At 44.7% G+C, this 143,645-nt stretch overlaps 4 protein-coding genes and 1 pseudogene across 10 annotated transcripts; 1 reads left to right on the top strand and 4 right to left on the bottom strand.

Moving 5' to 3' along the window:
- Positions 1–28,547: 28,547 nt before the first annotated feature.
- CAVIN3 (caveolae associated protein 3) lies at positions 28,548–30,130 on the bottom strand. Its single transcript, XM_012456783.1, has 2 exons — positions 29,692–30,130; positions 28,548–29,166 (listed from the first exon to the last, which is right to left on the bottom strand). Exons 1-2 carry the CDS (start codon positions 30,073–30,075, stop codon positions 28,765–28,767), a joined length of 786 nt encoding a protein of 261 aa, XP_012312206.1. The 5' UTR covers positions 30,076–30,130; the 3' UTR covers positions 28,548–28,764.
- Positions 30,131–79,995: 49,865 nt separating this feature from the next.
- On the bottom strand, positions 79,996–81,032 carry LOC105720327 (triosephosphate isomerase-like). The gene is given in 2 exon segments (XM_012456782.3): positions 79,996–80,726; positions 80,728–81,032. Coding segments are annotated over 2 exon segments (750 nt in total). The 5' UTR covers positions 81,010–81,032; the 3' UTR covers positions 79,996–80,258.
- Positions 81,033–92,709: 11,677 nt separating this feature from the next.
- On the bottom strand, positions 92,710–98,329 carry LOC105720017 (lysine-rich nucleolar protein 1-like; annotated as a pseudogene).
- Positions 98,330–105,909: 7,580 nt separating this feature from the next.
- Positions 105,910–110,414, top strand: SMPD1 (sphingomyelin phosphodiesterase 1). Of its 2 annotated transcripts, XM_012456781.3 has the most exons (6): positions 105,910–106,368; positions 106,848–107,620; positions 108,195–108,366; positions 108,598–108,674; positions 108,873–109,018; positions 109,175–110,414. In XM_012456781.3, the coding sequence occupies exons 1-6, from the start codon at positions 106,063–106,065 to the stop codon at positions 109,582–109,584; spliced, it is 1,884 nt and encodes a 627-aa protein (XP_012312204.1). In that variant the 5' UTR covers positions 105,910–106,062; the 3' UTR covers positions 109,585–110,414. The 2 variants fall into 2 exon arrangements, with proteins under 2 accessions (XP_012312204.1, XP_064221301.1); XM_064365231.1 differs by lacking the exon at positions 105,910–106,368 and having other exon boundaries at positions 107,397–107,660.
- A 432-nt stretch (positions 110,415–110,846) lies between these two features.
- Positions 110,847–135,962, bottom strand: APBB1 (amyloid beta precursor protein binding family B member 1). 6 transcript variants are annotated; one of them, XM_012456770.3, is made up of 15 exons: positions 135,877–135,954; positions 130,604–130,653; positions 127,433–128,167; positions 119,938–120,128; positions 119,779–119,835; positions 119,610–119,695; positions 119,436–119,499; positions 118,880–119,029; positions 118,406–118,533; positions 117,902–118,016; positions 117,673–117,757; positions 117,293–117,376; positions 111,821–111,936; positions 111,506–111,682; positions 110,847–111,424 (listed from the first exon to the last, which is right to left on the bottom strand). In XM_012456770.3, exons 2-15 carry the CDS (start codon positions 130,647–130,649, stop codon positions 111,257–111,259), a joined length of 2,202 nt encoding a protein of 733 aa, XP_012312193.2. In that variant the 5' UTR covers positions 130,650–130,653; positions 135,877–135,954; the 3' UTR covers positions 110,847–111,256. The 6 variants fall into 6 exon arrangements, with proteins under 6 accessions (XP_012312193.2, XP_012312195.2, XP_064221299.1 ...); XM_012456772.3 differs by having other exon boundaries at positions 119,938–120,113; positions 135,877–135,953; XM_064365229.1 differs by lacking the exon at positions 130,604–130,653 and having other exon boundaries at positions 135,877–135,962.
- Between the last annotated feature and the right edge of the window lie 7,683 nt (positions 135,963–143,645).

Here is a 143,645-nt window from a genome sequence, read left to right as displayed (position 1 = left end):
GTATGTGTTCTAAATTATTTTAAAACTCCTGTAATTCTGATATGACTTGGTGTATGTTATTAATTGTTAATGATTGTTATATAAACTCATTATGTGCCACAAAGGTAACCAAAATCTCCTAGTCAATTTTGGCTTTAATAGTGGCTGTCCTAAAACTTTGTGTCATCCACAAAAAAAATTGTAGTCTTGTTTTGTTCCTCTTTAGAAGGTGGTTTATAATCAGCTATAGAGCTCTAGCAGGTATTCTTAAATGCAGGTTTTCTGATAACTTTGGAGACTGTGACATCAGAATAGAGGAAAAAAACTTTCAGAACTCTCACAGGGAGCTGAAATGTTCATGAATATCAAACAAAAGCTAACTGCATAGACTAAACTAAAGAAGTCTCAAGTAGTCTTTTAAACTTTTGGCTTAAAACGTTGCTAATCCTTTGTTTTGTTTTTCAGAGTCAAGAAAACTTTTCTTTTGAGCTATTTACAGCTTTTAGCAATTAAGTAAAGTACACTCCTCTGAACAAAATTTGTAGTATATTTGTTTCTCTCTACCTGACAGAATTTCCAGAATTTGGAAACTAGTTGTGAAGATTCCTAACTCATAGCAATACAGGTATTTGCATAAATAAAATAAGAATGTTTTCTTTTGCAACAGAACACAATTAGAGAAAATCGTTATTTTACCAATGTTTTGACTGGAATGATGTGTTTTCCTTTAAGGAATCAAACTTGACTTGTAAAGCCATTAAAAGTCCCTTGGAGAATTGGCCTCAGACCTTGTCTACAACAGTCCCTTTACAGGGTTTCTGAACTGTGGTAAGTAAAGAATGCCACTTTCTAACAGGTCCAGGAGCCCCAGGTTATCTTGGAACCCCAAGAGGAGAGGAATTTACTCAACTCATCGGTATTTGAGAGTACAAACCCATGGAAGGGCTCAGCTCTAAAAAATTCTTACATAAGATTCCTTCTATGGAACACAGTTCCATCAAAGCCAATATAAAAAAAAGCTTATGTAAAAAAATAGATATTTTTTGCTGCACTTTATACAAGTAATCAGGCAGGTATAACAAAACAAATTGGCTTTACCATAATTTATCTTTAGTAAAAATGGGAAACTGGAGAGGGAAATTATGTTTCAAGAACTATGGTACACTGATTATTAAATTCTAGTCTCATCAGTTGTTTTTAAGTATGTTTCTGCAATGTAGGCTAACCCTGCTTATTCCTGTGAACCAACCAGTAATCTCTGATTGCTGCTCAGAATAAACAAAAGGGATGGGTAATGTAAAAATCTGAATCAGTATTCTAACTCTGGGCATCGACTGGAATCATCTAGCAACCCTATATCAGCCTGGTTCCAATAGTTGCCCAATTCATGGAAAGCCTTCTAATTTAGTTACTTGGGATAGTTTTACTTATTTTGCTTCACTATTGTGGAATATGTTGCTGTTGTACTCTTTGTGTAGGAATGCAGGATAAGCCTGCTGAAAGTTTTCTTAAACTAAATACTTATTAATCTTCAAGATATCACCTTTTGTCGGAACTCAGTTATGATTGGCCCTCGCCATACCAACACTTTCTGACTGAGCTCTTCTCTATCCTAAACACAAGAGACTCTAATAGTTAGGCAGAAATATCATCATCCCTATTCAACCTGAAGAAGTTACAGAAGATGGATCATTGTCCCTCTGCAACCCTTAGGATTAAGGGTTATCTTATAAAAGGGAGGGGGGTCATGTCAGAGGCATTTGAATCAGAGTGACTCCATCTTGAATAGGAGCTGGGTAAAATAAGGCTGAGACCTACTGGACTGCTCTGTCTATGGAGTAGCCATTCATTTATTCTACTTTCTTAATAAACTTGCTTTCACTTTACTCTACGGACTCGCCCTGAATTCTTTCTTGTGCAAGACCCAAGAATCTTCTCTTGGGGTCTGGATCAGGACCCCTTTCCTGTCACACTATGAATTCCAGCAAATACAAAAGAAATACACACATAGAGCCATCATAGTGAAAATGAAGAAAATCAAAGAGAAAGAGAAAAGCTTAAAAGCTGCTAGGGGAAAACATAAATTATGTCTAAAGAGAAGTATACAATATGTGAGAGGCGCTTAATAAATATGTGTTAACTGAATAAATAATCACACTGCATTTGGGAGCTTTTCTGCTTACTCTCCCTGTAACTTGTATCATTTGACCTCTTTGAAACTCAATCTCCTAATCTGCAAAATGCAATAACAATACCTACTTTATGAATACAATTGTGAGGATTAAATTTGTATTGAGTTTTATACAAAGTACCTAACAGTTTCTACTATCATTTAGGTACTATTGATCTATGCAGATTCCTTCCATAACAGATTTTTGATTTGTGCAAATTTGCCCTCCAGTCGGTCTCTGGGCCAGGTTTCTTCTCAGTTCTAGTCATCTTGAAATACCTAAATATCTACCACATATTTCCCTCCAGTATAAAGGGCAAGAAGCTTCAGCAAAAGCAGTCCTATTGCAATAACACCTGCTCAGCCACAGCATGGAAAAAAAGTCAATGAGCAAATACCTAGCTTAGGGTACACCTGATAATTCCCTGACTTGAAATGTATTCAGCAGTACTTTCAAAATTTTTATTATGGTAAGAGTTAACTGAGGGACTTGTTAGGAATACACTTTTTGATTCTCTTCTCTGAAGAATCTGATTCTTTAGGTTCAGGGCAAAACCCAGGAATCTGACTTTTTGACAAACATCCAAGTATTTGGAATATTAGGAATATGGCTAGGAGGTGAGGATTACAAAGTTGGTCACACTGCTGATCAATCTGAGTGAACAAATATTTCCCACTGTAGGAAAGGAGAGGAGAAACTGCAGGCAAGGGGCTACATCTGTGAAGATGAATGTAACATGGTCCATGTCTAGATAGGTTCACTCACTTTTGGAAGACACAGATGTACAGGAAATAAAATTTCAATGCAAGCCAACTATCCTCTCCTTGATTGGTCAATAATGGGCAAAATAGAGATTTTCACTGTGGGGGGTCTGAGAAAGCTTTGTGGAGGAAGTACCTTCCCAGCTAGGCTGCTCTCTACAGCTCTAAAATTCTTTTCAGGTGACTATGAAAAGGAGTCAAATTCCAGGAATGAAAAGTAGTCTTGAGCAAAGGAAGAAAGGTAGAAAATGCCAGAGCTGGTTTGAGGAAAAACAAGAAAGTTGAATCATTTCTTCCATACCTGAAGAGAAAATGCTACGCTAAGCAGATGGGGAGGTAGAAAAGGGCCAGGTGGAAATGAGTAGACAGTTTGAAAATCCGTTGCAGAGGTCTGACCAAATTAGGGGAGAGAATGGGTGGGTGAGAAGAGAACGTGGACCCTGAAAAATCTACTGAGACCAAGAGCTACTGACACAGGCAAAGCCCAAGGCCAGTTCCTGCCTCAGGAGCCCCAATCCCCACATTTTCAAGGGTCGCTTTCTGACTCCATAACTGACCAGCAAATTCTGAGACTTCAGCTTCAAAATGTCAAAACCCTCTGCTAATTGATTCCAATAATAGGGACCCTGTAAATTCCCTCCTGAAACTTTGAACATTTCTCTGCCTGCTCTAACCCCTGCCTACTGGTACGGCATCTTTCATTTGTTCAAAAAGTCCTGTTTGTTCTGTGAAAGGAAAAAGTAGAACGGGAGGCAGGTTTGCCCAAAGCAGTTCCCAGCTTGACTTTTCCCTTTGGCTTAGTGATTTGGGGGCCCCGAGACTTATTTTCGTTTCACAATTACTACATCAGGAATGATTTCTCGCTTTTCATTAGCAATTTCTTCTTTTCTCCTCCTCTTCATTTGACTAACTTATTATGCTTCTTTGTCAGGTCTCTGTGTAAATATTTCTTACTCCAAGAAACCTTTCCTACTCCTTTAGTCTAAACTGTTTCGCCCTTTTAATTTCTATCATAGCATGTACAAATATTTAAGATTACATGCTTATTTTTGTTTATGGCTCTCTCCTTTCACACAGTAAGCTCTGGGGCCTATCTATGTCCTTCACCACCCTTTACTCGGTACCTAGCCCAGAGCTCACTCTGGCCGTTAATATTTGTTTTAAAGAGAGAGGGAGGAGGGGATTGTGACCTTAATAACTCTTAGCCCACGGCCTTGGCATACCCCTTATTCTGGAACCCCTGAATTCTCAAGAGTCTCTTGCCTGTCCTATCTTCTTCTCTAGAGTATGTGTCTGCGTTCAAATCCTGGTGTTAATGTTCACTAGCTGTGTTACACAGGATAAATGGTCTATATTGTTTAAATTTCAGTTTTCTGAGAATAGTAGCAGTTACCTCATGGGGTTATTAGGAGGATTATGAGAAAATCCATGTGAAACATCTAACAGAGTACCTGGAAAATTATTGATAAAGATTACCTGCCATTATTATTATTGTTGTTAATAACTGGCAATCTCTAATATTCAAGCTATTGGGCTTTTTTCCACAAGAAAGTTCTCATTATATATATAAATCTCTGTGTGTGTGTGTGTGTGTGTGTAATATATATAGGTATATATACCTGTGTATGTAATATATATAGGTATATATACTTATGTATACAAAGAGTTCTTGTAAATCAATAAGAAAATACAAGCACAATAGGAAAATGAGCAAACATTATAAACATGCAAATTCACAGAAAGAAATGTTTAAAAATTGTAATATTATTGTCAGAGTAAAAAGGAGAGAAGTATAGTCTGCCTCTCAAATACCCATAGCTTTCCTCCTGCAGTTCCTCCCACTAGTGTTGGGGAAGAAAGAAAAGCAGAAAGGCAGCGTCCCCTTCCTCCACAGGTGATGCTGTGCTCCCTTCTCTGTGGGCGATTACTGTTTCTCTGACTAACACAGACTGGCGTGATGGCTTCTGTGAGGCAGGTGTCCAGATGCTGGCACTTGTGGAGCACATATGTGGTTATTTGGAGGTGATGCATTTGTCTAAGTCTTCTCACGCCCCCTTATGGTACCCCCCACCAGAAATGCATTTGTAGGAATCCACAGTGATGTCTCCTGTATGCCTTCTATGAGATCCCTTGTCTGCACTCCCTTGTATGCAGTCTCAGTGAGATGTCCGTTCCATTCCTTGGAGTACTTCAACTGCCCCAGGACACTGCAGTTTCCACCACCACCAGGGTCTCACTACTCTAGAGCTGCGAAGCTTTTCTCCAAATGCAGAGGGAACATCCCTCCTCCCCAGAAAGCTATACCACAGAGATTCAAGATAAGTAAGGTAGTGCAGTTATTGTGAGGAGACTTTGCAATAGACTCCTCCAAGGAGATTTGGTTGCTGAAGAATCTAAAGGTCCTCCCCTGAAAGTGGCCCCAGAGCATGGCCCTGGGGAGAGCGCTGGGGCTTACCTTGCTCAGTTCCAACTTCATTCCCCTCTTTTTTTTTTTTTTATCTTTCCCCAATTTATTTCCTTCTTTAAAAAATGATTTAGCAGGTGATCCCCTGGGGAGTTGTTAGAAATGAAGACTCTCAAGCTCATCCCAGACCTTCTAAATCAGAACCTGTACTTTAACAACAGCCCCAGATCATTCCTGTACAGATTATGGTTTGAAAAGTACTGATATATAGGACAGAATTTTTGGATTCTCCCACCCCAGTTATTCATATTTAAGTTCATTTTTAGCCCCACAGCTCCATTTTCCTGCCTTTGGCCTATATGCTCTTCGCTGTCAGCAAGCACTTTTTGGCTAATGAGTTAGTCAGCCTATAGGGTCTACCACAGCAGTGCTGCAAGGATTCCACTTAGGCAGCTTTACATCTGTTCGTTTTGAAGCAATGCTGACGTCATCTCCACAAGTAACTCCATGATACCCTCTTCTTCAGATGTGTTTTAAGATATTTCAATACATTATAAAGAAGGAATTGATTATAATGTGCCTACTTGTTAGCAAATGCACACAAACATTCACCATGCTTAGAAATAAAGAGTACAGCTTACACTGAAATCGTACATGCACATGGTCCTTAAAGATAATTCTCTCTTCAGCTCATACCTTGTATCACAGATTGCTAAGGATAGTACCACTCTCAGCAGAGAGGTGGAAAAGGGCTCTAGCTGGTGTCTACCTGTCACTCCAAGTGCAAAGCTTCTAGAATTCATTCAGGGATTCTTTAGCATGCTTCCTAGGATGTAAGTCTCAGAAAATACAAAGACCTGCCTTGTAAGGTTTTAGAATTCATTCCATCTTCTGTCTAATTTGCTTTCTCTATTGTTTTAACCTGCTGAATGAGTCAATGATAGGGTTTTTTTTTTCTCCTCTAACAAGCCCTTATCTCCAGAACTTTCTGTCTGATAAATCCCATGATATATTAAAAATCTGAAGCAACACCTATAATCCCAGCACTTTGGGAGGCCAAGGTAGGCAGAGTACTTGAGGTCAGGAGTTCAAAACCAACCTGGCCAATATGGTGAAACCCATCTCTACTAAAAATACAAAAATTAGCCAGGTGTGGTGGCACACACTTGTAATCCCAGCTACTTGGGAGGTTGAGGTGAGAGAATTGCTTGAACCCAGGAGGCGGTTGTTGCAGTGAGCCAAGATTATGCCATTGCACTCCAGCCTGAGAGACAGAGCAAGACTCCACCTCAAAAAGAAAAAAAAAAAATTGAAGCCAATGTTAGAAAACTCTAGTCAGAAAGTTATTTTCCAGCTTGATTGTTTTGTCCTTCGTAGTTAAATTTCTCAGAGACTGCAGGGTATTTTTCTGACTCAAATATCCTCAGGATAAAAATTTCTCAAGTCCCGTTGAATTACACAAGAGAAATAGTAGTTTTCTCACTAGAGGTTAGGGAAGAGAGACTGTCTTCTTTGGAGCAAACTTGTATAGCCATCGTGTTAAAAGGGTAGTGCTAGGGTTTTAATGTGGCTCCCAAAAGCATGTGATGGAAACTTAATCACCATTGTAATGGATTAAGGGGTGGGATCTTCAAGAGGTGATTAGGCCATAAAAGTTCTTCTCTTCTAAGTGCATTAATGCTGTTGCTGCAGAGTGGGTTCCTTAGTTGGCCCTCATTTGCTCTCTCTCTGTCACATTGTCTTTGCCCTTCCAACATGAGTTAACACAGCAAGAAGACCCTCACCAGAAGCTGGCCCCTTGACGTTGGACTTTCCAGCCTCCCAAACTCCGAACTGATAAATTCCTCTTCATTATAATTTACCCATTTTGTGGTATTCTGTTACAGCAGTACCAAAAAAAGACTAAGACAGGTGGCATTTGATAGGATGCAATCAAAAGGCAACTTTATTTTTTAACCTGCTTCCTCCGCTCAGGGGCTGGTTTCTTCCTTGCCCCTTAATAAAACCTCACGCGGGTGGGTTCCTGTAGCTTCTCCAGAAAAAGTTCTCTAGTAATTTTTAGTCATAAAACAGTCTCATTTCAGTTGCTGAAAAAGTCCAGTCTCATAATAGTCAAAACTCTGAACTTTAAGGCAATTTTTTCTTCTTTCTCTCTTACCCCAGCCCAGGCTGATTGAGGCTGGAAGCTGAATTTACTCAGAGGTTCGCTCAGGAACCCTGAAATGAGGAGATGGAGTCAGAGCAGGGCATAAGCACTGGCACAGCTAGCTTCTTTGTTTTCCAACCCAGTACTTCTACTTCTCCCCCACTCTCTCTAGGGTATGGATCCCACAGGGTTTGGGACAGAGGTGGGAGAAGGAAGGAGCAAGAGAGAAGAAAAGGCCTTCGTTTAGGGGAACAGTAGTACTTGGTCGTAGTGTTCCACGATCTTTGTGGATGCTTAGTATGAACTCCTCACATAGGCACTTAGTGGGGCCCTTGCAGATGGCTCCACTGAACACGTTGGACTGTAACAGCTCCCCCTGCTGGCCACTTACTCCATAGGCTTCTGCATTTGATTCTAACCCCCTGCAGCCTAATAGCCTTTAGGAGGAAACCTACTTACTAAAGTGGGATCTCCTGGAAAACGATCTCCATGTTTATTCTCTCCCTTTCCCTATCTCATAAAGGTCAGGAATGATATTTCATTAATTTCCTACAGTTAGACTCCAAACTTGCCCAGGAACACTAGGGGGCAACGCTTGCACCATAATTCACCTTTTTTCTTGTTATTCCTTATTTTTCACTGGTCCAAATAACCACTGCAACTGGCAATATTTTCTTCCTGTTTAAATTATTTTTTCTTTCTTTCCTTATTTTTTTCTGTCCTTCTTTCTTTCTTTTTTCTTTCCTTCTCTTTCTCTCTTTCTTTTGGCTGCCTTAATTTCTCGATTTTGAGACTGAGTCACAGTCTCACATTCTTGTTGGTAACCTAAAGTTTCTTCTAAATATTTGACAAGAAGATTTCCTTAAAGTGGGCAAATATTTCTTAAACAGAACCTAAAAAGCAGTAATCAATCGTATGTTGGCTCATACCTAGAAATCAGAGTAGAGGTCAAGAGTGGCTCAGATTCAAAATTCTTATGTCTTGAAAACTGATGTGGTGGTTAACAGGTCCTTCTGTTTGTGCTTCATATTCTTGCTGAATGATTTTCTAAAGATAATCTCTGGGATAAACTTTACCAAATAATTTCTAACCAGGAACACAAGGAACAACTGATGTGAGCCTCTTTTGTCCTTTTGGAAAAGATTTGAGACAAGCAGGGGCAGGTGGTGGTGGGCTCAACTTCAAACAGTTGTGAGAGTTGTCATTAAGGTAGCAAAAGCCTTGCCCCCTAACCTCGCCCTACCACACCGTCCCCAGTCCTCTCTACCCAGGTGACAGGGAGTGTGCCCTCTGCTGACCAGCACACCAGTGGTTCCAAGTCCCCAGTCTTTGGCATCAGTAGCCACCAGGCTGCAGCTCTGTGAACAGCAGCTAGAGAGGAGCTTCCTACCAGCCTGGGGAAGCCATAGCCTGCACATGATCAGTCCCTTTTAGGGAACTAAGGTTGATTTGATAGAACCAGTGCTGGCAAAGCTGTCCGAGGAAAACTGACCTGGTACCTAGATTTATCCAGGATCCAGCCTTGGAGGTGGAAAGGGAGGTCACTTTTGTGGCAGGCCAAGATAACCTTGAGATGTTTTGAGAAATTCAAGAAGAGGCCAGGTACCGTGGCTCATGCCTATAATCCCAGCTACTCAGGAGGCTGAGGCAGGAGAATCGCTTGAACTTGGGAGGCAGAGGTTGCAGTGAGCCAAGATCACACCACTGCACTCCAGCCTGGGTGACAGAGACAGACTCTGTCTCAAAATAAATAAATAAATAATAAATAATTCAAGAAGAAAGGAATTAGACCAAAATGTATAGATACTACATATGAAATCTTATAGAGAAATTTCCTTGGACTTACCTTCTTAGCTTCAGGACAGCAAATGAATAAAGCTTGTAAAAGACCAAGCTGAGATTTCTTAGAGAACCTCCAGCTGAACAAACTTAAAGAAGGCCCATATGGTTAACATTCTTGCTGCACCTGTTTAAAGAACCAGGCCAAATCTAATAAGCCCATACTCATCTTGTCATCAAGAATCTTTGAGGCTTTTTGTAATAGCGAGGAGGCTATAAGAAAAAAAAATGTGCTTAAATTGAAAATTATGTGTTGTCATTCTAGAGCACACCTGGGCTGTCTGATTCCAAATCTGTGGGAGCTGTTTTGCAGATCTATAAAGTGTAGCTAACTGGCAGCAATACTAAATCATTCCTGTCCATAGACATGCAAATGAATTCTGTCTAGTGGAAAAACAACCAAAAAAAAAAAAAAAAACCATCTGGCTCTATTTGCACAGTCATTTTAACATCCCTGATCTATAAATATGTCTGTCCTTGGGATTCTCCTTTCACCTGGTTGTAACACTTCCCTGGTTTCCTCATGAATGAGTTAAATAAAATCTTTAACTCATGTTTATTCTTATATCTATATGAGATTCCTGATCTTACCTGTTTATGAAAATTATCTTTTAATGCCTACGTAGAACTAAATTATCATTTAATGGCTTGTCCTTGCCTTTGCCTTAGCCACAGAGGGCCTAGAGACTTTAAGACACAGTGTCAGAGAATTCTGAAGCAGCCCAGTTTGGCGACCTTCACAGCAACCTAGCGCAGAAACTTTCTAGAAGCTTTATGACAGCCCTGTTCAGAAGCCATTTGGTGTTTTCCTTCTGTTCTATTGACTGAAGTGTCCTGACACTTTTTTGGCAGACTTTGTAATGTGCTGAGAAGTGGTATCAAGTATCCCATCATCAAAATAGAAATTTCAAAAGGCTGCCTGAGTAGCCCCTGAGGTTGTACACCCCACTTTAGAGATGGCTAATATATCCTATTGTCAATGTGTAGATGACAGCATGATAATAGCTTGCTAGAAGAATGCTGAGGATACTTGCCCATTTCAAAAAAAAAAAAAACACATCTTTCACCACAGTATATGTCCTCCTGGGTCTTTATGGCTTGCTTGAATGTATGTAGGACCATTGGCATTATCAAAACATGTATTCCTAACAGCAGAGAGTGAGACCTTTGCTTAGGACAGTAATAAACAAACCCAAAAGTTAACGCTACCTTTGGAACATTTCAAGTTTTTCAGGCATAAAGTCCCAAGTTAGTAGCTGGAAAGTCCATCACCAAGGTTAAGGGCATCTCCCAAAAAGCTGGAATGATTTTGACAATTTAAAAAACTTTGTTTAATTATTGCTCAGAGAAGAAACATCCACAAACATCTTTGTTTAGCAGAGGACTTCCATGACAGGTGAGTCAAAGTAAGTAAAAAGAACAAAACAAAACAAATTAAAAAGTTTTACCACAAATGTGTTATTGTTAATAGTTTGATATGCAACCTATCATGACTCAGTCCTTTGTTCCTGGATCACCTAATTTAGGACAAAGCTATTTTGAGCAGGGGAAAATAAATTTCCAGAAAATTGAGAAAATATAGTGTTGGTAGAGGAAGGCTCCTTTGCAGAACCTATTGTTTTCATGAGACAGATTTTTCCCCTAAACCCTCTGACCCTAGGTCTTAGGCCTCCTAAGTGAGTTGCCTGACTTGAGAGGGGAGGTGGGTGTGTGTGGCCCAGCCCTGTCCTCCTGACCTCTTTCTCTCGCTCCGGGAATCTTCCTATCTACAGAGCGATAGTGCTGATGGCTGCTTGACTCTGGTTTTTCAGGTCAGACTATAACTTGGCAAATCTGTCTGATACCAGAGGAGTTCAGGATTGGGAAGTCTACTGTCGCCCCGTACTTCTACTCCAACTTTATTAGGGAAAAGAGATGCCATTTATTGGGCTAATACCCCAGTATTTATTATCAGTGTTTCTTTACAAAATTTTCTAAAGACTTAGCTTCTGGAAGTCATGGTACAGGGAGTTACGCATCGTCTGCAGAATATCGAGTTAGAAAAAAGCTGTGGAAAATTATGTGAAAATCCAATTCCCATGGACACTGTGGACATGGTGATTGTGGATGTGTAATGAATAGGGCCCATGATAAGAACATAATTGAACAATGCTTTTTTATATTCAACACATCCAGAATCTCAGAATCCTTTACATCATGCAGAATGTATCCTGTCAGAACAAGAGAAACCACATCATAAATGTGAATTCTAAATATGTAGCTCCTTTTAAAATCTACCATGACTGTTGGCTCAACAGAAGTACCCCTATCCCATCACGCTTCTTTCTGGAAAGAGAATATACCACTAAGAGCCCCTACAAGATATCCTCTTGATAGGTCTAAAAAGTCCCTCTGCTGACAAGCACCACCTGAGAATCAGTCTTACACACCGCTTGGCAGGCTGCGCACATCTCAAACGTTAAAGGAAGCACGGAGGAAGGGGTATGGGCCTCCAGGGTGCTGCTGTCAAGCACTGCAGCAGAGTAACCTACTGGAATTACTTGTAAAACCATCCCCACAAAAGCAAAAATCCATATGCTGCTTCTTGTTGTTCCAGAGGCAATAAACCGTACACACAGAAAAGACCCAAACTCGGGGATGCCGCTTCCCGATCATTTTTGTTCTTTTTTGTAATTGTGCCACCCAAATGAGCAATGAGCAATATACCAGAAACCTGAGGATGTCCACATGGTGAGATCTGATCTGAGTTCCATTGCAATGTGGCTCAAAGGTGATTTGTTTTGCAGGGTTGTAGTCTTTTACAGCCATAGGGGGTTGGAGGAGAACAACCACTGAACTCAAAGGCAGCCCTGGTTCCTTTGATCACTGCAAAGCCATCTAGGAAGTAACTCCTGACTGACCCTTCCCTCCTTGGCAGGCACAGCCTCCGAGATAATCCCACAACAGCGGGCAAAATCATGCAGTCTTTGGATGGAGAGGAGGCTCCATGAGAGGGGTGATAGAGGCAGCTGTCTTGATGGTAAAAATTAAGGCTTATATAGTGCATAAGGATGAATGGCAGCATAACATACTGAAAAAGATCAGTGTCTTGTGCTTTATTTTCCTTATCTGCTCAGGGCTGTTGTTTTGAGAACTGGCCCAGGACCCTGATGCTGGCTCAGAGCCATATTAAAAGATGTGAGGAGTATTCCCTTATTTTCCAGAAAAGCCTTAGCTTCTCTAAGTTTCAGGGAAGATTAAAGAGTCCATGAGGTAGCTGTTTAAGATTTTGCCCACATGCCCAACAACTTCCCATTGTAGATCATGTTAGCCACCACCTATTCCCAACCCCCGACCTCAGATAATTAAAGTCCACAGGACATGTTGGTACCCATTACCTGACCAGAAAAATGCTTGCTTTGTCCTTTGTTTACCTCTATTCTTTCTTTTTTTCTTTTTATTTTTTGAGACGAAGCCTCACTCTGTCACCCGGGCTAGAGTGCAGTGACACAGTCTTGGCCGACTGCAATCTCTGCCTCCCAGGTTCAAGTGACTTTCCTGCCTCTGCCTCCTGAGTAGCTGGGATTACAGGTGCCTGCCACCTCGATCAGCTGACTTTTGTATTTTTAGTAGAGATGGGGTTTCACCATGTTGGCCAGGCTAGTCTCAAACTCTTGACCTCAGGTGATCAGCCCACCTCAGCCTCTCAAAGTGCTGGGTTTATAGGCATGAGCCACTGCACCTGGCCTACCTCTATTCTTTCTAATAGTCCTTGTTAATTTTGATAACACATCTGCAATAAGCTTTGAATTACTGTAATGTTTGAAATGTACACTGGGAAAGTTCCCATATACAACTCAACTGCCATCCACCCAATGAGAATAGTGATTTGTTTGGCTTTTCTCTCACCCATTAGAGTTGAATAAAATATTCAAGACTCACTTCTGGATTTTTTTCAGGAGTCTCTGAACATCCCCTCTTGACCACCTTCTGGAGTATTAAATTAAACTGAAACAAAATTTATGGAAATATTCAACAGCCCTAATGATCCACAAGCCTTTGCCAGTGCTTAACCTGTTCCAGAGATATATCTACCTCCTCAAATCATTCTTAAGGGTCCCCAGGTACCACTCAGCTCCTCCTAAGCATTTGAGTACTTTTCCCTATCGCAGAAGGCTTCTCTCCTCCCCCCACTTTGTCCTGGCTAAGCTGAACAAATCACCAAATCAGGCACTATGGACAGCGACTTGGCTGTACAGGTGCCGTTTCTATAACGATGATGTTCTGTCCGTGAGAGGCATGACTCTCAAGCAGACATAAGTCTCTGACTTTAAATCCTTGTTACTTTCAGACAAACTGCTGACAAGCCTGGTCAGCATGCAGTGGCCCAAATGCCCTTTTCCACATCATTAAATCCCTTTTTAACTTCCCCTGCGGTGATGATGTGTGTCTGCACTGGATCCACACTACGTTTCTCCCCCCTTTCTGTTTAATCACACCTAAATCAAAATCAGAAAATCACAGTTAAAATTAATTTTCGAGATATCTCTGAAAAATACACACACATATACATACTCCTACTTTTTTGTATCTTATCCTAAAAATTACTTTTTGCAAATAATCTTATATGCTTTCACTCCCTTTTATTTTACTTCCCTGGTGGCTCTGCTGTTATATGTTCACTGGTGCCTTTCTGTGGGAACATTCCAGAACCCTGTTCTATTATACCACAGACACAGAAAGGGGTTCTGATAATGAGTACTAGTATTTTGGAAAATAAAACAAAAAACAAAATTTCACCACATCCCTATGAAAATACTTCTACACATTCCTGGAGTTTGTCTGAGGTAATATCATTAGCAAGGTAAAAGGTCATCCTAAATTAACTTTGCATTTTTTCCATTATACACCATATGCAGAAGCATGAATTGAGGAGTCTTCACAACAGAGATAGCTTGTTCTGTATTACAGTACTCCAGATTGAATGAGGGATTCATCCTAACTAACAATAAATATTGTTACATGAATGCTTCAACACAGTCTCTTATAATGAGTACTGTAGAGAAAGAGGCATAGAATAAGTTTTTTACTAACTAAGAAAAAATAATAAATCCAACTCTTTTTTTATCAAACAATTTATCTGGAATTACAACCTGTGTCATTGAAGTGTTTTTATGAATTCTAGGCAATATCTTCTCTCTAACTTAAAAAATAAGTAAAACTAAAAAAACAAAAAAAAACCCTTAAAGCCCCCCCCCCCCCACCATCTCACCCTCTTCATCACATGCTAGGAGGAGAATACTTTTCATCAATTCTTAACTATAGGTACCCAAGTAAGAAATAGTCTGTTTAACGGTCATATCAGGGATCAATCACATGTGAGGTTTACCAGCCTCTGCAATGTTGGCCTTTTGGATAGGCTAATTATGTGTCGTGAGGTACTATCACATGCATCATAAGATGTTTAACAGCATCCCTGGGGCCGGGCGCGGCGGCTCACGCCTGTAATCCCAGCACTTTGGGAGGCCGAGGCGGGTGGATCACGAGGTCAAGAGCTCGAGACCATCCTGGTCAACATGGTGAAACCCCGTCTCTACTAAAAATACAAAAAATCAGCTGGGCATGGTGGCGCGTGCCTGTAGTCCCAGCTACTCAGGAGGGTGAGGCAGGAGAATTGCCTGAACCCAGGAGGCGGAGGTTGAGGTGAGCCGAGATCGCGCCATTGCACTCCAGCTTGGGTAACAAGAGAGAAACTCCGTCTCAAAAAAAAAAAAAATAGTATCCCTGATGTCTGCCTACTAGGCTCCAGTTGTGACACTAAAAAATGCCTCCAGACATTGGTAAATATGCCCGCTGGGGTCGGTGGTAGAGAGGATGTGTGCAGTTGAGAGCAACTAGTCTAGAGAAAAGACTGTAATTGACCTAGCTTAGATGAAGTGCATAGGTCTGGGTCAGTTAGCTGTGAATCAAGGAGCAAGGATCAGTAAAGTGCAGCATAATTCTATCTGAATCTATATGGCTGCTCCTTTAAGAGATGCTGAAAAGTCAATCTGCTAAGTGAGTGTCTACCACACTGCGGAGATTCCCTCCAGGGTTTGGCTTTTGTAGTTTTGCTCTTTGTTGAAGTTGTGCTATGGTTTGAATATTTGTGTCCCCCTAAAACTCATATGTGAAATATTAACAGAAGAGGTGACGGTATTATGAGGTGGCACCTTTGGGAAGTGATTAGAGATTAGATCATGAGAATTAAAGGGACTAATGCCCTTATAAGAAAGGCCTAAGAGAGCCTCCACAGCCCTTCTACCATGTGAAGACATAGAGAAAAAGCACCATCTGTGAACCAGAGAGCAGATCCTTACAAGATGCTGAATCTACCAACATCTTGATTTTGGACTTCCCAGTCTCCAGAAATATGAGAAATAAATTTCTGTGGTTTACAAGCTATCCAGTTTATTTTATTTTCTTATAGTAGCCAGAACAGACTAAACCATGTTATTAAGCTCTTTATTGTATTTATTTTTAAATTTTGCCTGTAGTTATTTCTTATTTGTTTTAAAGTTTTTCCTTTGTTTTAGGTATTTCTATTATCCTTACAGTTTTAATATTCTGTCATCTTCAAGTAAGCTTTAAGTTGATTTTTGTTCAATCTAAGTTAAAAAAAAAATTTTTTTTCTATTTAGTTCCCTCTCATTAGTATAACCTGAAATCTACTAGGCAAAATGCGTGGGTCTTATTGTGTCTTTAGTTCAGGAAGAAATAAAGCATAGACAGTCATAACCATATATTTGAGGGTCACTTATTTATAAACCTTGGAAGTCTCGGGCCAAGTTAGAAGCTAGTGAAAAAGGCTTAGAAGAACAAACCCCTCACTACCATAAAGTTCAATGTTTTTAACATTCTGGCTGGGTAATCAATGCTTAAACATCAAAATGAGTTTGCTTGAAGTATTTTCTTAGATCCCCCCCAACCCACTGACCTAGAGAAAAGATCAAGATTTCAGCCCTTCCCTCTAAAGAAATGTTGCAAGCTGATTTTGAGAAACTCAGAAGAGAAATCCTAAAACATGAGAACTTTGTTTTGAAATAATAATGGTTAAAAGAGCTGATAGCTTCCAGAGACATTGTGAGATCGGCAAGATTTCCCTTTCGAAATCATTCATCCCCAAACCCAGTTAAAGCAAGAGCAAAGAGGCCCCATTCTGTAGCAGGAGATCAAAGCACAAGCAATGGCAGAGTGAGAGAAAGCTTGAGGAACACGGACTCATAGTGACAAAGCAATTTGCTTCCAGGAAACTAAGCAGAGCATTCTGGGTGATGGTGACAGTATAACAGCAGTCAGAGTTGGGTGCAGTCAGGAACTTGTGTCTATCAAAGTACAAGAGGGCATCTACTTGTGCCCAGTAGAAAACACTTCATCGGCATCAATCCCCAACAAAGATGGAGGTACTAACACCTACCAGCAAATAGGCAATTACGAAAGAAGGATGATAAGCTCAGCCTATTTTGGATGGACTGGGAATTAATGTAATTCCATCACTAATTGGTGATTTGGGAAGAAACAGAGGCTACAGAGGTAGATTTTTATGGTTCAGAGAAGACACATCAATTCCATTTCTTTTACCTAAGACATGCTTTAAAGGAGCTTCTTGTTACTCGGGGGAGAAGAGAGAAGATGCTAAGTTACAAAGCAAAGGTCCACTATAATATGGAGCAAGCATTTTATGACTTCTGAATATACATGTAGCATTGTAAAGTTCTGAAAGATAAACTCAATACATTCTTACCCCTCAGGGAGCTTACAACACGTGAGGAATGGAACAATTGAACAAACAGAATATATAATAGCAAATGTCATACAAGAATGCTACTTTGACTAAGAGGAAGAAACATTCATACATTTTTAAAAATCAAGAATAGCATTCTGACTAACTGAGCATATAAAATAGATTCAAGTACAAACATTTAAGAGATAATTTCAGGAACCCATATGAGAGTCAATGAGATTCTATGCTGGGATAGTGGCAATGAAACAGAAATGACAGAATGGATTTGCGAAATGTATAGCTAGCATCTTCAAGATTTGTTGACTAATTGCATATGGGAGAGGACTGAGATGGGGAGACAAGTGAGCACTGGGAATTGGGACAATGGAGATAGGGTTAGCTGAAGTAAGGAAGAAAAAGGGAAATTGGATGGAAGATGGCAAGCTTGCTTTTTGAGATGAGGCTGTGAATACAGGACACTGAGTATACAAGAGGCTGGTGATTATATAGGCTGGTACACTGCATACATAAGAAGTTGGTGACTGTATAAAGTGTTGCCATCTCGCTGGTGAGGACTCCTGTCTTCTGATTCTGTGTGTTCACAGTCACAACCCTGGTTTAAAGATACTCTGCAAAGCATAAGTATTTACGCCTTGAAAACCAGTGCTTAGGATTCATGCTATCACCACCGCCTCTACCCTGTCAACTCTTTATTTAGCCTTAGCTCCCTATGAGTAACTCAAATGCCTACGGTTTTATTTTCCTGCATGTGCTGACGCTGACATGATTGGGATGAGCCCGCTCAGCTGGAATGGAGGATTACACCATTATTAAAGCTCTGTCAGGGGAGGAATGACAGGCTGTGGCAACTCAGGGGCTGTCTGTTTCTCTCTCTCTCTCTCTCTCTCTCTGTCTGTCTGTCTTTCTTGCTTCTCAGCATAGTCTGACAGACCTTGATATGTATGCTGGAAGGATAAAATTTAGTCTCAAGACACGATTCTCTATAAATCAAATGAAGCATTTTTACTAAATTGAGTCTCTTCAACTCTTCCCTGAATTCTCCACATGTCAGCATACAATTGCCTAAATCTTCCTTTCTCTACTCCTTTATGCTCATAAATTTCATTTTCACTTCTAACAGCTTTTATTTGCTTGGGTCTATTTTTCAGTGTTACTGAACATGTTTTTATATTTACTCTTTCCTGTTTATAAAAGGAACATGTACTCATTGTAAACATGACTTGAAAAAAATATAAAGAAGGAAGTATGTGACCCAAACTCTCATCACTGTTAACATTTTGATCCAGTCTTTTTCCTCTTATGCACATTTTAATTTTAAAACATAGTTGGACTCATACTATGTAAATGATTTCGTTTTCTGGTATTTGTAACCATTATATTTTTAGAATTTTGTCACATTATTAAAATTATTTTAAATCATTTTTGATATCTTCATGAAATTTTATTATTGTGGTGGTTGTATTTTTCTTTATGGTATTAGCTCCTATGCTGAATGCCTAACTTTTTATGGTAAAAGTTTCCTGGGCTATGCATGTGTCTATATACAGCTAAAAGAGAAAAAGGAAAGAATAAAAACCAAAATGATACAAAGGAAAAAAATGACATATATATATATATACATCATCTCAAATATATATATATTTGAGACGGAGTTTTGCTCTTGTTGCCCAGGCTGGAATGCAATGGCACAACCTCAGCTCACTGCAACCTCCACTTTCCAGGTTCCAGAGATTCTTCTGCCTCAGCCTCCAGAGTAGCTGACTACAGGCATGCGCTACCTTGCCAGGCTAATTTGTGTGTGTGTGTGTGTGTGTGTGTGTGTGTGTGTGTGTGTGTGTGTGTTTGGTAAAGACAGGGTTTCACAATGTTGGCCAGGCTGGTCTTGAACTACTGACCTCAGGTGATCCGCCCGCCTCAGCCTCCCAAAGTGCTGAGTTTACAGGCATGAGCCACTGCACCCGGTCATGTTCTGCAAATTTTAAAGACAAATTCTATCAAATTAAACAAGTAATAGTTTCCATTTTAAGTAAAATGTTGCTACACATTTTACATAAAGTTGGCATATAAAATGTCAACTTTAAGATGGAGAAGATCTGAAATAATGAAGAATCTTAATTTAGCAAAAGAAATTGGATAGAAGTCAAGGTTTTGGACATGAAAGAGGGTAACAATGGAGATATGTACATTCTCCAAATTCAGCAACCATCTCTAAAGGAATGGCAAATAAAAGACTGGAAACAAGCCAAAACATTGAAATCGTAAGTTCTTATTCTTTTGCTGGTTGTAAGTTGATAATTTTAACTCTGATATTCTGTTTGAAATGTAGGTGTTTATTCTTTCCATCCATGGTGGAAAGAAATGTCTTCCAAGGGTGGGGAGTATGGGGAGAGGAGATGTATTCTGACCTCAAAATTATGTGACAGTGTTTCCAAAATATATTTGTTTGAACAGATGCTTTCTAAGCATATGTTATAAAATACTTAATTGGAGGCATGAAATTTTGATTCATAAACATAAGAAACTTCTTTTTGAAACTTATTTTTGTTTATTTCCATAGGTTATTAGGGAACAGGTGGCATTTGGTTACATGAGTAAGTTCTTTAGCTGGTGATTTGTGAGATTTTGGTGCACCCATCACCCAAGTAGTGCACACTGCACCCTATTTTGTCTTGTATCCCTCGCCCCCTTCCCACCCTTTTCCCCTGAGTCCCCAAAGTCCATTGTGTCATTCTTAGGTAGTGCATCCTCATAGCTTAACTCTCACTTATGGCTGAGCGCTTACAATGTTTGACTTTCCATTCCTGAGTTACTTCACTTAGAATGATAGTCTCCAAGCTCATCCAGATTGCTGCAAATGCCATTAACTCATACCTTTTTATGGCAGAGTAGTGCTACAACATACATATATATCCCAGTTTCTTTATCCACTTATTGATTGATGAGCATTTGAGTTGGTTCCAAGATTTTGCAATTGTGAATTGTGCTTCTGTAAACACGTGTGTGCAAGTATGTTTTTTGTATGATGACTTCTTTTCCTCTGGGTAGATATCCAATAGTGGGATTGCTGGATCAAATGGTAGTTCTACTTTTCGTTCTTTAAGGAATCTCCACACTGTTTTCCATAGTGGTTGTACTAGTTTACATTCTCAGCAACAGTATGGAAGTGTTCCCTGTTCACCACAACCACGCCAGCATCTACTGTGTTTTGATTTTTTGATTGTGGCCATTCTTGCAGGAGTAAAGCGGGATCACATTGTGAAACTTATTTTGACCAGAATGAACATGTAAATTATGTAAGTACAGAGTTGGAAAACTGTAAATCTTATCAGCTTCTGGTTAAATGTGTGATTTATCTGTGAAGACATTTAAAAAAATTATGAACTTTGTCTACTCCAGAATGATCTATGGTTTTCAAATATAGTGAAGTAAGATGGACTCTATACGAGGTGAGCAAACTGTCACCATACGTTAAAATATGTCTGAAGCCATAGCTTTTTTTTTTTTTCCAGAATGGATTTTCCAAGAAACTTCACTTTCAGGGATAAGTAAGATCTTGACAGGCTGAATTAAGCAACATAACAAGGAGGGAAAAAATATATATACCTAAAAATGAAACATACCACATCCAGTTTCTAGTGGGAGAAATGGGCATGGAGGGAGTTTTCTAAGCCAGTTCCACCTTGAGACAACACTTCAGAATCAAGAAGGGGAAGAATCTAAGACAATTCCCATTTTAGTAAAGTTTCTGCATGATGTTTCTTAAGTTAATCTGTATAATTTTAAGTTTGGCAACTTTTATACTAAATGTTTTGTTTCAAATACAAAAATATCTCAGTAAAAGTATATTATATAACATAATATAATATAGTAAAACTGAAAGACATAATCTCTCTCAATTTGGACATTTCCTTATTAGATGCTGCTAATTAAAATAGAAAAATGTGTACTGGTGAAATAAGCTGTGTCTATAACTCAATTTTTAAAGGTGGCCACATGTTTTATCTCTGGTGTAATCATGCAGATTATTACAGAAAATGCATTTTGGGAATATAGAAAGGGCATATTTTAACCTACACAAAGAGTGTTACCCTGGATGAGATGATATTTTCCTTTAATTTTCAGAGAGATTTTTGTTATGTTCAGATGATGCTAAAACTCTGTTTGGATCCATATTCTATAAAATCAATTTAAATTTCTTAAACGATAGGAGGGGAATAATACATATTTATACTACACACAATATTTGCTATACTCATGCATTCTTATGCGTTTTTACCATGTTGTAGAGTATATCAGTTCTTCCTAAAGACCAAAATGGGCATTCTTTTATAATATGCTTGGGTAAAGTAAAATTGTGTTTTTGTTTCTAATGTTTTAAACAAGAATATAATAAGCAAATGGTTTAATCTGAGAATATCTAATACTGGCTTATCAAAGATTATGAAAGGAGGTTGTATTAGAGTTAACAATAGTTACTTTGAAAAAAGAAAAATAACCTGAAATAATTAAAGTAAGGAGAATTTGAAGTTAAATAGAAACATCAGAATAACACTGGGAGTGGTGGCTCACACCTGTAATCCCAACACTTTGGGAGGCTGAAGTGGGCAGATCACCTGAGTTCAGGAGTTCCAGACCAACCAACAGAGCAAAACCTCATCTCTACTAAAAATACAAAAATTAGCCAGTCGTCCTGGTGCGTACCTGTAATCCCAGCTACTTGGGAGGCTGAGGCAGGAGAATCACTTGAACCCAGGAGGTGGAGGTTGCAGTGAGCCGAGATCTTACCACTATACTCCAGCCTGGGTGACAGAGTGAGACTCTGTTTCGAATAAAAAGAAAAAAAAATCAGAATAAACCCATGACTCTAAAAGACTTTCATTGTCAAAAGAACATTTCAAGCAGCCTTTGACGTCACCCTGCCTGCAATGGAAGCATGGGAAACAATCTACTTGATACTCAGACTTGGGTCTCTTATGCTGATCCGCCACAGAAGGTATCAGCAGATAACTTGGGCCAAATATTAGAAAATCAAGATAAGTCTGGAATAGACTGTTGTAACAAGAAAATAAGAATATCTGCATAGATGATTCAAGTATTTAAGGAAAAAAAAAGACAAAAAAGCTTAGTCTGTTTTGTGCTTCTATAACAGAATACCTGCAATACAGTAATTTATAAAGAACAGAAATTTATTTCTCACAGCTTTGGAGCCTAGAAAGTCCAAGATCAAAGTACTGGCATTTAGTGAGGGCCTTCTTCTTATGTCCTCACATGGTGGAAGGCAGAAAGAGGTAAACCCACTCCCACAAGCACTTTTTATAGCAGCATTAATCCATTGATAAGGGCTGTGAAAATTGTCAAAATCAAAATGGAGTCACTTGTGTTAAAAACCCTGACAGATAGAGCTGAGGAAGGCTATGAAGGAGGTGTTCTTGTGCATGAATTCTTGATATCACAAAAGACTTTGCAAAACCACAACCAGCACAAAAGCCATCACAACCTTACGCATAAAAAAAAATATTTCTGGGTGGACATCTGCCTAGCAATTCTCTGTCCAATCTTGGACTGAAACTACCTTTGTTATTAATTCTTGTATCAACAATAATTATCTCAAAACGATTATATAACCCTACTCATTTTTTCTTTAAAAAACTTTGTCCGGTGGCTCACGTCTGTAATCCCAGCACTTTGGGAGGCCGAGGCAGGTGGATCACGAGGTCAAGAGATCGAGACCATCCTGGTCAACATGGTGAAACCCCGTCTCTACTAAAAATACAAAAAATTAGCTGGGCATGGTGGCACGTGCCTGTAATCCCAGCTACTCAGGAGGCTGAGGCAGGAGAATTGCCTGAACCCAGGAGGCGGAGGTTGAGGTGAGCCGAGATCGCGCCATTGCACTCCAGCCTGGGCAACAAGAGCGAAACTCCATATCAAAAAAGAAAAAAACAAAAAACAGGTAGACTGTTGGGAAAAGTGGGTAAAGAAATAAATAATAAAACAGGCATGTAAATACAAAAAGAGCACAAGAAATAATAATGATATCATAAAATTAATGCTACATTTAATAATCCACATTACTTTAGAATGGTCTAATCCAGGAGTCTCTGTGAGATAAAAGGAGTTGTTTAAATGAGGTTGGACTACTCTGTCTTCATTCTGCGTTGGAGATGGAGGTCTATAGAAGTTCATGAACAATGTGACTCAATATGGAATCATCTCAAACCTACGTTCTCTAATAAACCAGAATTCCTAACAAAATTTCCATGCTCAAGAGACAGGTGATGGATTAAACAAAAATAACTGTCAGAATAATTAAGCTCAATCTCACAGGACTAGAGGGTAAGGGAGGGTTGTTGGACTCTTGTTTTAAAATGATCGAATAAAGACTGTGTTTTCCACCATCACCTTAAAAATAATTCTAAAATAGAAAAGAGGATCATGAATGCCAATTCTATCTGTCTTTCATGAAACTAAGAAACATCTGAAAGCCCAAACCATAAGGATAGATGTCAAGACAGTACAGGACATTTTAGTGTTGGAAACGCCTGTGGACCAGACAGCCATCTAGTTCTCTTCAGTGCTGAGGTTATATGATTCCTCTGCTCGCAACAAAGGAAAATCAAAAGGACCTCTAGTTCTTAACTAGGGACGAAGTTTCCGACCAGGAATGTATATATTTTTGCCCATGTAAGGCATGTCACAGCAGAAAGTGGACACATTAGGCTAGATTATCCTATCCACCACCTTTATCCAGTTTCTACTATCCTATTTCATTATACATAGTTTAAGATCTTATTTTGGCTTCCCATATAAACTTTGTTGAAGGGTGAAAAATGTTTTGACTTGCTAGCTAGACTATTCAAGTCACTTAGCAGTTAGATTTCTTAGGGAAATTAATAAATCCAGCACTCAAATTAATCCGTGTTTTCTGAGTATGGTTATTGCAGATCAGCCTAATCTTGCTGTAATGCATGATAAATTTGTGTTTCTGGCCTGAAGAGTTGAGAGCCAAAGTGAATTTTAATGATCCACTAATGTGCCTTCCACCTGCTTAAACAGCTGCCTAAATGCCACACATGCTGGATGACAAGTTGATATTCTGTGTCAATGTCTCCGCTTCCTTTATTTTTCTTGTTTAAAGGCTGGGTCTCATTCTGTCACCCAGGCTGGAATACAATGGCATGATCATAACTCACTGCAACCTCAAAATCCTGGGCTCAAGCAATCTTCCCACCTCAGCCTCCCAGTAGCTAGGACTACAGGTGTACGTCCATGACCAGCTAATTTTTTAAAACTATTTTGTAGAGACAGGGTTTCACCATGTTGCCCAGAATGGTCTTGAATTCCTGGCCTCAAGCTATCCACCCACCTCAGTCTCCCAAAAGGCTAGGACTACAGGCATGAACCACTGCACCTGGCCATTAAATTTTAACAATATTAATAATAATAACCAGCAGTGATAATGGAGAACACAATATAACAAAATGAGCTACTAAGAAATTGAGGCCAGGCAAGGTGGCTCACACCTTAATCCCAGCACTTTGGGGGGCAGAGGTGGGTGGGAGTCAAGAGATCGAGACCATCCTGGCTAACATCATGAAACACCATCTCTACTAAAAATACAAAAAATTAGCTGGGGATGGTGGTGCATGCCTATAGTTCCAGCTACTCGGGAGGCTGAGGCAGGATAATCACTTGAGCCTGGGAGGCAGAGGTTGCAGTGAGCTGAGATAGCACCATTGCACTCCAATCTGGCAACAGAGCGAGACTCCATCTAAGAGAAAGAAAATAAAATAAAGAAAGAAAGAAAGAAAAAGAAAAGAAGAGAAAGAAAGAGAAAGAAAGAAATAAATTGAACTAATTTTGTTTTAACTAGATAGTATTATTTGCTGCTATAGACAACTCAGGAAGAAATAAAAAGTAATATTCCCTTCCCTTACAAAATTAGTCAAGCCTTTGAGTTTCTAGGGGTCAAGATGTTTTATATGGAAAATGCTCACTTAGGTTCTTAATTGTAATTGTGGGTTGAAAGGGGAAAATCAAGCAGATTTCCGGGAATTTGGAAAAGCAAGAATTTTTCCCTGGGGACAAAGAACTGAGCCTGCTCATACCAGTCCCATTGAGATGGCCACACCTTGAAAGGGGTACAGTCTGAGCACCAAAGTTGGGAGCCTGCAGGAGAAGCACTGAACTTCCCCAGACTAAATGGAGCTACTGCAGAGCTGTCCTCCATGGAAGGACTCCTGCCCCCCATACCTCCTCTACCGCTAAATGTCCCCAGCATATTGCTGGACAGGCAGACCTTGGGGTGATTGGAGGAGGCACCAACTAGGACACTGGCTCCCCGACAGTGACATCGTGTGGCCAGAAGGAGCAATGGCAGGTGAGACATGCAAAGGCTGAGAGATGGTGTGCGCCCCCTGGTACTGCACAATCTCAGAAATGGGAAGATAACTAAAATTACTAATCATCAACTTCCCAACAACATGGCAGGCAGGGGGGGATTAAATTCTTCTTATTGAATCCGTGAAAATAAAAATGTGACACCACTCGAACTCAAGTGTCAAGGAGTAATTCATATGTGTAACTATGGTCCCAATATTAATCCCCAATGTCCTTATCTAAAGAACACCCTCACAAAGCCTTATCTGTATCCTTAGTCTGTTTTCTTTTTTTTTTTTTTTTTGAGATGGATTTTCGCTCTTGTTACCCAGGTTGGAGTGCAATGGCGCGATCTCGGCTCACCGCAACCTCCGCCTCCTGGGTTCAGGCAATTCTGCCTCAGCCTCCTGAGTAGCTGGGATTACAGGCACGCGCCACCATGCCCAGCTAATTTTTTTGTATTTTTAGTAGAGACGGGGTTTCACCATGTTGACCAGGATGGTCTCGATCTCTTGACCTCGTGATCCACCCCCCTCGGTCTCCCAGTCTGTTTTCTTTTCTTCAGAGCTCATAATCAGAATGCCCTTGTGGTTCATGTGTTTACTTGTTTTTATCTGGCTTACATTTTATTTATTATCTGTCTCTTCCTACTGGAATTTAACTTTATACAGGTATGGATCTTGTCTTTCTTATGTGTAACTGTATCCTCAGATTTTATTTACTTTTTTTTATTTTTATTTTTTGAGACAGAGTGTTGCCCTGTTGCCCAGGCTGGAATGCATCTGCTCACTGCAGCCTCTGCATCCCAGGCTTAAGTGATTCTTGTGCCTCAGCTTGCCAAGTAGCTAATGTAGTGTGCACCACCACACCTGGCTAACTTTTTGTGTATTTTCAGTACAGATGGGGTTTCACCGTGTTGGCCAGGCTGGTCTCAAATTCCTGGACTCAAGCCATCTGCCCGCCTAAGCCTCCCAAAATGCTGGGATTACAGGTGTGAGCCACCACGCATGGCAGTATCCTCAGATTTTAAAATAGTACCTGGATGACCCTAAGAGTTCAATAAATATTTGTTGAATGAGTGGACAAATGAACTATATACCTGAAGCTATGGAGCAAAAACTATACTCCAGCACTGTGCTGGGCACTTGATTTATGTCACTTAATCTTTGCAACAGCCCAAATAGGGAGTTATAATTATCTCATCTTATAGATAAGGGAACGGAGAACCCAATCTACCCACCACTGAGCTCTACTGCCCCTTACCATTCCTGTTTTCATTCACTATTTACCATTTCCAAGAACAATTCCATATATATATCCCACTTTTCCTCCTTCAGGTTGGGTCATGCCCCTTCCCCATTTGCTCTCAAAATAACTTACATGTAACTATCATTCATTACAATTGGTGTTGGTATCTTTCTCTAAATCCTGAGCTCCCTAAAGGTGTTCATGAGACCTAGCATAAGACCTGGAACAAAGTAGGTATTGAAAATGTTATTATATAATAGTGACTGAATGAAGGAGTAGGTGACCGTGCTCCTCATCCTTAACCACCCCAGTCCCACTTCTAGTTTTTGGTGTTTTTTTCCCTTCTTCTTTTTTTTTTTTTTTTAACAGGGTCTCGCTGTGTCACCCAGGCTGGGGTGTAGTGGCATGATCTCGGCTCATTGCAACCTCTGCCTCCCGGGCTCAAGTGATCCTCCCACCCTCCAAGTAGCTGGGACTACAGGCACAAGTCACCACATCCAGCTAATTTTTGTATGTTTGGTATAGATTGGGTTTCATCATTTTGCCAAGGCTGGATTCGAACTCCAGAGGCCTAGTGATCCACCTACCTCAGCCTCCCAAAGTGCTAAAATTACAGCTGTGAGCTACTGTGCTCAGTCCCTTCTGTGACATTCTTGCTTTACTGTTGCAAGGAACTCTCCTCAGCCCCTTGAGAAGGTCTACTGTGTGCCAGATATAGTAATTCGTGTGGGAAATACAGAAATGAATGAAACTGTCCCTACTGCAAGAAAGCCACAGTCTAGTAGAGTAGAGTGCGGGTGTAACCATAAACCCTCACAATCAATGCAGTTAGCAATAGAGGTGTGCAAGTGGTCCTTTGAGAGAAGGAAGAGAAACACCTGGCCCTGAAACAGGTGCGCTTTCCTGAGTTTGGCAGGACAGCAGGGATAAGAGTGAGAGCACAGAGCTCAGGGTGACTCAGTGGTAGCACAAGGGGAAGTGGTGAGAGATGAGGCTACAAAAATAGGCAGGGACCAGATCACAAAGGGTCTTGAAAATAATTACAAAGAGCTTGGTCTTTAATCTGAAGATACTGGGGAGACACTGAAATATTTGAATCAGGACAATGATGTGATGAGACTGGCAGTTCAAACACTGGTCAAGTGAAAAGCCTGAAATAACGCAGCAGCTGTATTAGGAAAGCGGACAGATTGAAGAGGTAAAATCAATAGAAAAGCTGTTTCCATGTGGGAGGGGGATGACAGAGAGTCCTGGAGCCAACAAGGCCTCCCAAGTTTCTCTGTGGATGATGGTACCATTCATTGCTAAAGAAAACACAAGAGGGAGAAATATTCTGAACCATACCTAGCAGGACCTGCCACATAGGTGTTCAACAAATAGCTGTTGAATGAAATGGAATTTAAAAAGTAGAAGATACTTGCTACTTTTGAAGTATTTTTCAACTGCAGCTCAAGACAGTGGTATGGGGTGTATGGTAGGGGTGACCTAGGCAGGGATGTCAACCAAAAAGTACCTAAAGTGAAAAGAGGGCCAAGAAAGAAATCCTGGAAAACCCAACTTCTAAGAGGTGCTAAAAGAAGGAAAGACTAAGAGGAAAACCATTAGTTGACACTGAGTAAGCACCTCCAGCAAGGACTGTACTGGATGCTAAAAAAAAAAAAAAAAAATGGCAACTGTGTGTTCCCGTGAGGAAAGTGTTTAAGGAGCAAGTGGTCACAAGGATATTTCTATGTGCCACTGGAGTCTAAAACCCAGGACTCCGTGGAACTGGAGAAATCATACAATGACATTTGTCTCATTCCTTGATCTGCCTTCCCACATCCAATCCCTTTCCCCATCCCTTCTCATGGAGTCTGGATCGGGTGAAATTACTTTTATTGATGGTGAGCGCAAGCAGGTGTGCGGGGCTGCACCTCTTTCAGAGGACACAGGACTGGGCTTAAGGAAGGGAGGGCCAGAGCGACCGCCTCCGCGGATGCAGGATTCTCTCCTTATTAGGGCGCGAGTGCTACATTCTGAAAGGATTTATTTTGGGACAAGGCACAAGCCACAAGGGAGGTGGGCAACACCAGCCCTCAGGCTGCACTCTCTATTTGGAGCAGAGCTTCTCTGGCAGCCCCAGGTCTCCCGGGATCTTCCTCAGTGTCCTGCGGAGGCTCCGGCTGCAGCGTGGGCTCCAGTGCAGGCTGGGCTTCCGGCTGGGCTTCAGCACTCCGGCCAGGCCCAAGGCGAGGCGGCTTGACCGGCGTGGACGGTGGCGCCGCAGGGCCTTTCCGGCCTGAAAGGGCCCTTCGGAGGCTCTGTACCTTCTGCAATCCGGTGCGCCGCAGCCGCTGGGCCCTGGACTCCACCGGCTCCTCGTCCGAGCTCTCTCCAACTTCGGCCTCAGGCTGCTCCGGACCCAGCTCGGACTGGTCCGCCGGGTCCAAGGGCTCTGGTGCCTTCTGGAAAGCGGTGGCTGGGATTTCACCCTCCTCCTGCATGTGACGGACACAGCACTGATCCTGGCAGTCCCTTACCCCCAGCAGCCCGAAACTCACTCCTTAATTACACAAGGGAAACCTTTTACCTCCGCAGAGTGGGGGTGGGAGGAGGCAGAAGTGGGAAGGGAAGGGGAGGGAAAGCTGCGTGCCAACTGCAAAACTTTGTAAAGTAGGTGAGGCCCGGAGAGGGGCGAGAGGAGGATGGTGCCCACAGTCACGGAATGCCCTTCCAACCACCATTATTTTGGGGATGGGCTGGGACTTAGAACAAATTCTGCGGACGTGGCCAGAGCGAGAGCAGGGCGGGCTTGGATTGGCCAGGCGGGGCTCAGGCGTGAGAGGGAGGGATGGGGCTGGGTTTTGGGAAGCGGGTGCGGCTCTGGGAGTGCGTTCCACAGCAACAGCGGCGGGAGGGGTTAGGAATGTGGGTGTGGAAGGTAGATGGAAGCGGGGAGCCCCCAGCTGGTGGCCCAAAGGCAGGAAAAGGCCCCGGATTGGGGACCGTTTCAGGTCACTGACCTTGAAGAGCAGAACGTGGAGCTTCCCGCGCGCCACCAGCAGCCCGTGGTTGGCCTCCAGCCGCTGCACCTGGGCTGCGCGGCGTACCGCGCGCTCTTGGGCTGCGTTGGCATGCGAGCTCACGCGCTCCGCCTTGGCCAGCAGCTGCGCCAAGGTGTTGCTAGTGGTGTCGTGGCTGCGACTGAGAGCGCCCAGGCCGCTCTGGATGCGGCGCACGGACCCCGCCAGGCCTCCCTGCCTTCGAGCCAGGCCTCCCTGCCGCTCCCGCAGCGTCTCCAGCATGGAGGCCAGCTTCTCCAGCAGGGTCACCACCGTCACGGCGTGCACGGGACCCCCAGCCGGCGCCTCGGACACAGGCCCCGGCTCCAACGCACTCTCCCCCATGATCCCTGACCGCTCTGCTCTGCCTGCCTGCAACCAAAGGCTGCACTAAGGGCTGGGGCCGCCTTCCCCTGACTCCTCCCCAACTCCAGCTGTGACTCAGGCGGGCGGAGTTGGCCTTCTGGGGCGGCGGGAGGGCGCGGGGGCGTGGGGCTGTTGGCAGCGGGGGTCTTCTGGAAGAGCTTCCCCTTCCGCTTCGCCGCTCCGGAGACCCGCTGGGAAGCAGGTTGGACCCAGATCGGTTCCCTGCAAACCCTCTCATTCTGAGTTTGAGTTACTCTCCTCCGCTCCAATTCCCTGGTGTGCCTGTTTCTGGGACGTCTCTCCACCGCAGAGGGAGAGACACGGACATTTTTATTTCATGCATCTTAGTGCGCACAGAAACTATGCTGGCATGGCATAGAGATAACCAGAGAGGCCTCTGTTATCCGCCCACTCTCGGTCTCCCACACCGCTGAAGACTGTATTTTAGTGGCCCCCGGGCCGGACACAGGCGACAGGGAAGCCCTGGAACGTTCTGCTTACAGACCGCGAACTGTCAAGGCCCAAGGCCCCGCTTTGTGACTGGACAGGCTGCGCATTGTGGGCTGGCAGGCGGGGCATCCTCTGGTATTTTCCTAACAGACATCACCAGTGTTTAGCCGCAGGCTTCGTTTCCTGCTTCTCTATTTCGTCCTCTTGGGTAGCATTACCCTGTTTTCTTTCTCTAGTTCTCTGCCCTCTCTTTCTTTGGGTTTCACGGGCAAATCTCAGCCGCCCCTGGCTTCAGCACCCAAGCTTGGAGGACAGGCAGGACACCTCTTCCTTTAAAACCCTTAAAAAGGTTAGAGTAGGCATTGGTCTTTGCTTTGACGGAGGTTAGTTGAGCTCCTGCCTGATTTTCTTTTTTTCTTTTTTTTTTTTGAGACGGAGTCTTACTCTGTCACCCAGGCTGCAGTGCAGTGCAGTGGCAGGATCTTGGCTCACTGCAACCTCCGCCTCCCAGGTTCAAGTGATTCTCCAGCCTCAGCCTCCCGAGTAGCTGGGATGACAGGCGCCCGCCACTACACCCGGCTAATTTTTTTGTACTTTTAGTAGAGACAGGGTTTCACCATATTGTTTCTTGTGGTCTGTGGAACTGCGGAGAGTAAAGATTTGAATTGCTGCTACAGAGGGAAAGAGTAGATGGAGGCTCTAGTTAATGATATGGATTGTGAATTTGTAGTGTCAGTAGTTCGAAAAATCCCATGCCTTACATGCCTTAGCTGGGCGCGGTGGCTAACGCCTGTAATTCCAGCACTTTGGGAGGCCAAGTGGCGAGGATCACGTGAGGCAAACAGTTCGAAATTAGCCTGGGCAACATGGCACAACCCTATCTCTACTAAAAATACAAAAATTGGCGGGGTGTTGTGGCACGTGCCTGTAATCTCAGCCACTCAGGAGGGCTGAGGCAGGAGAATTGCTTGAACAAGAGAGGCAGAGGTACAGTGAGCCGAGATTGCGCCACTGCACTACAACCTGGAGGACAGAGCAAGACTTCATCTCAAAGAAGAAAAAAAAGAAGGAAGAAGAAAAAAAGAAAAAGAAAAACAAAATCCCATGCCTTGTTTTTAGCAATACTTGGCAAATCATTTCACAAATCCAAGTAATCTATTAATCCTGATGATCTCGCTCCCTCTTCCTCTTGTCACGGAACCTGTGAGGGCCATTTGATATCAACTGTGGAAGAAACTTGTGTCACTCAGAAAATAGTTACATGGGCCTGAAGTGCCACAAACAGTGGGCAGCTAATGCCAGAAATCTGGTGATGCTAAGTTCATGGCTCGCTTCTACAAATACAAAGTCATAAGCCTGACCCCTTTCCTTAATACAAGAGAAAATAAGCTCTCTGGTGGGAATCACCATCTCTTCCAGTGAAACAACGTTTACCCAGAGAGATCCATCAGGGATGTACCAGTTAAAATGCTTTCAGACTGAGGGAACAATAGCTGAATTCAAACAGTACTTAGTAACAGGAAACCCAATTCAAACATAATTGAAAAAGACCGTTGTTAGAGTGGTGATTAAGTGTGAGTCATTCGCAGCTCCAAATCTGGTTCTCTACAGTTCTCTCAACTGCTCAACTATGAGCCCCATCCCCCACCTCTCACACTCCCCACATCCCCCACCTCTCACACTCTCCACATCCCCCACACACCCCCTACCTCTGTGTCTCCACCCACATACACACAGGTGTCAGCTTCATTCCAGTTCATTCCAGGCCTCACAACTCTGCACAAGATCTAAAAGAAAGAGGGGACTAGCTTAAAATTTAGGACATGTATTTCCCAGAAGCATCCCAGAATTTTAACACTTGCCTTCCATTGGGTTACATGGCTTTTCCAAATCCAAATTTTATGGCTACAAAAATATTATGTATTGATGGGTTCAGGCCTGTGTTCCCTAACCAGTCACTGACAAGAAATCTAATAATTGCCTTTTGACAGATTAGATCCCTTTCTGAAGTAGAGTAGATTCAGCTTCCCCAGGAGTATTAGGGTGGTATGGGAGGAAAAGCGGATATCTGTACAAAAATCTGGGTACTACTAGGAATGGATTATTAATATTACAGGAAGCCTGTGAAAGAATCACCAGCCTTGAGGAATGAGACTAAGGGAATTCAATGCATTTGGGAGTCAGAAGTACTTAGACAGATATTTTTTTAAACCTGATAATGAAGTGGCATTGTTGTGTGTAACTACCCAAGATTTGTTGTCTCACAGCTATGGAAAACTAGGCACAAACACCCAAAGAGTGAGGTTCAGAGCAGAAGTTGAATAGGTAAAAGAAAGAGAAGAGCTCTCTGCAGCAGACAGGGGTCCAGGAGAAATGGGTTGCTGGTTCCGCTGTAAAATGCAAGGGATTTTACAGATGAGCTTAAGGAGGCAGTGTCTCTCAGTCTCAAAAAAAAAAAAAAAAAAAAATAGCCGGGGTGGTGGCACATGCCTGTAGTCCCAGCTACTGGGGAGGCTGAGGCAGGGGAATTCCTTGAACCTGGGAAGCAGAGGTTGCAGTGAGTTGAGATTGCCCCACTGCACTCCAGCCTGGTGACAGAGAGAGACTCCATCTCAAATAAATAAATAAATAAATTTTTTTAAAAAAGGAGGCAGTGTCTCATTTACATAGGGTACGAAAGATTGGTTGGACCAGGTGTGCCATTTGCATAGAGTGGGAAAAACTGGTTAGGGCTAGGTATGCCATTTGTATAGGGCACAAAAAGCTGGCCACCCCCACCCTAATCTTTTATTTTGCGGATAGGTTCTCTACCTGGCCAGTGCCATGTTGCCTGTTTCTTTGCTGTATATGTGGTGACAAAGAAAAGAGAAGATAGAGCCTCCATGTTGAACATACCTGGCCCTAAGGTAGCCCTTTTCTATTGACACAGCTTCCGGCATTCACCCATGCAAGCTTCCAGCTTGCTTATCTATGTTTGCAGCTCGATTTTTAAGGCTTTCTTTCTTAGGAAAGAAATGATTTGGGGGCTGCTTTTTGTTAAAAGGGAAATTCTGCTGAAGACTCTTTTACCCTCACTGTCTGCCTAAATAATTTTTTTCTATCTCCTATAGCACTAACTCCCTCTCTGGATATGTGGAACAAGGAGGACCTTAAACTTAGCAATAGAACCAGTGATGGTTCTACCAGTCTCCCCAAAGCCTCTAATTTAAAAGCCATATGAACTGGCTGAGAGTGGAAAATGGAAGCCCATGAGGTAAGTAAAAATAACTTGAGGCCACCTAGAAGAATGCCTGAGTCAATAAAGCAGAGATTGACAGAAATTTTAGTAGAGTGATCTTGATAATAACGCCAAGGAAGAGCTTTCTGCAGTTTCCAAAAAGGGTAAGAAAAGAAGAAAGCAAAGATGCAGAATGATGCCCTCTGTTCAAAGATAAACTTAGGAACCTTAAAATTTTTAGAGTATATTTGAGCGAAGAACAATTCATAAATTAGGCAGCACTCAAGAGCAAAAGAGGTTCAAAGAGCTCAGCTGCAGCAGGGTGGGCAGTGAGCTTTCATAGGCTGAACATGGAAGTAGACAAAGAAAATGTGTTTGATTGAGTTAGAGGTTAGTTGGTGATTCCTGATTGGTAAGGTCCCTAGTTTTCTTTTACCGTTTACATTGAGCTTTGCTTTGTTTATGTAGGAATCAAAAGTGCTGGAACCATCTCAGCCTGATGGCCTCCCAATTAAAAAGCTGTTTAATACCTCTAAGGCAGCAGTCTTAGAAATTTCTATACTCTAAATTAGGGGTGTGGCTGGTATCTACTCCCTCATACCCCATGGTATGGACATGAAAAGTGGAAGCTTATTGTCACAAGTTGCTGTGTTTCCAAAAAGATACATTTAAGTCCTAACCCCTGGTGCCTATGAATATGACCTCACTCGGAAATAGAGTCTTGCAAATGTAATTAAGATGAGGCCATAATGGAGTAGAGTAGGCCCATAATTCAATATGACTGGTGTCCTTATGAGAGAGGGAAGAGATATACAGGGAGAACACCATGTGACAACAGAGATGGAGATTGGAGTTATGCTGCCACAAATCAAGGAATGACCCAGAAACCGAAAGAGGCAAGGGAGGATACTTCCCTAGGAGCTTCAGAAGGAACATGCCCCTGCCAACACCTTGATTTCAGACTTCTGCCCTCCAGAACCATGACAGAATAAATTTTGGGGTTTTGGGGGGCTTTTGTGTTTGTGTGTTTTTCTTTTTTTTGAGATGGAGTCTTGCTGTTGTCATCCAGGCTGGAGTGCAATGGCATGATCTCGGCTCACTGCATTCTCCACTTCCCAGGTTCAAGAGATTCTCCTGGGCCAGGCACGGTGTCTCATGCCTGTAATCGCAGCACTTTGGGAGGCCAAGATGGGTGGATCATGAGGTCAGGAGTTCAAGACCAGCATGGCCAACATGGTGAAACGCCATCTCTAAAAAAAAAAAAGAGAGAGATTCTCCTGCCTCAGCCTCCTGAAGAGCTGGGACTACAGGTGCCTGCCACCGCACCTGGCTAATTTTTGTATTTTTAGTAAAGACAAGACGGGGTTTCACCACATTGGCCAGCCTGGTCTCAAACTCCTGACCTCTGGTGATCCATCTGCCTTGGCCTCCCAAAGTGCTGAGATTACAGGCATAAGCCACCATGCCCAACAAATTTCTGTTGTTTTAAGCTACTGTGTTTGTGATTTTTTGTTTTGGTAGCTCTGGAAAACTAATAACACCATTGATTAATCAACATCAGTATCACAGTATCCCATTACCCAGGATGCCTCTGCAAATGGCCTCCCCAGTTATGTGAAAGTATTAGAGTCTCTATAGAAAAAGTTAATAAAACCTGAAGACTCCCAGTGGAACACAGACAATTAAACCAATAGTTTCCCAGATATAATGAGTCTTGCAAAAATTAGTGGAACATTATTGTAGTTGAGCTAACGAATGCCTTAAAACACTAAAAGGTATTGCCCATCCTGCCTGTCAAGGGTCCCATTTATATACTGGCCCATCTCCTCCCCAGAGCACAGCATACTATAAGGAAGAGTTGGCTGTACTAAGGGAAAAAAAATCCACTACACCTTTCACCAGGCCTGCGGCTGCCTGAAATATATCTGCCTAACAAATATCTGCTTAAGGGTGGCCTTCTATCTCTACCTATGTCAAGAACAGCTGGATGCTCCTTTTACTTTAAGGAAATCTCTGAAAAAGACAGATCAGATCATAGTGCCTTAGATGGCATCATTCTGCATCTTTATTTTCCTTCTTCCTTCAGTTGCCAGGTGCCCCACTATGTGAAGTTGCCAAGATCCCCTAAAACAAAAGTGACAAAAGGCATTACCATTCTTAACATCATACCCAAGGGGATGAGTCTGTACCACTGGGTTCAGAGACCATCCACCAGAAATCCAGCAGACAGGGATTATCTAGAATAGTAGTGCTTAAACTCATGACAGGTAGTGAAACACGTGTAACACTTCCTCCTGCAACAAAGAATAGTGGGAGGTATTAGAGTCAGCATATGCTTCACCTTGGTATTCTCACACACTCTATATCTTGGGTCACCCAAAAGGCTACAAACTTTCAGAAGGATTGAAGGAGCCCTTCAGTTACTAACCGTGGCAAGTTACAAGCCTCAGTATGGTCATTTCTATCCCTTGGGTCCTACAATCAGAAAGAAAGATGAGACCCTGAGGTCTCTGTTACTTCTACCTCTTCCACCAAGATGATTTGTCAGGGAGGGAGGAGGGTGGATCCTATAAGGGAAAATATAGCATAAGTATTTAGGATTTTTGACTAAGGAATGCTTTTAGCAGCTGAGAATTATACTGTTTTTGAAAAACAGTTGCTGGCTTATTACTGGAGGGGAGTAATAGTACTAATGGAGAGACTCAACAGAGGTTGCTGAGTGGTTTTATGAACTGGAACCCTTTGTCTCACATAGCAATGTAGCTTAACAGTCTTTGATTATTAAATAGAAAACTCCAAATCTAAGAAAGGATGAGAGATGTCTGTGTGAGCACATTATAAAAGAAACATCTCTAACCAGGACCCTCACTTTCATCTGCCCAGAAAAACTGGAGCATCCTCCAGGGACTAACCTTTAAATCAAAATTAACAATGTGAGGCACAAACAGAACCACTCATTTAACAGGCAATGTGCCTCAGTAGACAGGCACTACCTTCCACCCTTTGTCAGAGACATCCTGTCCACGGAAGAGGTAAGGCCATTCCACACAATGAGGGAGCTCTGTGTCACTGGAAATTACAATGGCCATAAGTTTCAGGCATCAGGAAGTGAATTTGTACCGACTCCAGAAATCTAAATTTCCAAATGGATGGAAGATCTTGGAATGGTATATTGTGACCAATAGGCTTAGTTAGGGATGCCTTTTATAGCAAGAATCAGGCATATTATTCATTCAAATGAACTATTTTTGTAACTCATATTTTAGTATGTTGAATAGTGTCTTAGTCCATTTTCTGTTGCTATAACTGAATACCACAGGCTGGGTAATTTATAAAGAGGTTTATTTAGCTCATGGTTCTGGAGGCTGGGAAGTCTGACAGCTTGGTTCTGGCATCTGGTGAGAGCCTTTTTGCTGCATCATAGCATGGTGAAGGCGTCATATGGTGAGAAGGCAGGAGTGTGCATGTCAGCTCAGGTCTCTCTTCTTATAAACCCACCAGTCCTATTTTTGGGGACCCCACCCTGTTGACCTTATCTAATCCTAAGTACCTCCCAAAGGCCCCACTTCCAATCAACGTGAATTTGGAGATTAAGTTTCTAACACATGAAATTTGGTAGGCACATTTAAACAATAGCAAATAGTGTCCCCCAAAAGATAGGTCCACGTCCTAACCCCTAGTACCTGTGAATATGACCTTTGCAGATATAATTGCATCTTTGCAGATATAATTAAGAATCTTGATATGAGATTATTCTAAATCAAATGTCTGGTGTACTTATAAATAGAGGAGAAGCCACAGAGACACAGAAAAGACAATGCTGTGAAAATAAAGGAAGAGACTGGAGGGCAGCCACAAGCCAAGGAATACCAAGAACCAGAAGCTAAGAGAGAGGCATAGAGTGGATTCTCCCTCAGAGCCTTCCAAGAGTGAGTGGCTCTACCACACTGATTTTTACTACTGCCCTCTGTAAGGCTGGTTGCAACACCAAGACCTCGGACACACCCCCCTCCCCCGCGGGGAGCTCAGACACACCCCCTTCCCTTGCGGAGACCTCCCTATAAAACCTCCCCCACCCCTGCCCCGGGAGCCCAGAAAAAAAAAAAGCTCTGCCAGGACCTACCCGATACCATTTTGTCCTCTCTGGGCCCCATTTCCTGCCTGCCATTTTGTCTTTCTGCCAACCATTTTGTCCTATCTGGGCCCCACTCCCTGCCTGCCATTTTGTCTTCCTGCCTACCATTTTGTCCTATCTGGGCCCCACTCCCTGCCATTTTGTTCCATCTGGACCCCACTCCCTGCCATTTTGTCCCACTCACCTTGGGCACAGCCAATCAAACGCCTCCACTCCCTATAAAACCCCACATCTAAGAGGAGTCCGCGTGACTTCTCCAGCCCTTCCTGTCGGACCGCAGAACCTCACCCGGGAGCCTGAATAAATTCCTTTGCATTGGATTATTTTCGTGTTGGCCTCAGTTTCTTCATCTTATACACTCGGCGAGAACAGACCTTACACCCTCCTGGACTTTGACAAAATACACTTCTGCTGTTACAAACCACTTAATTTGTGGTAACTTGTTATGGCAGACCTAGAAAACTAGTATATATATAGACACCTGCCAAAAAGATTAGGGATAGAAAAAATTTAAAAGCAAGTAAATCCATCAATGTGTCATGGATGTTTGTTTTGGCCAAGGCCAAGGGTACGTGCATCAGAGCACCAGACCCCTGAAATGAGAACGAGGTTAGCAAAGCTCAGATGGTGAAGCATGTAATTACTGCTGAAGTCAATTGTCAGGATGTAGGAGTTTGGGCTCCTTCTGGAAAATTGCCCTGGGACATTCCAAGAGGCCAAAAATGTCTGGAATTACTAAATAGACTCCATTGAGTCTCTTTCTGTAATCTGAAGAATTCAATGGGCTCTGCCAGCAGGGAAGCCTTGCCTGGGTTTGAGTTTGCATTCTTAGGCAAATTACTAAGAAGCCACCACCAAAGGACTGCAGCCCTCCACCTTGAGCTAATATTGCATTTCTCAACAAAAGCCTCTAATCCAGGAATATATTTTACCACCCATATGATAAACGACAGGGCAAATCATTGGGGGATTGTGTGCCCTACCTCTCATCTGGATTAAGAGATAGAATGAACCACTGAAGAGGGGCTTGGCCATGATTCCATGGTCAGTAATTCCAGATGGGTGGTGACTTACAGACTATTGTATATAGCCAGAGTCCTGCAACTACTTTTATCTTAGCACAGACATCCTCCTTCATATATGGGGCTGAGCCCAAGGGAAAAGAAGTCATTATTAGCCATTCAGTATGTACCACAACTGGGAAATAATTTGATTTATAAGATTTAGACACATGTACATTAGTTACATGGTATTTAGTTATGAGATTTCGTTTGAAAAATAACCATCATTTGTTTAGGGTCTAAAGAACAAATAGTTGCTAATCAATTCAACTAAGGAAGGAAAAGAAGTGAGTCTACCTGGGCAAAGAACAGCATTGGCTCTTCCACCCCATGCCACTTTAGGGTAATTGACATGGTTTAGCAATATTGCACAACACAAATTACCCTACTGATTGTTTCTCATCTTATTTGGATTCAGTGGATTTTAGAAGCAGGACAGAAAACTGCTCTGAACCAGACCATACGTACAACAATCCATTTGCTAAGCCAGCCAGGGATGGCAGTAGAGAAGAATTTGAAAGAGTTAATTCAACCATTGTGGAAGACAGTGTGGCAATTCCTCAAAGACCTGGAAATAGAAATTCCATTTGACCCAGCAATCCCATTACCGGGTATATATCCAAAGGATTATAAATCGTTCTACTATAAAGACACATGCACACAAATGTTCATAGCAGCACAGTTTACAATAGCAAAGACCTGGAACCAACCCAAATGCCCATCAATGATAGACTGGACAGGGAAAATGTGGCACATATACACCATGGAATATTATGCAGCCATCAAGAACGATGAGTTCTCATCCTTTGTAGGGACATGGATGAACCTGGAAGCCATCATTCTCAGCAAACTGACACAGGAACACAAAATCAAACACCACATGTTCTCACTCATAGGCGGGTGTTGAACAATGGGAACACATGGACACAGGGAGGGGAGCACTATACACTGGGGTCTGTTGGGGGGAAATAGGGGAGGGACAGCAGGGGGTGGGAGGTTGGGGACGGATAGCATGGGGAGAAATGCCACATATAGGCGAAGGGGAGGAAGGCAGCAAATCACACTGCCACGTGTGCACCTATGCAACAATCTTGCATGTTCTTCATATGTACCCCAAAACCTAAAATGCAATTTAAAAAAATTTTAAAAAAGAGTTAAAATGTTTTAATAGGTCTAAAAGCTTACTCACTTAATCCAAAGGTGAGAATGATTCCTGAGACTAGTAGACTGGTTCTTAAGAATGGTACCTCAACTTTTTGGCATTAAGACCCCCATGCAGTTAAGTGTGATCATATCACAATAATCCATTGAGTCCTGCAGGGATAGTATACTGTGCAAAATCAGTGTACTGCCTGCATTCAACTCGCCTGTCTACAGGAACTGAAGCTTAATCTTGACTCCTTGTTATTGTGTGGATTTGGATGAAGGAAATATTAATTGTCATAGGTAGGATTAGGGTTTAAGATACTCTTTTTGTCACCAAGTGGCATTTAAGTCACATAAGGAATGGGCTAAAGAGCAGCAAGCAAGGCACTCCTGCCCCATAAAGAATGCAGAAGACTGCTGTAGTGCTTGCACCTAGCAAAAGAGACCAGAAGGGAAGAACTGGCCTTGGAGTCACATCTCCAACCAAGTCAGCATATGTAGGAGGAGGAGTGCTGTAAGTAGCTGAAACCATTGATTGATGTGGGCTAAAGATGATTTGATGAATGAAGAAAGGAAAGAGAAGGAAAGAAGAGAGAAGAAAAGAAGGAAGGGAAAGAGGGAAGGGAGGGAGAGGAGGAAGGAGAGAGGGACAGAAAAGAAAAGAAAAACTTACTCATATATACTTCCACACTAAAATTTGTAAAAGATACTGGGGTGGGCAGGCGCCACACCTACAGGCTTACGCCTGTAATCCCAGCACTTTGGGAGGCCGAGGCAGGCAGATCATGAGGTCAGGCGATTGAGACCATCCTGGCTAACACGGTGAAACCCCGTCTCTACTAAAAATACAAAAAATTAGCTGAGCGTGGTGGCACGCACAGTCCCAGCTACTCAGGAGTCTGAGGCAGGAGAATCACTTGAACCCAGGAGGCAAAGGTTACAGTGAGCCAAGATCATGCCACGGCCCTCCAGCCCAGGTGACAGAGCAAGCCTCCGTCTCAAAAAAAAAAAAAAAAAAGATCTTGAGGCAACCATGTACTTACACAACTCCATCTATAATAGAAAAATTTATGTAGGCATAAAAGTGAAATGTTCAGATTGTACTGTACTTTCAAAGATTGGAAAGTAAATCCTTAAAGGAAAACTAGAAATTTCTCTTGAACTTGTTGAGATTTGAAGCTTCCTCAGGAAATCAGATTAGAATACTATCTGGTGAAGCCTGGAGGTCCTACCAAAAAAAAGCAGTGGGGTCTTAGCAGGTTAGGTCCACGACTCATGAGTAGACACCTGTGTTTCTACTGCCTGGTGCCATAATCATAAACAATGTGAGCAGGGGAAAATAAGATCCTAATTCAGCACTATTCACTATAAATATAATGTATGTAATTTAAAATTTTCTAGTAGCCATATTAAAATTTTTTAATGAAATTAATTTTAAAAAATATTTTGCTTAACTCAATATATCCAATATATGCCATTTTAACTTGTAATCATATTTTTAAAGTAGTAATTAGATATTTTACATTCTTTTAGGTCTCTGAAATCTGGTATATATTTTATATTTATAGGACAACTCAATGGGCATATTCAATGTTCATTGGAAATGATGGCTCTATGGTTAGACTTTAATAAAAGAAAAACTTCAGCCAAATTAAGTTTAAAGGAGTTTAATTGAGAAATGAATGATTTGCGAATTGGGCAGTCCCCAGAATCACAGCAGATTCACAGAGACTCCAGGGGTGCCTTGTGTCAGAATAAATTTATAGACAAAAAAGGCAAAGTGACATACAGAATCAGAAGTGTGGTATAGAACCAGTGAGATTGGTTACAACTTGGCATTTGCCTTTTTTGAACGCAGTTTGAATATTCAGCAGTCTATGAGTGGTTGAAGTATAGCTACTGGGATTGGCCAACACTCAGCTATTGTTACAGGTACTCTCAGCTATTGTTAGGAGCAAACCAAGTTAGGTATTCAATTTTGTCTGACCATTAAGCTAGGTTACAGTTCATCCACAAGGACTCAAATATAGAAGTACAGAGTCCTTCTCAGGCCAAATTTAGTTTGCTTTAACAACTTCATAAAATTTATAGTTGAAAAAGTAGATTCACATACCCAAGTTGTTTCAAATATAATCAAAAGTTTCCAATAACTGAATCAAGTATCAGTTTTTAAATTTAAATTTAAACTAACTAAAATTGAATTACATGGGATATAGGATGAGAGAGAAAATCAAGAGTTAATCTCTGCAGGAACTGGGCCTAAGTTTCCCTTATTTGATTGATGTTTTCATTAGTTTTATTTTGGTAAAAATTGACTCTTGTGTAGATAGAAGAGTAACAGATGAGGAGCCCAATCTCACATAGAAATAAGAGGTGGTGCCGGGTGCGGTGGTTCACACCTGTAATCCCAGCACTTTGGGAGGCTGAGGTCAGGAGTTCAAGACCAGCCTGGTCAACATGGTGAAACCCCATTTCTACAAAAATACAAAAATTAGCCAGGCACTATGGCAGGTGCCTGTAATCCCAACTACTTGGGAGGCTGAGGCAGGTAAATCCCTTGAACCCGGGAGGTGAAGGTTTCGGTGAGCCGAGATTGCACCACTGCCCTCCAGCCTGGACAACAGAGCGAGACTGCAGCAAACCACCACGGCATGTGTATACCTATGTAATAGTCCTGCATGAACTGCACATGTACCCCAGAACTTAAAGTATAATAAAAAGAAAAAAGAAAATTCAGTGAACAAGAAAAAGAAAAGGAAATAAAAGGTGGAATTAATGTCCCAAGTCTCTAAACTTCTTTAGAAAAAGGAAATAGAGCTTCATCAAACTGAGCACATTGCTGCCTCAGGCAACTGGCACTGAGAAAGTGCTCTCCGGTCTAGAGTTACTGACTCACATCACAGAGCTTGCACCAGTTGCTTATCAGTTCTTGAAGGTCTGGGAGGAGATAAAAGGTAACCCTGTAGTCCCACCCCTCACCATACAGCCCAGCTTTTTGGACCTCTAGATCCTTCCACTCTCCTCTGTGCCTCAAATTTGCTGATTGCACGCTTTCGTATGTGCAGTCGGTCCTCATTATTCATGGATTCAGCATTTGCAAATTCGCCTACTTTTGAAAATGTATTTGCAACCCCAAAATCAACACCCAGGAGTTTTTGTGGTCATTGGCAAACATACACAAAGGGGCCAAAAATATGAGTTGCTCAACAGGGAATATTCCCAAGTGATGTCCATTAAGGCAACACTCTCTCTTCTTGGTTCAGCACTGGTACTGTAAATATTAATACTTTTTTTTTCAACATCTGTGCAGTGCCATGCTTTTCAATTTTTGTGCCTTTTGTTGGTGATTTTATTGTTTACAGTGGCCCCATGAATAGTGTTGAAGTACTGTCTGTTGCTCCTGAGCACAGGCTGTGATATTCCTTAACAGAGAAAATATATGGGTTAGGTAGGCTTTGTGCAGACACGAGCTATGATGCTGTCAGCTGTCAGTGTTAAAGAACCAACAATACATTAAGTAAGGTGTTTTTAAACAGAAACACACATAAAACAAAGTTATGTATCGATTGGTTGATAAAAATGTTATGACTATGGGCTTGCAGGAACCTAACTGCATTTTCCCCAGAAGAAATGGTTCAGTAGTCACTAATTTGGTGTTCTCAGCAATTTTATAGATTATAACTACAGCAGATAATGAAAATTGACTATATATATGTATAATTTTAGATATTTTCTGTTTTCTCTACCTATAACCCAGGTATTAGCTAAGTCCTGCTTTGTTTCTTGGAAGTCTGACTTTGGACCCTACCAACTCTATTGCCTTTGAAAGTGTAAGGTTCTCCCACAGAAGTAGAGGCTGACTTCCAGGAGAACAGCCAAGAGTGAGCCAAGATTGCATCACTGCACTCTAGCCTGGGTGACAAAGCAGGACCCTGTCCATAAAGAAATATAAAAATAAATCAATAAATTATCCCAGAAATATTTGCTAATTCCTGAACTCTATTAAAAAAAAAAAAATCCACTGTCTTCCGCCTCCTTCCCATCCAGCCCTGGAGGGTAGCTACTCTAGTGATTTCTAACAGAATTGATTTTTGTTAGGCAGTTTTAAGCCTTTCATGTGTATTAATTCAATTAAACCTCACAATGACCCTCTGAGATAGACAATGTTACTATTCCGTTTCACAGTGAGGAGATGGGGAAACAAAGAGATTAGATGACTTGCCAAGATCACACTACTGATAAATAGCAGGGCTGGGATCCAACCCTGGCATCTGCTCCATAGGCAAATAAGCCATGCTACCAAAAATATCACAGCAGCTAGAGAAGCATTCTGAATCCAGTGAAATTAGAATTGTTGAAAAAGAGACATTCACTGCCACATAACTATGTGCATATAGCTTCACACACTCTTTCCATTTATTTCTCTCACTTGATAGCCCATGAGGGAATCAGGAGGAGCAGAGAGGAAAAGGAATGTGCACAAAGGTCATAGCTCTAAGTGGCAGCATCAGGGCTTGAGCCTGGTCCAAATGAAACTTCATTCCATTTCCCATAGGAAGAAACTGAGAACAGGAGGGGCCAACCAAGTTACAGTTTCATCCTTCCAGAGGACCAACAGAGTATTTTGCACTAAGTTGAAGCTAAACACATATTATGTCCTATCTCTGGACTGAGTGACTAGATGCTATTCGACTCCTCAACTAGAGGGAGCCTGAGACCTTGACCACACTAATGCTGGTGACAGGGGATTTGCAGGTGGCTAGAGGTACCAGATTTAGCAAATAAAATATAGGATGTCTGGTTAAATTTGAGTGTAAGATAAACCACGAATACCTTTTCTAGTATTAGTACATCCCATGCAATATACTAGAAATGTTATTCATTATTTATGTTAAATTTAATTCTAATAAGGCATCCTATATTTTACCTGTCAATCCAACCCATGACCTAAGAAAACACTGTAGAAAAAAAAAAAAAAAGGAGAATTAGGGAGATAAATGAAACACAGGGTGAGCTGAAAAGAGGCCCTCTGTGAATTTGACGGTCCAGTAGGAGCTGACTTGTGGGTAGTTGGTCTGTTTTCACGCCCATGACAACCTTGAGGAAGGGGCGGAATAGTAGAGGGGTAAGCTCTGTGCCCCACCCCCAGGTTCTGCAGGACACCAGAGCTTCTATCAGCACCCCTATGTTCAAATCCTAGCTGTACCCTCCATGGTTGTATATACTCTGGATAAGCCACTTAATTTAAATCTTGCTGCTTTTATAAAACTGATAAACAAAAAGGTCATAGTGACATTGATCACAGTGATATCCCTCAATGAATTATCAATATGTTTTTTTTTCCCCCGTCTACATTCACTCCTTACTGAACTCTGTTATTTTTGATCCTGGTCTATAGTAAGCATTATGCTCTTGCAAGAGTAAAATGAAATTTTTAAAAATAATTCTTTAGTGTTTTTCTGAACACTGGGTGTTTTCAGTGATTATGCATGACTGGCAGCAAAGAGGAACTTGGATGGATTCGATAAGGAACAACGAGTCCTGAACACATACAGAGAACTGGCTGTGGATCCTGTTTCCGCCACTCACCACTTACTTGCTGGGTAACCTTAGCCATATCATTTATCTGCTCTGATCTTCAGGCCTATCTCATATCATCCCCAAAGAGATGGTGGGTAAGAGAGAACTTCGTAAAGTGTTGCTAAAGCATAACTAGGTCTTATGACTAGGTGGCAGAAAAATGGGACCTCAAAGAGGAGAGAGTCCACAAAGTGGGGGATTGCTGCCATTCTTTGAGTAGCAGCTGAAAATATTGCCCCAAACTGTCCCCATCTGGTTAGGATGCCCCACAGCCTTTTACTAAGACGGTGTCTTCATCTATCCTCAGCCCAGGTGCAGTACCTTTCTGGAACTCCCACCACGGAAGCTCAAGAGGAAAATGTAAGCGCAAGAGGGGTAAGCTCTCTACCCACCCGCTCATCCACAGTCCCTCAGACTAGCATGCAGATACGTGCTTAGTTTGGTTGGTTGGTTGGTTGGTTTTGTTTTGAGACAGGGTCTTGCTCTGTTGCCCAGCCGGAGTGCAGTGACACAATCACGGCTCACTGCAGCCTCGACCTCCCAGGCTCAAGTGGGTCCTCCCACTTCAGTCTCCCAAGTAGCTAGGACTACAGGCACATGTCACCACGCCTGGCTAATTTTTCTGTTTTTCATAGAGGGTTTTACTATGAAACAGAGATTTTACTCTGAAACAGAAGTTTTACTATGTTGCCCAGTCTGGTCTCTAACTCCTGGTCTCAAGCAATCCTCTCATCTTGGCCTCTCAAAGTGCTGGGATTACAGTGGTGAACCACCGCACCCAGCCCTAGCAAGCCTTTAGATTGTACTTTCTGAAAATTAAAGTTTTTTTCTGGGAGCAATGCATCAGCTAATATAACAAGTCTATTAATCAAATGAACTGACATAATTCCTGCTAACACATGTAGGAATATTGAAAAGGAAATTCAGCCAGGAAGATCTAAATCCACAACAAAGGGCAAGATATTATATTATCACATTGAAAAACATAATCCAGCCAACCTGAAACAAGCAGTATGACCCAAAAGCCATTTTCTCAAATTTGTCTAAGGGTTTCTCCAGCCTTGCACTGTCCAATATGATAGCCACTAGCCACATGTGGCTGTTTAGTTTTAAATTTTAATTAATTAAATGGAATGTAAACTTAATCCTCAGCCACATTATCTACATTTCAAGTGCTTAATAGACACATGTGGCAAGTGGCTACCATATTGAACGCATCCGTCTCGTCAATACAATCCCACAGGGTGCATGTGCTCCCCAAACTTCCAAGTTACCAATTAAATACCACAGGCTTCTCTGAGAGATGAGAAGACAGAAATAAGGAAATCTTTCATTTAGCCAAAAAGCCATGTCTTGACAAGCAAAGATCAATATAAATAAAATTACAGGGCAATTAATAGAGAAGTGATCTCTTCCAGTTTCTGAAACAACCCGCGCATTAGGACCTGAATCAGCACTTTCAAAAATACATACTTTTTTTAAAAACTTTTATTTTAAGTTCAGGGGTACAAGTGCAGGTTTGTTACAAAGGTAAATTGTATCTGAGGGGTTTATTTTACAGATTATTTCATTACCTAGGTATTAAGCCTAGCACCCATTAGTTATTTTTCCTGATCCTCTCCCTCCTCCCACCTTCCACTCTCTGAAATGCCCCAGTGTCTGTTGTTCCCCTCTATGTGTTCATGTGTTCTTATCATTTAGCTCCCACTTATAAGTCAGAACATGCAGTATTTGTTATTCATATCCTTAGTTTGCTAAGGATAATGGCCTCCAGCTCCATCCATGCCCCTGCAAAAGACATCATCTTGTTCTTTTTTATGGCTGCATAGTATTCCACCATGTATATACATTTCAATGTAGTTTACCTCAATTACGGGAACAACATTGTTACAGATTTTATCCTTTTCGAGAAAGTATAATGAAAATTGTGACTGACAAAGTAACAAGATTCCTTTCTGTCTATATAGAGAAAATGCTCAGGATGTTCAGGGAAGCCTGCCTCACCCTGGAAAAGGGATGTTGGGAATAATGAGAAAGATGAATATGTTCAGTGTGGAGCATGCAAATTTGCATAAAAAAGTAAATGTTACCTTGTGCATAACTACAACTGATATTTTAGTTCTCAGTTTTAATAATGAATGTCCAGCACAGAAAAACCTAGAACATAAAAGGGCACAATACAAATTTACTGATTTAAGAAAAAATAATGTTTGTTTTGCTAAGAAAGGTAAAGCACCAGTAAGAAATGAGTCATACTTGCAATGGGATAGATAGATAGATAGATAGATAGATAGATAGATAGATAGATAGATGATAGATAGGTAGGTAGGTAGGTAGGTAGGTAGATAGATAGATAGATAGATAGATAAGAGAAATAAACTAAATTTAAAGTCAAATAAAAATCCAATGTCAATTGGGTAAGAAATTGATGTTCGAGTCTAAGAAGTGAAGCAAGTCTTTATTTTGTCCGCATTTTATTTTATCTGTGTGAAAGTCTTGCTTGCTCTGTAGTCCAGACTGGAGTGCAGTGATAAAATCATGCCTTGCTGCAGCCTCAACCACTTGGGTTCAAATGATCCTCCTGCCTCAACCTCCCAAGTAACTAGAACCACAGGCACATGCCACTATGCCCAACTAACTTTTAAATTTTTTTGTAGAGATATGGTCTCTCCGTGTTGCCCTGGGCTCAAGCGACCTTCCTGCTTCAGCCTCCCAAAGTGCTGGGACTACAGGCATAAGCCACCTTACCTGGCCTGTCTTTCTCTTTTAGTCCAGTTGTTTATTATTATTATTATTATTATTTGAGATAGAGTCTCACTCTGTCTCCCAGACTGGAGTGCAGTGGCACAATCTCATTTCAATGCAACCTCCACCTCTCGGGTTCAAGTGATTCTCCTACCTCAGCCTCCCAAGTAGCTGGGATTACAGGCATGTGACACTATGCCCAGCTAATTTTTGTATTTTTAGGAGAGGAGGGATTTCACCATGTTGGCCAGGTTAGTCTCAAACTCCTGACCTCAGGTGATATGCCCACCTCAGCCTCCCAAAGCGCTGGGATTACAGGCATGAGCCATCGCGCCCAGCCTGTTTATGCTTTTAACCAGTATCTATACTGGGTTACAATTTCTTTACCAAGTGAACTGATTCAAACCTTCATTCATATACAAAGAATCTGAACCTTTTGTGAATTAGTCTAGAATGGTGCCAATGTTTTAATTAGCCTTTGCCACCAGGCATGGCAGTATAAGAAGTCATGCCACGGGCTCTCTCACTTTCTACCTATATTCCTCCAGGGCCCTATTGTAATGGACCTTGGTCAGGCATCACTTTTTTGCAATGAGAAGAAGTCTGTCTACTCAAGCTAGCCAAACCTTCCTGAGATGAGAGAATCTTTACCACCCTGGACCATGCCAAAATGCTGAGGACAGTATCCACATTCTTTTGAGGCTCTATTGCTTTCAAACCTACTTGCCAAAATTCATTTCTCTTCTAGACAGAGATCAGTTGGTTGTAAAGAACAGAAACTATCTCAGGTAACTTAAGTGAAGGAGGGTTTATTGTAAAGAGAATTGGCGGCTACCCCAGCCCCCAAAACAGACTGTTGAAACAATTTATTGAGTCTGGAGCCCTTCCTGAATTAACAAAAGGGAGGGTTCATTAAAGGATAATACAGATTATTTATTATTTCAATAGCTTCCCAGGCAAAGCAGGAAAGAAACCAGACCTCTTTTCTGCACAGTAATGGGGCCCACTAACTCTAGGGAAAAGGTAAGATGCCTTCTAATTGAGGAAATATATCCTTTTTCAATATGAGTCTACATTGTACTCTCTAAAAATGAATGTTTGTTCCTGCGAGCAGTGCATGAGCTAATATAACAATTCTGTTAATCAAATGAACTGACATAATTTCTGTTAACACATGTAGGAATATTGAAAAGGAAATTCAGCCAAGAAGATCTAAATTCACAACAGACTGCAATCTTGGAGGCTCTTATTCCTTCCCTACCCCCAACCCGCTCCTACACACACAATTTTGCAAGACTTGGATAAAAATAGGCATTATTTTATTTTTTTTATATGTAATTTATTTTTTTTAATTTATTTATTTATTTTTTTTATTGCATTTTAGGTTTTGGGGTACATGTGAAAAACATGCAAAGTTGTTGCATAGGTGCATTCATGGCAGTGTGATTTGCTGCCTCCCTCCCCTCACCCATATCTGGCATTTCTCCCCATGCTATCCCTCCCCAACTCCCCGCCCCGCTGTCCCCCCCACTCCCCCGCAACAGACCCCCGTGTATAATGCTCCCCTCCCTGTGTCCATGTGTTCTCTTTGTTCAACACCCTCCTATGAGTGAGAACATGTGGTGTTTGGTTTTGTGTTCTTGTGTCAGTTTGCTGAGAATGATGGTTTCCAGGTTCATCCATGTCCCTACAAAGGACGCGAACTCCTCATTTTTAATGGCTGCATAATATTCCATGGTGTATATGTGCCACATTTTTCCTGTCCAGTCTATCATCGATGGGCATTTGGGTTGGTTCCAGGTCTTTGCTATTGTAAACTGTGCTGCAATGAACATTCGTGTGCATGTGTCCTTATAGTAGAACGATTTATAATCCTTTGGATATATGCCCAGTAATGGGATTGCTGGGTCAAATGGAATTTCTATTTCTAGGTCCTTGAGGAATCGCCACACTGTTTTCCACAGTGGTTGAACTAATTTACACTCCCACCAACAGTGTAAAAGTGTTCCTATTTCTCCACATCCTCTCCAGCATCTAAAAAATAGGCATTATTTTAAACTGGTTAAAGTCCTGGGACCCTGCCTCTAATTGGCACACTCAGACTGAGACACTTTGGTAAGGTAAGAATGGTAAATGTGGAGAGAGAGAGCGCCAAGAAGTGAGATTCCTCCTTGTGGATAGGTGTGGGGTTTTCCCAAGGAAATTGATGGCATTTCTAATAAAGAAAATTTTAAAAGGAGGCCCGTGGAGAAGGAAAAGTTGTACATATAAAAGCCAGAGAGCTTATGAAAGATCTGGATCTGCAGGTAACATCTCTTTGAGAAGCAAAGAGAAAGTCCACGGAGTATTTTATTTTTTCCTCTTTGACATAGAATCACTCTTCAGAAATTGCCTAAACTCTTTAGTGAGGAAACCTGCATAGAACTACTTAAGCTGTTGGTAATTTTGAAAAGACTGGAAAGAGAGAACTGTAGAGGAAAAGAGAAAGAAGATTTGCCCCAACCGTCACCTCTGGTTTACTGGAGAGAAACATTAAGCAGGTGATAATGTAACCACCCAATGAGTTTACTTTGCCAGCTGCCTAGACAGAGCCGATTTATCAAGACAGGGGAATTGCAACGGCGAAAGAGTAATTCACACAGAGCCAGCTGTGTGGGAGAGCTTTATTATTACTCAAATTAGTCTCCCCAGGCTTTAGGGGATCAGAGCTTTTCATGATAATTTGGCGGGCATGGGCGGGTATGGGCTCCAAAAGTCGGGAGTGCTGATTGATGGGGCTGAAGATAAACTGACAGGGGGTGGAGGTGAGTTCTTGCTGACTTCTGGGTGGGATCGCAGAGCTGGCTGAGCCAGATTGTCAGTCTGGGTGGTGTCTTCTGCTGCATCGGAATGCAGGGTCTGCAAAACGTCTCAAACACTGATCTTAGGTTAGCTAATTTTTTAGTCTTACAAAGCCAGACTGGTCCCCTGGCAAGAAGGGTTTTTTGGGCAAAGGACTATTATCCTTTTTGTTTCAGAGTTTAAACTATAAACTAAATTCCTTCCCAAGGCTAGTTCTGCCTATACCCAGGAATGAGCAAAGACAGTTTAGAGGTTAGAAGGAAGATGGGGTCGGTTAGATCTGATCTCTTTCACTGACCTAATTTCCTAAGTTATGATTTTTGCAAAGCTGGTTTCAATAGCATCGAGCTCCTGATGGTGACAGGCCACACTGAGAGCAGGGAGAAAACATTCACGGTGAGAGGATAGCACTGCAGAGAAGGCGTATTCTCAAAGGGCAATAAGATGCTTTTGCATCTCCCTATAAATTAGAGCATGCTGCCTTCTAAAAGAGGAATTGGAGGAGGCTGGACATTCAAAGTGATTAAATATCATTTGGTTAAAATTAGTTCTAACCCATATATATGTACAAATATATATAATTTATGTATTATGTCTATAAATATATATGTGTATATATATATTTATATTGAGACAGGCTCTTGCTATGTTGCCCAGGCTGGTCTCAAACTCCTGGGCTCAAGCCATCCTCCCACCTAAGCCTCCCAAAGTGCTGGGATTACAGGCATGAGCCACTGTGCTTCAAGTCCAAAGTTCCACATACTCCGCTATACTGACACCACACACCTTAGCATTTCCACATCCTTTCTTGCTGCCTCAGTTCTTCATGAATCTGGTGTCAAGCACAGCCCCTTTATCAATTTTCATAAAGAAATGTACTCTGAAGGTTTTGAGGTTTGGTCATGGGATACGTAATATGAATGTGTTAGGGCTCAGAAAATGATACCCCAAGTGAAGGCCTCAGAAGCAAAGTTTCTCTCTGGCCTTCTCCTGTCCCCATCTCTTGCCCCTCATTCTCCCCCAAGGAAAGCCATAAAAACTATAATCCCAGCTGGGCATGGTGGCTCACGCCTGTGATCTCAGCACTTTGGGAGGCCAAGGTGGGCGGATCACCTGAGGTCAAGAGTTCAAGACCAGCCTAGCCAACATGATGAAACTCCGTCTCTCCTAAAAATACAAAACTTAGTCAGGTGTGGTGGCACTTGCCTGTAATCCCAGCTACTCGGGAGGCTGAGGCAGGAGAATCACTTGAACCCAGGAGGCGGAGGTTGCGGTTAGCCAAGATCGTGCCATTGCACTCCAACCTGGGTGACAGAGTAAGATTCCGCCTCAAAAAAACAAAAACAAAACTAGCCAGGTACAGTGGCTCACACCTGTAATCCCAGCACTTTGGAAGGCCAAGGAGGGTGGATCACCTGAGGTCAGGAGTTCAAGACCAGCCTGGCCAACATCGTGAAACCCCATCTGTACTAAAAATATAAAATTCAGCCAGGTGTGGTCGCAGGTGCCTGTAATCCCAGCTATTTGGGAGGCTGAGGCAGGAGACTCACTTGAACTCAGGAGGCGGAGGTTGCAGTGAGCAGAGATTGTGCCACTGCACTCCAGCCTGGGAGACAGAGAGAGACTCCGTCTCAAAAAAAGAAAAACTATAATCCCTCTTCCCCAAGGTGGGCTATAGAAACAAGAACCCCTCTCCTCCAAAGCCAGCCATCAAACCTAAAAGTATATTCTAACTTTCCCCTGCCTTTCTGTGTAAGAGCTGCTTGTAAAGAAATCCCTGGCTGGGCATGGTGGCTCATGCCTGTAATCCCAATACTTTGGGCAGCCAAGGCAGGAGGATTGCTTGAGCCCAGGAGTTCAATACCAGCCTAGGCAACAAAGCCAGACCTCATCTCTACAAAAAATTTTAAAATTAGCTGGGTGTACTGGTATGAGCCTGTAGTTCCAGCAACTTGGGAGGCTGAGGCAGGGAGGATGGCTTGAGACTGAGAGGTTGAAGCTGCAGTGAGGCTTGATCACGCCACTACACTCCAGTCTAAGTGACAGAGTGAGACCCTGTCTCTAAAGACAGAAGAAGAAATAAAGTGAGAAAAAAGGGAATTATTTTTTAAAAGAAAAATTTTCTGACTCACCTTGTTTAATAGGAGGTTGTAAGACCCTCATTCCAGAAAGAGTCCTGCCCCATACCTGAGAGGAAGGAATGCTGTACAAAGAGGCCAAGAATAATCCAAACATTTGCAGTCTGTTCCCAATAGGTCACACCTTTTTTGTTCAATTACAGCTGTCCATTCTTCATTGAACCTAAGCATAAAAATGGATAGATTTATTAGCCGGGCATGGTGGTATACACCAGTAATCCCAGCTACTCAGGAGCTGACGCACGATTACTTGAGACCAGGAGTTTGAGGCTATTGTGAGCTATGATTGTGCCTCTACATTCCAGCCTGGGAAACAGAGTGAGACCCTGTCTCAAAAAAAAAAAAAAATGGTTCTCTCTATATCTTTGGGTCTGCATTCTGAAGTCTCCCATGTCATGTAAAAGTATGATTAAATAAATCTGTTATGCTGTTCTCTTGTTAACCTGTCTTTTGTTACAGAAATGTTGGCTGTGACCCTCATGATTGAGAGGAAAGTGATTACCAGCTTTCAGTCCCTACAAATGTCACAGACTCTACCCACCACACTCTTACTCTCTTTCTTCCCTCCCTTTCCAGAGTAATCAGCAAATAGCCTTTCCTTTCTTCTGCTGATGTTTTGTCCATACTCAGACCCCTTGACTTCTCAGCTTCTACCCCAAATGAGCTTGTCATCATCAAAGTTCTTCCAAAAATCTACAGTGCTCTCTTGAGCAAATCTAGTCAGTATAATTTCCTCCATCTCATAAACCTAGGGTCAAGTGACCATCTCACAGAATCCCAGGACAAGAAAAGCCTGGGAAACTAGAGCAAGGTAAGAGAGCCAGAGTTCTCCTTTCAATTTTCAAGTCTCCTGACCCTTCCAGCCCTCTTCTGTCTATGCACCTGCTCCATTCAGCTTCTCTTCAAGCTGGGCTTTCTGCGACTACTTATCAGCAATGCACATGGTGTGACAATAGCCATCCCAATTCAGCTCATGTGCCTACCATCAAATGATGGCAGTCATTGTATTGTAGTTTAATTTCTTTTTGCTGTGGGGGGAACGGAGTTTTACTCTTGTCACCCAGGCTGGAGTGCAATGGTGAAATTTTGGCTCACTGCAACCTCTACCTCCTGGGTTCAAGAGATTCTCCTGCCTCAGCCTCCCAAGTAGCTGGGATTACAGGTGCCTGCAACCACACCTGGCTAATTTTTGTATTGAGATGGGGTAACATTATGTTGGCCAGGCTGGACTCTAACGCCTGACCTCAGGTGATCCACCTGCCTTGGCCTCCCAGACTGCTGGGATTAGAGATGTGAGCCACCATGACTGGCCTCATAGTTTCATTTATTGGGCAATAAAGAGAGGGAGCATCTAACTGGTAGCCTTGGCTCAGATCTAATCAGCTGTTGCCCACGGGTAATGAAATAAGATGAAAGTGGTAGATATGGCCCACTCTTACAAGATCTGTGGTCTAGGCAGGTGCAGAAGTTTGTCTAATCAAAGTAGCTAGTCTATTTATCCTCAGTGGTTGTTGGAAGATTTAAGGGCACCAATAAGTAAAATCCCATTTTCCTGTCCTAGTTCTCAACCAACTGAGAAATAAAGCAAAAGAATAAGGTAAAAAGAGGCTGGGTGTGGTGGCTCACACCTGTAATACCAGTACTTTGGAAGGCGGAGGCGGGTGGATCACCTGAGGTCAGGAGTTCAAGACCAGCCTAGCCAACATGGCAAAACCCTATCTCTAGTGAAAATACAAAAACTAGCCGGGCATGGTGGCAGATGCCTGTAATCCCAGCTACTTGGGAGGCTGAGGCAGGAGAATTGCTTGAACCCGGAAGGTGGAGGTGGCAGTGAGCCGAGATTGCACCACTGCACTCCAGCCTGGGCAACAGAGTGACTGTCTCAAAAAAAAAAAAAAGAAGAAGAAGGTAATAAGAGATCCTCGAAATCACAATATTACTGATAAAATTCATATTGGCAAATGTGGCTGTATCATTTAGCAAATGAGTCCCTTGATCCTGAACACCAGAAGTAGGGATACTAACCCACCCACTCACAGATGGCATAAGAAAATTATAGCTTCCCCCTTGATTTATATAGATGAATCAATATTGACCATGAGTTGATTATTGTTAAAGTGGGTAATGGGTACGTGAATCTTTATACTATTTTCTCTCCTATTTAAGTACTCTGCATTAAATAACTTTGGGAGTAAATTCAATCATGCACTAATATCTTCCCCCAATGCTCTCAGAGAGTTATCTGAAACATTTTTTTTTCTTTCTACAAAGTGTAGAAATTTGCGATGATGCTACCTCAGTCATTAGGCCTTATTTAAGGGATTTTTAATGCCCATCCAGCCTGCTTAAATTTTCCTATACAGTTCAATATACTGATTGAGCCCCAAACTCTGGCATCCCAGTGTACTCCAAGTGTATGCCTGTTGTGCTGTAGCTTCCAAGACTACAGTGCTCTGATGCGTTGAGATGGCAGCAAGCAGCATTTTTCAGTTCTGTTACCAATGTGGCTGCTACCAGTGCATCTTGTTAAATAATGCGTTATACCCAAGAAACCTGCTTCCTAGAGAAGTATCTCCCTATCTCTGCATTTGTTCCCACTAGAGAATGACCATCACCAGATTCCTGATCTGAAAATGCTGTTGACACTTTGGAAACTCGGGCCTCTATTAATAGGTTGACCAACTATCCTAGTTTACCTTGAATGCAGGATTTTCAATGCTAAAGCCAGAAAAACCAGGATGGTTGATCATCTGCCTCAGGCCTAATCAATACCACCAATAATTCAGCCATGGGCTGTCTTAAGACACTGTCTTTTCTTGACTTTTGAATAGTCTAGGCCTTGAGTAGCAGCTCTTTCTGCCACTGGACATTTGTTTTACTACCCTGTTTCTCTATATTTGATTTTGTGGCTAATAATTTAAACAGAAAATCAATGGGTTCTGGTTATGCCAAAGCACTCACTCTTCAAAAGTTTCCATCCAGAGTTGGATAAACCGATACAGATGCTGGTCTGTGTTCTCTCAACAGACCAGCATCCAACCTAAATCTAGACCCAATGCATCATTTTTCTTCCTGGTTCCATATTAATACATCAAATATTTATAAGTCAGGGACCAACTCTTAGGTCCCTGACTTATAAATATTTAGACATTTCTCAGGACACAGGGAGTACTTAAACCTTTACATAGCAGAGATATGACATACAATAATCTGTTACCTGGAAACTCCTAGTGATGCTTTGAGTACTTTACAATAATTGTTCTGGTCTTCCTCTTAACTCCATTCAGTTTTTCTGTAACTAGCTGGTGTATCTGTCCCCATCTTTAAGGAATGAGTCCCTGTTTGCTCATGCTATGATCTCCCTCATGCTCTCCCTCCCTCCCTCTCTCTCCCTCCCCAACCCAATTTTGAGATGGGGCACCTTAATAGCTTTCTATATCTAGATCCCTTTTGATGGAGTAATTTCAGCCAGCACTGAAATCTATGCTTTTTTGTCTGTTAAGATTTATTTAGGGCCTAATGACTATTTCTGAGCTAATGATAACTCAGTCAGCTTGTTTTTCTGACACTCTCTTTAAGAGCAGTTAAATCTAGTTGCATGTCCTTTTCCCTTTTTATTCATGTATCTTGGTCTTCTCAAGACATAATGAGAGCAGCACTTGAGCCTGAGATGAGCCATAAGAATTCCAGGTTCGTCTCTCCATGGTTCCTTTTCTTGGATAAAGTCATTTCAGAACATTTTAATGGATCAGATTTGGAGCAGCATACTTACACTGGTGAATGCCACAACTAATAAATAATTGTCCGTACCTCACTCACATCTGAAAGATTCAGGGTGTCTTTTACAGATACAGGACTCTCTTTTCTCTTTGTTTCTTTTCTCCCTCTTCTCTTTTCTCTCCTTGATTGAAGCCTTGCTTCAGCTGTCCCTACTTACTAAGGCACTGCAGCTCACCAGCATCTCCATGGCCCTCACGTGGCTCATGCACATACCCTAACTCTGATGCCTGTGTAGTTCAAGAATAATCTACAGCACATTACACCCAAAGCTCTCACTTTTGCTATAGCTGTGCCTTTGCTGAGCCATCCCCAAACCCCGCCCACAGTGGCATCTGGCTAAGGTCTACCCTTTTGAATATTAACGACACCCACGTGCACCTTGATGGAGTCATTTTGGCTGAATGCAGGCAAGACCAGCTACTGTTTCCCTAAAATCAGCCCAGAGCCCTGCCTCTATAAAAACAGATCCTCACCTGTGGATAAAGTCTCAAGAGTCGTGGGGTCCCAGCAAGGTGAAAGTCCCACCTGAGGCTGGGTGTGATGGCTAATTCCTGTAATCCCAGCACTTTGGGAGGCCGAGCTGGGTGGATCATCTGAGGTCAGGAGTTGGATACCAGCCTGACCAATACGGTGAAACCCCATCTCTACTAAAAATACAAAAATTAGCCAGGTGTGATGGTGTGTACCTGTAGTCCCAGCTACTCGGTAGGCTGAGGCAGGAGAATTGCTTGAACCCAGGAGGCAGAGGTTGCGGTGAGCCGAGATCATGCCACTCTCCTCCAGCCTGGGCGACAGAGCCAGACTCCATCCCAAAAATAAAAAAAAGTCCCACCTCGCTGGCAATGAAAATCTGAAATTCCTGCTCAGTTACAACTGATGAAAAACCAATTACATCCATTTAAAAAGGCTTCTGGCTTAACATAAGCTTCCACAAAACCACTGCAAACACAAATGCATGTTTGCTCAAATCCAAACCCCAAACTGGCTTCACCAAAAGCCTCTTAACATATTAGTTGAGTCTCCAAATTTCACTCCCTGTTTATTTTTTAAGGCTCCTGGTACAGTGAATCAGATGTTGAAATTGTGTGGATCCTCAATAAATGGCACATTTTTCCCTCTCCTGAGTTCAACACCAAATAAAAGGTAGAAGCCAATAATCATTTTTACGACTGATAAAGTTAATATTAGAAAGATGGCTTATGTCATTGGATAAAATAACTTTCTAATAGTGAATTTCAGAAATAAAGAGAGGTTTACCTACACAAGGCAAGCCCCTTTAGAATGTCCTCAGTGAGTGCTTTCAAGGTCAACCTGGATCCCTAAGAGACAGTTGGGAAAGCCGAAGCAATATGCTCAGTTTGTTCTTCCCAAATGTGTCATTTAGCTCAGTCACTGACTTCTCCTCTGGGGAGGGAGGCCCGTATTGTTACTCTAGAAGAGCTCCCTCCATGTGAAATGAACCAATGAGTGTGAAGAAAAGCACTTTTCTCCAGTAGTCATCAAGATTAACCATCCTAATGGATACAGAAAATGTGGGATATATTCAGCCTTTATAAAGAAGGAAATCTTTTTATTTGTGACAATATGGAGAAACCTCGACAACATTATGTTAAGTAAAACTAGCCAGACACAGAAAGACAAAAATATTGCATGATTCCAGAAACATGTAGAATCTTTTTTTTTTTTTTTGAGATGGAGTCTTTCTCTGCTGCCCAGGCTGCAGTGCAATGGCGCGATCTTGGCTCACTGCAACCTCTGCCTCCCAGGTTCAAGCAATTCTTCTGCCTCAGATTCCTGAGTAGCTGGGATTACAGGTACCTGCCACCGTGCTTGGCTAATTTTTGTATTTTTTGCAGAGACAGGATTTCACCATCTTAGCCAGGATGGTCTCGAACTCCTGACCTTGTGATCCACCTGCCTTGGTCTCCCAAAGTGCTGGGACTACAGGTGTGGGCCACCGTGCCCTGTTAGAATCTTTAAAATGTCAAACTTATAGAAGCAGAGAGTAGAATAGTAGTTACCAGTGGCTGGGGCTGGGGTCGGGGCGGTGGGCAAGCGGGGAGATTGGGGAGATGTTGATCAAAAGGCACAACAGTTTCCTCCAGTTAGACAGGAAGAATCAGCTCAGAAGATTTATTGTACAATATGATGACTACAGTTAATGTATTATACATTTGAAAATTGCTGAGTACATTATGCTTTCTCACCACAGGAAAAAAATATAAGTATTCGAAGTAATCAATATGTCAATTAGCTCAATTTAACCATTCTACAGTGTATTCATATATCAAAACATGTTATACTCTAAAAAATCTATACCATTTATATTAGTCAACTTAAAAATTAATTTTTAAAAAAGATTAATTATCCTAGATAACATTAGGACATCTTTTTTCCATTTCTTCCTGTGTCACGAGAAATGTGAAATGACAAGTTTCCAATTTCCAATGTAATGGAATCATTATTACAGACCCCTAGTGAAAATATCTCTCACCTTGCTTTCTGTTTTGTTCTTGTTTTTGTTTTACTTTGAACCCTGAGAAACTAAATACTTAGTAAAAGAATCTTGGTTAGAAAAAGACAGCATTTTGAGAATGATTAAGAATAATTATGAGTGGTAACGCTCCTATCTCTAACTCTTTTTTTTTTTCCTGGAGATGGAATCTTACTCTGTCACCCAGGCTGGAGTGCAGTGGCACAATCTTGGCTCACTGCAACCTCTGCCTCCTGGGTTCAAGTAATTCTCCCACCTCAGCCTCCTGAGTAGCTGGGATTACAGGTGTCCGCCACCACACCCAGCTAATTTTTTGTATTTTAGTAGAGACAGGATTTCATCGTGTTGCCCAGGCTGTTCTCAAACTCCTAACCTCATGATCCACCCACCTTGGCCTCCCAAACTGCTGGGATTACAAACGTGAGCCACTGCACCCAGCCCCATCTCCAACTCTTAATCCCTCAACCTACATAGTCTGACCTGGAGACATGAATATACTAATCTGCCAGAGAGGATAGATCATCAATAGCAAGAGGAGATGACTAACTCACAAGAAATTGTCCCTAGCTGAATGTACATTTCTCTATAATGCCAGCAACTTTCCCCCCACCCCGCCCCGGGATCTATATTAGCTTCCTTGTGCTGCCGTAAGAAAGTGCCACAAAACTAATGGATTAAAACAACAGAAACATACCGATTTGTTATCTCATGGTTCTAGAAGCTAGAAGCCCAAGGTCTCGGCAAGGCACTCTCTCTGAAGGCTCTGGAGAGGATCATTCTTTGCCTCTGGTACCTCCCAGCAATCCTTGTCATTCCTTGGCATGTAACTGCACCAATTCAATCTCTGTCTTCATCTTCAAGGTTCTTCTTTCCTCTGTATCTGAGAGTTTTCAAATCTTTCTCCTTATGGAGACACCAGTGATTGAGTTCAGGGTCCTCCCTAATCCATTCTGACCTTATCTTAATTTGATTACACCTGCAAAGACCTATTTTCAAATAAGGTCTTCTTCAAAGGTACTGGGGTTAGGACTTCAACATATCTTTTTGAGGAACAAAATTCAGTCCACTGTAGGTCCCATAATGAAATCAATGAATGGCACAGACATTGGTTCTTTGTTGTACTTCTTTTTCTATGAATAAATTTCTTGACAGAACTGTGATACATTAATTACAAAAGTGGACCCTATCCTTCCCCCTGCCTCCCTGTATCCATACCCTTTGAAATGTGACTTTTCAGTCCTTCTGTCAAGGAGGAGAGTCTATTTCCTCACGCACTGAATCTAGGCTGCCCTTATGGTTTGCTTTGGCCAATAGAATGCAGCAGAAGCGTCATCATGCTAGTTCTGAGCACAAGCTTCAAACTTCTGGTGTCTCTTTTGGAACCCTGACCCTTTCGTGTGAATAAGGCCAGGTTATCTTGATACTTGATGAGCCACATCTCCCAGTCTCCCGTCTTACCCAGCCATCAGCCAGCCAACCAGCAGACATGTGAGTGAGGCCGTCCTAGACCAGTCAACCTCCAGCTGATCAATCTGGTGACCCACAGACTCATAGGCAATAATATATGGTTACTGCTGTAAGCCGCTGTGTTTTGGGATGGTTTGTTATGCCGCATTAAATAACTGATAACAAGATATAACCATATATATGATTCCATGACAATTCCTAAGACTTTCAGTAAGTTCACAGATGTCAGAGCTGGCAGGAGTATGACAAATGGAGAAGAAACACCCAAATCCAGAATAAGTGTCTATTCCAATGAGGACAAATGTCTGTCACCTATGTAATGAAACATGGCTAAAAACAATCTAGCTGGTGCCATTAGCTGGCTGATCTCATTAAATTATGGTCCCATTAAGAGTTTGTCACTGTTAATTGGCAATTTACATATTTGGCAGTGGCAGTAGCAAAATATGACATGGCCAAAAAAATTCTGTTATGAGCCAAAACCTAGTTAACATCCCTAATCTCACTGACAATTTATTCATGAATCCATTGGGCAGAAACTGGGAAGTTTAGAAAACAAGACTTGATTGATGTACCAGATGCAGCCTTTGGTCCCAGCCCACATCTTCTTGGCTTATCTCTTTCTCCAGCCAGTTGATCAGGAAGCAGGATGGCAACTAGTTTCCTGTAGAGGGAATCTGTCAGCAGTTTCACTCAGCTTCACTTTTTGCCTAGGGTACACTCCTGCATACAGAAAATGTGAGGCTGCTAATACCCCAGAGGCAACCCTTGACTAAGGAAGGGTGGGGCCAGGAGATACACAAATGCAGGCCAGGCATGGTGGCTGTGCCTATAATCCTAGGACTTTGGGAGGCTGAGGTGGGAGGGTCACTTAAGCCTGATAATTCAGAATTACAGTGAGCTATGGTCACTGCTTTACAGCCTACAGCCTCTTTCCCGACAGAGCAGGAGGACCTTTCTCTAAAAATAAAATAAACAAACAAATAAATGCAACAGACATCTTACACTTCTTCTCAGAAGATCCATCAGATAGAGCTCAGTTACTCAGAAATGTGATTAACTCTAATATATGCCTTGCATTAGCTCTTCCCAGTCTGACAAAATCACCAGACACCACCCAGAAATCAGTGTAAACCTGTCCCAAGGAAATGTGTTATTCCAGGCAGTATAAAAGTTCCCTTTCTCTGCCCATTTCTGTCTGGTGGCTGTGTCCTATGCAGAGCTATCTGCACATCAGGCTTGAGTCTTCTCTTCTGTCAACAGGGCCTGGATGGAAATTGAGGGAGAGTGGCATGAGTTCTCATTCATTTTAATGGCTGCATAATATTTCATTATAAGGAATATGTAATCACATTTTATGCAGCTAATTCATGGTATTTTTGTTGCCACAACAAAGCTGCAAATGAATGCCCCTTAAGTAGTCCCTCCATCACCTCAAAAAACTTAGATAATCCAGTGAAAGAAATTGATGTTAAGCCAGTAATTATGAAAATATTTACTTAATTGTCATTGTGATGTATGCTACGAAAGAAAAGCACTAAATGCTGTGACAGTACATTATGCATAGACCTAACCTCATGGACTTGAGGGTGAGTCAGAAAAAATCACCCTGAGGAAATGACATCTAAGACTGGACAGACAAATAGAAGTGAATCAGGCCAGTGGGTGGGAGGGAGGTGCAGATGAAGCAGAAGGAGCCAGCACGTGTGAAGGTATCGGGTGGAATGCGCATCAGCAGGGCGGCACATATACAAGTGCACACAGGCAGAAAGGTTAGCCCTTTGGGGAGATGCCAGCAGTCCTGCCTGCCTGACGTTTAGAATGAGGTGGGGAAAGGTTAACCCAACTGTGAAGCACACCATAGGGGGCCACTAGAGGATTTTAAGGAAGGATTTCCTAAATCTCACTCTGGACAGTGACCTGGAGAGAGATAAGGCTTAACATAGGAAAACCAGGCAGGGGACAGAACTAGCTGTGTGGCCTTAGACAAATCACGTAGCCTCTCTGAGCTCCAGTTGCCTCATCTGAAATTAGGGGTAATAATTCCTACCTTAGAGAGTGCTGTTATGATTATTGAGATGAAGTATTACAAATGTTCAATGTTTAGTAAACATTAACATTTACTATTTTTCTATATTCCTTGTTCTCCCATACTTTTCACATCTACTTTGACACAAAATCCTATTCATCCTGCCTCCTAAACACCCCTCAGATCTGTTTTCTCTTCCCTAACGCCCTTCTTTATTTAACGCTCATCAATTCTAACTTGGTTGCCTAGATGGGTTTCTGCCTGCAGTCTGTCCCTCCTTTAATTACAACTTGGCTACGAAAGTAATTAAACTGAAATTGGAATATTTCCTATGCCTGTTAAAAATTCTTCTGATTCTTCATCTGTTTAAGGACCATGACCAAAGCCCTAAATATAGGTACAAGATTCTTAATGATCTTCCCCCATATCTATACGTCATTCGTCCACCTTACCATCCTCCCAGCCCACCCCATACTGTTCCCTGTTTCCTAGGTGTTTTGGACCACACACCCCAGGCTCTCTCACATACGCCACATCCTTACTCACACCTTTGCTCCTCCCTCAAATACCTTCCCTCATTTTTGCCTCACAAATAAAATCCCTGTTCATGCTTTGAGACCCTGCGTCAATGTCAGCTCTTCCTCCTCACATGTTCACAAGCTCCTCAAATTATATACTTAGACCTTCCCTGGGCCTCCGAAGCATTGTGCATATCTTTATTTTACAGTCCTTATCACATTTATTGTAATTATTTTATTTATATTAATTTTCACCTCTCACACGATGGGCTTTTAAAAATACCGACCTTGCTTAATCCCCCTTGTATTCTCAGTACCTAGCTCAAATTCTATCATATATTGGATGTACACTTTCTGAAAAAAAAAATGTATGAATGAATCCAACATAAAAAGTCAGTGTATTTGGAACAAGTTGGTCTGTGATAACAGGACTTGGCCTCTAGGTGGCCGGTGCGTAGGGGATCTAAGCCATCAAGTCTGGTTCTCCCTTGACTCCAGGCAACTAATTTCCTCTCTCTCTCACCTCTCACCTGCTTGCACCTGGACCCCATCTTGGGACCTAAGCCTGCTGCCCCCTCCACATGTGAGGTTGCAGTGCCATCTACTGGTATCTATAAGACCTGCAGATCAGGCGAGGAAGAGAAAGGAAGAATTAAGGACCACTGTGGTTTAATCCTGCCATGGAATCTCAGCTATCAGATCCTACACTGGGCAGTTTGTCCCACATATGTGAGCCCACACTCGCCAGGAGAAGCCTATCATTCATACTTCCCGTTGACTGAATACCCTCAGTCATGTCTCAGTGTCCAGAGCCCTTTCTTCAACCCTCTCAGAGCCAGGGCCCCCACCCTCAGTTTCATCAGGAGCTGGTGACCCTAATTCAGTGACACAAGTGTCCTCCATGGCCCGCTCAGCAATAGTCACTCAGAAACCACTGATCACCCATAAGAATTTGTGACATGGCCAAGCATGGTGGCTCACACTTGTAATCCAAGCACTTTGGAGGCCAAGGCAGGCGAATCACCTGAGGTCGGTAGTTCAAGACCAGCCTGACCAACATGGTGAAACCCTGTCTTGAAAAAAAAAAAAGAATTTGTGACAGGACCCTCTCCTTCAGGCTTTGGTGACCAATGCCTCCACCCGGGTCCTTAGTAAGTAGGGCCCAGACTCAGACCCCTCAGCGATCAGGAACTTTTCAGCAGGTCCCCAATGACCAGAGCATCTTGTTTAGGCTCTTCGTGGACCAGAGCCCACCCTCACCCTGGTCAGTAAGCAGGAACCCTCACTGAGACAGCTCAGCAACGGTGCCCCAGCTCAGGCCCCTCGGTGAGCAGGGGTCTCCTTCACAGGCCTCCCAGGGACCCTTGCTCAGGACCCTCAGTAACCAGGGTCCTCACTGAGCCCATCAATGATCAGGGTCCTTCCTCACTCTGCTTCTCCATGAGCTGGGGACTCTCATTCAGATTTCTCTAGTTTTCATTCAAGTTTCATTAACAGGGACCCTCCCTCAGACCCCTCATCACAGATGGACTCTTCAATAGGCTGATAAGAAAGAGTTACGGCATTTACGAAGGCAGAAACAACAAAACAGGAAAAAAAATTTTTTGAAGAATTCAATGTTTGCAAAAAAGCATCAATGTAACCACCATGGGATACATTTTATCAACTTTCTTTGTGCTGATTTTATGGCTTATACTATTTTATTTTGATTAACATGTAGAAACCAACCATAATCTTTAATGTGTTTAGACCTTTAACAGTCTTGATCAGCCCCATTCCTCAGGGACCCTGACCACCACGCAGAGCTCCATGACCAAAAGTCTTTAATTAGGGTCTAGTGAACATAACAAGAACTGGGCAGGTCCCTTCAGGCCACCCAACTGCCTTCCGCTTCCCTCTGCTCCCCCGAGAAGCTGTTGGAGGCTCTTATCTCCAGGGTTCTGCCTTCTGCTTCATCCCTGAGCTCTTTGTCCAGAGAGGGGCCACAGCTGCACCCAGGTCTCAAGAAGAGGTGTGGGCCCTGCTGGACTAATTGGTGCAACCCCAGGGTTGTCCCCCAAAAGGCCAGCTTTGGTCACCTTAGCCCCAGTCCCCGTACATCAGGGGTGATTAGCAATAACCCTCCAAAATGTTTCTGCCACACACTAATCCACATGAAACATGTAACATAAACAAACCAGCTTCCACTTTTACCCCAAATCCTCTGGGAACTTAGTACAGGGTCTGAAGTAAATACAAATTACAGGAAAACTTGGTGGGCCAGATATAGGAAATTGTGATTCACCATCCCTCTTTCTGTCTCCCCCTCCCCCACTCCCGGCCATTTTTTCTTCTTTGTTTTGATTTATGCTGGGCTCCCTGCACTTGATTGAGCTGCCCATGGAGTTTTAAACATTAACCACTGTTCTTGTTTGCCAACAGCCCCTAAGGCCTGGTTTTTTTCTCTACAAACATAACCTTTAGCATTAAGGCTTTTTTTCAGAAAAAACAAAACCATTCCATTTATCAAAAGCATAACAAGTCAGTCATTCAGTCAATGCCTTCATTCATTCATTCATTCATTCATTCATTCTTACCACACATCTTTATTGAGCTCTGCTGTGTATTGAGCCTTGTGCACGCTGTTGGGGAAACAACAGCGTATAAAATAGAATTCATGTCCTTGTAGAACTCACCCCCAATTAGGAGACACTGTTGTTAGACAAACTATATGATTATTTATTTAATAGAAAATGTGAAACATGTGGCCAGGAGCGGTGGCTCATACCTAAAATCCCAGAACTTTGAGAGACCAAGGCGGGCAGATTATGATTTGAAACCAGCCTGGCCAACATGAAGAAACCCCATCTCTACTAAAAATACAACAATTAGCCTGATGTGGTGGTATGAACCTGTAGTCCCAGCTACTCAGGAGGCTGAGGCAAGAGAATCACTTCAACCTGGGAGGCAGAGATTGCAGTGAGCTGAGATCGTGTCACTGCACTCCAGCCTGAGTGACAAACTAAAAAGAAAGAAGGAAGGAAGGAAGGAAGGAAGGAAGGAAGGAAGGAAGGAAGGAAGGAAGGAAAAAGAGAAAGAAAAGAGAAAGAGAGAAAATTTGATACATGTTACAAAGGAGATGGACTTAATATTCATCTAGGCTTGTGACTACCTGCTCTGGGTACTATAAAATAAGTGGAAAAGGCATAAATACACTGTAAAAGATTGAAAATCAACATGGAGAGCCAACCCAGAGCTCCTGCTAGGGAGGGAGCTTGGTTAATGTCAGGTACCTCTTGATTAATGTCAGGTACCATGCTGGACACTAAAGATATAGTAATTAACAGAAAAGTTTATTTGTGAAAACAGACATGTGAACAGATACACAATAAACCCCAATAACTGCTATCAAAATATATGCATGAGGCTTAACACACTATTAGGTTACCCCTATAATAATGTCCCCCTCACTAACTGGGGGGAGGGGGGAGAGGCATCACAGCCAGCACCCAGGAATGGCTTCTCCAAAACCTGTGCTACATGTGCACCAGCAATGGTGGGAAGCACTATTTTATCCTACAAATAAAAAGCTACTTTTGTTGTGACTTTTGGCCCCCAGGAGAAATGGGAGTCCTTTTCAGAGAGCATGGGAGACACATGAGTCCTTTGCAGTCCTCTTATCCTCTGAGGGTGAAATGAGAGTGTGAAGCACTTTGGGAGGTGGCAAGGCACACAGCTAGGCTTGGTGCAGAACAGAGCTGCTGTCCTGCTGGTGTGGCCCCAGTCATTATGAGCCATGTCTGAAAGGATATTGTATATTTGTATATTTTTTATATCAGAGTACATTAGAGTTTGCATATTTTTTATAAGAGAGTAAAAATAGAATGTGTATATTTTATATAACAGAGTAAAATTAGAGTTTGTATATTTTTTATGACAGAGTATTTTGAGAGTTTTTATATTTTGTATAACAGAATACAAACAGATTTTGTATATTTTTTATTAGAGAGTACAAATAGATTTTTCATATTTTTATGAGAGTGCAAATATACTGTGTATATTTTTTATAACAGAGTAAAAGTAGAGTTTTTATATTTTTTGTGACATAGTAACTTGACAGTTTTTATGTTTTGTATAACAGAGTAAAAACAGAGTTTGTATATTTTTTATAAGAGAGTACAAATAGAGTTTGCATATTTTTTATAAGAGAGTACAAATAGAGGGTGTGTATTTTTTATTAGAGTAGAAATAGTGTTTGTATATTATCTATAACAGAGTATTTTGAGAGTTTTTATATTTTGTATAACAGAGTACAAACAGAGTGTATATTTTTTATAACAGAGTACATTAGAGTGCGTATTTTTTATAAGAGAGTAAAAATAGAATGGGTATATTTTTTAGCAGAGTAAAAATAGAGTTTGTATATTTTGTATAACAGAGTATTTTGAGCATTTTTATTTTTTATATAACAGTACAAACAGAGTTTGAATATTTTTTATAACAGAGTACAAATAGACTTTGCATTTCTTATAAGAGTTTACAAATAGAGTTTGTACATTTTTTATAACACAGTACTAATAGAGTTTGTATATTTTTTATAACAGAGTAGAAATAGTTTATATATTTTTACAACAGAGTATTTTGAGAGTGTGTATATTTTTTTTAACAGTACAAATATAGGTTGCATATTTTTTATATCAGAGTAAAAATAGAATTTGTATATTTTTATAACAGTACAATTAGAGTTTGTATATTTTGTATAACAGAGTACAAATAGAATTTGTCTATTTTTTAAAACAGACTACAAATAGAGTTTGTTTATTTTTTATAACAGAATATTTTGAGTTTGTGTATTTCCTATAACAGAGTACAAATAGAGTGTGTATATTTTTATAACAGAATACAAATAGAGTTTGTGTATTTTTATAACGGAGTAATTTTTGAGTTTGTATATTTTTTATAATAGAGTACAAATAGGGTTTGTATATTTTTTATAACAGAGTACAAATAGAGTTTTTGTATTTTTTATAACAGAAGCTAGTGCTCCTGCTATTCAAATCTAAGTGTTGTGGATCTGGAGCCATGGGAAGGAGCTGGTGCATCCTCTGAAGACTGAGAGTTGTTGAACTGGAGATTTAAGAAGGAGCCGGTACAGGTGTTGTAGTTTGATGGTCGTGGAGCTGGAGACCAGGGAGGAGCAGGTGCTGCAGTTTAAGTTCGATGGTCGTGGAGCTGGAGACCAGGGAGGAGCTAGTGATACCACCATGTAAGTCTGAGGGTCACGGAGCTACTGGCCCCGGGGAGGAGCCAGTGCTACAGTTGAAGTTTGAGGTTCTTGGGGCTGGAGACCCGGTAAGTAGCTGGTGCTGCTGTTCTAATTTGAGGGTCAGAGAGACCTGGGAAGGGGCTTGTGATGCCTGCCAAGTCTGAGAGTCATTGAGCTGGAGATCCAGGGAGGAGCTGGTGCTGCTTTTATAGCTTGAGGATTGTGGAGCTGGAGACCCAGGGAGGAGCTGGTGCTGTTGTTCTAATTCCAGAGTCAGAGAGACATGGGGAGGGGCTTGTGATGCCTTTCAAGTTTGAGAGTCATTGCGCTGGAGATCCAGGGAGGAGCTGGTGCTGCTGTTGTAGTTTCAGAATCGTGAATCTGCAGACCTGGGGTGGAGTTGGTACTGCTGTTGCAGTCTGGGGATTGTGAATCTGGAGACTGGGGAGGAGCTGGTGCTGCTGTTGTAGTTTGAGGGTTGGGGAGCCGGAGACCCAGGAAGGAGATGGTGCTGCAGTTGAAGTTTGATGGTTGGGGTGCTGGAGATTTGGGGAGGAGCTGGTGCTGCTGTTTATGTCTGAGGGTCATGGAACTAAACATGGGTGGATACCTGGGAAGGAGCTGGTGCACCTACTGTAGTTGAGAATTGTGGAGCTGGAGACTGGGGAGGAGCTGGTGCAGCTGTTCTAGTTTTAGGGTTGTGGAACTGAGAGTTTGTATATTTCTTAGAGTAGAAAAAGAGTTTGTATATTCTTTATAATAGAGTACAATTAGAGTTTGTATATTTCTTATAACAGAGTACCAATAGTGGGATTATATTTTTTATAACAATGTATTTTGAGTTTGTATATTTTTGATTACAGAGTACAAAAAGAGTTTGTATATTTTTTATAACAGAGTACAAATAGAGATAGTATATTTTTTATAACACAGTACAAATAGAGTTTGTATATTTTTTATAACAGAGTACAAATAGAGATAGTATATTTTTTACAACACAGTACAAATAGAGTTTGTATATTTTTTATAACAGAGTACAAACGAGTTTTTATATATTTTAAAACAGAGTATGAATATAGTTTGTCTATTTTTTTATAAAAGAGTACAAATAGAGTTTATATATTTCTTAGAGTATTTTGTTTATTTTTTATAACAATATTTTGAGAATTTGTATATTTTTTATAACAGAGTACAAATAGAGTTTGTATACTTTTCATAACAGACTACAAATAGAGCTTGTATATTTCCCATTTACCACTGAGGCCAGCTCACCTTTGCTGAAGAGGGTTCTTGACTCTTACTTTGTAGCAGGAACTCCTAAGTTAATCAAGCCTTTTCAAGAGTTATAGGCTGAAAGTCAAAATCTCTCAGGTTAGACTCAATGTTAAAATTTTAACTGGGCAATTTCTCCTTTGAGACAAGGGACCACAGACTGTGCCGATGGAATCTAATGTCTTTTAAAGTTGACTTGAATCCAGCAAAGCCCTTGTTAAGCCATTTACCTGTAAAATTGGGCCTTGGGGAGGCAATGCACCCCCTGAAATTAGAAGTCAGGATATTTGGATTTGGTTTCTAGCCATTTGCCTGGCAGTCAGCCACTCCCTTTCAAGTGACAAGCCTTAGCTGAGTCACTTTCTGTCTCTGTTTCTTAATTTTTGCACAGGGATTTATGTGGGCCTTAAGGCCCACTGGGAAATGATCCCTTTTTCAGCTCAGTGCCTGATTTGTTGAGTATACTTGTCAATCTGGACTTCAATACACCTATTATTTGGGATTAATTCTATTACCTTTGCTAGAAATTAACACAGAAAATTCACAGTTGATTGACAAGAATGAGAATCTGTTCTAAAGAATTGAAATATAACCGAATCCTTTATTACTAAAAGAATGCTCAACTCAAGTGGACACAAATCACTTATTCTAACTTTATCAGCTATAGCATTTAGAGACAACTTTTTCAAAATACACAGCTAAATCTGTCCCTGCTATTGCACTTAATGCAGGGACAGTTTTAGCTGTGTATTTTGAAAAAGTTGTGTGCTTTACAAATAAAAAGCTACTTTTGTTGTGCCTTTTGGTCCCCAGGAGAAATGGGAGTCCTTTTCAGAGAGCATGGGAGAGACACATGAGTCCTTTGCAGTCCTCTTGTCTGCCTCTGAGGGTGAAATGAGAGTGTGAAGCACTTTGGGAGGTGGCCAGGCACACAGCTAGGCTCAGTGCAGAGCAGAGCTGCTGTCCTGGTGGTATGGCCCCAGTCATTATGAGCCATGTCTGAAATAATTAATCACATTTCGTATGCAAGCATGCTTTCTGTTTGACTATGCTGTTGTTTGTAATGAGAGCATCATTGACAATGCTTTAACCTGATAGCCCTGCATAATTGTGTTCTATGTAATAATGTGTGGGCTTGAAGAGAAGGCAGGGTTGGAGGAGAAGGAGGTAGAATGGATGTGTGAATTAGGGAAAGGTGTCTCTTCCTTTGGAGCATGGATGTGTTCAAAGTCCTCCTCATACTACTAAGTATTTGGCTGGACACTACCAGTTTTGTGTCTACAGTGTGTGTGTGTGTGTGTGTGTGTGTGTGTGTGTGTGTGTGTGTCTGTCTGTCTCCAGGACTGAGCAGCACCTCCTTCTTCCTGTGGTAGCATGTTACTCAGAAACTTGGATAACCCCCAGCCCTCTCACAAACACAATACATGTATGTTATAAGAAATTTATCTTGATGATTGGTGAGAGGGTGGTGATTTAAACCAGCTCATTTCCCATTTACCACTGAGGCCAGCTCACCTTTGCTGAAGAGGGTTCTTGACTCTTACTTTGTAGCAGGAACTCCTAAGTTATTCAAGCTTTTTGAAGAGTTTCAGGCTGAAAGTCAGAATCTCTCAGGTTAGACCCAATGTTAAAATTTTAGCTGGGCAAATTTTCACTAGAGACAAGGGGCCAAAGACTGTGCCAATGGAATCTAATATCTTTTAATGTTGACTTGAATCCAGTAAAGCCCTTGTTAAGCCACTGACCTGTAAAATTGGGCCTTGGGGAGGCAATGCACCCCCTGAAATTACAGGTCAGGATATTTGGATTTGGTTTCCATCCATCTTCCTGGCAGTCAGCCACTCCCTTTCAAGTGACAAGCCTTAGCTGAGTCACTTTCTGTCTCTGTTTCTTAATTTTTGCACAGGGATTTATGTGGACCTTAAGGCCCACTGGGAAATGATCCCTTTTTCAGCTCAGTGCCTGGTTTGTTGAGTATACTTGTCAATCTGGACTTTAATATACCTATGATTTTGGATTAACTCTTTTACCTCTGCTAGAAATTAACACAGAAAATTCACAGTTGATTGACAACAATGAGAATCAGTTCTAAAGAATTAAAACATAACCGAATCCTTTATTACTAAAAGAATGCTCAAGTCAAGTGGACACAGATCACTCATTCTAACTTCATCAGCTATAGCACTTAGAGACAACTTTTTCAAAATACACAGCTAAAACTGTCCCTGCTTTAAGTGCTATAGCACTATTTGTGGGAAAAAATATTTAGAGAAACCTCTCACTCTCTAGTTCTTGAGAATATCTCAAGGACTCTTGAGGACTGGAAAAGACAAAAGTGTTGGGTAAAGATATCCAGAAAACAGGTCCGAGGTGCCAGGGCTGACATATTGGACTAGCACAAACAGGTCAAACAAGAAGGGAAACTGTGTTTAGAAAATGTTGCAGAGTGCTGCTGGTGGGCTGGCCAGAGATTGGAAGACAGGAAAGGCAGAATTTCTTTGAGTCAGAGCAAAAAGCATTCACGCTTCACAGCAAAGTGGGTTTGTTAACTCATTTATTCAATCATTACCTCTTGATTAATGTCAGGTATCATGCTGGACACTAAAGATATAGTAATTAACAGAAAAGTTTATTTGTGAAAACAGACATGTGAACAGATACACAATAAACCCCAATAACTGCTATCAAAATATATGCATGAGGCTTAACACACTACTAGGTTACCCCTATAATAATGTCCCCCTCACTAACTAGGGGGAGGAGGGAGAGGCATCACAGCCAGCACCCAAGAATGGCTTCTCCAAAACCTGTGCTACACGTGCACCAGCAGTGGTGAGAAGATTGCTGACACACCAATTGTCATGTCATTTTCAAGTCATCGCATTGCTTTGAAATGTAACAGTTATTTTTGCCATTGGCTTTGATTTCCTGCCAAAATTCTTCCAGGGTTTAGATAAAATTGGGTTTGACCTTTGAGAGTATGTATGAATATGGATGTCATCCATTGCGTGTAGGTGGTGGAGAAAAGATTGAGAATGGCCACCGTACACGGCTGAGGATGAGTCACAATCTTTAGACCAGAAAGGGAGCTGAGTGGGAGGCCTGGCGAGAGAGTTGCAAGTATGAATCGGGACTTTTGGCCCTGAGGCAATAATGATGTCAGGACATCTCTCCAATGTGGCCTTCCAGTGAGATGCCCTGATCTAGCCAGGCCTGGAACCTAGTGGAGTGGTCCCGGAAAGCCCAGTGGCAGGGTCTCTTTATCATGTGATCCAAATACTGTGCTTTGGAAATTTGATGTAGGTGAGCTATTTATATTTTATATTTTCTCTTCCTCTCTGTTCTTCAGAAAAACTTTCATAACATGCCATTTATATCTGTACTTTCTTCAATGAATATGTATTGCTTGTTTAATTTTTTAAAGATATGGATTCAAAGCAATACAGTATAAAGAAAAGACCCTAAAATGAAAATGCCAGTTCAGACTGTGTTCAGAGGAATCAAAGTTTTGTTCACATTTTGAGGAAAGCTGTAAAAAAGGAACAGACCAACTCCAATTAGGAGTTGAGGGCAAGGGTGGGCAAGCAGTTGGCTTTGAAGTCAGAAAACTCTCAGCCTACTGGGTAAAGAGGTAGGGATAGGAATGGGAAGTTCAAAGCCCTTGCCCTGCTCCCCCTGCCACAGAATCCTCCTTCCAGAACTCCCCTCTGCCAGACTTCCCTAAGTTCCACAGAGGTATGCTTCCATAAGTAAAGTTGTTTCCATTACCGACAGATTATGGTGGCCCAAGAGACATTTAGAACCCAGCTCTAGGCCTCAGAAGCTCTGCAAAGTCAGAGAGGATGCAGGAGAGGCCAATGGCAGGGAATGCCACACAAATGTGAGCATCTCTTCCCTCCATCTCTTTAAAGTCTATCTTCAAGAACAAGCCCACACTCCGCCACCCCTGCAAAATCCTGACTCTTCAGCTACCCCTGACCTCTCCTTCCTGAAGTTCTCTAATTATGAAGATTAAGCACCATTTTATGTCTTTCCTCTTTTGGAAGCCGTCTGATCATGCATTTTGCCTGCCTATCGGTGCCTCAGTGTATTCTTTTAAAATCAGTTTACAGGAGTTCTTGATGCAGCTGACTGCAAATATTTCCCTAGTTTGTTTGCCTTTTTTATTTTGCTTAACTTTTTTTTTTGACATGTTAAAGTTTAAAATACTTCTAGAGCCAAGTCAGTTAATCTTTTCTTTGTGCTCACTTCTACTGCTTCTAAGATGGAAACATTACTTCTTTTCAGAGATTTGATAAATATTTTAGCATTTCTGGAAATATTTTTTAAAGGCTCTTTAGTTCATCTGGAAAGTACTTGGTATACAATGTGAGAAGAGGATCTAGACTGATCTGATGCTAACCAGTTTTTCTAGAACTTTGTGTTGAGTAAATTTCTTGCCCGGTGCAGTGGCTTAGGCTTGGAGGCCCAACACTTTGGGAGGCCAAGGCGGGTGGATCACCAGGAATTTGAGACCAGCCTGGCCAACATGGTGAAACCCAATCTCTACTAAAAAACAAAAATAAAAAAAATTAGCTGGGCATTTTGGCAGGCACCTGTAATCCCAGCTACTCCAGAAGCTAAGGCAAGAGAATCACTTGAACCCAAGAGGCAGAAGTTGCAGTGAGCTAAGATCACGCCATGGCACTCCAGCTTGGGCAACAAGAGCAAAATTCCATCTCAAAAGAAAAATGTATTCCTTTCCCAATGACTCCTTTTTTTTTTTTTGATAGGGTCTTGCTCTGTCACCCAGGGTAGAGAGCAGTGGTGAGGCTGGGCACGCTGGCTCAAGCTTGTAATCTCAGCACTTTGGGAGGCCGAGATGGGCAGATCACAAGGGCAGGAGTTCAAGACCAGCCTGGCCAACACAGTGAAATCCTGTCTCTACTAAAAATACAAACATTAGCTGGGCATGGTAGCAGGCACCTATAATCCCAACTACTCAGGAGGCTGAGGTGGAAGAATCGCTTGAACCTGGGAGATGGAGGTTGCAGTGAGCCGAGATCCCACCACTGTGCTCCAGCCTGGGCGACAGAGCTAGGCTCTACCTAAAAAATAAAATAAAATAAATAAATTAATTAAAATTTTATTTTTACAAATTAGGTTCATATTTTGTGTCTTTTTAAATTTTTGATTTTCTGTCACGCCAGTTAGAATGGCAATCATTAAAAAATCTGGAGACAACAGATGCTGGAGAGGATGTGGAGAAATAGGAACACTCTTACACAGTTGGTGGGAGTGTAAATTCATTCAACCATTGTGGAAGACAGTGCAGCAATTTCTCAAGGATCTAGAAATAGAAATTCCATTTGACCCAGCAATCCCACTATTGGGTATATACCCAAAGAACTATAAATCATTCTACTATAAAGACACATGCACACATATGTTCATTGCAGCCCTGTGTACAATAGCAAAGACCTGTAACCAACCCAAATGCCCATCAATGACAGACTGGACAAAGAAAATGTGACACATATGCACCATGGAATACTACGCAGCCATAAAAAAAGATGAGTTCATGTCTTTGTAGGGGCTTGGATGAATCTGGAAACCATCATTCTCAGCAAACTGACACAAGAACAGAAAGCCAAGCACCGTATGTTCTCACTCATAGGTGGGTGTTGAACAATGAGAACATGTGGACTCAGGGAGAGGAGCATCAGGCACAGGGGACAGTTGGGGGGATATGGGAGAGACAATGGGGGTGGGGAGGGAGGGGAGGTTGGGGAGGGATAACATGGGGAGAAATGCCAGATATAGTATCCACCAAAAATAAAATAAATTAAAAAAATTTTTTTTTGGTTTTCTAGCAATTTAGTTGCATTTTACAAGTGTCAGTCTGCAATGGATGCGAAATGCAAATTTTTTAAATAAAATTGGTCTTGTCACCACAGATAGTTTGAAAAGCACTTGCTTTGTACACTCTGTCACCGTAATTGCTATGAATTCTGACTACAAATCTTTGTTGATGATGGCCAAACCCACAGGTGTGAGTTTTGGAACTAGTTGCTGCTTATTATGGATAAAGTCACAGCCCAGGGGCTTTGTCTCGCCTCCAATACAGGGACATTTCAGGACTCTGTTGTGTACTCAATACCGTCATATCCCAGGGCCCTGTCACATCCCAGCTGTTGCACACCAGTTAGTATCGCAGCTCAGGGCCAAGCAAGGGCTGTGACAAGCCCCTAGGAAGTGCCTGTGTATGAAGATTGACAGGACAGGCCCTGGGTTGTTCTGTACATGGAGGTTCCTGGGACGTGCCATTAATTGAAGGATGCCAGAGCCCTGCTCTGTGACTATATCTGGGATATGACAAGGCCCTGGACTGTGACGTGGTTCTGGAATATGGACGGTCCCTATGAAAGAGGTATTGAGTTATGGACTGTGACAACTTCTGGCTTTGCCAGGATACAGACTCTTAATTCCTTCTGGAATACTGAGAGTGCTGGGAAATGACAGCTTAATGTTCAGGGTATATCCTAGTTTGTCTTGGGTCTGTGGTGTGACAGGGACAGCTGCATCAGTCTAGGGGTGAAAGTGTATCTGGGTATGTTGGGCCACATTTCCAGTAAAGTTTGCTCTGAGCTCCAGAGCTATTGACCAAGCCTGTCCTGCCTTCTGAGGTATGGAAGACACTGAGGCCTCCTGATCCACAGCACAGCATTCTCTGCTTCCTGGGGGTCTGCCATGGGCCATCACCCCAGAGAGTTTGATCAAGGTCTGTCTTACCACATCCCCTCCCAAATTCTTGCAGCTCCCAAAGCTGCTGGAGGCTGCACCTGAGCCTGTCTCTACCGAGCTGCTTCACCCCAAGGACTGCCTGCCGGCTGCCCACTTCTCATGATGCGAGGCCACAGTGCCATCTGCTGGCTATTCCGAGCCATGCTGGTCAGGTCGGGAGGGCAAAGGAGCATGCTGGGCTGACAGGCAGGTCAGGAATAATAGAGGTGGCCTTTCCCTTAAGCCCCCAGTGCCAGAGCCCCTCATTCAGACTTCAGTCACCAGAGCTGCCTGCTCATGTCCTGTAGTGACTTTGGCCTCCAGGTCAGTCTCCTCAGGAATCAGGGCCGCTCATGCAGCCCCCAGTCCCACCTCCAGTGACCAGAGAGTGACCAGGGCCCCTAGGTCATGACCCCAGTGACCAGGAACTCTCTCTAAGGCTCTCTAGTGACCAGAACCCCTCATTCAAGCTCCATGGTGATGAGGACACCTCACTTAGGCTTGGCTTCACAATCAGGTCATTCGATGACCAGGACCTATAGCTCTTGACCCCCAAAGACCAGGGCCTCTGAGTCAGGCCCCCATGACAAGGGCCCTTCAGTGACCTAGAGCCCCCTCCTTTAGGACCCTCTGTGCCTAGGTAACTAAAGACCATTATTCAGTGGACATAAGGAGTGGTGTTTGGGGGGGCTCTTTGATACCCAAGAGCTGGGCAGGTCCCATCTGTTTCCTCCATTTATCTTCCCCCTCCCACTGGTCCCCAGAGAAGCCTCTGGCCACTGGGGCGTTCCATTTTGTTTTGCCTGTGCTCCTGGGTCCTTGCTTCAGACATGGCCACAGCTGTGCCCAGGTCTCATAATGAAGGTGATCTCTGTTGGGTTAATTAATCCCATCTCAGGAACTCTGGCCCAAGAAGACCAGATTCTATAGCACGGCAGCCCACCTGGCCTCGCATCTGCTGACCCTCTACCACCAGACCACACACCCCTGTGCCATCTCACTACCTCCCATAGGCAGGGCTCCCATCACATCTATCTCAGGCCATATTACCCAAGGGCCAAATGCTTCCAGTCCCAGCATCCCACCAGTCCCTGGCACCTGTCCCAGATACCAAGTGCGACTCTTATTTTCCTTTTCTTCCAGATCCCAACCCAATCCAGGTCCTACCCTTCTCGGCCCCCATCCCACTTGGGTTCATTTACTTATTCAAACACACATCAAATGAGCATCTACATATTTGAATTCTAGTAGGGGTATGAGGTCGGCGTACAGGGATAGCAACATAGAAAAGGCATTTTGGCTGAGATTCAAAGGATGAATAGGAGTTTGCCAAAGGGTCAAAGTACAGGAAGTTATTTGAGGAAGAAGAAACTGCATATACAAATGTATAGAGGACCCTGGTCACCCATGTGGTTGGAGCACTAAGTAAAAAGTGGGGAGGGAGGGAGAAAAGAGACTTGAACAGGGAAGCAGAGAACAACAGATGGAAGATCTTGTAGCTGAGCTAAGAAGTATGAATGTTTTCCTCCTAGGATGGAAAAACACAGAACTTGAAGTAGGAAGTTATAATTTCAAAAAAGAAAAAAGAAAAAGAAATCTTTTTCTAATTAGAAAGATCAGGTTAGTCCTATAATCCCAGCACTTTGGGCAGAGAGGCAGCCCCGCCTACCCCACCAACCCCAGCCCCTCTGGCTCCTCCCTTTGTACACAGAATGCATGCTTATTGCTGTTCTTAGAAAGCACTCAAACATTTCCCTTTTATGGCCTTCACACTGGCTCTTCCCTCTCTCTGGGATCCTCTTCCCACCAGATCTTTATCCCATGGCTCACCCCTTCACATCATGTATGTCTCTGCTCAATGGATCTTCTCTGACTACAGATTTGAAAATAGCACCCTACCTTCCTTCTATATTGATTAGGGTCTACTAGGAAAACAGGAGCCACACTGTGCATTGTAATAAGATAAAGTTTAATACAAAGAACTGGCTAATGAGTGATTGAAAAGGCAGAGACTCCAACCAGGAGAGTGAGGTGACCCAGAGATTAGCAACAGCAGGAAGTTGCTACCACTCCTAGGTTGGAAGGACAAAGAGAAGAGATTTTCCCCAGGAACAAGGCCAATGTGTAGAAGGTACATCCATGGCAGGCCTATTCAGCAATGGAGGCTTAAATGAGATGCAGTCACAGCAGAGGCAGAGGAAAAGGTGGTGAAAAATCCCAGCAGTCTGCTTGATTCTGACTGCCAATCTCCTGCCAGTTCCTCTGAATGGTCAAAGTCCACCAGCTAACAGAAGCCTGAGAAATGCGTCCTGCAGAGATCAGCTCCCCAGTAATTCAGAGCCAAGCAGAAGGAGGTCTGGAAGGAAACCTGAAGAGTGGGTCCTCACCCCATCCTTACCCAGCTTTATTTATTTTTTTTTTTTTTGAGAAGGAGTTTCGCTCTTGTTACCCAGGCTGGAGTGCAATGGCGCGATCTCGGCTCACCGCAACCTCCGCCTCCTGGGTTCAGGCAATTCTCCTGCCTCAGCCTCCTGAGTAGCTGGGATTACAGGCACGCGCCACCATGCCCAGCTAATTTTTTGTGTTAGTAGAGACGGGGTTTCACCATGTTGACCAGGATGGTCTCAATCTCTTGACCTTGTGATCCACCCGCCTCGGCCTCCCAAAGTGCTGGGATTACAGGCTTGAGCCACCGCGCCCGGCCTTATTTTTCTTTAGATCACTTATCCCTACTTCTATTCAATTCTATTTTGTTCTCTAATATGCTCTGTTTAGTTCTTTTCTGTTCTAGTGTTTCTATTCTACTCTCTTCTATTCTATTTTACTGTTTCTTTTTTTTTTTTTTCCCCTAGTGCCAAGTGTTTATTCCCTGACACGTGGGTGGTTCACATATACACACACACAGGCACGGGCACCGCGAGAGAGGGCAGCACTCCTGGTTTCTGAGGGGAGGATCTTGGCCTCACGGTGAGGATGGTTTCTCTCCCACCCTCACTAGAGCAGGGGACCCACTAGTAAATTTCACCCCTTCCACTTCTCAGCCAAGGAGAAGCCACATCGGTGACATTTAGTTCCAACCATTATAGTAAGTGGAGAAGGGATTGGCCTGGTCCCAACCATTACAGGGTGAAGATGTAAACGGTAAAGGAAGGTACAGTTTGGATGAGGCCACAAGAGGGGGCAGATGACACCATCAGAAGCATGTGCAGGGAGGGGCAGTTACTGGGCTTCTGGGCTGCTTAGTCCCTGGCTTGGCAGGAAAGATAGGGAAGATGGATGGCCTCATTGTTTGGCACTGATGATGCCCACAAATTCAGGCTTGAGGGAAGCACCACCCACGAGGAAGCCATCCACATCAGGCTGGCTGACCAGCTCCTTGCAGGTTGCCCCAGTCACAGAGCCTCCATAAATGATACGGGTGCTCTGAGCCACGGCTTCAGAGACGTTGGACTTAAGCCATCCTCGGAGCTTCTCATGCACTTCCTGGGCCTGTTGGGGTGTTGCAGTCTTGCCCGTGCCAATGGCCCACACAGGCTCATAGGCCAGGACGACCTTGCTCCAGTCCTTCACATTATCTGCGATGACCTTTGTCTGATCGAAAACAACCTTCTCAGTGATGCCAGCTTCCCTTTCATCTAGCTTCTCCCCAATGCAGGCGATTACTCCGAGTCCCTCTGCCAGAGCATGGGCCACTTTCTGCCCAATCAGCTCATCTGACTCCCTGAAGACATGCCTTCTCTCTGAGTGCCCCCAGGACCACCCACGTGGCTCCGCAGTCTTTGATCATGCCAGGGCTGATCTCCCCAGTAAAGGCCCCGTTAGACACTTTGTAGCAGTTCTGCGCAGCCACAGCAATCTTGGGATCTAGCTTCTGCCCGGCGAAGTCGATATAGGCAGTGCGGGGAGCGCAAACCACCTCGGTGTCTGCCGGCGCTTTGGCCGCGTTCAGAGTGCCGATGAGCTCCCCCAGATTCTGCTTCCTCCCGTTCATCTTCCAGTTCCCCCCAACGAAGAACTTCCTGGAGGGAGCCATGGCACTGGGACGAAGGCACTGAAGGTCAGTGTCAGCCCTATTTTACTGTTTCTATTCATTTGTTCTCTTCTCTTCTCTTCTTTACTTGTTTACTATCTATCTCTTCCACTAGGAATGAACTGCACAAAAGTAGAGAGACTGTTCACCGGTGTAACCCAAGTACTTAGAACAGTGGTTGGCATATTACGGGTGCCAAATAAATATTTGTTGAGTGAATGAATGAATAAATTTGCTTACTGTTAAGACTGAAGGGGGCAGGAAACATATCTACTGTATTCATTATTATACGCCCAGTGTCTACCACAGTACCTGGTCGGAATGTGTATTAGTTTCCTAGAGTTGCTGTAACAAATTACCACAAACTTGGTGGCATAAGGCAACTGAAATTTATTCTCATAGTTCCGGAGGCCAGAGGTTTCAAGTCAAGATATCAGCAGGGCCACACTCCCTTCGAAGGCTTGAAGGGAAAATCCTCTGTTGCTTTTTTGGTTCTGTGGCATTCCTTGGCTTGCGGCTGCATCCCTGCAATCTCTGCCTCTGTCTTCAGTGGTCTTCTCTTGCATGTGTTTCTTATACGGACACTTGCCATTGGATTTAGGGCCCATCAGATAATCAAGGATCCTGAGATCTTTAACTTGATTACAACTTTTGAGTTCTCTGATCAGTCCCAGCAATGGCCTTCAAAGCCCTCATAACTTAGTCTCTCGTTGCCTCTCTGACTTCAGCTCTTTGTCGTTTTCTTGCTCTTCCTCAGCACCGCCCAGATGTGCTCCCACCACAGGACCTTGCACGTGTTGTTCCTTCTGGCTAGAATATTTTCTCCCAGATATCCACAAAGCTTACTTTCTCATCTTTGCCCAAATATAGGCTTTCTTTTTTTTAGCTAGAGTCTTGCTCTGTCCCCCAGGCTGGAGTGCAGTGGCATGATCTCTGCTCACTGCAACCTCTGCCTCCCAGGAGGCTGAGGCAGGAGAATCACTTGAACCCAGGAGGCAGAGGTTTGCAGTGAGCCTAGATCGAGTCACTGCACTCCAGCCTGGGCAACAAGAGTGAAATTTATTCTCAAAAAAAAAAAGTGAATCCCTGCATTCCAGTATGGCCCTTAGACCTTTCAAACGGGGCTTCTGCCCAGCCCCACCTCTGAGCGGATCCCTGCTCTGCAGTGACTTCTGCAAAATTTTCTAAGTCTCTAGTGCTTGGAACCAGCTGGGGCCAGCAGGGCTTCCCAGTGGGACACCTCAATTCTGAATGAAGATACATGTGAGCCACAGTTTCCACTTCTTTGCTTCAGAAGAAAGCACGGTCAGCCGAACACTGTGGCTCATGCCTGTAATCCTAGTGCTTTGGGAGGTTGAGGTGGGTGAATTGACTGAGCTCAGGAGTTCAAGACCAGCCTGGGCAACATGGCAAAACCCCGTCTCCACTAAAAATTCAAAAATTAGTAGGATGTGGTAGTGCAGGCCTGTAGTGCCAGCTACTTGGAAGGCTGAGGCGAGAGAATGACTTGAACCTGGGAGGTGGAGGTTCCGGTGAGCTGAGATCATGCCACTGCACTCCAGCCTGGGCAACAGAGCAAGACCCTGTCTCCAAAAAACAGAAGAAAGCACAAGATTTTTCTCTTGGAGCACAGAAGGTCTTTCTAGGTATGACACAACACATAACCCATAAAAGGAAAGGTCAAGATTTTGACAATATAAAATAAAAATTCCACATTACAAAAATTCCACATTTCAAAGCAAAATGCAAAAGGCAGATAATCCAATTGTAAAAAAATTAAAACTCTTATTAGTGACAAAGACTAATTTATCTTGTTCAAAGAAAAACTTCAGCCAAATTAGATTTAATTGAGTTTAAATGAGCAATGAACAATTCACAAATCAGGCAGCCCCAGAATCCCAGAAGATTCAGAGACTCCAGGAGTTCCTTATGGTCAGAACAAATTTATAGACAAAAAAGTAAAGTCACATACAAAAATTGGAAGTGAGGTACCGAAACAGCCAGATTGCCTTATTTGAACACAGTTTAAACACTCAGCAGTCTGTGAGTGGTTGAAGTATGGCTGCTGGGATTGGCCAAGACTCAGCTATTTTAACAGGTGCATAGTCTTGAATTGAGGTTTTCAATCTTGTCTGCCTATTAAGCTAGGTTATGTTTTGTCTACAAGAACTCAAATATACAAGTATGGAGTCCTTCTCAGGCCATATTTAGTTTGCTTTAACAATCTAAAAGCTAAGACTGAGGTGTCGGACCGGGCGCGGTGGCTCACGCCTGTAATCCCAGCACTTTGGGAGGCCAAGGCGGGTGGATCACGAGGTCAAGAGATCGAGACCATCCTGGTCAACATGGTGAAACCCCGTCTCTACTAAAAATACAAAAAATTAGCCGGGCATGGTGGCGCATGCCTGTAATCCCAGCTACTCAGGAGGCTGAGGTAGGAGAATTGCCTGAACCCAGGAGGCGGAGGTTGCGGTGAGCCCAGATCGCGCCATTGCACTCCAGCCTGGGTAACAAGAGTGAAACTCCGTCTCAAAAAAAAAGACTGAGGTGTCGGAGAAGCCAAGAGGAGAGTATCAAAGACAATGAGAACAATCAAATGCATCCCATTCTGCTGACAGATCAAGAAGAGAGACGCTGAAAGGGGCCCCTTAGATGTGTTTATGTGGAGGTCACAAGGTGCCTTAGCCATTTTAGTAGATTGGTGGTGGTCAGAATGCAAGGAAATGGGAATTGCATGTGCAGGATGTTCTTTTGAGATACTCCCTTTTAAACAGAGCAGAGAAGCAGCCACAGTGAAGGATATTGGATTAGGTCTAGAAAGAAACTTTGTTTTGTGTTTATTTGCCTCATTTTGACTTTTGAAGATAGAATCTTGATTGGATTTTCAAATGGAGCAAGAGAGGTTGAAAACGACAGAAAGAAAGAGTGTGGCTAAGACTGTGTTTTTCCTCTAACAGCCATTTTCCCATCTTCTACGGTCTGTGAATTTCAGCAGAATAAATGATCCCTAGAACAAAAATGACATTTCTCCAACTCCCTTGCAGTTCCATAGAATAATGTGTCCAAGTTCTAGCCACAGAAATAAAGGCAAAAACGTCATGTGCAACTTCTAGGAAGTGTCCTTAAAGGGAAGAGCTCTGTTCTTCTTCCTGCTGGCAAGAGTGTAGACATGATGGCTGGAGTGTGAGCCACAAGGTGAACACCACATTTTGAGGATGATGGGCAAGATCAAAGTAGCCTGGTTTCCTGGTGATCCTATGTTGTCATACAAGTCCTGGATGGGCTGTGTCTATGTCAGGGTGGAATAAATGTTGACTTTATTTAAAGCTGCTGTTATTTTCAGTTTTTTGTCACTGATAACATAACTTAGTATTAACTAGGAGAAGGCCAGGCAAAGTGGCTCAGACCTGTAATCCCGGCACTTTGGGAGCCCAAGGCAGGTGGACACATGAGGTCAGGAGTTTGAGACCAGCCTGGCCAATATGGTGAAACCCTGTCTCGTCTCTACTAAAAATACAAAAATTAACCAGGTGTGGCAGTGTGCGCCTATAGTCCCAGCTACTTGGGAGGCTGAGGGAGAATTGCTTGAGCCAGGGAGGCAGAGGTTGCAGTGAGCCAAGATTGTGCCACTATACTCCAGTCTGGGTGGCAGAGCAAGACTCGATCTCAAAAAAAATTGACTAGGAGAAGGGGAATAACTAATATAATCAGATCCCTGAGGGATCGAGCAATGTAGAAGTATCAGCCCTTTGTAAGAGGGATACTTGGTCTACTGGGAACTGGGCTCAATTACTTGCTAGCTGTGTGATCTTAGGCAAGCTATATAACTTCTCTGCACCTGTGTTTCATCATCTGTAAAATAGGGTAAGGATGGATTCACACAGTACGGAGCTATGGTATTTAATACAGCTGTTAGGACATAACAGAAGGGGAAAGGGAGAGGATGGCTACAGATGCAAGCAGGTTTTTAATTTGTTGTAACAAAGACAAGGGAATGTTTGTCTGGGTGGCTTCTAAATTATCTATAAAATAGAAGGCAAAATCAATAAGTGAGAGTGGGTGGTGTGGGGCAGAGGATGCAGAGATACGAAAAGATCTGCAAAGTTATTAAAAAGTTTTTGTAGAAAAAGAGCAAGCTGACTAGAGAAACATGGAAAAATTGTCAGGCAGCACTGAGGAACCATGTGAATCTGGGGATCATGAGCTTATCATTATATCACTTTTTCTAGATATAGAATTTGCTGTAACAATTTCAGCTACTCTGGTTCAGAAGGAAAAAAATGGAAGTGATTGGGATCATCTGAGACTGGAGTTCAGCCAGATGAAAATGACAGAGGAGGGGGGAATACAGGAGCGTATCTGCAAAGGAATACTATAATGTTAGATTATAAAGTATTTTTTAAAATGGACAGGAATCCAGGAGCAGGCGAATAAACAGAGAGAAAGGGAAGATGGATTGGATGCACTGATGAAGTCAGAGAGCTATTGCACTGGGGGCAGTGCCCATCCACCACACCACCCACCACACCACCCATGCACTCATGAGCACACAAATGTGCATGCACAGCCACATATATTGGTTTCCTAGTTTAATTTCTGTTTGGAAGCTGAAAAATATCCCCCACCAAGGATTAGCTTCTTCAGAGAATAGAGACGGTTAAAAAAAAATCATAAAACTCTCTAGGTTTCAGGACCAGATTTCATCCTTGTTCAGCCTACCCAAGTATGGGGCTGAGAGGCCTCCTTCCACATTACACTTCCTTTCCTGTTTGTCAAAGATCTGACTGGTTCAGTGGCGCTTACAAGGATCATGAGTCATTTTAAGTCAATGTATACATGGGACAGTGTGGTTGGAGTGTGAATACCTCAGGACACAGAGAGGTGACCTTCATCCTATATAAGATGTAGGCAGCTGTGGATGGAGAGCCTCCTCCCAGGAATGACTAGAAGATCATCTGTCAACACTGGTGACATGGGGTGCTCATGTGACTGTCGACAGGCGGTCTGCAGGGGACAGTTTCTATGTGGCTTCCTCATGCTGGCTGATGGGGTGAGGCAGGCTGCTCAGACATCTAGAAGCCAGCCCTGCCACAACAGCCACTCCCAGTCTGATCTTCTCACTCCAGACCACCAACCCACCTCATCACCAGCAGTTCCTTGCTATCAGAAGGCTCCAGATCCTAGTTTCTCCAGGACAAGGGTGGGGATTTAAATTACCTGTCTATCCTTGTTCTGTTCCCAGCTACTGTAATGATATAAACACTACAGTTTGATTCTCTTACCTTTTTATTCCCAAAATATTGTTTGGAAGTAAACATACACCCAGATACATACATGCATGCACACACATACACACACACATACCCCTACACATTAGCCCTTTCCGTCTATCTACATCCCTACTATTAGAACAATCCCAATTTCCCTTGAGATAATGTGAGTATTTTCCCCTGTCTGGAGCAGGGATTGGCAAACTTTTCCTGCAAAGAATCAGATCACAATTTAGGCTTTGAAGATCACACCATCACAGTTCCAACTACTCTACTCTGCCACTGTGGTGTAAAAGCAGCCATGGACAATAACATAAATGTGAGTGTGGCTGTATTCCCATAGAACTTTTATTTATGGACACCAAAATTTGGATTTCATATATTTTCTCTTTTCTTTCCACTATTCTTTCTCACAACTGTAGGTGGTATTTAATATCAATTGTAGCATACATTTAAATTGGAAATATAAGAATGTCTTAAAATTTAGGAAATACATTATAAACAACCCAAATTGGACATTGATGTTATTTAAAATCTTGGCTATTATTTTTTAATAGTTGCAATTACAACCTTTTTTTTCTTTTTGAGAGGGAGTCTTGCTCTGTTTCCCAGGCTGGAGGGCAGTGGCACAATCTTGGATTCAAGCAATTCTCAGCCTCCTGAGTAGCTGGGATTACAGGCACCCACCATCATGCCCAGCTAATTTTTGTATTTTTGTAGAGATGGGGTTTCACCAGTTGGCCAGGCTGGTCTTGAACTCCTGACCTCAGGTGATCCACCCGCCTTGGCCTCCCAAAGTGTTGGGATTACAGGCGTGAGTCACTGTGCCCCACTTCATCCAGCCTAATTTGTTATTTTTTAAAAAATAGATACAGAGTCTCATTATGTTACCCAGGCTGGTCTAGAATTCCTGAGCTCCAGTGATCCTCCCACCTCAGCCTTCCAAAGTTCTAGGATTACAGGCATGAGCCACCACATCTGGCCTATGATCTTCTAAATACCTTTTTTAAACTTATCTAAACATTTTCTTCAAATAAAAATCCTGAAACATTGTTAAGAAAAGAGTTAAAAATATATTTAAAGTTTTTAGTACACAATGCCAAATTGCTACCTAGAAAATTTGGCTGGATTTACAGTCTTGACCAGAGTTACAGTTCATATTCCCTATGTTCTTCCTGAAACTAGTTTTACCACCTTTATATTGTAGATCTGATAGGAAAAAAAATCACATTTTGATGTCTAGTAAGTCTGAACATTTTTCATAACTTCATTGCCTATTTTTACTGATTTGAAATACATCTTTACATGCAAAGACTATTAATACTTTATCCATCATACATGTTTAAAAACATAAATTCTCAATGACCCATTTACATTTTGATATTGCTCATGATGCTTTTATCACACACGTTTTCAATCTTAATGTAATAAAATCTATCAATCCTTCCTTTTACATATTCTTTTCCTTTACTATGATTTAGCCTGATTTTTCCCCACACTAGTTTCTTTAAAAATTTTCTCTTCATTATCAACTTTTAGCAAATTTATGTTGAAGTTCTTGTGTATAACTTTGTTTGTATTTATCTTTTTTTTTCTTGAGACAGTATCTTACTCTATCACCCAGGCAGTTCAGTGGCACAATCACAGCTCACTGAAGCCTCAACCTCCTGGACTCAAGTGATCCTCCCACCTCTGTCTCCCAAGTAGCTGGGACCACAGGTGTGCACCACCACACCCAGCTAATTTTAAATTTTTTTTTTAGTTTATTTTTTATTTTTTTATTTCAGTAGGTTTTGGGGGAATATGTGGTATTGGTTACATGAATAAGTTCTTTAGTGGTGATTTCTGAGATTTTGGTGCACCCATCACCCGAACAGTGTACACTGTACTCAGTGTAGTCTTTTATCCCTTGCCCTCCCCCACCCCTTCCTCCTAGTCCTCAAAGTCCAATGTATCATTCTTATGCCTTTGTGTCCTCAGAGCTTAGTTTGCACATATGAGTGAGCACATATGATGTTTGGTTTTCCATTCCTGAGTGACTTCACTTAGAATAATAGTCTCCAATTTCATGCAGGTTGCTGTGAATGTTGTTATTTAATTCCTTTTTATGGCTGAATAGTATTCCATGGTGTGTGTATGTGTGTGTGTGTATATATATATACAGAGCACATTTTCTTTACCCACTCGTTGATTGATGGACATTTTGGGCTGGTTTCATATTTTTGCAATTGCAAATTGTGCTGCTATAAACATGGGTGTGCAAGTATCTTTGTCATGTAATGATTTTCCTCTGGGTAGATACATAGGAGTGGGGTTGCTGGATCAAACGACAGATCTACTTTTAGTTCTTTACGGAGTCTCCACACTGTTTTCCATGGTGGTTGTACTAGTTTACATTCCCACCAGCAGTATAAAAGTGTTCCCTTTTCACCACATCCACACCAACATTTATTATTTTTTTATTTTTTTATTATGGTCATTCTTACAGGAGTGAGGTAGTACCACATTGTGGTTTTTATTTGCATTTTCCTGATAATTAGCAACATTGAGCATTTTTCCATATACTTGTTGGCCATTTGTATATGTTCTTTTGAGAATTGTCTATTCATGTCCTTAGTCCACTTTTTGGTAAGACTGTTAGTCTATTTCTTGCTGATTTGTTTGAGTTCTCTCTCTCTCTCTCTCTCTATATATATATATATATATGTATATATGTATATATATATATATATATATTTTTTTTTTAAATAAAGATGGGGTTTCACCATGTTGATCAGGCTGGTCTTGAACTCCCGACCTCAGGTGATCCGCCCACCTTGGCCTCCAAAGTGCTTGGATTACAGGTGTGAGCCACCACACCTAGCCTGTCTGAGTTCTTTGTAGATTCTGGATATTAGTCCTTTGTCCAATGTATAGATTGTGAAGATGTTCTCTTTACTTTGGATATGTAGTCCATGAGTACTGCGTAGTTTGGGGTGAAATAAATCATATGAGCTGCCATTATCTTGGCCATCTCTATGCTTTTGGAAACTTCATGTAAGTGGAATCATGCAATATTTGTCTTGTGACTGAATCATTTCACTTAGCATGATATGCTTAAGTTTCATCTACATTGCACATATCACAGAATTTCCTTCTTTTTTAAAGCTCAGTAACACTCCATTGTATGTATATACCATATTTTTTAAATTTTTGACTTTTGTACATAATAGGTGTATATATTTGTGGGGTACATGAGCTATTTGGATACAGGCATATAATGCATAATCACATCAGGGCAAGTGGGGTATCTATCATCTCAAGCATTTATCCTTTGTGTTACGAACAATCCAATTATACTCTTATTTTAAGAGTGTAATTTAAGAGTATTCATTCTTTCTAACTGTTTTTTGTACCCATTATCCAGCCCGCTTTCCCGCTTTCCTCCTCTGCACCCTTCCTCTACTGCCCTTCCCAACCTCTGGTAACCGTCATTCTACTCTCCATCTCCATTAGTTCAATTGTTTTAATTTTTAGCTCCCACACATAAGTGAGAACGTGTGAAGTTTGTCTTTCTGTGCCTAATTTCAACTTAACATGATGACCTTCAGTTCCACCTATGTTGTTGCGAATGAAAGAGTCTCATTCATTTTATGGCCAAGTAGTACTCCATTTTGTATATGCATCTTACTTTTCATCTGCTCATCTGTTGTTGAACATTCATGTTGTTTCCACATCTTGGCTATTGTGAATAATGTTTCAATGAACATGGATGTGCTAATACCTCCTTGAGACCCTGTTTTAATTCTTTTGGATAAATATTCAGAAATGGGATTGCTGGATCATATGGTAGTATTATTTTATTTATTTATTTATTTATTTATTTTTGAGACAGAGTGTCACTCCATTGCCCAGGCTGGAGTGCAATGGTATGATCTCAGCTCACTGCAACCTCTTCCTCCTGGGTTCAAGCGATTGTCCTGCCTCAGCCTCCCAAGTAGCTAGGATTACAGGTGCCCGCCACCACGTCCGGTTAATTTTTTTTTTTTTTTTTTGTATTTTTAATAGAGATAGGGTTTCACCATGTTGGCCACCCGGCGTCGAACTCCTGACCTCAGGTGATTCATCCGCCTCAGCCTTCCTAAGTGCTGGGATTACAGGCGTGAGCCACCATACCGGCCTATTTTTAATTTTTTGAGGAACTTGTATACTGTTTTCCATAGCAGTTGCACCATTTTGCCTTCCCACCAACAGTGTACAAGGGTTGCAATTCCTCCACATCCTCACCAACACATGTTGTCACTTGTTTTTTGATAATAGCCAGACTGACAGGAGCAAGGTAATATCGCATTCTGGTTTTGATTTGCATTTCCTTGATGATTAATGACACTGAACATCTTTTTGTATACACATTGGTCATTTGTATGTCTTTGGAGAAATATCAATTCAAGTCTTTAACCCATTTTTTGTTTATTTGTTTTTTGTTTGTTGGGGGTTGGTTTTCTGGTTTTTTTTTTGGAAATTTTGAGAGTAGATCTCACTTCGTCATCCAGGCTAAAATGCAGTGGCATGATTATAGCTCACTGTAACCTTGAACTCGTGGGCTTAAGAGATCCTCCTGCCTCCGCCTCCTGAGTGGCTAAGACTACAGGTGCCCACCACCATACCCAGCTAATTTTTTTAAATTTTCATTGTACAGAAAGATCTTACTATATATGGCATATATATAAGGGACAGAACTAATAAGATAGATGTATGTATGCAAGAGGCTTTATTAAGGAGTATTGACTCTCAGAATCACAAGGTGAAGTCCCACAATAGGCCATCTGCAAGCTGAGAAGCAAGGAAGCCAGTTTGAGTTCCAAAACCTCAAAAGTAGAGAAGTCAACAGTGCAGTTTTCAGTCTGTGGCTGAAGGCCCAGGAGCCCCTGGCAAACCACTGGTGTAAGTCCAGGAGTCTAAAAGCTGAAGAGCTTGGAGTCCAGTATTTGAAGGCAGGAAGCACCCAGCGTGGGAGAAAGTACATATATACTTTATATATATTCCCACAAGTTCTATACCACATTTTTAGTGACATTTGAGGTTGTGTATGCACTTTGTGGTAGCATTTTATGGTTTGGGGAGCTTTGTTAGTGTGGTGATTAACTTTGTGCACATTTTTGTATGGAAAGAGAGGACCAGTGGGTGATTTTAGGGTGTTGTGGGCCACATTGAAGCTTGGTCTCCAGGGGTCTGTTTGAGGAGAGCAACATGTAAAGTATATATATACTTTCCATATATATATATGAGATCAGCATACTCCTGGCCTTAAGTGATCCTCCCTCCTCAGCCTCCCAGAGTGCTGGGATTATAGGCGTGAGCCCTACGCCCTGCCTAGCCCATTTTTAAATTGGGTTATTACCTGTTTTATTATTGAGTAACAATAACAAAAAGGTTAAATAAACTCCCTGGTTTATTTCCAAAAAATAAAAGGAACTCTTACAACCCAATAGCAAATATTTTGATTTGCAAATATATGATTTTCCCCCATTTAATAGGTCACCTTTTCAGTGTAGATTGTTCTGCTTGCTGTGCAGGAGATTTTGAGTGGAACGTAGCCACACTTGTGTAGTTTTTGCTTTTATTGCCTGGGTTTTTGGTCATATCCATAAAATTATTGCCAAAATCAATGTCATGAAGTTTTTCCCCAATGTTTTCTCCTAGGAGTTTTATAGTTTCAGGTCTTATATTTAATTCTTTAATCAATTTTGAGTGGATATCCAATTTTCCCAACACCGTTTGTTGAGGAGACTACCGCTTCCCTTTTTGTGTATTCTTGGCACCATTAAAGACCAGTTAACCGTATATGTATAGATTTATTCTGGGTTCTCTATTCTGTTCCATTGGTCTAAATGTCTGTCTTTATGCCAGTACCATGCTATCTTAATTACTGCAGGTTTTTGTTTGTTTTGAGATAGGATCTCTCTCTGTCGCCCAGACTGGAGTACAGTGGTGAGATCTTGTCTCATTGCACCCTCTGCCTCCAGGGTTCAAGTGATTCTCCTGCCTCAGCCACCCAAGTAGCTGAGATTACAGGCATGCACCAAAACCTCTGGCTAATTTTTGTATTTTTAGTAGAGACAGGCTTCCACCATGTTGGCCAGACTGGTCTTGAACTCCTGACCTCAAGTGATCTGCCTGCTTCGGCCTCCTAAAGTACTAGGATTACAGGCATGAGCCACCATGCCTGGCCTATTGTAGCTTTTTAATGTATTTTGAAATCAGAAAGTGTGATGCCTCTAGCTTTGTTATTTCTCAAGATTCATTTGGTTATTCAGTGTCCCTTGTGTTGCAATAGGTCTCTTCTTGCAAGGTCTTCCCCTCACCTGGTCTATGTGGGCCTCGTCCATGTTGCCTTTCTTTTCCAACACCACCTCTAAGTCTGTGTCTGTTTCCTCCTTCCAAGGGTCTCCTGCTACCCCATCTCTTTCCTCTTCTTCTTTTTCTTCCTTTTCAGAGCCAGCTCCTCGATGACTGACTGCTCTACCTTCTTCTTTGAGTTCATCTTTTCCTTCATGGGGGCCTTCAGACCATCTCCTATGAAAATGTATTCTGGAGCCTCAACTTTGACTGGCTTCTTTCTACATCCTTTCCTAGGGCTGTTCTCCATGGACCAGGAAGGTTTGGAGTGGCCTGGGAGGACGTCTCCCTCCTCGTGGATTTTTTTTTCTTCTTCTTCACATTTCCACTGTGCTCCCTGGGCTCTTCTGCTTCTGTGTTTGCCCTAAGTCTACCTGTTCCTCACCCTCCTTCCCCACTGAGCAAGTGTCCACAGCATCCCGGTCCTCACAGAACTGAGGGTCCTGGACTGAGAAGGCTGTGGGGTCCTGGGCCCCCTTTTGTTCCTTCTTGTGTTTTTGAACTTCTTGCCAACTCTGGTTTCCTCCTCACCCTGTCTTGGGTCTGGGGAGGTTTTCACCCCAGAGGCATGGGACATGGCGAGAAGTGACTTCTTTATTTTCTTCTCTTTTGTGGGAGGTTTTTTATTACTGATTCAATTTCCTTACTGGTTGTAGATTTATCTAGATCTCATATTTCTTCATGGTTTCATCTTGGCAAGTTGTATGTTTCTAGGAATTCATCCATTTCTTCTAGGTTATCCAGTTGGTTAGGGTATAATTGTTCATAGTAGCCTCTTATGATTCTTTGGACCAACTCTGTTCCTCCCCAGAAGGAAGCTGGGAGTTGGAATTTTTTCAAACAACTCATTCTGTTTTTTGCCAATGGAAGGGGCTATGGTGACCACCAGCCCAAATCATTATCTTTGTTCTCCCCCAAGCAGCTAAAGATGGAGAGACAGATCCCATCATCATGACAAGACAGAAGCCAGTCCTCTGGGAATATCCCAGGAAATCTGAGGCACTAAGAACATGGTCCAATTTATTCCCCAGAGAAAAGCTTAGTACTGGGACACTTGAAATTCTGGTGAGAGGCAAGTCTTGAGTTTCCCTTCTGGGTTCAACATGTCTGGTTTTATAATCAGCCCAGGTGCAGAAGCCTCTCAGCTAGTTCGTGGATTTCTCACAAAGAGAATTTGTCCATGCAGTGTTGTTGAATTTGCCCATGCAATGTTGTTGAATTTGCATGTTCATGAGAGGAAGGAGATGCAGGGCTTCCTATTCCACCATCTTGCTGCGTATCTCAGAACAAAAATTAAAATGAAAAACAAAAAGAAGGAAAATAGCACAGAATTTTAGAGGAAGTAAGGAAAGATAGAGGGAGGCTTAGGAGAGGGAAGCACATTTTACTAGAGGAGTTTTTTATGCTGTGCAATGTAATCCTCCTCTTCCCTCTCCCCTGGAAACCTTCAGTAAATCTACATTACTCAGCAAGGATTTGGGGGTTTGGATTTGTTTGGAGAAACTAAGTCTGGCCTCAGATTGAGTATAGAGCAAAAGTAGAGGCTACCCTGAAGTGACCAGCCACACATGTATGTTATTCTTACCCTCATCCTCTTCTGAGCTGGGGTCTCCTGTAAGGCAGTGCCTTCCCTACTAACAGGTGTATCCCCAGCTTCTTGGTCGGGGCCTGACACAGAACAGTGGATGATTGCCTGACAATACATGGAGCAAGGAAATGTAGGGAGTATTTACTTAACAACAGTAACTTGTTGTTAAGTAAATACTCCCTACATTTACAGGGCCAGGTGGTTGGGGGCAGGGGTGGGGGAGCGCAGTTTTTAACATTTAACTTTTCTTTTGGCCTCTACCTCGCTGTAACCATAGATTTCCTCTCTCCTGACAATGGTCAGTGTGGATAAGGCATGGAAGGCTGGGGAGAGCTATCAGCTAGACCTCATTAAGTCAATAATAGTCAGCCGGGCATGGTGGCTTACACCTGTAATCCCAGCACTTTGGGAGGCTGAGGCGGATGGATCACCTGAGGTCAGGAGTTCAACACCAGCCTGGCCAACATGCTGGAACCCTGTCTCTACTAAAAATACAAAAATTAGCTGGGCATGGTGGCAGGTGCCTGTAATACCAGCTACTCAGGAGACTGAAGCAGGAGAATCACTTGAACCCAAGAGGCAGAGGTTGCAGTGAGCTGAGATCGTGCCATTGCACTCCAGCCTGAGCAACAGAATGTTAAGAATGATAGTCAATACAGATATAGCATCTACTATGGGTAAGGCTGTAGATACTGTATAGTTGGTGATGAAATATAAGATGCAACCTTAAAAGTTTGCATCAGATACTAAAAGTCTTCCTCTGCCCTATCTACTGCTCTAAGTACTGTCTCATTGCATCTTCACAACCTTATATTATTTATTATCTCCATGTCACACAGAAAGAAATTGAAGCTCAAAAAGTGATGTGCTTTGTCCAGGTCACACAACTAATAAGTGACAGAACAAGGATTCTAATCCAGATAGCCTGAATTTAAATTGCAGCCCTTACCACTTGGGGGTTCTACATACACTGCGTTGGAATTGCCTGTCAAGAGAAATTTTCTTCTGGACTTGGGCTCTTAAATGTATAGATTACTAGCTTTCCAGTAATCCCTAAAATTTCCACAAGAGGGAGACCTTTCCCCATCAGTGTTAGGCTGCTGTCTGGAATTTTGAATTTAATTTGCTGTTTCACAGACAGATCAAGAATTGGCTGACCACTTGTCCAGAAGGTGTACAGGTTTCCTGATACAACAAAATGTAGGTACCCTAAGCTAATGCCTGCTTGAATTACCCCAAATTAACTAGGAAGTTCTCTAACCCAACCAGGCAGCCCATTTTGTCCCTCTGCCAATCACTCTCCAAGCCAGTCACTCAATTTGCCACAGAGGCATGGGCTGTATAAGCTTTAGATCTTTAAACACCAGCGTCCCTTTCCCTTCCCCAAGTTCTAGTAATTGTCCAACAGCCTGGAAGCCTCCACAATAGGTTTCAGAAATTCCAAACCCCAGAGAAAGTCAAGAATAAGATTGTCTCACCATTCCCACTACCAGCCCTGCAGAACTTTGTTCATAATGAATTTTTCTGTCCCCTGGGCCTCAACCATCACCACTATCAAGGCTTATAGAGTGTCAGAGCAACAGGTATGGAATCCTATCATGTCATACCAGGAATCACTTTTCAGCAAAAAAGGTGTAAAGTGGGCACATGACTGTGGTATCCACTGGTCACATTACAGCAGACCACCCAGAAAATGCCAGACTAATACAGTGATAGAATCAGCTGGTAGATGCACAGCTAAAGCACAAATGTGGAAGTAATTCCTAGAGAGGAAAGGGTGCCATCTTCTAGCATGCAGTATAAACTTTATACCAACAACCTTATACAGCGTTCTGTTCCCAATAGGTAGAACATATGGGTTCAGAACCAAAGAGAGAAAGCAGGCATGGCCCTGTTTGCCATCCCTCCCAGTAATCTACTTGGGAAATGTGTGCTTTCTGCTCCTACAACTCTTGGCTCTGCTGATTTAGAGGCTCTGATTCCCAATGGGGAAACGTGTCCAGCACGGGAGTGGATTATGGTTGTTGCCTAGGAACTCTGGGCTCCTTGTGTGAAGGGGCCAGCAGGCAAGAAGAGGCATGATCCTAGTGACTGTGGAGTTGATCCTGACTGTCAGTGTTGATCCTGATAAGACAACTATTACAAAATGGAGACATGGGGAATATGCCTGGCATCCAGCTGGCCCACTTGGGTGCCTCTTGGTAGTCTCTGCCCAATTTGGATGGTAAAAAGACAAGTGCAGCAGCATGGTTTGAGCAGTACATGGATACTGGGGCTCAGACCCCTCAGGGAGAAAGTTTGCATCACACCATCAGGTAAGCCACTGAAATCAGCAGAGATGCTTTCTAAGGATGAAGGAAAGCTAAAATAGATAAAAGGGGAAAATGATGAGTATCAGTTGCTGTCCTGAGATAGGCTTCAGAGAGCTATAATTCTTTCCACTATCTTTCTTCTAATTTTCACCATGAAGAGAGAGACTCATTTGCATGCTAGAGGAGCTGCTTCCAGAACTTCTGTGAAATGAATCCAAGTGGCACAAGAGGTAGTCTGTGGTGGACACTCTGATGGGCCACCTAGACCTCCCTTCAGGAACAAAAGACTTATTCCCCCATGTAAACAAAAAGTAAACTTCTAAGCCCCCTGACTGACCAATAGACTCCCCTCTCTGCCAAACACATTCCAAACTAAACCAGAAAATCTAGTTCAGGCCATGATCGAAAGTGGGGATTGGACATGCCTCATCATACTCTCCTCTCTTCAGAATTGGGAACAAGTGACCAGCATTAACATTTAAAGAAAAGATCTTAGCCCTGGCGTGGTAGCTCACACCTGTAATCACAGCACTTTGGGAGGCCAAGGTGGGTGGATAGTCTGAGGTCAGGAGTTTGAGACCAGCCTGACCAACATGGAGAAACTCCGTCTCTACTAAAAACACAAAATTAGCTGGGCATGGTGGCATGCGCCCGTAATCCCAGCTACTCAGGAAGGCTGAGGCAGGAGAATCACTTGAACTTGGGAGGCAGTGATTGCAGTGAGCTGAGATCGCACCATTACACTCCAGCTTGGGCAACAAAAGCAAAACTCCATCTCAAAAAAAAAAAAAAAAAAGAGAAATCTTAATGGGGAAAACCTACATTCTGTAGACAACCTCTTTTTTTCTCCAGGTCTCTCCTCTGATCCAGGAGAAAATTAACTAAGAGTCTGGCACCTGTTTAGTTCTGATAGAGCTCTGATACCTGCTACATGGAGGTTTCATCTGCATGATAAAATTTTGGTCTCAGGCCAGGGTTAGGTGGCTTATGGCTATAATACCAGAACTTTGGGAAGCCAAGGCTGGTGGATCACCTAAGGTCAGGAGTTCGAGGCCATCCTGGTCAACATGGCGAAACCCTGTTTCTACTAAAAATACAAAAATTAGCAATGCTTGGTGGCAGGTACCTGTAATCCCAGCTACTCTGGAGGTTGAGGCAGGAGAATCACTTGAACCCGGGAGGCAGAGATTGCAGTGAGCTGAGATTGCGCCACTGCACTCCAGCCTGGGCGACAGAGCAAGACTCCATCTCAAAAAACAAAACCAAACAGAAACAAACAAACACACACAAATCTTGGTCTCCGCGACCACCTTGACTTAACCTAGATTTTCTTGAGATGGAGTTTCACTCTTATTGCCCAGGCTGGAGTGCAATGGCATGATCTTGGCTCACTGCAACTTCCGCCTCCCAGGTTCAAGCAATTCTCCTGCCTCAGCTTCCCAAGTAGCTTACAGGTGCCTGCCACCACACCTGGCTAAGTTTTAGTATTTTTAGTAGAGACAGGGTTTCACCATGTTGGCCAGGCCAGTCTTGAATCTTGACCTCAGGTTATTCACCAGTCTTGGCCTCTGAAAGTGCCGGGATTACAGGCTAACCCACTGCTCCTGACGAACATTCCTTTCTACTGATTCCAGCTCTTTAGATAACAACTCTTTTCAACCAATTGCCAATCAGAAAATCTTTGAATCTGCCTGTGACCTGGAGGCTCTTCTCCCTGACCCCCAGCCTCCTCTGCTTCCATTTGTCTCACCTTTCTGGACCAAACCAGTGGACATTTTACATGCATTGATTGGTGTCTTATGTCTCCCTAAAAGACATAAAACCAAGCTGTAGCCTGACCACCTTGGGCACACGCTCTGCGTGTGCTCTGAGGGTCTCCTGGGGCTGTATCACAGACCATCGGTCACTCGTCTTTGGCTCAGAATAAATCTCTTCAAATATTTTACAAAGTTTGACTTTTCATCAACACTCAGCTGTGAAACCACCTTTTCAAAAATTGTAACTGAGGAAATTATGACAGTGAAAGACATCTGACCTAACTGACTCCATCTTGCTTCTAACATCCAAGCTGTCCTTGTTCATTCTTAGGCGTAAACCGAACTAATGTTGGGAAGGAATTTAGTTTATAGCTTAATTTTTTTTTTTTTTTTTTTTTTTGAGATGGAATTTTGCCCAGGCTGGAGCACAATGGCGCAATTTGGCTCACTGCAACCTCTGCCTTCTGGGTTCAAGAGATTCTCCTGCCTGATCACCTGATTCTCCTGACCTCAGGTGATCTGCCTGCCACGGCCTCCCACAGTGCTGGGATTACAGGCTCATGGCTCACTGCAACCTCTGCCTTCTGGGTTCAAGAGATTCTCCTGCCTGATCACCTGATTCTCCTGACCTCAGGTGATCTGCCTGCCACGGCCTCCCACAGTGCTGGGATTACAGGCATGAGCCACCATGCCCAGTTTACCAGGCTCTTTCATGCCTCATACTTTGTTCATGACATCCCTCCTCCCTCCTTTTCCTACTGCCAAAATTCTAATCCTTGAAGATTATAGATCCAAGCCTACAGTTGTACAGAAGAAGTAGCTGTCAGAGAGGAAAAACCTTTTCATCTATCCTCTTAGGTTCAGTGCCTGAGGACTGTAAATTAAACTAGCAAAAGACAAATTAACAGAAGAAAAGGGTTTATTCATATGCACAGGGGAACCACAAAAGAAGTAGTTGGCTCATCAAATGGTTGAAATTAAAGGCTTACACATGTAACTTAGTAGGAGAAAGGGAAAGGGGAGAAAAGTTCTGGGGGCAGGGGAAGAGGTTCCTTTTTTTTTTTTTGACATGGAGTCTTGCTCAGTCACCCAGGCTAAAGTGCAGTGGCACGATCTTGGCTCACCATAACCTCCGCCTCCCAGGTTCAAGTGATTCCCAGCCTCTGAAGTAGCTGGGATTACAGGCATGGGCCACCATGCCCGGCTAATTTTTTGTATTTTTAGTACAGACAAGGTTTCACCCTGCTGGCCAGGCTGGTCTCGAACTCCTGACCTCAGGTGATCCACCCGCCTTGGCCTCCCAAAGTGCTAAGATTACAGGCGTGAGCCACAGCACCGGCCAGAAAAAGAGCTTTCTTAAGGAAAGACAAAACAGTTTTTAAAAGAACAAATCTGGGGCCAGAAAGTGTGTGATGCTGTGGTCTATGCCAGCATGAGTGGTCTTTCTGTCTTCAGAGCCATTAAACTCCCCCAAAAAGGCTATTTATGTTGAGTTTACTCTTGGTCTCCATCCTCTGACTGGAAGCCTCCCTGAAGAGGACATGTATGGCAGTCTTCATTTCTGATAAAAGAAAAATAGCTCAGCGCACTCTGAACTATGTAAAGCATGCAAAATTTATCAGGCCCAGAGAAAAATGAGTATGGGACTTCAGTCACACACTCCACCCCTCACCCCTACCCTTGTTCCCACAAAACCAAGAAATAGGGTGCAATTGTTTGTTCCTAGTCAGACGTGCCTCACCCTTTATCTTCACATTTATGAGATTTGTGATACAAAGAACAAGGAATAGCCAATCAGTAGCTTATGTTATTTTTATGTAAATTTTTGGTCAACAACTTGGCTTTGATGAAAAGAGTCAAACTCTGTAAAGTATTTGAAAGGATTTATTTTTAGGCAAATATGAGTGACCATGGCCTGTGACAGAGCCCTCAGGAGGTCCTGAGAACATGTGTCCAAGGTGGTCAGGGTGCAGCTTGGTTTTATACATTTTAGGGATGCATGAGACATCAATCATAAATTTGAGAAATACATTGGTTTAGTCCAGAAAGGCAAGACAATTTGAAGCGTGGGTGGGGGACTTCCAGGCTATAGGTAAATTTAAACATTTTCTGGTTGACAATTGGTTGAGTTTGTCCAAAGACCTAGGACCAACAGAAAGGAAATGTTCAGGTTAAGATAAAAGACTGTAGAGACCAAAGTTCTTTGAAGTCTCATAGTTGCTGCCTTTAGAGACAACAGATGACAAGTATTTCCTATTCAAACCTTTTGTTAGAGACAGAATGCTTGTTCCTAGGTACTGCAAGGAAAAATGAGCATTCAGAAGAAAAGTTTTCTCAACAAAGCAATTTTACTTTCTGCAGAAAGGGTGCTCCCGTTAGCCATCTTGTCATGAGAGTACAATGACCAAAGGAAAGGCTGGCATATTTATTCCTTAAGCATCGAGTCCAATCTCCGTTAGTTGGAGCCAGACCTCACTAAAACCCAACTGGCTAACAACTTAAAACTTTTCTAAACAGGTAAAGGCAGTGGGAACAAAGAAAAAGAGGAAGTCCAAATAAGGAAGGGGCATAGGCTGCAAGCTGGGGCATGCCTGTGAGCATGTCCAGCATAAATATCTTGGTTAAAGTACAAGGACATAGAATGTACTATGTGTCTGTGGGCATGTCTAACAGCTACATAGGATAGGGCTTAACAAAGAGTTATCAGTAAAAAGCAAAAAGGCTTTGAAGAAAGTTAGTCTTTAAAACAAACTTATTTCTGGGCTGGGCACGGTGGCTCACGCCTGTAATCCAAGCATTTTAGGAGGCCGAGGCAGGCCTTGGGACTCCTTGGGATCACGAGGTCAGGAGTTGGAGATCAGCCTGGCTAATAGGGTGAAAACCAGTCTCTACTAAAAATATAAAAAATTAGCTGGGTGTGGTGGCATGTGCCTGTTGTCTCAGTTACTCAGGAGGCTGAGGCAGGAGAATCCCTTGAACCTGGGAGGCAGAGGTTGCAGTGAGTGGAGATCTGCCACTGTACTCCAGCCTGGGCAACAGAGTGAGACTCTGTCTCAAAAAAAAACCAAAAAACCAAAACAAACAAACAAACAGAAAACTATTATTTCTAACATTTATTATTCTTATTCTTTAACAAGAGGGGAAACTTTGAAGAGGAACTTTTTGCTTTCTACATCTTTAAAAGGTGCTAGACTCTCAGTTAATCTTTTCAGGATTGGGAGGGCCTGGAAGAAAAAGCTCTATCTGTGTTATTAGAGATTCTTTACAGATGTAAATTTTCCCCAACAAAGGACAGCTTTGCAGGGCCATTTCAAAATATGGCAAAGTGGCTGGGCATGGTGGCTCGCTCCTATAATCCCAGCAGTTTGGGAGGCTGAGGTGGGCGGATCACCTGAGGTCAGGAAATCAAGACTAGCCTGGCCAACATGGCAAAACCCCATCTCTACTAAAAATACAAAAATTAGCCAGGCATAGTGGCAGGCACTTGTAATCCCAGCTACTCCGGAGGCTGAGGCAGGAGAATCCCTTGAACCCGGGAGGTGGAGGTTGCAGTGAGCCAAGATCACATCATTGCACTCCAGCCTGGGTGACAAAAGGGAAACTCTGTCTCCGCTCCCCCGACCAAATATGGCAAATAAACATGTTTTGGGGTAAAACATTTTTATTTTCTTCTTTGTCACGTAATGTTATGCCAGAGTCAGACTGAAAAGTAAGTCACAATATATAGGGTTAAATAAAACCCATCTGATGAGAATTTATGGTTAATAGGGCATGACTACCCAGACCTCTTTGATAGGAATTTGGGCAAGATAAAAAATCAGAGCTTACTCCTCATTAGGAACTGCCTCTTCTTATCCTTTAAGAAACCCACATGTGACTAATGCTAATTGGGAACATATACTCAGGGCAACTTGAATTTATGTTTCCAAGTGCAGTCTTCAGACGTGGCCCAAATAAACACTACTTATATTGTTTGCCTTAGATTTTTCCCTTTTGGTTGACATTTCTAAGAAGTTTTAACCAGATGAAGAAAGCTCCAAGAAGGTTTATTTCTGCATCTGTTTAATCTGAAATGTCTTCAGCTTAAAATAATCGTTATACCAACTCTTGTGTTCTGAATGGGTCCCCACACAGCAAAGAATAGAGCCAGAATGTTGCATTTGTGAAAGGAAAATAAAAATTCAGGACCACAGTTTACTATGCCAAACGGAAAAAAATTAAGCTGACAGCTGAGTCATACAAAAAGCTGTCTTTCCTTTTGTTCCTAAGCAGATAGCTACAGATAAAAGTTTAAGTCCAGATGCCGTGGCTCACACCTGTAATCCCAACACTTTGGGAAGCCAAGGTGGGCGGATCACAAGGTCAAGAGATCAAGGCCATCCTGGCCAACATGGTGAAACCCCGTCTCTACCAAAAATACAAAAAATTAGCTGGACGTGGTAATGCATCAGGTCTGTAATCTCCATTACTCAGGAGGCTGAGGCAGGAGGATCGCTTGAACCCAGGAGGCAGAGGTTGCAGTGAGCCTAGATCGCCCCACTGCACCCCAGACTGACAACAGAGCAGGACTCTGTCTAAAAAAAAAAAAAAAAAGGTTAAATATCTCCACAGGCATATTTGCTTTATCTTATGTATAGTGCCAGATGAATACAGAGCTGTCTCTTGTGACAATTGGATTACCATACCCTTCCTCTTTCCCTCCAGCTCACTTTTCCCCTTTAAATATTGAAGCCCTCAAAATCATCTTTGGAGAAGGGCACAGACCACAGACTGTTTCTGTGATTTGTGTTTATTTCTTCCAGCCATGTCCACAACCTTGGCAAAATAAACTTCTAAATAGATCGAGACCTGTCTCAGACATGTTTTTTGGTTGACACATTCAAATGCCAGTTCCAGCACTTACTAGCTAGCTATGGGATCTTGAGCCACTTACTTAATCCTACTTTCCTTCTCTGTAAAATGGTGGTAATTATAATGCCGACTTCCTAAATTTATTGTGAGGATTGAGTTAATGCAAAGTCCTCAGAAAAGTACCTATAGGGAGTTTACTCAGGCCAAGGGCCAAGGTTGAGGACTGTAACCCAGGACACACTTGCAAGTTGTCTTGGTGAGAGTGCTCTGGACAACAAGAGAGGCTCAAATTTTTAAAGAAAAAAAGATGAATTAGGAGAGGAAGTGATTACAAAAGTTGTTCATCAGGAATTCTCATTGTTTACAGAAATAACACTGGTTATACATTCTTTTTTTTTTTTTTTTTTTTTTTGAGACAGAGTCTTGCTTTGTCGCCAGGCGCCAGGCTAGAGTGCAGTGGCGCAATCTTGGCTCACTGCAACCTCCGCCTCCTGGGTTCAAGCAATTCTCCTGTCTCAGCCTCCTGAGTAGCTGGGACTACAGATGCACGCCACCACGAACAGCTAATTTTTGTATTTTTTAGTAGAGATGGGGTTTCACCATGTTGGCCAGGATAGTCTCGATCTCTTGACCTTGTGATCCACCCACCTTGGCCTCCCAAAGTGCTGGGATTACAGGCATGAGCCACTGCGCCCGGCCTGGTTATACATTCTTTAGTGCTTGGCTTTACATTGTTGAACTATAAGAGGTATGGCATTTAATGGCTACTTGGCATAGCAAGTGATTTCAAGAGATAATTACTTAGCTCAAAGAAGAGTGAGAGCGACTGTTGTTACGTTTTATTTTATTTTATATTTTATTTTTTCGAGATGGAGTTTTGCTCTTGTTGCCCAGGCTGGAGTGCAATGGCTCAATCTCGGCTCACTGCAACCTCCACCTCCCCGGTTTAAGCAATTCCCTGCCTCGGCTTCTCCAGTAGCTGGATTATAGGCACCCACCACCATGCTCAGATAATTTTTGTATTTTTAGTAGAGATGGGGTTTCACCATCTTGGCCAGGCTGGTCTTGAACTCCTGACCTCATGATCCACCTGCCTCCGCCTCCCAAAGTGCTGGGATTGCAAGCAGGAGCCACCGCGCCAGGCCTCGGTTTAGGGTTTAATTGCTGTACTGCCACTTAACTTCCTTGTGCCTCATCCTAAAAGCGGATAATAGTATTTGCGGGGACCAAGGGAAACTTCCCTTTCACCCTCTGAAATTCTGCTGGAAATCAACCCACAAAAAGCAGATTAATTGAAGAAAAGGCATACACATTTTATTAATGTGTCCACGAGGAACCACAGAGTGACTACCACTTCCCAACCGAGTTCAGAAGCTTATGTGGCATCCAGGCAAAACAGGTTATGGGAGTGAGAAGAGGAATTTTGCCGAGGGAGAGGAATGGATCAGGGAACAGATTAGTAGATTACCATGTGAAACGGTCTGTTCAGGTGTGGTTATATTCTTGTTTTTTGTTTGTTTTGTTTTGTTTTGTTTTGTTTTGTTTTGTTTTGTTTTGAGACAGAGTTTCACTCTTATTGCCCAGGCTGGAGTGCAATGGCGCGATCTCAGCTCACCGAAACCTCCGCTTCCCAGGTTCAAGCGATTCTCCCGCCTCAGCCTCCCGAGTACCTGGGACTGCAGGCATGCACCACCACGCCCGGCGAATTTTGCATTTTTAGTAGAGATGGGATTTCTCCACGTTGGTCAGACTGGTCTCCAACTCCTGACCTCAGGTGATCCTCCCGCCTCGGCCTCCCAAAGTGCTGGGATTACAGGCGTGAGCCACCGTGCCTGGCTATATTCTTGGTTTTATAGGGAAGGGAAGAAAAAAAGCAACTGTTCCTTTTGATGGGTCTGGGTGCTTGGTAGATAAAGGCTCTGGGAGAAAAAGAGCGGGCGTAGGAAAGTCAGAGAGACCTTGAGGCTTAGCTTAGTAAGTCAAACCACCATATTTTGGGTATAGATTTCTGAGCCCCAATATAATAGGTACCGCTTAGGGCTGTTGTGAGAATTGAAGATTAGTAATTGTAAAGTGCCTGGACTTGTGCTTGGCACATGGTAAACCACTCCATAAATGTTCGCTTTCAGTGTGGGGGACACACCGAGGTGGGAGACCCAGCTGGGTTCCAGCCCCTGTTATTGGCCCCCGTAGCTATTTGTCTGTACGCCTTCTTAGTCTCTTCACCATCTCTAAGGTTTAGTTTCCTCATCTGAATCAAAGGTGACTCAGTGATTCTCAGGGTGACTCAAGGGTGCTAGTGCCAGTGGCAGAGCATGGGCAATCGAGGGAAGGCGCCTTCCTGTCAGGGGCAACACACCCAGTGGGAGGATCCTGCCGGCCCTGCTCTCTCCTACCCTCCCTTCCTGAACTAAATGCCAGGGTCAGTCTGGCAGCTATTCTAGGAATCTGAACGCTGATTCGGACAAAGGAGGCGCCTTCCACTGGCCACATCACATTGAGCCCCAAAGCACGAGCGCGGCGGCTGGCGCAGCCTCCCGCGGCTGTGACCCCAAGGCGGAGCCCCTGGTGACCGTCGGGAGCGTCCCCACCCTCAAGGCCGGCGCGCTCTCGGGCAGGGCGGGGCGGGGAGAGGGGGCGGGATCAGGGCGGTCCCGGGCGCGCCTGGCCCGTTCCGCCTCCGCGGCGCTGACAGGTGCCGGCCGCCGGGGGATCAGCTGTTGCGAGTCGTAGGAAGAGGAAGGGGCGGAGCTGCTGTGCAGCCGGCCGCGGAGCAGTCAGCCGACTACAGGGAAGGGTAATCGGGTGTCCCCAGCGCCGCCCGGGGCCCTGAGGGCCAGCTAGGGCCCAGGCCGGTGGGGACTGGACAGACGAACCAGCCCCGTGTCGGAATCCCGACAATGCCCCGCTATGAAGCGTCACCCCGCCAGAACCTCCTCATGTCCGGCCGGGAGCAGGGACAAGACAGGACCTCCGGAGCCCCCGGACTCCTTGGGATGGGCCTGGTGTTGGTGCTGGCGCTCGCGCTGGCTCTGCCTGACTCTCTGGTTCTCTGGGCTCCGGCAGAGGCTCACCCTCTTCCTGCCCAAGGCCATCCTGCCAGGTTACATCGCATAGTGCCCCAACTCCGAGATGTCTTTGGGTGGGGGAACCTCACCTGCCCAGTCTGCAAAGGTCTATTCACCGTCATCAACCTTGGGCTGAAGGTGAGCACTGAAGGGGCTGCAGTGGAGGAGGCCGAAGGGAGTGCTGGGGCTGGGGGCTGGGGCTAATGCTGGCACCCTGGGGTCAGAATACATCCCTGATGGAGAGGGTGGCATCTACAATCCGTCACTGGGTTTGCTCCCCTTTGGGGACACCCATGGCTACATGCCACTACCACCCCATTGTGACCTTTGTGAAGTAAGAAAAGAATGCAGACAGAGCCTGAGAAAGTCAGCTTGTCAAGCAAAGGCCTTAAATGGACAGGCCACTGAGCTAAAGAGGAAGCAATGGCCTGGTGCTGCCTGAGTTACAGGGCAATATCTGGAAGGCAAAGGTGTGCACTGAGCTTTCTTCACCATGGTGGCACTGAGTCCTGCCCAGCCCCAGTTTGGAAATGGAGGCCTAAGGGGTGGTGGCCAGGGGTTGGCCTGGTTCCTCTGCTCTGCCTCTGATTTCTCACCATGCATTCCTCCCACCGCAGAAGGAACCCAATGTGGCTCGCGTGGGCTCCGTGGCCATCAGGCTATGCAATCTGCTGAAGATAGCGCCACCTGCTGTGTGCCAATCCATTGTCCATCTCTTTGAGGATGACATGGTGGAGGCTTGGAGACGCTCAGTGCTGAGCCCATCTGAGGCCTGTGGTCTGCTGCTGGGTTCCACCTGTGGGCACTGGGACATTTTCTCATCTTGGAACATCTCTTTGCCCACTGTGCCGAAGCCGACCCCCAAGCCCCCCAGCCCCCCAGCCCCAGGTGCCCCTGTCAGCCGTGTCCTCTTCCTCACTGACCTGCACTGGGATCATGACTACCTGGAGGGCATGGACCCTGACTGTGCTGACCCACTGTGTTGCCGCCGGGGTTCTGGACGGCCGCCTGCCTCCCGGCCAGGTGCTGGATACTGGGGTGAATACAGCAAGTGTGACCTGCCCCTGAGGACCCTGGAGAGCCTGTTGAGTGGGCTGGGCCCAGCCGGCCCTTTTCATATGGTATACTGGACAGGAGACATCCCCGCCCATGATGTCTGGCACCAGACTCGTCAGGACCAACTGCGGGCCCTAACCACCGTCACAGCCCTCGTGAGGAAGTTTCTGGGGCCTGTGCCAGTGTACCCTGCTGTGGGCAACCATGAGAGCACACCAGTCAATAGCTTCCCTCCCCCCTTCATTGAGGGCAATCACTCCTCCGGCTGGCTCTATGAAGCAATGGCCAAGGCTTGGGAGCCCTGGCTGCCTGCTGAAGCCCTGCGTACCCTCAGGTACTTACCATCCATGGAAACCCAGGAAGGGAAAAGAAAAGTGAATGAAAGCGAAGGGTGAAGGGAAACTGGGGCTTTGTCTGATTGCTCTAGCATGAGTCCTTAGTGCTCTTCACTTGGCTCCCCTAATCTGACTCCACCTTCCCTTTCTACTCTTTTGCCACATCAGGCTATTTTTTATTTTATTTTAATTTTTGTAGAGACCAGATCTTGCTATGTTGTTCAGGCTGGTCTCAAACTTCTAACCTCAAGTGATCCTCCCCACTTGACCTCCCAAAGTGCTTTCCCACCTTACCCATCCCATGTCATCTTCCCTCTGTGTGGCCCTTGCTTCCCTAGCTCACTGTTATCCCTCCCCCGTACTCCTGGAGCCCTCAGCCCTCTGAGCTTTTCTTTTATGTCACACAGACCTAATAATTAGAACTGTTGAGTCTCTGGCTTGACTGTGAGCTCCTTGTAAGTGTGGAAGATGTCATGTATGCTTTTACCCTCCACCCAAATGCCCAGCACAGGACTGAGCATGCAGGATCAGGATTGGAACAAGTGTTGACCTCTCATGTTTACTTTGTTTCAGAATCGGGGGGTTCTATGCTCTTTCCCCATACCCCGGCCTCCGCCTCATCTCTCTCAATATGAATTTTTGTTCCCGTGAGAATTTCTGGCTCTTGATCAACTCCACGGATCCCGCAGGACAGCTCCAGTGGCTGGTTGGGGAGCTTCAGGCTGCTGAGGATCGAGGAGACAAAGTGAGAGGGAGTGGTGGGAACACGGTGGTGCTGGGGGACAAGTAGGCTCCTGTTGAGCTGGAGCCCCTCTGGGCAGAGAAGTTTGATTTTCCTGACATTCCCAACAACAGTGTTCCCTGCGAGTTCAGTTCATGGTCACGGTTGAAAGCCTTCATTCAGTCCCCCTCTCTCTAGCCAGGGCTGTCTGGACCCCTGGGTACCCTGATTACCATCCTTAACTCTCCCTACTAGGTGCATATAATTGGCCACATTCCCCCAGGGCACTGTCTGAAGAGCTGGAGCTGGAATTATTACCGAATTATAGACAGGTAGGAGGCAGATGAGGGTGGGACTGGGGACAGGGTGTCTGAAGGCTGAAAATTCCCTTGGGCATCTCACTGTCTCTGCTGTCCCATGGCGTGGGGAGCCTCCTCAATTGAGCAGGTTGGAGAAAAAGGGCATCCTGTCTCCCCAGATCTCTTCCTACCCCATCCTAGAATCTTCTGAATGTAGTGTCTTCTGGCCAGGTATGAGAACACCCTGGCTGGTCAGTTCTTCGGCCACACTCATGTGGATGAATTTGAGGTCTTCTATGATGAAGAGACTCTGAGCCGGCCTCTGGCTGTAGCCTTCTTGGCACCCAGTGCGACTACCTACATCGGCCTTAATCCTGGTGAGTGAGGCAGAAGGGAGCCTCCCTTATCCTGGAGTTGGTGGGACAGAGGAAGGAGGTTGGAGCTAGAGGCTGCAAAGCATGGGCAGGATGTGTGGCCCCTTCCTGGAGTTGCCCTTGCTCCTTTCCCCTCCAGTCAAACCCGCTTCCTTGCAGGTTACCGTGTGTACCAAATAGATGGAAACTACTCCGGGAGCTCTCACGTGGTCCTGGACCATGAGACCTACATCCTCAATCTGACCCAGGCGAACGTACCAGGAGCTATGCCGCACTGGCAGCTTCTCTACAGGGCTCGAGAAACCTATGGGCTGCTCAACGCACTGCCTGAGGCCTGGCACAACCTGGTATATCGCATGCGGGGCGACATGCAACTCTTCCAGACCTTCTGGTTTCTCTACCATAAGGGCCACCCGCCCTCGGAGCCCTGTGGCACGCCCTGCCGTCTGGCTACTCTTTGTGCCCAGCTCTCTGGCCGTGCTGACAGCCCTGCTCTGTGCCGCCACCTGGTGCCAGGTGGGAGCCTCCCAGAGGCCCAGGGCCCGTGGCCAAGGCCACTGTTTTGCTAAGGCCCCAGGGCCCACAGTTGGGAAAGTCCTTGATGCAGGAAAGGATGAAAAAGCCCAATTGCTGCTGTGGTTCAACCAGGCAAGATCATCCAGTGGAAGAACCAGTCCCTGGGCCCCAAGGATGCTGGGGAAACAGGACCTTCTCCTTTCCTGGAGCTGGTTTAGCTGGATATGGGAGGGGGTTTGGCTGCCTGTGCCCAGGATCTAGACTGCCTTGAGGCTGCTGTGCTGTGGAGTAGAGGCCTAAATTGACACGGCCCTGGGCAGATAAGACAGCTGAGCTGTCGCCCCAGGAACCCTGTACTGCTGGTGTGACCTGATCCCGCCAGTCTGTTAAAATAAAGATAAAGAGTAGCTGGGTGTGGTGGTGGATGCCTGTAATCCTAGCTACTTGGGAGGCTGAGGCAGAGAGCTGCTTGAACCTGGGAGGCTGAGGTTGCAGTAAGCTGGGTGTGGTGGCGGATGCCCGTAATCCTAGCTACTTGGGAGGCTGAGGCAGAGAGCTGCTTGAACCTGGGAGGCTGAGGTTGCAGTAAGCTGGGTGTGGTGGCGGATGCCCGTAATCCTAGCTACTTGGGAGGCTGAGGCAGAGAGCTGCTTGAACCTGGGAGGCTGAGGTTGCAGTAAGCTGGGTGTGGTGGCGGATGCCCGTAATCCTAGCTACTTGGGAGGCTGAGGCAGAGAGCTGCTTGAACCTGGGAGGCTGAGGTTGCAGTAAGCTGGGATCCCACCACTGCACTCCAGCCTGGGCAACAAAGAAACTCCGTCTCAAAAAAAAAAAAGTAAATAAAATAAATAAATAAATAAAGATAAGAGACTTGGACTCCAGACCCCTGTGTGACTGTCCCAATTTCTTCTTTCCAAGCAAGCAGGGCAAGGAGACCTTTGGAGCAAGATCATAACTGAGGCACAGCCGGGCACGGTGGCTCACGCTTGTAATCCCAGCATTCTGGGAGGCCGAGGCGGGTGGATCACCTGAGGTCGGGAGTTCAAGACCAGCCTGGCCAACATGGAGAAACCCCATCTCTAGTGAAAAATACAAAATTAGCCAGGCATGGTAGCAGATGCTTGTAATCCTAGCTACTCAGGAGGCTGAGACAGGAGAATCACTTGAACCCAGGGGTGGAGGTTGTGGTGAGCTGAGATCACGCCATTGCACTCCAGCCTGGGCAACAAGAGCGAAACTCCATCTCAAAAAAATAAATCAATGGGGCACAGGGTAATGGGGTTGATGGTGTGGTACAGGTATAAGAAGCCACACAGCAGTGCAGACAGACTTTATTAGTGATATCAATACAGCAGAGGTGCCCATGGAGCAGGGGGAAGGGACCCATGCCTGGACCAGTCCCTTCCTCCTCCTGCCCCTGCTGGGTCCTAGGAGGATAAGGCCTGGCCTGGACCAGTTCCTCCTGTTCCACCTGAAACACATGGGGATGGATACCCGGGGCTGGCCTTGCTTCCTGCTCCTCTTGTTATCACTCCAGTGTTATCGCTTCCTTGAAGGGATTAGATCTCTCCCTCCCCAGCTCCTAGGCAGGGAACCCTAGCTATTGGGGAGGGGCATATTTGGGAGGTCTGAGGCCTAGGAATAGCCTCTAGACCCCTCCCTAACCCACACCCTTTAGTTCCCTGGGGCCCAACACAAGCAGGTGGAGGGAAGGTGGGGGCTTCTTCATGGGGTATGAGCCCCCAGCCGTTTGGGCTTCAGGGAGCCCCACAGCGACTGAACACCCCTGCGGACAGTCCACCCTACACGCCGTGCCACAGACTCAGCAGGGGGTGCTGGGAGGCAGGAGGTGGAGGCCTGGGAACGGGCATCCAGACACTTCTGGTAGCGAAGCTGCAGAGGCAAGCGGGGCAGTCACTCTCCAGCCTGCCTCACATGGGGCCACGCCACCACCCCACCACCCTACCCACTTACCATGCACGCAGCCTGCACAGCCTCTGAGAGGCTGGCAGCATTGGGCTCGCACCAGAACATGTGGCAGCAGAAGGAGGCTGGGCCAGCAGCCATGATGAATGCGAACGTGTGGACATCTCTGCCCACGGCCAGGAAGGAAAGGAAACGCACCCGACACTCTCCCAGCACTGCCTCTGTCTGCAGGGAGGGAACACAGTTAAAAAGGAACACCACCCGCACTGTGTTCCACATCCATCTTAGCAGCAGCTCTTCCCCTCACCCCCCGTCTTCCCTCCATGGCAAGGCACAGCCATGACTTCTACCTCAGCTCTTTACCTGCTGGTGCAAGATGGTGAGGGTAGCAGGGGCCACACTGACATGACTTGGGGTCCACTGTTCACGGCTGCTGGAGGACAGGACTGACTCGAGGGCCCCATTAATCACATCTACCCCTAGAACATATGGACACAAGACACCACTGAGGGTAGAGAGAGGATACCCCAGCTCTACCCTAGACCTCTAGCTTCACCCAATCAAACCCAGGGACTTTGCCCCATCCCCACTTTACCAGCCTACAGCTTGGACAGTGCTGTCCAAATATCCCTTCCCTGGGACTCTCCTCCCCTGGCTTCAGTGACTGGACATTTTCCTGCATTTTAAGATCTTGAATCCTAGGCTCATTATTTTCACTGGCTCTGCCTATTCCTCCACCCTTCTGAACTGACTGACCTCCCAGAGTTCTGACTTCCCAAATCTTGCTCTCTCAGTGCTCAACCCACTCAGATACCACATTGCTTCACACCACAATAACTCCCAAATCAGTCCCTACAGGCCAGTCCTCTCCCAAGAGCCAATATTTTTTTAAGATATCCATTTTGAGAAGTGATTACTCGGTATCACAGTGTGTTAAGTCTTTTCAGTGTATTACCTCATTTGTGCCCACACAACACAACTTCACAATAGATAACTTTTTTTTTTTTTCTGAGACAGACAGAGTCTCACCCTGTCGCCCAAGCTGGAGTGCAGTGGTGCTGTCTTGGCTCACTGCAACCTCTGCCTCCCAGGTTCAAACAATTATCCTGCCTCAGCCTCTTGAGTAGCTGAGATTACAGGCACCCACCACCATGCCCACCTAATTTTTGTAGTTTCAGTAGAGACTGGGTTTCACCATGCTGGCAAGGCTGGTCTCAAACTCCTGACCTTGTGATCCCCCCCGCCTTGGCCTTCCAAAGTGTTGGGATTACAGGTGTGAGCCACTGCGCCTGGCCCTACTTTATTTCCATTTTACAAATAAGAAAACTGAAGAGACAGGTAATATGCCTTAGGTCCCATCGAGGAATGGGGACCTGAGTTCAGGAAATCTGATTCCAGAGCCTGGGTTCTTAGCCATGCCTTTCTCCTACCTCTTCTCTGTATTACTAGTTTTCAGAACTAGAAGAGCTTTCAAGATCTTAGTTCTACTCAAGAATGTCTACAACATACTCAAAGGCCAAGGAACCCAAGGTTCCTAACTTTTAGATCAATCAACTTTCTCTCATAACGCATGGTCTCCTCCACCTCAAACCATAAACATTTCCCCTCATGGATTCCACTTTTGCTTGCACTCAGCAGGGCACCAAGGCAGGAGCACATGGTGTGGCAAAGGCATCAGTTTCATTCCCCACACTCATAAGCTGGCTGTGTGAGCTACTGTCTCTGCGCAATGCTAGTGCGAAAGGCACATGCCTCCGTGGTCCACCCCCAGACCCTCTGCCCCTTTTAGTGCCTCTCAGCTCCCACTAGGAGCAGACCATATGGACTCTTTGTGAGCAGAGAACAAATGTCTTTGAATGTCTTCTCCATCTTGGCCTTGCTCATCTTTCTTCTGGCTGGATCATGGCCAAACTGCTCCCAAAAGGATGCAAGTCTTCCAAAAACTGGCCTCACCGGAGCTGTCAAGCCTCATATTTTACTGCTCCCTGAGCTTCAAATGATATGTGTAGCATTATTATTAATTAATCTTGGCAAATGGCCTGTAAGGCAGATGGGGAATGCAAAGCAAGAGAAGAGAATGCCCTTGAGGGACGCAGACTGCAACTGAAGGAAAAGCCTCTGTCTCGAGTGCCCTTTCCCTGCTGGACTGAGAAACTCCAGATTGTCATCCTTCAGGTCTCCACCTAGGTGCTGCTAGGAAGCCATCCCTGCTGCAGGGCAGGGAGAGGACAACTTTGAGATAACTCTTACCACAGCATCTTGTAACTCCTGGAAAACTTTTTTCCACACTGGGCTGTGGCCATCTTAAGAACAGAAATGGGAATTTAATTCATCACTCTGTCCCCAGTTCTAACACAGGGCTAATCTGCTGAAGAAATTCCAGATGCATGAGCAAGTCACTCTCAAAGCGGCATGGGCAAATGCACCCAAACTGGTAAAAACAAGTGTCACAGAAGTGGATAGGCCAGGTCAGATTGCAGAGTGCTTCAAAAGCCAGGCAGAGGGGTGTGATGTTTACAACATTTAGGCCAGGGCAATTGGAAATCTCAAAGTTCAGGTATGTGAAAGGGACATCAATGTCAAACTGCTGAAGAGATGGGGCTGTGGGAGGTGGAGCCTGGCCTCAGAGTTTTGGGAGGTTTGGCAGGGAAGTGGCGAAAGCAGTGAAAGCAGTGGAGCAAAGTCTGGAAAAAGGCTGTCAGATTTGATAATGACTCAGGACTCAAACCTACACCTTGACCTCCAGCCCCAAACGCAATCTTCCTTATCCTGCTGTGCTTTTTTTCTTTTTTTTTTTTTGAGATGAAGTCTTGCTCTGTCACCCAGGCTGGAGTGCAATGGCGCGATCTCGGCTCACTGCAACTTCCACCTCCGGGTTCAAGCGATTCTCCTGCCTCAGCCTCCTGAGTAGCTGGGATTACAGGTGCCCGCCACCATGCCTGGCTAATTCTTGTATTTTTCAGTAGAGTCAGGGTTTCACCATGTTGGTCAGGCTGGTCTCGAACTCCTGATCTCAGGTGATCCACCCACCTCGGCCTCCCAAAGTGCTGTGATTACAGGCATGAGCCACTGCACCCAGGCTCAGTTGTTGCCTTCTAGCACACTCCACAGTGTACTCATTTTATTGTCTGTCTCTTTTTGCTAGAATGTAAGCTACATAAAGGCGGGATCTTTGTCAGTCTTGTTCATTAATGCATGCCAAGAAGCTAGAATAGTACCTGACATGTATCAGGCACTCAATCCCACTTGTTGAATGAATAAATGATTAATGAATGAATACTGCAGCTCCTGGAGGGGCTAATACTAAAAAGGGAGATTACAAAAGGAGCATAAAATGAAGCAGGAAGTAAGTTTAGAGACCACTTGTCCAAAAGTGTGGAGTTGATGGGGCAGTCAAGGGTCACAGGCAGTTGATCTGGCATAGTGAGGCTATGAGTGAAGTGGTAGATGGAAAGGAGCACATATGGGAATGGGGGTAACAACTGGAAGAGCCAAGAAGGGTTTAGAAACTGAGGATGAAAAGGAGGAAAGCAAAGGTGCAGGGGTCAGCATGCTTTTCTCACCTCCAGATCCAAGTCTTTGTCAATGCCATTGAATCCAAATGAAATACCCACACCTCTCTGCAAATTCAAGCCTTCTTTCAAAACCTCAGTTCAATCCCCACCTTTTCTAACAAGGGTCCCCTCTTTCAATGTAAGATTTTGGACATGAAAGTCAGCACGATATGAGGGAAAGCGGAGAGAATTAAAGATGACCAGGGTTTGACTCCTAGGTCTACCTTTCCTGGCCATGTAATCAGAAGCAAGTCTCATTTATTCATCAATTCACTCTTTAAAATTCATTCATCGAAGATTTGTTGAGTTCTTCCTATGTGTCTTTTGAGATGATGCTCGACCACTTCTTCGAGTAGCCTCTTTTCTTCTTCCCGCCTCTTTGCTGTTGTCACTATCCTTGGCAGTTTGATTCTCTACCCATCCATTGAATGTTGGAGGACATCAAGGCTACGACTAGCCTTATTTCCCTCTCGCTCCAGGATGCCCACTTTCCAGGGTCAAGCTACTCTACATCCATGGCTTTGATTACCTCTACAACCCAATAATGCCAAAACTTCTATCTCCAGCTCAGACTTCTCCTCTCAGGTCCAGATCTGTGAATCCAGCTGCCAACCTGACTTTTCCTCTCAGTTTCCCCAAAGGCACCTCAAATTCAGCATGTCCAAAAGTGAGCTCACAAGCTCCACACTCAAATTGGCCTCTTCTAGCATCTGCCACCTTGAAAGAAAGAATCCACTATCCAGAAGGTCCAAAAGCCAGGAACCCAGGAGTCACCCTTAATGCCTCTGTCCCTCACCCACACTGAACCAATTGCTAAGGCCTGTTGACTATACCTGTCTAAACAGCTCTTGAACCCATGCACTCCTCTTCAGCTCCACTGTTGTCCAAGATACTCTCATTACTGGCCAGGGACTACTGGAAGAGCCTCCTAACCGAGCTGCTCACATCCACCTCCACCCGATTAACATTCCCCTCCATGAAATAGCCAAAATGAGCTTTCAAAATTCAAATCTGATTAAGTCAAGTGCACTCTTGGAGACTTCAATAGCTCCCTGCTGGTCTTAGGATGAAGAAAAAAATCATTAACATAGCCCCTGAGGTCCCTGACCTGGCAGCCTGACCACTGCCCAGCTCTCACCCTCATCTTGCACTGGCCTTCTCTCAGTACTTTGGAAGTGCCAAAGCACCTCCCACTGTGGACACTCATCTCTTCCCATCCCACCCTCACCTCCATTCCACTTGACCACATTCACTTCTATTCATTTTGTGGATTTCAGTTCAAATGTCACTTTCACAGTGAAGTCTTTTACGACCCCAGACTAGCCGAAATTCCTCTATTATATCTTGCTACATTCTCTCAGTGCATAACTCACACATTTATTTGTGTAATTATTTGATTAATTACTGGTTTTTTTTCCTACCATAACCTTCTATAACCTCTATGAAAATGGAACTGTGGCCGCTGTTCTCTTAGTGCCTAGTCCAGCGCCTGCCACATAGTAAGCTTCAAAGATACTTGTTAACTGAATGAACAAATAAATAACAGACACTATGAAAGCACTGACTTAAGAGTTAAGCAGATCAGGCCGGGCACAGTGGCTCATGCCTGTAATCCTAGTACTCTCGGAGGCTGAGGTGGGTGGATCACTTGAGGTCAGGAGTTCAAGACCAGCCTGGCCTACACAGTGAAACCCCGTCTCCACTAAACACACAAAAATTAGCCAGGTATGGTGGTAGGAGCCTGTAATCCCAGATACTCAGGAGGCTGAGGCAGGAGAATTGCTTGAACCTGGGAGGCGGAGGCTGCAGTGAGCTGAGATTCTGCCATAGCACTCCAGCCTGGGGGACACAGTGAGACCCTGTTTTTTTTGTTTTTAAAGTACTTTATAACAATGAAGTATGTGACAATTATGCTCACTGCTTCCTTCTCCAGATGCTCCCGGCCCACAGCTGGCGCTGTAATACTAAACCCAGCTACGGGCTGCTGCCTGGTGTCTCTAGTCATCTAACATCTGCCTCCCAATCCAACCAAAGCTTTTCCATGGGATGTAGGAGTGGGGTCTCCCTCTGTGCCTGGTTCGGCACAGCTCAGGTGACTGATGTTCAGCAAAGGCGTGCTGACTGCTACTATAGGCAGGACAGGGAGGTGGGATGCATTTTGAAGGGTAGGAAGACACCAAGCATGAGGAAGTTCTGGTAGAGAAAGTGCTAGAAGGCACAGGATAGGGGCAGAGCTTTGGGATCAAGATAGCAGCCCCTAGGTATAGAAGGACACACATACCAACAGGTTTAGCAACAGGCACATTCCCCAGGTAATAGACTTGGAACTTCTGGACCAATTCATTCTTAGGCGCTGGGAATTCCACTATGGGAAAGAAGAGGAGGTTGATCATGGTGGCAGACCTTGCTCACCCCCGGTTCCCACTGGCAGGGCATAAGCTGGGCACGTGCCCAACCAAGGCCCTACTTTCACCTTGTCCCCTCCCTCCAGTTAAAGGGAAACAAGATGAAAGTAGCAGCAGTGTGGCTCCACTTATTGGAGTGCTCAGTCTTCACGTGTTCATTTTTCTATCAGAGCTGTCCAGGAGCTCATGCCTTTCCTCGGGTCTCCCACCTTTGCCAACAAAGCAGAGCTGGACCTGGAGGGGTTTTGACACTAACCTTGGAAAGGGACATCCACAAGTTTAGAGTGGTCCAGCGAGAGTCCATTTACCAAGCAGCGGGCATTACGCCGTTCGGCCATGATCTGAGGAAGGAAGGGAGGCGAGGAGCCAGGGAGAATTTGTTAGAGCCTCATTGCCCTGGGGCCCCCCCACCCCACTCAGTGACCCCACCCACACCCTTGTAGAGCGAAGGTGGCAGCTAGTCCAGGGAGTGGAGGGGGTCGTGCCTTAGAGCAGATCTCATGCAGGCTTGTGGCGATGTTCTTGGCGGGTGCCTCACAGCGAAACACGTGGCACTTGAGCATCTGGGTCAGCTTATCACGAGCTACGTAGGCAAAGTCCCTGTTGGGGGAGGGGCACCTCAGTGTCTCCCAGTGCCAGCCAGTGCTGAGCCTGGTCCCCTCCCCACCCACGTCCTCCCTGCCCGTCACAGCTCCTCCAGGCCTTCTGCCCGCAGCTGGTCCCCCATAGGTGCTGCCTTCCGGAGGGAGGGTAGACAGGCAAGCATGCTGAGGTGGAGGGTAATGGTGGAGCATAGCGGGCAGGAAGGGGCAGGGCACAAGAGGGGAGCTTGGGCACTTCCAGGCATCTGGTCCAGGTGTAGGAGGGGGAAAATAAGCATAGTACCTCTCTCTGGGTCCAGCAGCACAAGAGAGGCAAAGAACAGAGTTAGAGAGAGGACTCTGATGCTGGATGGACTCCCACCCTGGAATCCCAGGGCCCGTTCCCACCTTCCACTGTCCCGCCCGACGCCCCACACGCGGATGCTGATGATGGGCTGGGCGTGCAGCAGTGCCTGGCTCTGTGGCTCCACTAGCTTTAGCGTCTCGTCCTCCAGCTGCAGTAGCAGATCCTTTCCCTGCAGGCCCAGAAGCAGGCACTCAGTGGGACTCCAGCTGGAATGGTGGCTGATCTCTGCCCCCTGCAGCTCAGGGGATGTTAGCTTCAGCTCTGGGGCCCCTGCTTTGGTGTCAGACCACCCACCCTGCTGGCCTCACTCTAGTGGAGGTCACCTGTCATCTCTCACATGGACTCCACTGTTGTTAGGCTACCATCTCCCAAGGTCCCAGCCACAGGGCTGCCACTTAGGATGGGCCAATATCCCCCTTCCTTTCCCACCCCGTTGTGGGCAGGTCAGATCTCCCATCTCTCACAATTTCCTTCACACTCCCACAGTACCACCCACCACTGGCTCAGGTCCTTACTTCCCCCCAGCCCCCAGACATGGGGTCATGCAGGTTGTTTTTGTGGTAAGAGAGTTGACGGATGCAATTGTTGACTGCCACACTGCTGCGTCCAGGGGCCAGCTCCTCCTCGGTCATCTCTACCCAGCCTAAGGAGCGCACGGCGAAACACTGCCAGACACAGAAGAGGGGCAGGAGGTAGAGGATCTGAGTCAAACTGGAGAGGCCCCAGCACAGGACACAGCAGAGTTCCTGACTCAGATCATGGCAGGAGGCAGGGTGTTCTGAACTAAGACGGAGAAGCTCCCCAAACAGGATGTGGTTACGGAGAGGGAGATGTCAGATGAGACCCCAGCTAATACAAAACAGCACCTGAGGGCCCCCAACAGGGCTGTTGGGCTGGTTGGTTTAAAAATTGAAGTGCCTCCAGCTCAGATACAGGGCTCTGTGCTGAGACTGGAATACTCCTAACTCAGGACCTGGGGAGCTGTGCTGAGACCCCTCAGAGCACAACATGAGGGGCTGTCCCACACACAGAAGGACCCGGCCTTAGAATGGGTGTCAGTCTTGAACAAACCTTGATCCCTGGGTTGGTATTCCGTGGGGGAAGCTTCTCCTCCTCTTGGGGCAACGGCTCTGGGCTGAAGGCAGATAGTAACGCTTAGCACAGGGCCCCCATAAATGGAGCTGTCCCAAGGCCCCTTCTAGATGGAACCATCCCACTGCCAGCCCACTGCATCTGGCGGCTCACCTGAGGCTCTGAGCTGGGAAGGTCAATGTCCCCTCCTCAGGTTCCTTCAGTCCCAGCTCCCTTGGGGCCTCATCACTGGGTTCATCCTTGGGAAGGGGATTGAGGAATCAGGATCAAAATGATGCCCCTTCTCCAGCTATCCCCTGGTAAAGCAAGTCCCCTTACCCACCTTCCAAAACTCTCCATCCTCAAAGCCTTCTCCGTGAGTAAAACCCGTCCAGGTGAGCTAGGAGGAGGGATGGGAGCAGTAAGCGGGTGTCTCATCCTACTCTAGCAGCACACACTCCCTCCACCCCTGGCCCAAAACCAACAGGCCTGTGAGCCTCACCTGGGACTCCTCTTGGGGGCTGCTCCCCTGTGAGGGGGAGGCCCGGCCGGGGGGTTCCCACTGGGTGGTCCCTGTTGGGATGTGCCAGTAATAGGTCCCTGAGGTGTCCTGGACCCTCATCCATCCAGCCGGCAGGTCGGAATCCGTCTCGAAGGCGTTGGGGTTCCAGAAGGAATCTGCCAGGCGGGAGGCTTGGTGAGGGTCAGCCTACCCAACAAGCAGACAGCCGGTGCTTATGCCCAGTCCTCTCTGAGACCCCATGGTTGAGAAGGGGTGGAGGAAGAGCTATACCACAGCACACCTCCTGCTTCCTTCTAGAGCCTACAGTCTGGAGTCAACACATGTGGGGCTACCAGTAGGGAACACAGCTCAGGTCTCCTTCTGGGCCCTGCTAGTGGCTAATGTGGCCACACTGTGGAAAGGAGGAAGGCAGGGAAGAAAGAAGGAAGGGAGCAAGGGAGGTCGGGTGACCCCAATCAACCTCCTTTCATACATATCTATATCTCTGTATACGAAGGTGAACACTTTCCAATTCCTGCAGACATACATGTACACACAGACACACAACACATGGAAGCCCTACCACATACCTGTGCAGCCAAAAACACCAGGGTAGGCAACACAGAAAATGGCAGCACAGACGGCAGGTATCACACACAGGTGCACATGTATGTGCAGGGGCAAACACACACACCAACCTGAGTCATACACTTAAGCAGACACCACAGAGGTGTGTGCACATGCAGCTAAACATACCAGCCCCTGCACAGGTGTGCAGATACCACACCACAATGGCCCCTAACACACGTGTGGGTACCACACATACAGGCAGACCCACACTCAGACACACGGCATACGTCAACCCCTGCCAAATGTGTGCAGACACCACAGACGCTCACTCCCTGACCCTCGCCACACAATTGCAGGCAAACATGTCATGCACATACAGACATACCTCGCATCTGTGTCATACACCCTTTCTGCCGGCAGAGCCACACCACTCCATTCCTCCCTGTAACCCACTCATGTGTCCTCTAACTCTTCTCTCTCTTCCAGCCCCACCCCACATGATGCCCAGCCTTGTGCTGCCCCTCACCTGGGCTGCTGTCCTGCAGGATGATGGCCAGGAAAAAGTCCTGGGAGAACATGGCGCTCATTCCCGGCCCCTCCTGCCTCCACCCTCCCTCCTCACAGCCCCTCCAGCCCAGCCAGCTGGGCTCACAGCCTGGTGCTGGGCTGCAGAGAAAAGCTCATCCCGCCCCCTTCTCACCAGGGCAGAGCGTCTGCCAGGCAAGATCCTCCCCCGCCTGGAGCTTGCTAGGGAGGGGCCAGGACCCCCATGCTAGGGCATCTCCTTTGAGGGAGGGGAAGGGAGGAGAAAGGGAGGTTCATGAGACCCCAGCCCCTCCTGCTCACACCTCTTCTTCCTCACCCTGGCTCCCCTCCCCCAATCTTGAATCTCCATCCCACCCTTCAGTGGTCACTTCAGTGCTCAAGCCAAGCCCAGTGTTAGGGACACCAGGGGACTCAGCCCCTCAGGAATACCCCAGCTGCCTGGGGCCTTGTAGAGCCTATAGCTCTCAGCATAAATAGGGTGTGGTTTCAAGGCCTTCAGGGATCCAGTCCCTGTCCAGGACATGCACAGCCGCTTGAACCCAAGGGTGGACTTTGAGGTCCTGGGCTCCAGCAGGCATGAGGCTGGGCTTGGGGCTTCCCAGCACCACCACCCCCCCCACCCCCGCCTCACCTGCCAGGGCCCAGCTAGGCTGCAGCGTCTCCTCGGCAACCGCAGCACCAGGACCGGCAGGGAGCGCCCAGACTGCTGACGTGCTTCCCGTTACCAGGGAAACCAGGAATCCTGACTGGTCCAAGAGGCAGCACTGAGGGACAGACAGTCCCAAGACCCCCGGCTGCTGGGCAACCAGACACAGTGGGGCTGGGAGTGGGCGTGGTTACGCCAAGGTGGCTGCACACCTGATGAGTTACTCAGGCAGGGTGCTTCACCATCCTCAGCTTCCAAATGACATGGGCCCACGGACATCCAAAGAAGAGGGGCTCTTGCCCATCCACCTTCTAGGCAGCCATCACCACCTCTCCCCTGCCCTGACTTCCCCCCACCTCACACCCTACAGAATAAGGTTTGCAGCTAACCTGAAACTTAGCTGAGGCTCAGGGAATACCTGCTCTTCCCCAGAGACCCTTCATTGCCTCAGGACTCTCCTGCTAAAACCTTCCAGGAACACCACACCTAGGGCCTCATGCCCTCCAAAGCCACAGCCTGCTTCATGAGGGTTGGACACTTCTGGAATCTGGGGACCAGTTTGCCATCTCCTGACTGAGTCACACACACTAATCCATCTGCCATCCCTGCCAGCCTGTGCCTTCCTGCTTCGAAGAGCTGCATCCTTCCGATCTGTCCTGGAAGGGCAGCTTCTCCCCCCTTGGCCATCTGGGAGGCCCTTCTGGAGCTTGGCACATCTTCCTCCAAGCACAGCCCACCCAGGCTTTTGCTTTCACACACATGCATTTATTCCAGAACACACACCTTCACTCCTGCATCAATTCACGCAGGCACTTACACATTAAATGTTCATGTATCATTCCTTCATTCATTCATTCATTCACAAATGCCTTAGTGGCGAAACCAGGTGTACTCACTTGCTCAGGAATCAGTGATTGACTTAATACTCTCCCCTTCTCTCCACCCCACCTCACTAACATAGCCCAGGCTACTTGCATTTTTTTACCTGGATCATTGCAACAACATCGTAACTGGTCTTTCTCTTCCTTTCTAGTCTCCTCCAATCACAGCTGCACACTACAGCCCAAATGATTCTGCTGAGATACTAATCAAGTAATTTTCCAATTTAGTCCTCTTAATTGTTTTGTCACTGCCCTCAGGATGAAGTCCAAATTCCTCCCCAGGTTTTAGGTGCTGTCATGAACCTGTCTGCCTCTCAGCCTTATCTCTGGCCACTCCCCATCCCCCTTCTCTCTCTTTGCTTGGGACATGCCCCTTGTCCTCTCTGAGCCTGCCTCTATTTCTCTCAGTCTTCACCTGGCTATCAGCTACTTCTCCTTCAGACATCAGTGTACAGGTACCTTCTCAAAACTAACCCACTGCCCTTTCCACCACCACTCACACAGGCAGGGTCAGGCGCCCCTCCTGTACTTCCCCAGCCCCAGAGAGCTCATCACACTGATCATAACCACCTGTTTCTTTCTTTAACTCCTTACCAGGCTGTGAAGGCCATGAGGGTAAGAACATCTTTGCCCCATAGTATACATTTCCAGCATTTAAGACAAGGCCTGGAGCAGAGTATGAATCCAATACAGGTAGTAAAGTTTACTCATTCATCATTCATTTAATCCATGAATTCATGCATTTATGCATTCAATCCATAACTCTATGAATATCCTACAATAGGAAGGAGAAAATAATTTTTGCTCAATTCTAGCCTCATTCCTGCAGGAGCACAAACCTTCTCTGCAGCCCTCATGGTCGCAGCAACGCAGACACAAAGGAGCAATCAGTGACCTAGCCCCTTTCCTGTGCTGGCCCCCACCTCTATCCTCAACTCACAAAGTCTCCACCAGTGCACAATCCTTGAGAATCCCCTCGCCATTCCAACATCCTTGCTGACGTCACTGCCCGTCATGCCCGTCCCAGCTCTTCAGCAGTTCTGTCCTCCTACTCCTAGAAGCTTCACAGGCGGTTCATGGTTGCAGCCACCACAGTGACCATCCCAGGGGGGACTGAGCAACTAGGCCTCTATTTGGCCATTGACTCACACCCCCTAGGGTTGCAAGCTTGCAACCTACAACCTGCAGACTGATGCAAGCCTCAGATAGACTGTGTGTGGCCTGCACAGTGTTTTTTTAAAAACAGAATTAATTGGCTAGGCGCGGTGGCTCACGCCTGTAATCCTAGCACTCTGGGAGGCTGAGGCAGGCAAATCATGAGGTCAGAAGTTTGAGACCAGCCTGACCAGCATGATGAAACCCCCGTCTCTACTAAAAATACAAAACTTAGCCGGGCACAGAGGCGTGCACCTGTATCCCAGCTACTCAGGAGGCTGAGGTAGGAAAATCGCTTGAACCTGGGAGGCGGAGGTTGCAATGAGCCGAGACTATACCTGGGGGACAGAGTGAGACTCCGTCTCAAAAAAAGTTAAAAACCAGAATTTGTTGACAACATTTAGAAATTGGGCTATTTTACACCAATATCTAGTTTTCAGTTTCCCTTTAACTGGCTGCATTGAAACTACATTTTTCCTCACCCCAATCCCAAAAGTAATCAGCTGGAGTGGAGGAGGGGCTGTTCCTTTTCAAAGGAGTTGAGGCAATGACCACTAAAGGCCACTAACATCACAAAAGAGAGGCAATCAGACTTTGCCTTTGGTAGAAGTACTTAATACCACCTATGAAATATTCTTGCACAAGCAAAACACAAAAACACTCACATCTGAATCTGATCAAGGTTCTAGAACTAACTACCAATTTACAGGAAATCCAGAGGAAGAGGAGCATAGTAAATACAACCACAGGAGAGAGTCTGAAAAATCCAGATCATAGAAAACCCAGGACAAACAAATGATTCTTCAGTTAAAAAACAAAAGCAAAACTGCAAGCAAATAAAATAGAGGGGTAACTTGATTAGGCCAAACGCACTGGCTCATGCCTGTAAGCCTAGAGCTTTGGGAAGCCAAGGTAGGAGGACTGTTTGAGAACAGGAGTTCAAGACCAGCCTGGACAACATAGTGAGACACTGTCTCTACTTTAAAAAGAGAGAAAGAGAGAGAGAGACAGATCAACTATGTACCTACTACTTGGATACTGATTCACACAATACAGACTATTTATTTCTTTATTTAGAGACAGTCTTGCTCTGTCACCCAGGCTAGAGTGCAGTGGTGCCATCGCAGCTCACTGCAACTTCCAACTCCCAGGATCAAGCGATTTTCCTGCCTCAGCCTCCCCAGTAGCTGGGACTACAGGTGCACACCACCACACCTGGCTAATACCTTTCTTTCTTTCTTTCTTCTTCCTTTATTTCTTTCTTTCTTTCTTTTTTGAGACGGAGACTGGCTCTGTTGCCCAGGCTGGAGTGCAGTAGCACAATCTCAGCTCACTGCAGCTCCCACCTCCTGGTTTGAAGCAATTCCTCTGCCTCAGCCTCCCAGATAGCTGGGATTACAGACACAAACCACCATGCCCAGATAATTTTTGTATTTTTAGTAGAGACAGAGCTTTGCCACGTTGGCCAAGCTGATCTCAGACTTTTGACCTCAAGTGATCTGCCCACCTCAGCCACCCAAAATGCTGGGATTATAGGCATGAGCCACCACACCCGGGCAATTTTTGTTTTTGTAGAAAATGGGGTTTCACCACGTTGGCCAGGCTGGTCTTGAACTTGTGGGCTCAAGCAATTCACCCACCTTAGCCTTCCAAAATGCTGGAATTGCAGGTGTGAGCCGCTGCGCCCGGCCTTAATCCAGCCTTTTAAAAAACATAAATATCAACCGGATATTCAATGACATTAAGAAATCATTGTTAAATTTTTGTAGGTACAATAATCATATTGTGGTGGAGTTTTTAAAAAAGTTTTATCTTTTAGAAATGCAAAAGGAATCATTTATTTTTTTATTTATTTTTGAGACAGGGTCCCTCTCTGCCACCCAGGCTGGAGTACAGTGGCACAATCGTGGCTCGCTGTAGCCTCAACCTCCTCAGGCTCAAGTGACCCTCTCAGGTCAGTCACCTGAGTAGCTGAGACCACAGCAGCTGACATCACCACTCCCGGCTAATTTTTTTTTGTATTTTTTACAGAGACAGGGTTTTGCCATATTGCCCTGGCTAGTCTTGAACTTCTGGGCTCAAGCAATCTGCCCACCTTAGCCTTCCAAAATGATGGGATTATAGGCGTGAGCCACTAAACATTTATAGATAAAGGTGTTTGCTTCAGAATCACCTAGGCTGGGGCCTAGAAATGGGAGACAGCAGGCATGTAGCAAGATTAGTTATGTATTGATAATTGTTAAAACTGGGTCATGGGTAAAGCAGGTTCATTATTCACTACTCTATACTTTTGCATGTGTTTGAAATGTCCAGAATGAGGTTTTCTTTTACTTTTTTTTTTTTTTTTTTTTTTGAGACAGAGTCTCGCTCTGTCACTCAGGCTGGAGTGCAATGGCACAATCTTGGCTCACTGTAACCTCTATTTCCCTGGCTCAAGCAACTCTCCTACCTCAGCCTCCTCAGTAGCTGGTATTACAGGCACACACCACCGCGCCCAGCAATTTTTGAAGTTTTAGTAGAAACAGGGTTTCACCATGTTGCCCAGGCTCGTCTTGAACTACTGACCTCTGGTGATCCACCTACCTAGGCTTCCCAGAGTGCTGCAGGCATGACCCACTGCACCCAGCCCAGAATGAAATTTTTCGAAAGAGGATGGTGTGCAGCCCTAGGCTCATCCAAACTGCATGTTCTCTACAAAGATTGCAAAGTTGGGGGATGGGTATGGTGTCTGCCGCCTGGTGAGGATGGGGGTCTTTCCTAATCTTTCTTAGACTTCCATCTACAGAACTCCAGGGTTGTGACTACAGCCCATTATCTCCACCCGTTGTTCCTCAGCTTTTCCTGCATTCTCTACATAACATTAGAAAATGTGGAGACTCAGCTTATTTAAATGGGACATATTTAATGAGGAATCCTAACATCTATTCTCCTTCTCCCACCCAAAGGGTTTTGTTTTCTAACCTTTAGTCAATATCCTATTCCTGACAAAACTGTATCCTTGCAATGGTGCTCTGTACAGGACATATGGATTATAAGCACACAACATCCCCAGTCTTTCCAAATAGACTTCTACGGGGTTTCGCCATGTTGGCCAGGCTGATCTCAAACTCCTGACCTATTGGGAGCTGGCTGCTCCCAACAGGTGTGGCCTGTTAAAACGGGGCAGATGCTTCCAAGGGCACCTAAGTGCATAGTGCTCTATGCATTGGTGGCAGTGTAACACAGGGCCAAAGGCTCAGGCCTGGACTCAGACCTGGTTTAGATCTCAGTTCTACTGTAATCTCAGCCTGCCTGTGGTTTGAAGAAAGCTACTAAACCTCTCTGGGTCTCTTTTTTTGTTATCTGTAATATGGGAATAATCATAGTATTTACCTCACAGCTTTATTGTGAAGATAAAGCCTGAAAATGCTGAGCAGAGGACCAGTTACCTAGTAAGTGTCCAGTAAATAAACTAGCCCACTTATCAACCATGGTGGCATGCATAATGGATAAATCCATCCATCAGGGCATGCATGATGGTCAGATCTACCAGAATATCCAAGCACTCTCTGAATGAGAAAGCCTGGTGGACATGGCCTGCTGTGGCCTGAGGACATGGGCTCTCAGCTCACCTCAGGCTGGCACTGGCCTCTGTATGAGAGGCCTAACCCCTGCCCTCACACCATCCCACATGCCCATGTCAAGCTCCACAAGGTACCTGTGTCCTCTGGGGAGCCATAGGAGGGACTGCCCTGGGATAAGGTAGCCCAGCTTGAGTCCTCGTCACTGGCCGCACTGTTCCGCATGCCAAACAGGAGGATGGCACTCTTGCTGTGTTCCCGGGGGCCATCTGTAAGGGCTTGGGGCCCAGGAGTGGCCTCCACACTCTCCAGGGGCTCAGGCAGCCCTGGGGGAGAAGACAAGTCCTCCTCCTCCTCCTCCTCATCATCATCATCATCTTCCTCCTCGGCCTCCCCTGCTGCCTTCTCCTCTCCCTCGTCTGGCCCCTGCTCTTGGGTGCTGATGATCAGGCCAGGTCCTCGTAGGCCTCGGTTGGCCGCGTTGTGGGCTGAGAGCTCCAACTCAGAGTACAGGTGTATCAGGCCTTTGGGGCCCAAGGGTGCCATCTCAGGCTCCTGGCTGGCCTCCTCCGCCAAGGTCAAGGTCACATTGCGATTCTGGTCACGGTGGGCCGTGGCGGCCCGACGGAGCTGGTTCTGGCCCTCTTTTAGCCACTTGGCATTGGCAGGGCCTGGCTCAGGCCCACCACCCTCCCCCATGGCGCTTCGCAGGTCCTTGGGTCCCACAGCTGTGGCCTGCAGCTTGGCGTTGAGCAGCTGGTTGTGGGCAGCGTGCAGGGGCAGGGGTAGGCTCAGTGCAGGGCCTCCGTGGCTGTTGGCATTAATGGCCGACTGGCTCAGTGACGATGGAACAGACATGGCCTTGGCAGCTCCTGCGGGGTGGGGAGGGGAGACGCTGTTGAGCCTCTGGTCCAGGACAGCAACATCCCTGCTTCTGCCCCAGGGCTATGCCCTGTGCCTCCTCATCTCACTGTACTAAGCAGGCTAGCACCCATGGCTCTCTATCCCATGAGAATGACTGGGCTCAACCTCTGTCCCATCACCATCACTCCCATCACAGGCCAGGCCCAGGTCCGAGGCCCACTGCATCCCTATATCCCCTGCTCTGAGCTTGCTGGGATGGCACAGCTGGCGCCTGCTCTGCCCTTGGTCCCACCAGCAGGGCCTCCACACAATGGCTCTCTGTGTCTCCCCACCCTGCAGCTCATTTGCCCGGTGCTTACTGTGCCAGGAACACCACTAGCATGGGACTGGCTCATGTGTTCTGGACACTGATCACTGACTGTCCCTCTCCTCCTGCCACACTTCCATCCCAAGCCCCACCACTGTAAGCTCCCCAGGCTGTGTTCCCATTCTCATAAATCACTCAGCTCAACCAGCCCCCATGCCCACCCCATATCAAGGACTGTGAGGACAGGAGCAAATAAGCTGCAGAACCAGCCCCGCAGGGCATAGCACTGGAACGCAGGTCACAGAGGGCAAGCCCTTGGCCACAATTCACGGCTCCTCTGGCCAGCTGAAGCTACATCTTGGTGACAATGTCCATATTTCCATAAGTAGCTCCCATTGGGCATTGGTCCCTCTGCCAGCCCTTATAATGCCCTGTCCTGAGTCACTCACTATAGAAGCCTTTCCCCTGGGTCCTCCAGCCTTTCAGATCTTTGTTTTGTTTTGATTTGAGACTGAGTCTTGCTCTTGTCACCCAGGCTGGAGTGCAATGGCACGATCTCAGCTCACTGTAACCTCCGCCTACTGGGTTCAAGAGGTTCTCCTGTCTCAGACTACCCAGTAGCTGGGATTACAGGTCACCACCACCACACCCAGCTAATTTTTGTAGTTTTAGTAGAGACGGGGTTTCAAGATGTTGGCCAGGCTGGTCTCGAACTCCTGACCTCCTGATCCACCCACCTCGGCCTCCCAAAGTGTTGGGATCACAGACGTGAGCCAACATGTCCGACCCAGCCTTTCAGATCTTTGACCAAATGTCACAGCCTCAGTGAAGCCTTCCTTGAACACCCATTTTAAAACCATAGGCTACCTCGGCCCCTCCTCAGCAACCCCTAAATGCTTCCCTAGCGCCTGTCACAATGTGACAAGCCAATTGATTATTTACTTTGTCTAATGATTGTCTCCTTATGACTATAATTTATAATTCCCATGTTGATGAGGATTTTGCCTTTTCTGGTTAAATACAGTATGCCTAGTGCCTAGCATAGTCCTGGCACAGAGCAGGAACTCTATTCACATTTGTTGAATGAATGTATGAATCAGTCCCATGTTCTCCAGGCCTCGCTTTGGCATCTCCTCTGCCAGTGTCAAAAAACACTTTGGTTACATTACTGTGCCTCCTGGTGCCCCAAACAAACTCCACCTGCCTTTCAGGTAAGAGGACAGCTCCCCCTCCCGATACCTCCCTCCGACTGCCTCCTCAGAGCCCTTTGTGGGTCAGCTTCTCCGAAATGCAACCGTTTGAGTCCCAACTGTCCTTCCAGCCCGCCGCCCAATGACCCACCCTCGGGTCCCATTCCATCCTCCCCACTCTCCCTGACCTTCCCACCACTCTGCTACTCTTCTTCCCAGACCCCCACGATAAAGCGCTCTCTCGCTGGACCCTCACCACCCCACTATTTCAGTTATTTCTCCCTGACCAACCACTGCCCACTTCTCTCTCATCCTGAGCCCTCCATGCAAGCCCTCCTTCAGACAGCCCCTACCACATTACTCCCTCCTCCCTCGATGGCCTCACTGATTCTCTCTTCCTACCTGACCCTTCCCCCAACACACAATTCTCCCTCACTGACCGTCCCAACAAACACTGCACTGCATTCTTTCTAATTTCCACCGTACAGTCCTTTCTCATCGATGTCTTATCTGAGAGTTCCCCATCTCCCTGTTCTTCTGCTAAGGAGTTCTTTTTATCCCCCCGACTCCCCACTATCCCACTTCCCTCTGTGTCCTCAGCACTAAGCACAGGTGCTGCAGCTGCCTAAGCAAGGCTCACCCATCTCTCCAGGTGCTGTGCGCCCAGGTTGGAGTGCAATGACGTGATCTCAGCTCACTGCAACCTCCGCCTCCCGGGTTCAAGTGATTCTCTTGCCTCAGCCTCCTGAGTAGCTGGGATTACAGGCACTCGCCACCATGCCCAGCTAATTTTTGTTTTTTGGGTTTTTTTTTTTTAGTAGAGATGGGGTTTCACCATGTTGGCCAGGCTGGTCTCGAACTCCTGACCTCAGGTGATCCACCTGCCTTGGCCTCCCAAAGTGCTGGGATTAGAGGTGTGAGCCATAGCTCCCAGCCTCATAGCTTACCTTTCTGTGTCTCTAGTTCCTCAGACCCTAGTGTGATGCTGCCCATATATCTGTAAAATGAAAAAGGTTTCGGTGCATGTGTCTGCCTCACGTGTAGCTGTTGATCTGCTCAGTGTGGCTCCGCCTGGCCAATAAGAAATCTCATGGCCAGTGGAATAAATGAAGAAAAAAATAGACATCTCTGCCTCCTCCCAGAACCACAGTAATTTTCCAAAAATGGAAACCAGATTGTGTCACTCCTTGGTTCAGAAAATTAGAGGGCTCACCACTGCCTTTAGGATAATGTCTGCACTCGTCAGCAGAACAACCAAGAGCCCCCTTGAGCCAGCTCCTATAACCTGTCAGACCTCCCCCCACTTTCCGCGTCCTTTATACCTTATACTCCAGCCACACGAAGTGTGTGGCAGATTCTGGAACATGTCGCACTCTCTTAAAGTCCTGGGTCTTTGTTTATACTGCTCCCTCAGCCTAGAATTCCGTCTTCCCTTGTGAGAACCTCTGCTTGTATTTCAAAACTAATCTCAGCGGCCACACCCTCAAGTGACTATTCTCTCCTTCGTGTCTCACAACACCCGGGACCACATTCTATCAGAATATCTGAGACGGTGTCTTATTCAATTTCACATTCCCATTACTGGAGAGAGTGTGCCGTGTGCCGCCACAGACTGGGCTGTCGCGCAGAAGGAAAGGAAGGATGAACAGCAGAGACACATGGGGTGGGAGGAACTAAGAAGCTCAGAACTGGCTGGGAATAGGTACCAAGAAAGGCTGTGTTGCCCAATGGGCTGGGGAGGAGCAAAGAGCGTGTTTGGGAGGGTGTCAGAGAATGCCAAAGGGTCCCTGAGAGGGAAGTAAGATGGGACAGGAGTGGAGGTGAGGGCTGAGATCTAGGAAAAGGGAGGGAGAGAGGTAGCTTAAACTAACATCTTGGCTCAGACACTGTTCAAGAGTGGCATCTCCATGGGTTTCAGGAAGTAGAAGACTCCATGACTCTGCCATGCTCAGAGGATCTTAAGGATGGCAAGCCCTTCTCTGAAGCCGTGGTGTACGGAGCCAGGTTTCTCAAAGGTCAGGCTGAGACCAACCTCCTTGGCACTAGGAGATATGATCTGAGAAGGGTGCATGCACTGTGAGGTTGAAACAGTGAGGAGCCAAGTTGACTGCAGGGCAGCCCTGCTTAGAGGAGGATTGGGGAAACTCTGTTTCAGTGCTGGAACCTGATCACCAATACCCCACTGCTCGAGGTCAAAAAGATAACCTCAGTCCAAATTTTTAAAGAAGGAACACAACCTAACCTCTCCCGTCTCATTGGAGTTACTGAAGGATGCACAGAGCCAAATAGGTTCTGGCTTAAGGCAGGGAGCTAGGCAGGGGTCCCAGGGCAGGAACTGAAAGAAGTAGCCACTAAACCTGAAGATCCTGGTATCAGACCACAGGAGCAGGGGTTGAGTCTTGCCCAAAGTCAGGAGTCAGGTAATCTGATGGCTTACCATATGCCAGACACTGTGCTAGACACAGGGGAGAGTGATGAATAAAAAAGAAATGGTTCCTCCTCTGGAGGAGTCCTCAGGTTAGGGGGAAACAGGCATTGAACAACTCATCATGATGCAGTGTGATGCCAACATCTAGAACAGTGCCTGGCACCCACAGCATTCCCTACTTGTTGACTGAATATTATGAAGGACGAAGAGCAGGACATTACAGGAACCTGGGGTTACAGCCCAGACATCAGCGAAGGCCTGCCTGAGACTAGGACACAACTCTGTGGCCCATCCCTCTCAGAGGATGATCTCCCCTCCTAATTCACGGAGGAAAGGGAAGCCATCCGACTGCGGAACATCCTCAAACATAAAACCCAACCAAACTTCAGCACCTATCCCTTTCTCTCCTTCCGAAGACCAACTGCCTCACCTATAATTTGGATTCTTCCTAAGATGCCTTTCCAGGAATCGTATACCAGTGTTTATCTATTTTCTCCTCTATAATCAACCTCTCCTTCCCAATAGGACCCACTATCTCCCAACCTAACCTGACACTCCTCCAGAGCCACTCACTGCTCTTTCCTCCCCCATACAGGCAAACTTCTTGAGAGAGTTGTCTCACTCACTGTTGCCACTTCCTCACCTCCCACTCACTCCTCAACCCTTTCCAAGCCTGCTTCCACTCCCAACACGACTCAGTAACAGCTCCCACCAAGGTCAACATGACCCCTATGTCATTCAATCCAACAGACACAGCCCTCATCTTGGGTGCCCTCCCAACAGCATCTGACCCCATGGATCTCTCTCATCCAGCCTCTCTCAGTGGCCTCCACACTCTCATCTCCTGGCTTACTTTTACACTTCTCATTACTGTTTGCTGGGTTCCTAGACTCCTTTGCTGGCTCATATTCTCAGGCCCTTTTCTCTTTCTCATCCTATAATTGATATAGGTATTCATTCACGTCCACGGCTTCAGTTATACACTGATGATTTCCCAATTCACCTCTCCATTTCAGACCCCTCACCTGGGCTCCAGACAAGTACATTCAACTTTCTATTCAACATCCTCACTTGGATGTCTCAAGCTAATACACCCACTCGTGTTTCCCACTCCCACACACTAACTGGTCCTCTTTCAGGATCCTGGCTCCTGGAATGATACAACCCATCCTATTCTGTGAATCTGAAGTAGGGGTACATCCTTGACATGTCCTTCTCCTGCACTCCCTATGTTCGATCCATCCCTCTGATAATTTCCTCTCTGAGAAAAATTTCTAGACTTCATCTACTCCCCACATCCACTACCATCAAGGACAAAGACCTTAAGACAAAATTCTTTTTTTGCTTTTTTGAGATGGAGTGGCAAGACCTCGGCTCACTGCAACCTCTGCCTTCTGGGTTTAAGCGATTCTCCTGCCTCAGCCTCCTGAGTAGCTGGGATTACAGGCACACACCACCATGTTTGACTAATTTTTTCTACTTTCAGTAGAGATGGGGTTTTGCCATGTTGGCCAGACTGGTCTTGAACTCATGACCTCAGGTGATCCGCCCACTCCGGACTCCCAAAGTGCAGGGATTACAGGCGTGAGCCACCATGCCTGGCCCTTAAGACAAAATTCTTAACGTGGCCTAAATTTCCTGCTCAGTCTGGCGCCTGCCTTCCTCCTCTCTGCTCCTGGCTTTGGTCACTCTGCTCTGTAGCCTCAGTGGCCTTCTTCTGATTCATCAAAGACATTGTGTGTTTTCTTTCTACAAGGTGTTTGCACATGATTCCCATGCTGCCTGGGACCTCTTCTCCTACTCTCTAAGTTGAATTAACTTCTTTTTTTTTTTTTTTTTTGAGACAGAGCCTCATTCTGTCACCAGGCGCCAGGTTGGAGTGCAGTGGCGCGATCTCCGCTCACTGCAACCTCCGCCTCCCGGGTTCAAGCAATTCTCCTGCCTCAGCCTCCCGAGTAGCTGGGACTACAGACACGCGCCACCATGCCCAGCTAATTTTTTATATTTTAGGAGAGACGAGGTTTCACTATGTTGGCCAGGATGGTCTTGATCTCAGTTGAATTAACTTCTACTCATCCGTTATATTTTAGTTCAAACGTCACGTTCTCAGAGAAGCCGTCCTTGACCCTCTCTCCCTATGCCCAAAACCAGTGTAGCTGCTGCTCTTGATGTTCTCAAGGCACCATATAGCTTTTCTTCATGGTATCTAGTACATTTGTAATGTTATTCTTATTTGATTTTTCTCCTAGATTGTCAGCTCCGAGGACCCAATCTCTTTTGCTCACAATTACATCTTCAGGACCTAACACGGTGCCTGGCATATAGTAGGTGCTCAAATCATATGTGTTGAATGAATAAGTGATTGGAAGCACTTCTTAAAGCATCACTCTGAGTGCTGTGTTGAGAATAGTTAAAGGGAGGTAGGCAAGAGGGTATGCTATTAATGTAGTCAAGGAAAAAAAAGGTGGTGGCTGAGATTAACTTGGGCGGCAGTGGGGAAAGAGTGAAATGAATGGATTTGAGAAATATTTAGGCAATGGATGTGACAGAACTTGGTGAAATGAGATGCAGAGGGTGAGAGGGGGGTTAATCTTGAGTCTTGCTCATGACTCCAGATTGGCAAATAGCCATTTCTGAGATTTGAAGGAAGAAGAGATTTGGAAGTAGGGTACAGAGAAAACCAGGGATGATAACTCAGCTTGGAATCTATAGGTTTGGAATTCCTGTTTGTCTTTCAAGGAGATGTCAAGAGGGCAGCTGGATATATGCGTATGGATTTCAGGAAAGAAGTCTGAGTTGGATATATATATTTGGGACTCATTAGCATATATATGAAATTTGAAGCTTTGGGAGTGACTAAAGTATCTGGGGAGAAAGAACAGAGAATGAAAGAAGACAGCTCGGGACAGAGCCAAGAGCCTCGCCAGCATCTAAAGAGAGGAGAAGGAAGCAAATGAGATTGAGAATAGCAGACAATGCTGCAGGACAGAAAGCAGGAAAATGCTTCAAGGAGAGAGAACAGACCCACGGAATACTACTCAGAGGTAAAGAAGATAACAGCAAAGTGTCCACTGGAGTTCTCCACAAGGAGGTCTCCAGTGACCTTGGCATGGACAGTTTCAGTGGGTGTCAGGGACACAGAGTGGAGTAATTTTAAGAATGAATGGGAAGTAAGGAAATGAAGACAGCAAGCGTAGACTCTGAAGGGTGGAGAGAGCTGGGACCATAGGGGGAGGGGCTCAGAATGCAAGAGATACACAGGCAGATTCAAAACAGGTTAGGAATTGGCAGTGGGAAAACTGCTCCTAATGAGTGTTCCTGCCAGTGCTAGGCCCTGGCTGAGCTGGGGACACAGCCGCCCCAGGGCACACCCCTCGGTCGCTGAGGGCAACAGAATGCGGCTTGACAGATCTTGGGCCTGGGATCCCTGCTGGAATCGGCGGCGCGGCCGGCCAGCCCAGCCCACCCCAAGTCCCCTTCCCGGCCCTGGGCCTCCCCTCCCCCAACCCCCACCGCCCCTCGCTTCGCGTCCTCCATACCCGCCCCTAGTCACCCTGAGGGGCAGGAGGTAAAGGACAGCGGAGGGGGCGGTGTGAGGACCCGAGTGGACCCTGCGATGGGGGGTATGAGAGGACGGTCTGCAGGCGCGCGGTGGGAGGGCGGCCCGGGGATGGGGGATGGGGCCCGGCCGGGGGACCCCGGCTACTGCGGGGAAGAGGCGTCAGGGTCCGCCGGCCACTGGGGATCGGGACGCAGCCACCAGGGCGGGGCCGGGGCAGGGACAGCTCCTACCTGCGCGGCGAGGCCCCGGGCCCAGATGACAGAGGTGGCTCAGGCTGCGGGGTTCGGGCTCCGCCGCGGCTTCTCCATCACAACATCCCCCGCCCAGGAGCGCGCGGGCCGCGGGGCCGCGCCCCGAGCGGCGGAGGCGCGCGCAGGGGGAGGGGGAGGGGGAGGGGGAGGGGCGCCATCTTGGGGCGGGCGCGGGAGCGAGCTCGGCGGGCGCGGTACTCGCCGCAGCTTCCTGGGGGCCTCGCTCCTCAGGAGACCCTCTACTCTCGGTGAGCCCCGCAGTCCAGCCCTCCCAGCAGAGATCCCTGCAGCCGCTTCCCTGGGACCCCCGCCTAGCGCGGCGCCGTCCTCCACTACGATGCCACAGACTCACCCTGCGCGCCCCGTAGGGCCCTGGCCCCGCACCCCCGCGGGCAGACGCGCGGACCAGGCTGGAGCCCCGGTGGTGGTGGCGGTGCGGGGACCGCGGCCGCGCCCGGAGGGATTCCGGGGAGGCAGCCTGCTCCGCTCCTGCTGCACCGCTCCCCGACGTCCTGGTGGGGAGGCTCTGAGGACACAGCGTTGCTGATAATAATAGCTCCTATTTATTGACCACTTACACCGGGCCGGGCTCTGTGTTAAACCGTTGATGCGCATTAATCTTCACATCGGCCCTGTAAAATCACCAGATTTTTATCCTCATTTTTCAGAGGCTGATGCTAAGGTTAAGACAGGTAAAGCGACTTGCCCGCAGTCACAGTGACGAATTCAGACTGGAGCTTCAATGATTCTTGACACTGAACTACCCCTGCTGCTGAATATAAAACTGACATCAAGGCCTGGAAAATGTCAAGAATACATTTCTCCCCTGTGGAAATTCACAGGGAAGGGGAGATTGTGAATGAAAAGTGTAAAGATGTAAAGAAAGATAGTGGGGTGCAACATTTACTACAGACCCTCCCTGGATAATAGAATACATCCCAGTGGTCAGATCAGTGAACCAGAGGCCATCAAGGATAATGAAGAGTTATATTACCATCCAGAAAGCCTCTAAATAAATACTAACCCCTCTAAGGTGCCTAAAACTAAAGATGTCCAAATCTTCGTTCGTTCTTTTTCTTTCTTTCAAGGCACGGTCTCACTCTATCACCCAGGCTGAAGTACAGTAGCAGGATCACGGCTTTATGAAGCCCCAACCTCCAGGGCTCAGGTGATCCTCCCACCAACCTCCAGGGCTCAGGTGATCCTCCCACCACCTCCCAGCCCCTGGAGTACCTGGACCACAGGTACGCGCCACCGCACCTGGCTTTTTGTATTTTTAGTAGAGATAGGGTCTCACTGTGTTCTCTAGACTGGTCCAGAACTCGTGTGCTCAAGCGATCCTCCCACCTCAGCCTCGCAAAGTGCTGAGATTACAGGCATCAGCCACCCCACCCAGCTTGAATTCATTATTACATCCCCCTTCATTAGTCAACTAAGGAGTTTCTCTGGGGTGAAAAAGAACCCTCTTCAACACACACACACACACACACACACACAAAACAACAACAACACACATCCCACACTGGACACAGCTCCACTCCATCCATTCCAATGAATGACACCAACTACTAACTTCCCAATCCAGAACTTTCAAGGTCATCTTTGAATATACTTTGATTTTATTTGAGGTAAATATAAATGTTTTAACTTTTTATTACAGAAAATTTCAAATATATACTAAAGTAGACAGAACAATATAATGAACTCTCATATACCTATCATTCAGTTTAAACAATTATCAACTCATGGCCAATTGTTTATAGTGATTTGACAAATGCCTATGATATATGAACCATGTATCAGGTCCCAAGCCAGGCCCTAGGGATCCAAAGATGAATCAGATTTGACTGCATCTCACCTGGAGGAGATGACATCTGACCTGGGTTCTTCAAAGATGAATAAGAATTACACAAAAGAACAAAGGTATCCTCATTCATTCATTCATTCGTTTTCTTTCATCAAATAATTACTATGTGTGAGGTACTGTCCTTGGTGCTAGCAGCAGGTCAAGAAACAAGATACAGTTCCATCTCTCAAACAACTTGAAATTTAACGGGGGAAAGTGACATTAAATGTGTAATTAGGAATGTGGTGAATACCTTGAAGGAGATGTGTGAGTGGGCTTAATTTGGCCTGGGAGGTTTAGGAGGCTTTCATAGAAAGTAACAAGTCAGTGAGAGAAAGGGATGAAGGAGTTAGAGGTCAGCAAAAAAGGAGAAGAGAAAAGTATTCTAAGTAGCAGGAGAAGTACAGAAAGGTTAGTATCGGTGTTGATATAGTTTGGATATTCGTCCGTGATCAAATCTCATGTTGAATTGTAATCTCCAATGCTGGTGGTTGGGCCTGGTAGGAGGTGTTCAGGTCATGGGGGTGGATCTCTCGTGGCTTGGTGCTGTCTTCCCCATGATGAGTGAGTTCTTGTGAAATCTGGTTATTTAAAAGTGTGTGGCATGGCTGAGCACAGTGGCGCAGGCCTGTAATCTTAGCAATTTGGGAGGCCAAGACAGGCAGATCAACTGAGGTCAGAAGTTCAAGACCAGCCCGGGCAACATGGTGAAAGCCCATTTCTACTGAAAACACAAAAAATTAGCCGAGTATGGTTGTGGGTGCCTGTAGTCCCAGCTACTTGGGAGGCTGAGGCAGGAGAATCACTTGAACCCAGGCTGAGGAGGTGGAGGCTGCAGTGAGCCAAGATCATGCCACTGCACTCCAGCCTGGGTGGCAGAGTGAAACTCAATCTCTAAAAATAAAAATAAAAAATAAAAAGTGTATGGCATCTCTCCCCCCACACTCTCTTACTTCTGATCAGCCGTGTGGGATGCCTGTTCTCCCCGTGCCTTCTGCTATGAGTAAAAGCTCCCTGAGTCCCCCTCCCCAACCACCCCGGAAGCCGAGCAGATGCTGGTGCCATTTTTCCTGTATAGCCTGAAGAACTGTGAGCCAATTGAACTGCTTTTCTTTGTAAATTACCCAGTCTCAGGTATTTCTTTATAGCAACACAAGAACAGACTAACACAGGTGTGATAGTGGAGAATGGCATAAGATGAAATAGGAAGGCGGGAAAGTGCCAGATCAAGGAGGGCCTTGTATGCTGGGCTAACAGTTTGACCTTTATTTTAAGGGCAATGGAAAATCATGGAAGGGTTTGAAGCAGGAGATGGGCATGTTCGCCCTTGCATTTTAGAAGGTTGTTCCAGCTGCTGAGGGAGAATAGATAGGAGAAAAGCAAAATTGGAAGAATGAAGACCAGTTAGGAAGCAATAGTCTAGGTTAAATATGATGATGGCTTGGACTCTAGTGGTGGGACTCGGGATGGAGAAAATATGCATAGGTCTAACAAATACTCAAGAGGTAGAATTTCCAGAAATCAGTGATCAATTCGTTGATTAGCTATGGAATTGTAGAGAAAAGAATGACATCCAGATTATTTTTTGAGAAAATGAAAGAAAAATCCAGAAGTATCACTCATTTACAGATAGCCCACCAAAATATTTGTCTTCCCAATCTCATTGAGCAGGAAGGCTGCAGTATTTAGGGAAATCTCTTCAGGTCAGAGGGACACAGATTGCATGATAAGGTTGAAGAGAGGAGTCTAATTAGTTAGAGATGCCCATGTGCAGTTCACATGGGCATCTTCTTCTTTATGTATTTGACCCACGTGCAGTCTTCCTGAATTCCTGATGCCTCTGAGGTCTGCAAAGCCTCCTGACCAATGGAGAATCAACCTGTGCCTTTCACCCAAGCTTACTCTACTGTAATCTCTTCCCTCTTCTGATGCTTTTTTTTTTTAAAAAAAAATACAGAGTCTCACTCTGTCACCCAGGCTGGAGTGCACTGGCGAGATCTTGGCTCACTGCAGCCTCCGCCTCCTGGGTTCAAGTGATTCTCCTGCCTCAGCCTCCCAAGTAGCTAGGATTAGAGGCACACACCATCACTCCTGGCTAACTTTCTATTTTTAGTAGAGACAGGCTTTCACCATGTTGGTCAGGTTGGTCTCGAACTCCTGATCTCAGGTGATCTGCCCGCCTCAGCCTCCCAAAGTGCTGGGGTTACAGGTGTGAGCCACTATGCCTGGCATCTTCTGATGCTTTCTAGGGTGAAGGAGCAACCAATAGCTTACGAACCACCTGAAATGCTGCATATGGTTCTGACCAATGTGGGTTTCTTTGAGGCAGCAGTCTTTGAAAATTATTACCTTGGAACTATCAGGAAAAATCTGAATTAGAAGCAAATCCATCTAGAGTCACTTACCAAGAGTAGTGGCTTTATGCTATTTGGTTTGATAGTCTAGCTAATTAACATTACTAGGCAGTTGGCACCCAAGTCACCTATATGAAAGTACAGAGCTTTCATCTCTATTAACCATAAAGTCACTTCTGGAATGAAGGCAGCTTTATCCTCCACTATATGTAAGTACTGCTTTGATATTGTAATTTTTCTTGCTATTGATCTGACAAACCTCTTTTCTTCTTGATGGTGGTTTTCATTTGGAAAATCTAGAAGGAATAAAGTCTTCCCACATATTACATGAAGTAGAATTCACAAGTCAAATTCAAGACCTGGCAAAAACTTTCTCAATCTCAACACCCTTCTTCAACAGAACTGTTCTTTTAGTTTGTTTATTGTGAAGAGATGAGGGTCTCACTATGTTGCCCCAGCAGGTCATGAACTCCTGCACTCAAACAATCCTCCCACTTTGGCCTCCCAAAGTTCTGGGATTGCAGGTGTGAGCAACCAAGTCTGGTTCAACAAAACTATTCCAACAACTACCCAGAAGAGCATAGGGTGAGAAGAGAAAAGGCCTGAGAACTGAACTCCGGGAATGCCAGTGTTTAGGAGCCCACACAGAAAAAGACAATCAAGAAGAAAGCTGAGAATTAACAGAAGGATAAGAGGAGAATCAGGAGAGAGTAATGTCATAGAAGAAATCCAAGAGAGGAAAGACGTTCAAGGAGAGAGAAGTGGTCAACATCAAATGCAGCAAAGATTTCCAATAAGGTCAAGGGAAAAAAAAAGGTATCCTTTGAATTTGGCAACATGGAGGTTATGGATCCCCATGATTTGATCTGTATTCGCAGAAAATGGAGGCAGAAGCCACAATGCAATGAATGGAGCAAATGGAAAATGAGGAAATAGAATAAATAAGTGCAGAGCCCCCTTTTGAGAAATTTGGAAGAAAGAATAGACAGTAGCTGCAAAGGGATGTGAGATTCTCCTACGTGAATCCTTGAAACAAAAAAAGATTCAGTTTTTGCAGTATGGAGGTTCCTCAAAAAACTTAAAATAGAGCTATTATATGATCCAACAATCCCACTGGTGGGTATATATCCAAAGGAACTGAAATCAGTATGTTGAAGGGATACCTGCATGCTCAGGTTTATTATAGCATTATTTATAATATCCAAGGCATGGAATCAACCTAAGTGTCCACCAATGGATGAATGGATAAAGAAAATGTGGTTACAGACACAATAGAATACTATTACATCCTTTAAAATTGGGGATATCCTGTATTTGTGACAACATGGATGAACCTGAAGGACACTATGTTAAATGAAATAACAGACACAGAAGGACAAATGCTACATGATCTCATTTATATGTGAAATCTAATAAAGTTGAACCCATAGAGGTAGACAGTGGAATGGTGGTTGCCAGGGGCATGGGGTGTGGGAGGGGTGGGGATGGAAGGGAATGGGGAGTTGTTGATCAAAGGGCACAGTGTTCCAGGTAGACAGGAGGAATAAGTTTCGAGATCTATTAAACAGCAAGGAGACTAAAGTCAATAGTAATTTATGGTATATTTAAAAATAACAAGAAAAAATAAATAAAATAAAAATAACAAGAGAATAAATTTCAAATGTCTCACCATAAAAAATTATAGGTAAGGCCGGGTGTGGTGGCTCACACCTGTAATCCCAGCACTTTGGGAGGCCAAGGCAGGCAGATCACTTGCAGTCAGGGGTTCAAGACCAACCTGGCCAACATGGTGAAACGCTGTCTCAAAAACAAATAAATAAATAAATAAATAAATAAAAGTAAAAATAAATTATAGATAGGTGAAGTGAGGGATACGTTAATTAGCTTAATTTTATCATTCCACATTCCATGCATATATCAAAACATCACATTGTACTCCAAAAATGTATATTATGATTTTCAATCAAAAATAGTATTAATAATAAAAAAGGTAATTGAAAAATAAAATGAAATTCTCTGGTAAAATGAATTTCTCGAGTAAAATAAAAGATTCAGCCGGGCGCGGTGGCTCACGCCTGTAATCCCAGCACTTTGGGAGGCTGAGGTGGGTGGATCATGAGGTCAAGAGATCGAGACCATCCTGGTCAACATGGTGAAACCCTGTCTCTACTAAAAATACAAAAAATTAGCTGGGCACCGTGGCGCGTGCCTGTAATCCCAGCTACTCCGGACGCTGAGGCAGGAGAATTGCCTGAACCCAGGAGGCGGAGGTTGCGGTGAGCCGAGATCACGCCATTGTACTCCAGCCTGGGTAACAAGAGCGAAACTCCGTCTCAAAAAAATAAAATAAAATAAAAGATTCTATTTTGTCTTTATTTAAAAAGATGGTAGAGACTTGAACATTGGTGTAAACTATTAAAAGATACCAGTAGAGATGATGAATTTGAAAAAAAAAAAAAGATGAGAGATCAGGAGATTCTGGAGGTCATAAGAGAGCGTGGGATGAAGGGTTCACATAGGAGAATTGGACACCTTGCCTTCACAGACTGAAGGAAGACTGGTGAGGATAGGGGTGCATGTAGGACAAAAGGTGGGAGCAGGGCAGAGGTTGAGCTATTTCATACCTAGTGATATTAATATTTTTAAACTCTTTAGCTGAGGAAGAGAAGGAAGTTTGGATGGGGAACAAGAAAACCTTCACAAGGTAAGTATTATCCCGTCATGAACATCTGTTGTTGCCATTATTATCTGCCCAGTAACCCTTCCCCCTTTTACTGGTAATAGTACATCTGTTTTCTTTGGAGACCCATCCCCTCCTCACTCTTTGTCCATGTGGTTCAGATGGGAATCATCGTAGTCAGTCCCACATCCCACTTCAGTGGTATGTTCCTCACCCAGGATTGGCCTATCTGAGTTAAAGTGATCAATTCAGAGATGGGCACATGACAAAATTTGAGCCAGTGAAAAATCAGATCCAGGAACTTTCCTGGAACTATTGGGCAAGAGGTGCTGATAGAACAGAAGCCTGAGGGACAACCTGCCACAAGGAAGGATGAACCTTCCTAAGAATGAAGCTAACTCAAAGAAAGCCAAGCAAGGGATGGAGACAGATGCCTGACAATATCAATTTAACCCCTAGATTTACCTTTTCTATGAAGTTGAAATCTGCCCATAGATTTTTTTTAGCTCTATTAAAAATCAATAAATTCTCTTTTTGCTTACATCACTTTAAGTTGGAGTTTTTTTTCTTTTCTTTTCTCTTCTTTCTTTCTTTCTTTCTTTCTTTTTTTTTTTTTTTTTTTGAGACAAGAGTCTCAATCTGTCACCCAGGCTGGAGTGCAGTGGCAGTGGCATGATCTCGGCTTACTGCAACCTCTGCCTCCCAGGTTCAAGTGACTCTCCTGCCTCAGCCTCCCGAGTAGCTGGAATTACAGATGCCTGTCACCACACCCAACTAATTGTATTTTTAGTAGAGATGGGGTTTCACCATGTTGGCCAGACTGGTCTCAAACTCCTGACCTCAAGTGGTCACCCACCTTGGCCTCCCA

This window comes from Aotus nancymaae, unplaced genomic scaffold (genome assembly GCF_030222135.1).
Source record: "Aotus nancymaae isolate 86718 unplaced genomic scaffold, 86718_ANA_hifiasm-v0.15.2.pri h1tg000059l, whole genome shotgun sequence".
Taxonomy (NCBI): domain Eukaryota; kingdom Metazoa; phylum Chordata; class Mammalia; order Primates; family Aotidae; genus Aotus; species Aotus nancymaae.
This window is presented reverse-complemented; position numbering and strand designations above follow the sequence as displayed.

Coding starts and splice junctions, on each gene's coding strand:
- CAVIN3 (XM_012456783.1), bottom strand. CDS start 30,075: ATGGGGGAGAGTGCGTTGGAGCCGGGGCCTGTGTCCGAGGCGCCGGCT. Junction 29,167..29,691: donor TCCACGTTCTGCTCTTCAAG/GTCAGTGACCTG, acceptor CGTCACATGCAG/GAGGAGGGTGAAATCCCAGC.
- SMPD1 (XM_012456781.3), top strand. CDS start 106,063: ATGCCCCGCTATGAAGCGTCACCCCGCCAGAACCTCCTCATGTCCGGC. Junction 106,369..106,847: donor TCATCAACCTTGGGCTGAAG/GTGAGCACTGAA, acceptor CTCCCACCGCAG/AAGGAACCCAATGTGGCTCG. Junction 108,675..108,872: donor TATTACCGAATTATAGACAG/GTAGGAGGCAGA, acceptor TCTTCTGGCCAG/GTATGAGAACACCCTGGCTG.
- APBB1 (XM_012456770.3), bottom strand. CDS start 130,649: ATGGGCAGCATCACACTAGGGTCTGAGGAACTAGAGACACAGAAAG. Junction 119,836..119,937: donor GCCCCCAAGAGGAGTCCCAG/GTGAGGCTCACA, acceptor CCCTCCTCCTAG/CTCACCTGGACGGGTTTTAC. Junction 119,500..119,609: donor TTCCCAGCTCAGAGCCTCAG/GTGAGCCGCCAG, acceptor ATCTGCCTTCAG/CCCAGAGCCGTTGCCCCAAG.